Genomic DNA, 144179 nt, shown 5'->3' on the forward strand with positions numbered 1-144179 from the left:
GTTTCTTTATTATCCAAGCTCTACTTCCTCTTAGGTCTTCCATTTTTGTCTCTAGAGTACAAAGTTGTGAAGGGGAGGAAAAGTAGGCCAGCTTCCTTAGTTGTTGCTGATTTTGGCAATTGAATGCCTTTGTCATTGCAGGCATCAAATTAGATCCTTGGTGGTTTGTTTGGAAATCCTCCTGTAAGGAATAGCTCATGGCCTTGCTTCCTCATGAGCTTCATGAAAAACTCTCTGGTTGTTCCTTGTTAATTCCTCATGCTCCTTGTTAATTCCTTTTCTTCAGGCAGTGCCCTATGGCTTCTTTCTGTTGGGAAGCCCAGGCCTGCAAGTCAGACCTTTGGGGCAGATTTAAGCCCCGCTATAGTCCCATGCAGCCTGCAGGAAAACCCCCACAGGGATGGAACTTAAACATCTGCTACCAAGGTGGTTTCTTCCACTCAAAAACTCTGAGGGACATATGTCGGATTCTTCCAAAACTCACTCATGCTCAGTCAGTTTAGATGCATAGAGCTGACACACAAATTCGTGCAGCTCAGCAATTAGCCAGCAGAAGTTGAAATGCCCATTTTTTCCCTGTAAATTTCAATATTTATGATTTAATTTCTGGGAGCCTCTTTACGTAGAATTAGGAAGAAACATTACCTTTTTTCTCCTACAGGAATTGCTCATTATTTTCTAGGAATAGTTCTAAGTTAGAAAGACCCAATAAAGATTATATCTGTTCCCCGAATGAGCTACGAATGAATTGAAACATATTTCAGAGAAGCAGGAAAATGAGAGTTTAAATTAGACCTTTATTAATGACAGGCCAAGGTTGGAAGACATGGCTTAACGTGGGGCCAAAGAGCCTTCTTAATACCCAACACTGAAGCCCAGGACCAGACATATGTACTACCTGCTAAAGAAGGCAGGACTGGGCCTCTCCATATGTGATGCTGTTCCTTGAGGATCAGAGAAGGATATGTGTTCTGAGAAGGCATTTACCCTTCTAGTTGGAACAAGGTAGGAACTGAGCTCAGTATCTCTGCTTCAATAAAATGGTAAAGAGAGGCCAAGGATGAGGCAGCAGTTGAGTGTCCTCTTGGAAGGAATGATCGGGGGAAGATGCATTCTCTTTCGCAATTACTTAATTCCTTTGTGTCAAATAATGACAAGAAAAGCTGAAAATTAACATGTAGTAGAGTAAATGGTGTTAAAATGGTGTAAAGTAAATAATGATTTAAGGCCAGGCCTATTTCATAGACAAATGAACTAAAGCTCAAGATAGGATAACTTTCCCAAGTTTCAAACATGGACTATGTAGCAGAATTAAGACTCAATTTCAGATTGGTTTGATTTCAAAACCAATGCCTTCAGGCCTTTGGAAAGGATGCTTCTGCTGAATTTTAAAGGATAAGTTGGAGGAGTTAAATAGATTGGGAAGGTTGGAAAGGAAACTTCCATAAAATCAGTGTCTCTTTCAATTTTGCTATAACAAACCACTTTAAAACTTACTGGTTTCAAGCAGGGGTCAGGAGGAGTTCTAGTGTGGCTCAGTGGGTTGAGCATCCAGTAGTTGTCAATGCTGTGGGTGGGTTCACTGCTGTGGTGTGAGTTTGATCCCTGGCCTGGGAATTTCTGAATGCTGTAGGTGTGGCCAGAGAAACAACAACAAAAAATCTCAAAACCAAACCAAACAAACAAACAAACAAAACCCCCAGGGGGTCGTGAAACTAAGGCAATAATACTTTTACTGGAATTATAAATTATGTTTAAATAAAGCTTTGTTTGTACACAGTGCTCTCTATTCAATTGTCTATTTCCTATAACTGCTCTCTTGCTAGAACTACAGTGTTAAATAGTTAAGAAAGAGATCAAATGATTCACCAAATCAAAATCATTTTCTATACGGCACTTTACAGAAAAAGCTTCCCAAACTCTGGAACTTTACAATGATCCTGTGGTCACAATGGGCACTGAGAAAGGATGTGGAGAAATGAACTTTAGTGCTGAACTGGCTTTATGGGGGTTATTAGGGATATTTTCCAAATGGCAAAGGATACGAATAAACTAATGTTTGACATAAGAGGAGATAAGGAAGAAGAGTGAGGGCTCTGACACAGCACCCTGAGACTGAATGGGAACAGCAAGCCCTTTCAGCGTCCTCTTGTGGTCGATGGCATTTCTGGTGACTTGGTGGCAGTGACTCTACTAAGTGGTGCCTTAGGATGAGGACAGATTATTTCCTTCTCAGAAGAATATGTTACATCCCTAACTTAGCCTCTCTGTTTCTAATTCTTTTCTGTTCCTTTGTTTTTCCTATTCAGTTTTTGGGCATTCTTCTTCCTCTATTTCTCCTTCATGGCTTCTCCTTACCCAGTTTTATGTTTCCTTGTAAATCATATTGCTTTTACTCTTATAGACTCTCCATTAAAAAAAAAAATCTATTTTATGTGTCCTCTAGAAGTCTCACTTCAAACCCTTTAAGAAGAGTTGTGATTTGGTTAGCCAGGCAGTGACACTTAAGATACACATTTTTATCAGAGTTCTCACACTAGGTCACCTCATAACTGAATCTGCCTCTAGATTGCTGCCTTTGGGTCAGATGATGCAATGTCATGGTTAAAACACACACACACACACACACAGACACACACACACAAACAAAAACAGTCGTCTCTTTGGAAGTTACGCTTCAGAAAGTTATTGTTTTATATATCAGAAATTTCTAACAGATAATGTCACTTAAAGATAGGTTTAAGTCTGCTAAGACTGAAACCCTTGGGCTCTAGGGCACCTGGGCAGAGCCTGGGATAATTAGATCCTTTGGTTACTTGCTTCCAACCCATTACAGTTTCTCAATCTGTCCTAGTGAGTTTACAAATAGCCTGCATGTGCCATATCCTGAAAAAGAATAGAAAACACTGAGTGTACTGGCTTCATTTTTTCTCTGCTTTACCTCCTCAATTGGCATATTGGACACCTGCATACCTTTCAAAACCAGGTTCTTCAATGGATAATTATCACATTATTTTCTTCTGACTCTTGGTAACATTTTTTTAATATTTAGCATTTTATTTAAATCTGTTTTTTTCATTCCTTAATAATCTCACATATATTTCACTGCTATATTTCAACCAAATACATGTTCCTTATTCAAGGAAAATGAAAGCATTGAGAAAATATTCCACTTACCTTTATGTCCTTCATGGTACTTAGTATGTAAATATTCATGAATTGCTCTTTGAACAGAAAAAAAAAAAACCATGATGGGGGGGCCTGTAAATTTTGCAGACAATATGGAAGTTTTAGAAAAGAAAAAAAATAGTTTCCATTGTGGCTCAGCGGGTTAAGAACCTGACATTGTGCCTGTGAGGATGCAAATTCCGTCCCTGGCCTCATTCGGTGGGTTAAAGATGTGGCATCACCACAAGCTGTGGCATAGGTTGCAGGTGCACCTTGGCTCCTAGGTTGCTGTGGCTGTGGCATAGGCCTGCAATTGTAGCTCTGATTTGAGCCGCCGGCCCAAGGAACTTTCACATGCTGCAGTTGTGGCTGTAAAAACAAACAAAAAAACCCCCAAAAGAGTATAGACCCGCTTTAATGATTTGATTAGCTGTAGTTTGTCAACAATGCTGTAAACTATGTTTAAAAAATATATGTATGTTAAAACAGAAAACTTCTGCAAGTCTTCATTCTAGGACACAGTGGCGCACCAGATCTCCTGAGACTTCTTGGATTTCAATAAGGTGAGAGTCTCAGTAAAGTCTTCAAGCAGGAAATCCTTTTGCATGCCTAGCTCTTAGTTTGGTTTCCACTTCATTATGGGAAGGCTTCTCATTCTGAGGTGACATGGTGCCGTGGGAGGTGTGGCACCTAATCACAATCAAATTAGCATCAGCTCATTTACTGCCAATAATCTTGTATTTTTCTACCATTATCAATCAAGTTTCTCTGGGGTCTGCTCATGCTTTAACAGTTCATATTTCACCGTTGTGATTTTATGGGTATGAAATAAGATCTCCAGATTCGGGACCATAGATCTTAAGACTAAGTGGGAAATGCAGAATTGCTCAGATATGTGATTAGGGCTACACTATTTAGCTTAAAAAAATCACACATGCAGCTTTTTTTCTAAACTTGAGTTTAGTGAACATATAATGCTATATTAGTTTCAGGTGTGCAACATTGTAATTCAAAATTTTTATATATTATAGTCTATACAAATTTATCATAACATATTGGCTGCATTCCCTGGGCTCTACAGTATATTCTTATAACTCATTTATTTTATACATGGTAGTTTGTACTTCTTTTTTTTTTTTTTTTTTCCCACTGTATAGCAAGGGGGTCAGGTAATCCTTACATGTATACATTACAATTACATTTTTCCCCCAGCCCAGTAGTTTGTACTTCTTAATCTTCTTCATCTATTTTGCCCCTTCCCCTAGATGGCTCCCCTCTGTTAATCACCAGTTTGTTTTCTGGTATCTACGAGTCTGTATCTGTTTTGTCATGTTTGCTCATTTGCTTTGTCTTTTAGATTCCACCTATAAGTGAAAACATACAGTATTTGTCTTTCTCTGTCTGACTTACTTCGCTAAGCATAATACCCTCCAGGTCCATCTATGTCATCTCAAATGGAAAATGTTCTTTCTTTTTTATGGCTGAGTAATACTGCACTCGGCTTTCAAGGAATAAAGACAAGTATTTACCCCCAGGAGTCCCACTTTAAGTTAGGCAGATAGTATAATTATAAAGTCATTCTTCTAAACTGAACAAATACTGATGAGGAAAAAAAAAGTCGGTAAAGAAGCCAAAGGAAAAAAGCATTGTGGGGAAACGTTAGAATACGTAAATCCTTTAATTCTCTGTTCTTGCTTTTGTCTTGGCCTTGAAGCCCAATGAAAATCCCCGGGCAAAAACTTTCTTCTCCCTGCTCCCCAAAGACATGGCTAGTGTTATGTTACTCCCTGATGAAGATTTTTATCTTGGGCTCATGGACGGTTTCAGTACAGCACAGAAAACCTTTGAACTGCATTCATACTTTTGTTTGTGGGGGCAGTTACACAGCTGCATTGAGAAAGAGTCCACAGATTATACTAGAGTCTCTGAAGTAAGCATATTAAGAACAGCACTCTTTATAAAACTGCTATCCAATTTGAAACATAATGTAAACCACAAATGCAAGCCACACATGTAATTTTATATTTTCTAAGTAGCCACACTTACAGAAATGAAAAACTGGCAAAATTAATTCCAGTGATGATTTTATTTAGTCCGTATATGTCCAATATAAAATTTTATATAATCAATATAAATTATTATAAAATTATTTTTCATTATATGGTGTGTATTTTATATTTATAGCTCATTCATTTGTGACTAGTCAAATGCCGAGTGCTTATCAGCTATTATCTGGCTAGTAATTAGATTTTACCTACCTAGTGGCTACCACATTGGAAATTACATCTCTATAGTTTCCCTTTTGTGCTATCTTTCCAAATAACATGGTTTCATGGTTTCCAAGACATCCATAGGCTTTCAGTAACTTCTTTTTTTTTGTCTTTTTTTTTTTCTATTTCTTGGGCCGCTCCTGCGGCATATGGAGATTCCCAGGCTAGGGGTTGAATCGGAGCTGTAGCCACCCGCCTACACCAGAGCCACAGCAACGCGGGATCCGAGCCGCGTCTGCAACCTACACCACAGCTCACGGCAACGCCGGATCGTTAACCCACTGAGCAAGGGCAGGGACCGAACCCGCAACCTCATGGTTCCTAGTCGGATTCGTTAACCACTGCGCCATGACGGGAACTCCTCAGCAACTTCTAATATAATTCTCTCTCTCTCCAAACTTGGAGAAGTCACAGCTGCTTCAAAGTGGCTGCTTCAGAAAAGTACCCTGAAACAGAAATGTGATGTGCATAATAGTCCAGATGTTCAATAGTAATCCGTTGTAAAAAAAATGCTATAATCTATTATTCTCGTCCCTAATCGAGACTGAGTTTCCTTCAAACTTTTCCACTTCTACTCCTGATATTTTCATTCATTTAAAAAATACATTGGGGTGTTCCTATCATGGCTCAGCAGAAATGAATCTAACTAGGGTCCATGAGGATGCAGGTTTGATCCTTGGCCTCGCTCAATGGGTTAAGGATCTAGCATTGCTGGGAGCTGTGGTGTAGGTTGCAGATGTGGCTTGGATCCTGCATTGCTGTGGCTGTGGCTTAGGCCAGCAGCTGCAGTTCTAATTCGACCCCTAGCCTGGGAACATCCACACGCCACAGGTGTGGTCACAAAAAGCAAAAAAAAAAAAAAAAAAAACAAACAAAAAAAACCCCAAAAAACAACAAACAAACAAACAAACATTGAGATTTCTATTTCTGGCCAAGATAGAGTTATAAGGGACACATTAATGCTGTCACTTGAAACAAGCAGAAATTAAATGGCTTGCAAGACACTGGATATTTGGCGATAAAGGAAAGTGATCCCTTAAAAGATGCAAAACAAATGAGTTCTGCAGTTTCCCTAGCTTAATGCCATGAGTTTACAGGCAGTGACACCGGGAAGAAATACCCACATAGAGCTCACTGACTCCTTGAGCTGAGTAGACAGCGCTAAGGGTCCAGAAAGATAAAGGTGGCTAGAGTCACCAAGACAGAGAAAAGAGAGCTTGCCCAGACAGAAAACTCCGAGGGTCTGCAGAGGGTTCCCTTCAAGTATTCAGATGAGTAAGCTTATGCATGTGAGACAACATACAAAGCCTGAGAAAGAATCACATTAGACAGTGCTGTTAAAAGTTCCTAGTGCGTAGTGCCTATTAAACAGTGCTCAGTGCTTAAACAAGTCTGTGACAACTCCAAACAGACTCATGAGGCATTGAATACAGAGCAAAGAAGATCTTGCCTCAGAATAAGGGGAATATAACCCTAGACCAAATGTTGCCCTGCCACTGTCTTATAAAGATTAAAAGTTAGACCTATGAGGATCAAACTTCTTCCCAGTGACTTAAGTGAGGTTCCTCAAAACATCTTGAATATTTATAAGAAGATAAAACGTCTGTCCTCCAAGAGGGCAAATTCTTAATGTCTGGCATCCAATAAAAAATTACTCAGCAATCTTTACTGAATTAATTTATTAGTTCTAACGATTTTTTTTCAATTATTGGCATTTTCTAAACATAAGAGAATGTCCTCTGAAAATAGTGACAATATTACTTCTTCATTTTAATTTTAAGTATCTTTTATTTATTTATTTATTTTCTTACCATATGGTTCCGGCGAGGACTTTCAGTATTATGTTGAATAGAAATCATGAAGTGGTCATATTTTCCTTGTTCCTGATTCTAGAAGAAAAACTTTGGGTTTTCACCATTGAGGGGGATGTTATCTATGGACTTTTCATAGATAAGTTACTTTTTTTTTATTCCTGGTTTGCTGAGATTTTTTAGCATGGAAGAGTGTTGAATTTTGTCAAATGCTTTTTATGCATCTTTTGAGGCAGTCATGTAATTTTATGGTAGATATCATTTTATGCTTTGTACTGTTAATGTGCTGTGTCGCATTAATTGATTTTCACTTGCTGAGCTACCCTTATATCCTGGGGTGAATCCTACTTGGTTGTGGTATGACCTTAGTATGATCCTTTTAATACTTGATGGATTCAGATTGTTAGTATTTCATTGAGGATTTTTGCATTTGTAGTCATCAGGGATATTGCCCTGCAATTTTCTTTTCTTATGGTATCTTTGTCTAGCTTTCTTATCTGGAGAAATAGAGAAATATATGTGTATGAAAATTGGAGGATAATGAATGTGATAAATATAAAATATTCTAATTAGGATCTTCACGAATGAGATTTTTGAGTGTGATTTTCATATGTAATCAGTCTTTTAAGATACTCAGTGCAACTAAATTATGCCAATTTCCCATGCATTAATTTATGGCACAGTATTTAATTTAGAAGAAATTCATATTGTATATAATTTCATCTTAATTTGAAATTTATATTCCACTTGTATTATAACTCATAAAGATTAACACAAATGTACATGGAATGCATATTATATTTGTATAAATTATTATTTATGTGTTATTAATCTTTTTTGCAAGAAATTTATAGTACTAATACTTATTTTTTAAATTTTAAAATTTTCAAGGAATTTACTCATTTTCTCTATGACTTTTACTGATTTTAAAGACTACAAATTCCCTAATTCAGATCTTAACACAAAGCATTGCAACTTCTGACAAGTCACTTCAACAAACAAGCCTCAGTTTCCTTATAAGTACATATGAGAAACAAGAGTATCTTCTAAAATATTCCTTCTAGGGCTTAGACTCATTTGATAATACATTGAGACATGACTTCACATTAAAGTGCTCTAGAAACTTCCTTGTTTGGAATCTACAATAAAATTAAAACCCACCAAAACTATATCAGATCATTCATCATGAGTCATAGCTGCCTGGCCTCACTCAGTGGATTCAGGATCCAGCATTGCCATGAGCTGTGGTGTAGGTTGAAGATGTGGCTTGGATCTTGCATTGGCTGTGGCTCTGGTATAGGCTGGCAGCTGCAGCTCCAATTCAGCCCCCAGCCTGAGAACTTCCACTTCCTGTGGGTGTGGCCCTAAAAAGACAAAAAAAAAGGGGGGGGATTTTTTTTTTTTTTTGCAACTTTAAAAACTCTATTGTGCTTAAATATTTGGGAGTCATTTCTTTTCATCTTGTTTTTGCATAATGTGAGTAGCAAGTCTATGCAGAATTTCAGTCTCTGATACAATGTCGATGATTTCCCCATGCCATTCTTTCCACATTAAATGAGCACTGTTTCCTTTTTCCTCTGAGGTAGAATTTAAGTCTTGCTTGATGACACAATGCTTTTATGTAGCCTGGGAACATATGTATGTACTAAAGGAGGGGGAAAGTAAATACAAACTTAAGGCTTTATTGAAGAGTCTATTCATGTTCTATTTCTCCTCTTCTGCAATTTTATTAATTGGGATGTGTCTCCTCTCCCCTCCCTCTACCTGCATTTTTCCTATCCCTCTATCTTCCACCTCTATCTCTAAGGGAGCATATTCTAGGTAGAATTTTCTATTGCTTGCATCAGCTGTTACTCCATTTAGAGTTTATTCTGTCTTAAGCATTTCTCAGAAAGCATTTCCAATCACCCTAGATGAAATGAAATGGAAACCTTTGGCTTTATGTCAATAGTTTGTGCGAATTCTCAGTATCCCTCCTATATCAACCCTCTTCCTAATTTATTTTATTCACATATTTTTCGGTAATCTGAAGAAATAGTATTGCCTCCCTAGGAGAATTTTTGGAGTTTGGGGGTGGGGTGGGGAGGGCATTTCTGATTTCTTTCAAATGAAATGCTATTCACATTTTGTAACCAAAGCCCAGGGATTCAAAACGTCTTATAATGTTCTAGATAGTTTTGCAAAGCAAAGAACTCTTCCAAAAAATGCTAATAGCACCCTTGCTCAGAAACCCTAAAATGATTGTTTCTTCTTCTTCTGATGTTTTGTAATTAGTAAGTATTTTTTGAAGGTAATTAGTGTGTTCTAGTGTTATTTCATCCTTTGCTCCTAGATTTCCCCTAGGCTGGAGGAGTGTTGCCCCTACTGAGATTTTGCATCAGTAGGAGTTTTTTGAGTTTGAGCATCTATTCAAGAGGCTTTTTGTGAGCTCCTTTCTCATGTCCTTTTTTCTTCTTCTTTTTTTTTCTTTTTTTTTTTTTTTTTTTTTAGGGCTGCACCTGCAGCATATGGAAGTTCCCAGGCTAGGGGTCGAATCTGAGCTGCAGCTGCCGGTCTACGCCACAGCCACAACGAACTCAAGATCTAGGCTGCACCTGCGACCTACACACTGAAGCTCACAGTGATGCTGGATCCTTAACCTACTGAGCAAGGCCAGGGATCAAACCTGCATGGGATCAAGTCAATTCATTACTGCTGAGCCATAACAGGAAATCTATTTTATATTATTTTATGTTACTTTATTATTTTATTTATTTTGTTTTATTTTATGTCCATGGTAAACTTATTTCCAATTTTCAGAGTTTTATTGAACATTTTTAGGATTGTATCTACACTCTTTCCTTCTTTTGATGATTCTGTGAGGATGAGTAGGGAGTCCTGCTGAACCTTCAAAATCTCTGACAAAGCTGCCATTTTTTTGCCCAATTCTTTGGAGAAAGTATGCCTGTGATTTTTTTCTCTACTTTCAACTATTGTTTTTCATTAGGATTTTGGAAGAGAATTTCTGTAGTCCTGACTCCCTCTTCCTTCTTTACCTAGAAAGCTTTCCCACTTGGAGTGTGTGCAGTCCTGGAAATGTCCTGTACTCTGCACTTCCCAGTAGAGCAGACAATAAATACATGCAGCTTTTGAGCACTTGAAAAATAGCTAATGTGGTTGAGGAACAAATTTTTTCTTTTTTGGCTGCCCCAATGGCATATGGAAGTTTCCAGGCCAGGGATCAAATCCAGGCTGGAACCTTGACCTATGCCACAGTTGCAGCAATGCTGGATCCTTAACCCACGGCTCATGGCTGGGGATGGAACCAGCACCTCCACAGAGACAAGTCAGATCATTAACCCACTGTGCCAGAACCTTTTCATCTTTTACCTTCCAGAATTTTTAATTTTAATTGATTTTAATCAATTCATATTTGAAAATCTCCATGTGGCTAATGGCTATCGTATTGGAGAGTAGAAACTTGATATTAGAATTCTTCCCACCATAGCTCTCCAGGAAGCTACTGTAAATCAAGTAGTGTTTGCACATGAGATAAAATCTAGCTGTTATGCCTAAACTAGATCTCTTTCTTAGGAATGGAAATATTATTTTTTAGTATCTTTTTATCTGTATATATTGCTTATATCACATAGCATCTTGCAAGACCACAGAGATAGTCTTTTAATGAGTGAGTCCACATGTTTAAGAGACAATCGAAAATTTAACACAAAAACTCATAAAAAGCTTTATCAAAAAGCTGTATTTTATCACAAAGGAGTATATTTTAACCTATATTACTTGACAGTTTTAAAGATTTTGGATTATTTATCCTTTTTTGATCCTTCCTCTGAATTTCTTCAATAAAAACCCAGGGGACTTGCTGAAGACATAAACCAACAGTTCTCACACTATGGTTCCAGACCAGCAGCATCAGCTTTATGGCAGCAATTATTACACATTCAAATTCTCAAGCCAGACCTAAAGACTACTAGCCTTAAGAATGGGCCGCGATAATCTTTCTTTTCACAAGTCCTTCAAGTGATTCTCCAATACACACGATTGGCCCAACTGTCACCTGAATAATGACAACAACAATATGAAAAATTGAAGCAGATGCAAACAAGCGGAGGCAAGTGTTGTATAAAAAGTAATTTCCCAAATTTCCATTAATTTAGCAGATACTTACTGAAGAGTGAGCATGCCTTAGGAGGCCCTGGGTTACTTATCTCCTCAAAGTGTCTAGTGGAAACTTGTTTTGCCACTTTAGTGCAAATGCTCTGGTTCTAGAAACAAAGTATTGCTTAATTAATCTTCTATATTCTCTTTTTTAAAGAGTGAGAACATACAACTTGTCCATGTTTTCTTGCTTCTTTACATAATCATAATATGATCATACTTTGCATCTTACTTTGAGTTGGTAGTGGAATTCCTATACTTTGAAAACTTTATTATCAATAATATAGAGATTATACATTCAAGTGATCATAGTGCCCATCTACTGGTTTATCTTAAGATTAAAATAAATGTTACTTGAAACACTCCGCACGATCACATTTTTGTTTCTATATTTTATTCTCTCTCATTTTTAATCTCCCTTTCTCTGTCTTTATCCCCATCCAAGAGAAGAATGTATTATTGCATGAGCTCTCATTTCTGTTCTTTGTAAATGGAGGCATATCAGGCTCAAATAAAAATTATCTATTACTGTGTTCAGTTCCTCGGAATCTATTCCTCATTTTCCCTCATCATTTCCCTGTAATCCACATGGTTGGCTTTCTCTGTCCTTTGTAATCATTTCAGGCCTAAAAATACTACTCTACAATTTAAGAGATTCAAACAATAGAAGAGAGTGGTAAGGATAGAAAAAAGAAAAAAGATTCCTGTATTGAGATAACTATGTCAAGAATCTAATACAGTTCTTGGCACACAGTCAACATTCAATAAATGTCAATTTCCTTCCTTTCCTGGACCTTAAATAGAAAGCATTTTGGAGAATATCTCAGTGGAATGCATTTATATTCATGGAGAGTCATATCTCCTCAATTTCCTGCATTAGTAAAGATTTGTTCAATAGCAATTAGCCTCAGAAATAGGTAAGGCAATAGAATGTAGTTGATCAGTTGCAGTGGTTAAGTCAGAATCTTTGGTATTTTACACAGTGAACTTTATGTAGTTGTAGATACTGAGATTCAGACCATGCCATAAAAGAGATGAGAGCAAGATGCATTTGGTACTGGACAAAGGATGCCAGAGTAAGACCAAGGACTGAGTGAAGGGGAGCCTCCCAGTCAGTTGCCAATGGTCTATATTATCACCTTAAGATAACACACCATATTCAAGGGAACCAAACTAAGGACAAAGGACCATATTAGCAGGATTTCTAGTGGGCAGTTCTTCTAAGGAATAAGCAGTTTAGTTGAAGATAGAAGATGTATCCTGGTGAGCTCCAGGGACTCTAAGTATAAGATTTGAAGAGGATGTGGGATCTTGCATGAACTAGTCTTGTTTCTGCTGGAAATTACTTTGGAAACCAGGAATCAGGGACACAGGTAAGATGTTATTAAGCAGACTTGTCCCTCCCAACTAGGCAACTTAAACTCAGGGAGCTCATGTCTAGCACACCAGTTCTTCCAGACTCCCTTTCATTCTAGACTCATGTTACACTATAAAACTACACTGATTTTACCACCAGGTATATTTCTCACTAATTCAAAGCCTTGGCAAGAATGAGTCTATTGGTGTTTTGTGAAAGAAGGACCAGATTAGGAACAGCATCAAGATTGCTGGCTAAGAGATTCGTAATAGACTGGAGAAATGGTCCTCAAACTTTTGTGGACTTGAGAGCTGCAGAGTTCTTGAAAAAGAAACTTGTGGAATCCAGCCCTGGAATAGCTGATTCAGCAGGTTTAGGGAATGACTGAAAATCAACAAGTTCTTAAATAGTTCCTATCAGATTTAGCAAATAAAAATGCAAATAAAATACATTAACAATGTTTCATGCAGTATTTAGGATACATGTTTACTAAAAAAATCACTATTTATCTGAATTCAAATTTAACTGTGTATTGCGCATTTTACCGGGAAATCTTATTCCCATGTTATCTTGTTGCCACTACTCTTGGTATTCCACTTTGAGAACTACTATTGTAGTGGATAAGTGCTTGCGGTTCCATTTAGAACCCATCAGAGATTAATTCTTATAAGTTATTTGTTAAGTGATATGCACACACCTTTGTATAATGGGATATTAATGTGGAAGTTCTGGTTGAGAAATCTATGGACAATTAGTATTTCATTTCAAAAGAGCACTGGATCATATTCAGTAATTACAAAGGAAATTCTTAAAACAGGTTTTTTACTGTTTACTGTTCTTTAACACTCAGTCGCATGGAGTATAATGAAAGACTCAATATTGAAAATCCGGTGACAATTTTATAAAAGTTTTCTTCTTAGACAGTTTTTTGTGAATCCAACTAACCACTCTTAGAGAAGACAAAACATTATAACTCCAATCTAAAGGCATGATAAGAAGATTGTCATGAAAAAGGATTCAAAGAGCATAATGGGATAGAGTTTGGAGTATGCCCAAGTGTACCTGGCTCATTACGTGTGTACTACAAGTGATGACTTGAAACTGTGACTGGAAGAGACCATAGTGTGTTTTATTTCGCAAGATGAGCCAGGCAAGTCATGAGCTGCCAACATTTTTGCCTAGAATCAATGAAAGAAATAGTTATCCTCAATAAGTAAGCAGGTGATAGTGAAAGATAAAAATCAAGTTGATCTTGGTGCTAAACCTCAAGCATTGTTACTGCTCAGTGCAATGGTTCTATATGTTAACTGGGTCAATTTTGTTCATTCATATATGTATAGACTACACAGCCTATGTATCCAGCTCATTCTATTATGTGGACAAAAACATTTTCAAATAATTATTGTCTGTTGGTAGTAAGAAATCTTGAGCTGAATTAACCTGTCTAAACATTAAGAGGAAAAAACTTTCGAGCCCTGTCCATGCACCAGGAGGCGTTCAGATTTACTTTCCCCACATACAATTTGGATTTCAGCAGTTTCCGCCTTCCCTCTGTTTATATTCTTGGTTATTGTGGGTTTTTTTAAAAATTAACTTTATTGTTTAGAAAAGTTTTGGAGTTACAAAAAATTTGTAAAGATAGTACAGAGAGTTTTCATATACACAGAAGCTGGTTCCTCCGTTATGATATATATTATTATGGAACATCTGTCACAATTAATGAACCAATATTTATATATTTACTAAAGTCCATACATTATTCAAATTTTCTTAGTTTTTTTTTTTTTGCCTTTTCTAGGGCCACTCCCTCGGCATATGGAGGTTCCCAGGTTAGGGGTTGAATTGGAGTTGTAGCCACTGGCCTATGCCAGAGCCACAACAACATGGGATCTGAGCCTCGTCTGTGACCTACACCACAGCTCAGGGCAACGCCGGATCCTCAACCCACTGAGCAAGGCCAGGGATTGAACCTGCAACTTCATGGTTCCTAGTCAGATTTGTTAACCACTGCACCATGATGGGAACTCCCAAATTTTCTTAGTTTTTAACCTAATGTCCTTTTTCTCTTTGAGGAACCCACCAGGATCCCATGTTACCTTTAGTCATCACATCTCCTTAGGCTACTCTTGAATGTGTTGGTTGCTTAGACTTACCTTGTTTTTGATGACCTTGACAGCTTTGTGGATTATGATTCAGGTATTTTAAAAATACCTCTCACTTGGACTTCTCTGATGCTTATATAGGGGTTATCAGGATTGTGTGGGGTTATGTGTCTGCAGGAGGAAGACCTCAAAGGCCAAGCGCCCATTTGATCACATTCTGTCAAGGATATTTTTTATAAATGTAAGTTACCACTGTTAATATTGATCTTCATCACCTACCATCGTTTTTGTCAAGTTTCTCCTCTATAGAGTTATTCTTTCTACCCTCTTTCCATACTGCATATCCTTGTCTTAGCCAATAATTTTTTCCTTTTTTTTTTGTCTTTTTGTCTTTTTTAGGGCTGCACCTGCAGCATATGGAGGTTCCCAGGCTATGGGTCAAATCCGAGCTTAGCTGCCAGCCACAGCCACAACCATAGCAACTTGGTATCCTAGCCTCATCGGTGAACTATACCACAGCTCATAGCAATGCCAGATACTTAACCCACTGAGTGAGGCTAGGGATCAAACCCATGTCCTCATGGATACTAGTTATGTTCGTTAACCACTGAGCCATTATGGGACCTCCTTAGTCAGTAATTTCTATGGAGGGTTTCTGTTGAATACAGATTCGGGTTTGTGGTGGCTGGTATTTCTTTTACAAACCCAATTGTATGTGAAAGAGAATGGGCCTGGTATAGGTATTAAATGATTCATTAACCTAAATCCACCATAGCTTCAAAGGATCCTTTTAATACCCTGGTGTTTTAAGGGTGGGATTTTAGAAGATGAGGGGCCTTTGCTGTGTGACAGAAGCATTTTCATATTCTGTGAAAATGTGCTCTAGATTATACCTTATGTTCCAGGCCACAATATTCAAACTAAGAACCTTAATAGTGGTTTTACTTCTCTAGTAGTTTGCTAAGAGTTTTTCTGGATTTAAAAGTAAAATTGCTCTGCTGATATTAATTGCTACCCTAGGGAGTGTTTAATATGTAGCATTGCTTTTAGCAACTCTTGCCTCTGGCCCACTGTTCATGTGTTCCTAATTCTGACTTCTAAATAATTTAAATACCATCCTGAATGCTGAGCTTTAGAGCATATTAGCTGCTCTTATTGAGAATTGAGAATGAGCAAACTTTAGGATGCTTCATATTACCAAAAATGCTTCCTCACACTTCTTGAGTTACCAATAACATTTATATTATTTTATTCTCGAAGAATTTCTAATATTTTTCCTATGCCATCCCACTCTGAACACAGCCAGCAACCTTGTACCTTATTGGAGTTGTTAATAGGGTTCAAGGACAAAACACCAAGTGTAACTGTTAGAAATGGATGAGTATTTAAAGCCTGAATGCAAATCCAAAAGATAGGAGCCCACACAATTAAAGCAGATCAATTTCTAAGTGGATTGGACTGTACCCCAAGATTGTTAATTGTCTGGAAATTTATTACAGTGATTTTTACACTAATAGCACTTTGTCAAATAATCTTATGAATGTAAGAATTAGAATGTCCAGCTTCATTTTCTGAGTCCGTTTACTAGTCCATGATAATTAAACAATGAGAAATTATAGGTAACTTTCTCAAACATAAATATGAAATTTAGAAAGGCAAGAGAAGTATGTTTCCAAGTAGCATAAATAACCTATTTTAGGCTCTTTTCTCACTGGACTTATCTGAAAGGACAGTTTATAAACATAATTTTCTGTTTTCTGATCAGGATGAAAATCAAATAACTGTATATGAAAATTTCCAATTGTTATCGATCCCAAGCTCCTACTGCTCACTGCACAACAGGCCAACTATTTGAGAGACAAGGTGTTGGGGGAAGGAATAGTGACTTTATTTAGAAAGCTATGAGGCTGAGAAGATGGTGGACTAGTGTCACAAAGAAACCTTCTTCTTCTCTCTCTCTCCCTCTTTTTTTTTGGCTGTGCCCTCTGTATGTGGAAATTCCCAGGCCAGGGATCAAACCTGCCCCACAGTAGTGACCTGAGCCATTGCAGTGAACATGCCAGATCCTTAACCCACTGCACCACAAGGAAACTCACCAAAGAACCATCTTACATGAGTCAGAATTCAGGCTACTTTTATACTAGAAGGGGGACGTTGTAGTTGGTTGTTGCAGACTTTGTGCTGGAATCTTTTGTTCTTACACTTGTCCATGTAGGTCCGAGCACAGTGTTACTATAAACCTCCAACAGGAATGGTCTATACTGAATATTTCAGGCCATAGGTAACATTCGTTTAGAGATTAACTTATATCAAAAGCCATAGAATGCAATGGTTGAAGCAGAAGAAACAGATGCAATATGGAGTCAGGTTTGTACTTACCTGTTACATTATCATGGCACTCATTTTTCCTATGTATTAACAATAATGTAATCCTAAAATCAGAGTATGTGGTCAGATAATTTTTTAAATTAATGAAGAATTGAAAAGAATAAAATTCCATGAAAGCAAGACTATTCCATAAAAGGCAGTACCTATGGTTGCCATTACTTGTACAGAATGATCCCCTGAAGAATAACTTACAGTCCTTTGCGCAATTTTACTTTGTTAGGCAATGAGCCTGTACCCTTTCCTTAGGGAGACACAGCTTAAATAGATTCTTGCCATTAGAAGGTTTTCTAAAATGTGATTCTTGCTGGCACGTGGGCTCCCAGTGTACTCTAAATCTCAGTCTCATTCACTGATGCCTAATAGTGAGAGGTGATTTTCAGAAGAGGTAATTCAGTTGTGGTTAGAGGACAAAAGAAAAACTGACAAATAGCACATTCAATAGTAGTTCTCATGAAATTTTTAAAGCAGGCAATTCCAGCCACCAGACACTTCAACCGAAGTGAGACTCATGCACTGAGCAGTGTTGTGAAACACATACCATGAAAATACTTAAAACCTTTTCTTCAATGGCACAGGAAGTTGAATTTTATAGTTATTTATATAATGCTCCTGATTGACACTCTATATACATTTTTTCCATGTAGAGTCCTTTCCTTTTTAAATAGCTTTTCATCGGTAACATTTCTACAGGTTGAACATCTGTCTATAAAAAGAGCCAGGCAGTTTGTCTCAGGCTTTCACACTCTTCCTGGAAGCTTTTTTAATTTCTTTGAGGGTCTCCCATAAATTACAGCCATCCTTAGAACAAAAGCACAGATAAATAAAAAATCATTAAAAATTCAAGCTAGCTTCCATTTACTGGGCACTTTCTATTAGATAGGCACATATTATAATTGATCTTGAATATTTATTGCAATAATATGAGAAAGATATCAATCCCTTCAATTTATTAAGAAAACTGATTTTTGACAAGGTTAGCAAACACACCCAGGAGTACAGAACCAGGACGTGGGCAAGCTGAGATATGGCCCCCAAATCTCTTCTTTCGTCACAGGATTTTTTTTTTTAATAATAAAATTTTATTTGGTGGCAGCAGGAAACACATAGGTGGCAATCAGTTCTTTAATTATAGTTCTTTATAAGAAACAAAGAATCATATAATAATTCTTTTTTTTTAAGAATGCAACATGAAGAAAATAAGCCCCTGAAATTGTGTTAAGCCACCAGAATTTTGTCCTCTGTTCTCCAAGTCTCAGTTTCTTGTCTGTAAGATAGAGATAAATGCCTTCCTCACAGGGCTGTTATAAGGTAGATAGATGTACATGCTTAGATTGGTGTCTGGCAGACAAAAAATAATTCATATATTTGAGATGGCCTCTCGTCTAGTGATTTACAGTATAGTACCGCTTGGATGTGAATCTTAAATCCACAGTCTATTAGCTGAACGTATTTATGCAACTCGACCTCTGTTTCTCAGCTTTCTTATCGGTAAAATAAATAGTAGAACCTAGCTGATGGGGGTATGATGAGGAAAAAAATGAGTTTGCAAATGTAAAGTTCAAAGAAGGGTTGCTAGCCCATATGAAATGTTCAAAATACCAGGTATTAAGAAATAATCACTGTTAGTAAATCTAAAGATTTTATCTTGCTCTTCATCAAGGTCAAACACCTTTTCTGATTTTTTCTTTTTTTCTTTTTGTCATAGGGCTTATATGCTATGTATTTGCATGTTTGCATTCCTTGGTGTTTGGCTCCCTCCTTTTCCTGTCAAATGCTACTTTTTCTTTCCTTGCTCCCAGTTCTCATCTGGACAGACTGGTTTTGAAGATCTTCACTAAACAGATCAAGGTTAAGGTCCTGGCCTCATGGAAAGACAGAGAGCCTTGCTCTTCAGAGAGCATACATCTTAAGAGCTGCATATGGAGTCTGGAATTGGCCTCAGGTCTCATTTCCTACTTTTATACTCAGGTGATCTGAAATCATTATTTTTCTTCTCCACACAGACAAACCCTCAGCATTTGCCAAATTCACAAAAAGAAAAACCACGCCACTGTGTTAACCTTTGTATGGATTTGCTACTTTTCAATGAAAAAAAACAATTACAGACAAGGATAGACTTGCTTTTTAAAACGCTTTTTATATTTTTAATTTAATTTATTTTGTAAATTAAAGTATAACTGTCTTGCAATATTATATTCATTTCAGGTGTACCACAGAGTCATTCAATTTTTATACATCACAAAATTTTCACCATTAAGTCTAGTTACCATCTGTAACTATACAAAATTATTACAATATTACTGATTATATTCCTTATGCTGTGCATTATATCTCTGTGACTTATTTATCTTACAAGTAGAAGTTTGTAGTTAATCCCCTTCCCTAAACTTGCCCATTTCCCCAAACTCTTCCTCTCTGGCAGTTACCAGTTTGTTCTCTGTATCTGAATTAGTGGGTTCTGTTTTGTTTTGTTTGATCATTTGTTTGTTTTTTAGATTCCACATGGCAGTGAAATTATATGATATTTGCCTTTCTTTGTCTGGCTTATTTCACTTAGCCTAAAACCCCTAGGTCCATCCATGTTGTTACAAATGAGTGGTTGCATTCTTTTATATGCTGGAATAATATTCCAGTACACACACACACACACACACACACACACACCACACCACATTTTCTTTATCTATTCTTCCATCGATGGACATTTAGGTTGTTTCCATGCATTAGTTACTTTAAATAATATTGCAATAATGGACATGGGCTTACAGATATCTTTTCAAATTATCTTTTTTGGTTTCTTCAGATAAATATCCAGAATTGTGATTTCAGGATCATATGGTAGTTTTGTTTTCAATTTTTTGGGAGAAACCTCCACACCGTTGTCAACATTAGCGACACTAGTTTATATTTCCAACTGCAGTGCAAGATGGTTCCCTTTCGTCCAAATGCTATAGCCAATATTTTTTTTAGTCTTTTTGATAATAGCCTATCTAACAGGGATGAGGTAATATCTCACCGTGGTTTCGACTTGCATCACTCTGACGATCAATGATGTCGAGCATCTTTTCCTGTACCTGTTAGTCATCTGTTAGTCTTCTTTGGAAGAATGTCTATTCAAGTCCTCTGCCCATATTTTAATTAGATTTTTTTTTTTTAATTTTGGTTGTAGACATTTTTTGATATAGTTTGAATATCAACCCCTTCTCAACCATACCATTTAAAAATATCTTCTCCCATTCAGTAGGATGCCTTTTAATTTTGTTGATAGTTTCCTTCACTGTGCAAAACTTTTTAGTTTGATGTAGTTTTCTTTGTTTGTTTTTGCTTTTATTGTGCTTGCCTGCCTGGAGACATGGATCCAGGGAAATATGGCCCAGATAGATGTCAAAAAGTGTGCCACTTGTTTTCTTCTAGGAACATTATGGTTTCAAGTGTTATGTTCAAGCCTTTATTTTGAATTTTTGAGTGTGATGAAAGAGAGTGGTCCACTTTCATTCTTTTGCCATGCAGCTGCCAGTTTTCTCAACCACATTCATTGAAGAGCCCGTCTTTTCCCCATTTTATATTCTTGCCCCTTTGTTGTAGATTAATTGACTACACCTGTATGGGTTTATTTCTGGGCTTTCTATTCTGTTCCATTGATCTATGTGTTATTTTTGTGTCAGTACCAAACTGTTTAGATGACTGTAATTTTGTATTATAGTTTGAAGTTAGGGAGTCTGATACCTCTAGCTTTGTTCTTTCTCAAGATTTTTTGACTCTTCAGGGTTTTTTTGTGTGTGTTTCCATACAAATTTTAGAGTTACTTGTACTAGTTAGGTGAAAAATCCCATGGGTATTTTAATAGGAATTTTATCAAATTTTTGTATTGCTTTAGATAGTATGGACATTTGAACAATATTAATTGTTCCAATCCATGCGCATGTTACATCTGTTTATTTATTTATGTCATCATCAATTTATTTCATCAATGTCTTATAAGAAGCAATAGCTTAGAATACGTCTTTCACCCCCTTGGTTAAATTTATCTCCAGATATTTTATTCTTTTTGATGCAGTTGCTAATGATATTGTTTTTCTTAATTTCTCTTTCTGATGATTCATGATTAGTGCATAGAAATGCAACAAATTTACTGAATTCATTTATTCTAATAGTTTTTTGGCAGAATCTTTAGAGGTCTCTATATGTAGTATCAAGTCATCTCCAAGGGAAAGATTTTATTTTAATCTTCCCCAGACTTCTCAAATAGCATTGAAAAAAAGAGCAAGACATAATTTTATTGTTTAGTTACTTACACCTTCCATTTCTTTCCTTCGTATTGGCAGTTTCATCTATCATAATTTGGTGAATTTTTGCACAATAAAATGTATTTTACTATCTCTATGGTGTATTCACAGGCTAAAAGTTTAATGTTTGCTGTCAAACAGGGAAAGATTTTTTTTCCTCACTGTATGGGAATAACGGGAATAAGTAGAAAACATTTTAATGTAACACATAAACTCCAGTGTCAGTGATGTCTGATTTTCTATCACTCTTTTTTTTTTGTCTTTTTTGCCATTTCTTGGGCTGCTCCCATGGCATATGGAGGTTCCCAGGCTAGGGGTCAAATTGAAGCTGTAGCCGCCACCGGCCTACACCAGAGCCAAAGCAACCCAGGATTGGAGCCACGTCTGCAGCCTACACCACAGCTCATGGCAACGCCAGATCCTTAACCCACTGAGCAAGGGCAGGAATTGAACCCGCAACCTCACGGTTCCTAGTCGGATTCGTTAACCACTGAGCCACGATGGGAACTCCAATGTCTGATTTCCTATAACACAGGTTGTTAATGTTGAGATTATAACAGTGGATAGTGACACAATTGTGGAGGTCCTCTCCAAACTCCTTTTTTTTTCTTCGCTAAAACAAGTTGGAATTTGATTCTTATACTAATCAGAAGCAAAATCAAAACCAAGTAAACTGTTCAGTCTCTAGGCAATCCACATGGGTCAAACTCTTGTTTTATTTAAAGAAAAAAAATGAATCAGTCTTGTTACAATTACATTGTGGAATAAAATTCTTAGATTAGCTTTAAATATCTGCCAACTAATAGTCTGGAAATTATTTTTCCACTTAAAGTCATCTTAAATTTAAGTTCATGCTTCCCATTTCATCATATTTATCTACAGTAGATATCAAACTTGTTTATCTCCAAGTCATGTGAGTGAAATAAATTACATTTTAGAAGCAGTTAGTCAACTATACTGGCAGAAAGGTAGCTTTTATTCTTTCAGATGCACAATGTGAAAGCTAATCTGCAATGCTTATAGATACAATAATACAACAGCAGCTGTTGTAAAAATGCATCTTAAAACCAAAGTCATTTGTGGGATTCATTTGGATGTTGTGCAGTTTAGAAGGCAGAAATTGATTATGATTTGGTTTTGGTTACTTTATAAAAAGACATTTATTTAAGGGGCATTTGATAAGTAATTATTATACCTGTCACCTTGAATAAAGGCTGGGAGCCTTGAATTAATTATATTTTAATGAATTTAAAAAGTCTTATGTTATATATACCATAGTAACTATGTTTGCTGCTAGATGTCAGTATTGTTTCAATGTTGTTCAACTCTGGGCTACTTTCTTGGACTGTGATAAGAGAGGCATTTATTTGGTTATACTTCTTGGTCAGCACATGATTCACCAAAGAAGAAAAAATCTTTAAATACCATGTATATTAAATTTAAAAAGTCATTTAATGTATACTCAGAGCACATATTAGAGATTTACTTTCACTGTAGATCTCTTAATAAAACTTTTAATGGTGTTGATTATCAATAAGACAGAAGATGAGGGGGTGGTGCCTGGTGGGAAACCTAAGTTTTGAATGTATTCAAGACTCACTGCTAAGAGAGATCCTTTTTAAATATTAAGACCAAATATTTCCTTTTACCTCTAAACTTCTTTTATTTTTTTTTTTGGTTTTAAAAATATCCCAATATGTTTATGTTTCTTTTATGCATTTGATTTACTTTCATGTATAAATAATGGAATATATTTTTCTCTCACACTGTACTATTCTCTGGGGGACTTTCATCATTAATTAAATATATTTTTCTGACATTAAGTTAGTAAAGGCTCCTCTAGCTCGCTCCAGTTGGAAACCACCTATAATATTTCTATTCTTCAACAATGCATAATGTCATTAGCACCTTGGGGGATAAAACAACAACAGCAACAAAACATTAGTAAAGCACAATTTCCAACATTTAGGAGGAGAACTAGGAAATAGAGGTTGTACATGTTTAAACACTGCCTATGACTTTAACATAAAATCATTTGCTTTCATTGTCTTGTTAAACAGCTTACTACTTAGTTATAGGGTGATGAGAAGTATCCTTTTGAGTTCTTGGCATTGTCTTACGAACAATGGAGCTCACCAAAGTAGAGCTATTTATTTTTCTTAGAAAAATAATTATGAATATTTGTGGAAGGCTTCCTGTGTGAACAAAGGGCAACATTGCACATATGGTTCCAAAAATATTATAATTTAAGACAAAATGGGAATGATAGCTCATAATTTTCTTTATGAGATCAAGAGCCCTCAAATCCTTTTAATCTATAGTGTGAAATCTGTCAGGATTTTCTTTGACCTGCCACTCAAAACGCATTAAGTATCATTTATGTAAAATAATACATAAAAGGTATCTTCACAAATGTATGCAGTGATTTGAATAATCTAAATGACAGTACATCATGTGATTGGATCTATGGCTAGAGTTTCAGAGTGTGAGTAGTTTTACAGGAAACAAACCAGAGGGAGGGGGAGGTTATAACTTTTCTCTAAATTGGGCAATCATGAACTTGCAGGTGTGATTTTACTTTTCATGAATTTGTTTTCTGAGAGTAATTAAATGATACAAGTAGAATTACTTTTGCATTTTAATTTTAAATTTTAAGATGTAAACCCCCAAAGATATTTTCTAAGCCATTCTTGTTTTTAACAACACAAATGAACAGATCAAAACCAAGCTCATATAAATATAAATATATATTTAATAGTCATACATTAAAAGTAGTATAGAAAGAAGAATTTCCTTCTTTGCTAGGGCCTACTGTGATGTGTTCACAGCACTAGCCTAAGGGAGGCAGAAATCACTATTTCAAATTCTGATGCTGTTCTTTGGAGTGAAAAAGCTGGCCAGGGAGACAGGCCTAATTTTCCCATCTCTTTAGGTTTGCTGGAGAGAGGCAGGAAACCAGAACCACAGGTAGTGGAAAGCAGGGCCTCACAGGACCCCACCCGTATGTCAATCCAACCCAATCATAACCTGAAATCCAACAGAGCAGTATTTCCATCTTTTGGTTGTGAGGAAAAGGTAGCAAAGTCTTGCATTTATGATAACATAAAACCATGAATTCATGAGGCATGATGTTTGGAGTCAGACTCCCAGTCTAGCACATGCACAACTTCTACTTTGATAGTGATTCCTAAAGATATTTTATGGAAGAACAAAGCTGTTTTTCTCAATATACTCCAAAACACGTTTTCTTAACAACCTCCTAAAAAAGACTGACTATATTTACATATTATTTTCTTCTGAACATAGAAGAGTTTTGCTTTGGTCACATTCACTGCAAAAATAATAAAAAAGTGGATATTAAGAAATTATTCCAGAAGCTGCACTAAAATGCACTATTACCCCTGCTTTTAAGCTATCATAAAAGGAATCAGTGTCTATTGAATTTGAGATGATAACAAGTTACTTAAAACCAAAAAGAAAAATACTTTTGGAATTGAAAAAAAAATGATGAACAAGAAGCAACCATTTCATATTTTTAAACATTTTTAAGAATTATTTTCAGATGTAAAATTCTGTTTCTCTTATCTAGCTTGTTTCTCTCTAATAATGACTTTTCTTCCCTTTGGCACTTTCTCCTATTCTGTTCACATTTAAATCATAAAACTATTTTTAATAAGAAAATTCAAGTAAAAATTCCTGTTACATTTTTTTCAATATTGTTGGGTCTAATGGTCAGACACAACTTGTTTTAGGAATAACATACACTTGTTTGAAAATATTTTCATAGAGGAAGGACTAGATTAATTTAGATTAGCTATTAATACCTACATTCAAAATGCTTCTTCTTTCTAAGTTTCTTTGATTATCTTCAGATTATTTTCTCCTGGGTGTTAATGTGACAATGTACTTCAGTATTTAAGGTAAGGACCTTGGCGTATGGCAGACACTCTGTTTTTAACTCAAAATGAATTGAGCAAGTGACTTAATTCATGGAACTACATGTTTCACAATGTGGAAATGAGTGGGACTGTAAGAATATTTTATTGATTGACTTGATAAGACTCAGAGGTTAGGGGAGGCAATTGGGTTCTAAAGTAAGCTGTTGAACTCAGAGAGCAAATTTTGGTGGGAAATCATGGTTCAAAGAAAGAGAACACAATTAGATAAACTTGAATATGTGTCTAAACGTGTTGACTAAGAAAAGACTATTTGGGCAAATCATTGATTTTATTGATAATCCACTTAATCTATAATGGGACTCCATGGAAGAGAAGTAAAAAAAGAACAAAAAACATTTTGACATAAAATATCATGACCTTAGGCATGCTTTTGTCAAATAGACATGTCCTTGATCACACAGGAAACAGGCTATAATGACATTTATCAGATTTTATTTTAGAGTCTTTTGATGCCAGCACAACTGAGAAAACTTTAATTAAAAGGTACATATCTTTTAAGGAGGAATTCCATGACAAAAATCAAACTTCAAGGTAACCTCTTGTTAATAGTGAGTAGCCCATGACTTGTCGTCCCCTGGATGGGACTTCTGATGCCTCTGAACTTTTTACACACTATTACTGCATAGATGGCTTCTTCTCTTGGATTCTCCCAGGAGGAATACCACAGCAGTCGCATTTCCAGGGTCCCTTCTTTCTACCCACCCCCTTGTCATCACATGAATTGAGTGCACAATACTAACTAGAATCTTTAGATGTAGACACTTAGAGTATTCTAGATAGTTTCAGCAGAAAGAAATTTATAAAGTGTTAACCACTGTTCAGAGTATTGTCAGGAAGAGATCAGAATATTTTCAGGAGGGATGAAGAAAAGTATTCTCAGCTCAGTTTCCGGGAAAACTTCCAAACCCACAGCACAGAAAAAAGTCAAGGGAGCGACTGTCTCTCATGATGTGCTGATCCAAGAAACTGCCCCTTTGGTGACTGGCTCCCCTGCCATCATAGGGTGGCTGGCAAGTGGGAAAGCCAGGCCCTTATTGAGAAACGATTAGCACTAGAACTACATGTTTCTTTTGATGGACATCATCAAAATAGAAAATTTTGGTCCCTTGTCTCTCCCAGTAAATAATTCAGTTCTTCTTTAGGCTTGTGTATGAGCATAAGATTAGTGGAATCTGAAACCTAAATCATGTACATAACCCCAATTTCATGGTGGGGTAGAGAGTCCAGGTTTTAAGTATCCCAATGTCCCTGTCTTTTCCACCCAGAGTGGCATGCCCCAAAAGAGGTTGGTAGAGAATTGGCCACGTGCCTCTTCATTGTGCCCAGTAATTTTTATATAGCACTTGCTGCAGATGAGAAAGATTATAATATTACTACAGGGAGCCTGCAATTCATAAGGTTAGCTAAGCAAGTTACTATCACATAGTATAGTTATGATCACAAATAAAATAAATACATGAAAATATTTTAGCATAGTGTAATCTACACATTAAGAATGCCAAAATAACTGTCATGACTACTGCACCCTTACTTGTATATCTACCTATTCTAGAATGTAGATTCTTTGAGAATAGTGACTATATTCTTTATTGTTTTATGTTCTAATCCCTATTGTAGTATCTGGCATGTATTAGATAGACAATAAATCATGGTAGAAGGAAGATTGCAAGAGTGAAACTAAGTACATTCTGTGGGGATATTTTAGAGATTAATACCATGGGAATACTAAGTAGATGCATTGGTATTTATTGAAGAGTCTTGAATTTTAACAAATTAGGACAGTTTGCATAGATAATGAAATCAAATTACTGATTATTATTTATTTGCAATTCAAGTAAAAAAGAAGTGGTTAATAAGTACACTTTTAAAAATATTAGTTATATATTAAAATTGTGGTACAATCTTCTAACTTATCTATTAATCAGCAATATTAAAGACCTCTTTAAGCTAATTAATCATCAATACATTTATCTGTATATTATAGAAATTCTTTTCTTAAAAGAAATTTAGTCTGCTAGGTACTCTGTTATTTATTATTCTTAGACCAAATGGAACTTAGTTGGCTTGTAAGAGATGATACTATCTGTATTTTATTTAAGGAATTAGGTGGGAAATTTTTTAAGTTGATACTATAAATCTGAAGTTTGATTAAAAAAATAGTAAGACTTCCTTACTCAATACTTTAAATGTTTTTGAATTGCTACTTTTTTTTTGTCTTTTGTCTTTTTTGTTGTTGTTGCTATTTCTTGGGCTGCTCCCGCGGCATATGGAGGTTCCCAGGCTAGGGGTTGAATCGGAGCTGTAGCCACCGGCCTACGCCAGAGCCACAGCAACGCGGGATCCGAGCCGCGTTTGCAACCTACACCACAGCTCGTGGCAACGCCGGATCGTTAACCCACTGAGCAAGGGCAGGGACCGAACCCGCAACCTCATGGTTCCTAGTTGGATTCGTTAACCACTGCGCCACGACGGGAACTCCCTGAATTGCTACTTTTGTTCCTGATTTTATCTTTCTGTAAATGGTTTTGTTCTAATACTTTAAATCATTCACACCTCTTAGAAGGGAAAGGGATTTTACTAACTGCTGATGTCCTATTCTCAGAGTGGAAGTCTTCTTCAAACAATCCCTCTCAGGTTGTTGTCCAGTCTCTGCTGGACTCTCTTCTGAAAACATTCAAGACAAGGAAATTGTCATCGCACAACACTGACTGATTTCCCACAAAATTTCAAGTTTGTATAAAACTCTTTTTTAAAAGACGATGAAACTCTTACTGTGTTTCACAAGAACAATTTGAAAGTAGCTTTCACTCCACTAAATATTTTCCTTTTTATGATGATAAATTCTACACTAAATATTCTTTGGGAAATTGTGGTTTATCTGATCTTCTTCCTGGCTTAAGACCCTCATTCCTTCATGCCAGGCAAGAAAATTCTTTTCCGCAGTAAGAAGTCCCCACTTCAATGCCTTTTTGTAGAAAGTTTCCTTTAGTGCTTTATCACTTATCTATAGCTTAGCTCCCCAACTGCACTGTGGTTATGTACATAAGAATTATATACCTTCCTTTCAACCATCTTGTGGAAACAGCATATTGATTTTTTTTTTTTTTAAATGGGGCAACATCCCTTCCATCCTGGCACTTTGGAAGCTGACCCTGCAGGACACAGTCTTTTCGATGCTCCCTGTTCCTCACTGGCCAGAGATTATGGCAGCTGTGGGGCATAAGAAATAGTCTTCCAGTCTCTCTCCCTTTGGGGCTTTGCTGATAGATGGAAACAGTTATAGTTAAGGTGAGGCAATATGGGCAGAATAAATTTCTGGCTTTCTAGAGGCAACACCAAGAAAGAGCAACCCTAGAACTTAGAAAGTTGAGAATGGGTGAAGAGGCATCTTGAAAAGGAATTCTTATTTATTTAGTTAGTTAAGTTAGTTAGTTATTTTGCTTTTTAGGGCTGCACCCGTGGCATATGGAAGTTCCCAGGCTAGGGGTCAAATTGGAGCTGTAGCCGCCAGCCTATATCACAGCCATAGCAGCTGAGCTGGGTATGCAAATTGCACCACACCTTATAGCAATGCCAGATCCTTAACCCAATAAGTGAGGCCAGGGATCAAACCTACATCCTCATGGATACTAGTCAGATTTGTTACTATTGCGCCATGACAGGAACCCCCTAAATTTATTTTAATTTAAAAGAAGTATCATATATCATACAAGTAAACATATATTCAAAGTATTTCAGATTTTCCACTTGAAATCATGGAGACTAGAATATAGTTGAACAATTTATTTAAAACATCAATAACACCGATAGAAAAGAAATGTCATTTCAATCCTACACCTAGCAAAATTGTCTTTTGGGGTTAAAGTAAAAAATAAATATATTGTCAGATGAAATATTAACAGAAAGAGACCTTACTTCTCATAAATGAAGAACAAAAGAAAATGTAAATATCTTGTTAAATAAAATAGAATATTTCTTGCCTGATAAGTTTATTATGTATGGCTATTGAAAGATAAATTTATGAAAATACTTTCTGATATGAGTTTCAATGGAAGCAGATATAATATGCATGACAATTACACCAAAAAGGCAAGAAGTCAAAAAGGCTTATATTTAGTCATAAGGTTTACTTATTTTACTTGAAGTGGGTAAACAATAATTATAAGAAGTTTAATGTTTTATGTGTATGTTCAGCAACTCTTTTTTTTTTCCTTAAAAGACAGTCAGCAGATTAGAATGAAATTCTGAAAACAATTCAAATAATTTTTTTTTAAAAAAGCAAAAAGACAAGACACAGGAACCAAAACAGAAAAGATAAAAGGAAAACTAATAATAATATAGACCTAAATACAACCTACAAATAATAACATTAAGGATAAATGGTCTAAACACATCAACTAAAAAATGAATACTTCCTTTAAAAAAATTCCTTCTACATGCTGTCTACAAGAAATATACTTGAAACATAATGACACAAATAAAAGTATGGTCAAGAAAATACCATGCCAACAGAAATCTTTTAAAAAGTTCAAGTGTCTTTATTAACATCAAACAAAACAAACTTCAGAATAAAGGAAATGAAGATTTAGAAGCCAAAAATTAGAAAAAAAATACATTTAAAAATATCCTCCTCATCTCAATGAAATATTTAGGTGTTAACCTAATATAATATGTGCAAAACTTATATGGTGAAAACTACAAAACACTAATGACAGAAATCAAAGAAAACCTAAATAATGGAGAGTAGTGGTAGTGATACTCTGTTAATGGATGAAAATATGTGATATCAATTCTCCCAAAATGGACCTGTGGATTTAGTTCTATTCCATTCAAAATCCCAGCAAGATTCCTAGGAGATAAGCTGATTCCAAAATTTATATGAAAATCTCTAGAAACTTGAATATTAAAGAATATGAATCAGAATCAAGTTGGATAACCTACACTACCTCATATTAATACATAATTAATATAAAACTACAGTCATATAGACAGTGTGGTATTGGCCAAAGGATAGGCACATATATCAATCAAAATACAGAATTCTGAAATATACCTTCAACTATGATTATTTGATTTTTGACAGATATACAAAGACAAGTTCATGTAAAATGGACAATATTTTCAGTTAATGATGCTGGATTGATTGGAATCTATATTTAAAAAAAGAACCTGTAATTACATCTCATATTATATACAAAAATTAACTCAAAAAGGTCCATAGACCTAAACACTAAGGAAAATGTAGGAAAAAAATCTTCATGATGCTGGGTCAAGCTAATAGGTCTTAAATACAAAATGAAAAGCATAATCTATAAAAACAAAGAAGAAAGATAAATTGAGCCCTAGCAAAATTAAAACAATATTTTCTCTCTGAAGGACATCATAAAGAAAATGAGAAGGAAAGCAAGAGAGTAATATAAAATGTTTATAAATTATAAATTTGACAAAGGGCTTTTATCCAATATATGTTAAAAATATATTACTATTAAGAAATAAATACTAAAAATGAAAATATTTTAATAGACACTTCATTAAATAAAATACCTGGCCTTAATATAATCATGAAAAGATAGTCAATATCATTAATCATTAGGGAAATCCAAGTTAATACCATAATTAAATCATTACATATTTATTCAAATGGATATTGTAAAAATATACTGACAAAACTAAATGGATGAAGAACAATTAAAAAAAATCCCTCGTATTAATTTTCTGAAAGAATACAAATGCTACAGAGACTTTGGAAAACAGTTTGAAAGAAAAACATATAATTATCTTATGTCCCCTCAAAGTGAATTTTATTGCATGTTATTTAAAAATAAACAAATACTAATCCTCTAACCCTGTTTTACCTTTGTGGGTATTACCGTGTTTTCCTTAAGCATTCTGAAACCTCACAAAATCTTTCATATTCCAATATTTTTAATATGATTGTTGTACATTAGGTATATATATATGTCAACCCCCTTACAAGAACACCGCAAGGAATATATTACTCCAATTTTACAAATGATCAAATGCTTATTTTTAAGCTACTAACTGGGGGTGCAATAATTGAAAACCAAGATCATGAATTACAATTCCAGTGTTATTTCTACTTATTTTTCTGATGTGGTGTATTAACAGTCTTTATTCCCAAAGGCCATCTACCCTTCTTTCACATTTTTTTTACATTTTTTTCACTCTCCCTTCTGACTTTTGATTGCATACTTAGTATCATTTGCAAACTTTTAAATGAATTTTCATCTTGCTTTTAATACTCATATTATTATCTTTTTGGCAGAGATTTAATTTATTACCTAGTCATTGTTACCATATTTTTTTTTTATTATAATAAAATATTTTATGTCTTAACTCAGGTTCTGGAAGTTTTTTTAATATGCCATAACTTTTCTCTCAAGGTCTCTTGGCCTCAACAGTCTCTTATCAGGCAAATGTTTTCTCATTTATCTTCATAACACTCATGAAATATACCACTTATATCTTTTATTTATCATTGGTACTTATAATTTGCATCTTTTATTTTGTTTCTTGATAATGACAGTTTTGGAAGAGAAAATGTTATTTTCTTAATATTTTAAGCATCCTGTCTGTAACTATGCAGATATTCTTATCATGTCACAGAGTATATCCAGGCTTTAGTGCTCTTTTGCAAGATGCTTGACTCAAAAACCTTCACTTCTGAATAATTTCACTGAAGCCTTTAATAATCTAATTCTATTTGATACCATATATATTAATTATGTGCTATACTTAATATAAAGAATACTTTAGAATTAAAAATTGCACTTTCAAGTTAAGTCCTTATTAAGAAAAAGAGTAGCATATATTGGGAACTTGGGGTTAATAGATGCAGACTATTGCTTTTGGAATGGACTAGCAATGAGATCCTGCTGTGTAGCACTGGGAACTATGTCTAGTCACTTATGATGGAGCATGATAATGTGAGAAAAAAGAATGTATGCTTGTATGTGTAACTGGGTCACCTACAATAGAAAACTGACAGATCACTGTAAACTAGCTATAATGAAAAAAAAAATCATTATATGAAAACTTCAAAGAAAAATAGTAACAAATTTTGCATAATGTGTACATGTATTATTTAAATTGAAGATATTTTTCAAATAGAACTGTCTAGTGCTCTCAAATATTATCAATATCATTGCTCATTATTCTTTTCCACCACAACAAAAAGTGAAATTGACTTAGTTGCTCTGAAGTATAGGCATTTTGGTTTTTTTTGGCCTCACCCACAGCATGTGGAACTTCCCGGACCAGGAATTGAACCTGTAACATAGAAGCGACCCAAGCCTCTGCAATGACAATGTAGGATCCTATCCCACTATACCACAGGGGAACTCCTGAAGTATGCATTTTTGATATAAAGTACTAACCTATGTTTATAAGAACAAACCCTTTAATAATGAACTGTTCCCTATACTCTTTTTTTCCACTGGGCAGAGACTCTAAGGGGTTACTATTCAAACTTCTATCCAACTCAGTAGAGGAAAGATCTCCTGTAAGGCTGAATCATACTTTAGAAAGTACATACTCTAGGGTAGATTATATTTACCTGTGCTAGAATATTAATTCTATAGGAATCCTGGAAACTGTTCCTCTAGAGTCTCTGATTACTTTGATAATCTTTTTTTTTTTTTTGTCGTCTTTTTGGCATTTCTTGGGCCGCTCCTGCGGAGTATGGAGGTTCCTAGGCTAGGGGTCTAATCGGAGCTGTAGCTGCTGGCCTATGCCATAGCCACAGCAATGCCAGATCCCAGCCCTGTCTGCAACCTACACCACAGCTCACGGCAACACTGGATCCTTAACCCACTGAGCAAGGCCAGGGATCCAACCCACAATCTCATGGTTCCTAGTCGGATTCATTAACCACTGCGCCACGACGGGAACTCCTGATAATCTTATAATATGGAAAAGACAGTATACAGATGCTAGTTTTGTTGGATGTGGCAGTGCGTTTGAGGGAGCATAATTAGAATGATTAGGACTGTGTTGGATCCAGGTGTCGATTCTGCTTCTGCTACCCCTTCCCTGGGTCAGCGTAAGGACAAGTTACCTAACCTCTCAGAACCTGTGTTCTTATCAGTTCATCTACTTCTGTAGTGTAGCCTGTTCTCGTTTTGTTTGGGGGGGGGGCAGCTATAACATAACTAAAACTCAATTATCTATCATAGTCCACAAGATTTCAGGCCCTGAGCAAATCCATGTGCCTTTAATCACAGCTCCAACTCTTATTCGCAACATAAACTTTGGCAAGTTACGGTTCATCTCTTTACCTCCATTTTTGATTCTGTCAAGCAGACATGATAGACCTGCTACATAGAGTTTGGGGAGAAAACACAAGATAATTGATATAAGTTACACAACACAAGGCCAGTAACGTAGAAGTTACTCAAGGTGTATGATGATAGAGAAGGTGAGGAGGAGAACGCTGATGTCATGATCTTGTACCTAGATGAACACTGTGACATGTTATGCCGTAAATACCGTGTTCTTTGTTTTAGTTTATTATTCAGTCTTACTGAGAAATCTTTGTGTTTTTATTGTGCCTTGATTCTGTTGTATCACCTACACATGTGGTAAATCATGCCTCCCTTAAAGATAATAGCATGAAACAAGGCATGTCTGAGCTCCAAACACTAGTGGCAAAGTAGTAAAATTCACACTAAGATGTTGTTGGTTAATTTGTGATATAATATTATTGGATATGTTTTAAAACATTGGACATTCATCCATATGACTATTATAATGTAACATGAGCTTCTCCATACAGACCACAAGAATATAAAGAAAAATTAAGTGCCTCTTTTTTTTTTTTTTTTTTTTTAAAGGGCTGTACCCATGGCATATGGAAGTTCCCAGGGTAGGGATTAAATTCGATTCGTAGCTGCAGGCCTACATTGTAGGCATAGCAACATGGGATCCGAGCTGCATCTGTCCTACACCACAGCTCACAGCCAGGGATTGAACCTGCATCCGCATGGAGACTAGTTGGGTTCATTACTGCTGAGCCACCACAGGAACTGCTCAGGTGCCTTCTTGATTCACAATTATCTCCGCATTCTTCTGCTATACTGGTGGAGTTTGTTTGTTTATTTATTTATTAATTTATTTATTTATTGTCATGCCCTCAGCATGTGGAAATTCCTAGACCAGGGATTGAACCTGTGCCCCCAGCAGTGACCCAAACCACTGGATTCTTAACCTGCTAGGCCACCAGGGAACTCCAGAGTTATCTTATTTTTAAAAAACCTACAATTAATGTACAGATTTTGCCTGATTGCATGGATAATGGTACCCCTGAGATTGATAATACCAAAAGAAAAAAAAAATTGGGGAAAAGATGTTAAGTTTTATGTGAACAGCCCAGATATGGGAACATATCCTATAGAAAGATAGTTTAGAAGTCTGCACTTAGACTTAGAAAAACAAATATGGATGTCACAGTCTTTGATAGGCCAGGACTAGGCATTCTGTATGCCTGATCAGGAAATAATGGAGAGCAGGAGTACATGAATGGAGGTGGGTAAGAGCTCCTTTCTGTGTGTTAACATGAGCCTAAAGACTCAAGCACAGCAAACACAGAGTTTTCGTCTCCTTTGACAATGTCAGTGGCTAAAACCATTGAACTTCCTTGGTACTCTGGATCTAGGGAATGTTGAAAATAAGGAATCTGTTCACTTTTTCAATTACTTTTCCTTGTATACATATTTGTACTCTTTGCTGATTAAATTGTAAAAGTGAAAGCACGTTTAAACCGAGTCTGACTGGTGTTACTCAGTGAATCGTCATTCCTTTCTCTCTCCTCTTGTAAGTGTCCAGCCTGGATTGCTTTACATAGACTTACCACCCCTAAACCTGCTCTATCTGCCATTTATCTTTCACAGGCATTTCTCCGTCAATCACAGGCAGTGCAGCTCACTCTGTCTGAGCATCTGCATATAGGAGGAATGAGGCTGTACCAAAACATAATCTCTAGAATGAAAGCAAAAGCAATAGTATTGTTTTTTAATCTTCACAATTGTGCAACATTAAACATCTATCCACAATTACAGACAGATTATCTATAATAAGTAAATGATTTTGGAGACAATGAAAATCCCAGTTATGCGAGGAAATGATCTTTTCATTGTTCTTTGCATGCAGTGTGGGGATAAGCATGAGTGTTTGGAAGGGTTGTTGTGAAGCTCCAATTATTAAAAAACATGTCAAAGCATATAATTACTAATTAAATATTAGGCTTTCCTCTCCCTTTCTAACTCTATTCTCTGTTTCATTCTCAGACTTTTTTAGTGCTCTGAACTTTATCTTGGCCCTTCATTTAGCTGTGTTCTCATAATACTCTATAGTGAAACAGACTTTGTCATAACATTCCTTGGAGAGCACAATAGGATCTATTTAGGACTCCAAACCAGGACCTCAACTTCTGTGTCCTGCTCCCATAGATACTCTAAGATCAAAGACAGGAATATATATCTGAACCATGGCTACCTCTTTGCAGCAAGTTAATGCTGAAATAGGCCAATTTTACACAGAGCGAATTCAAATAATATCAGGTTAGTACAAAATAGTGGCATCTTAGTGAGCCATGTCTTTTTCCTCTTCGTTTCTGTTGTTGCTGGAAAACATAATCTGAGGGCAGCTATTCTTTTCCCATTATTGATTTTTCTGCACTTTCATTATTTTGGATCAGGTAAATGCTGGTTTCTTTTGTGGGTTTTCAGAAAAGACATATCAAACAGAGATTTACAACCCCCAAAGAGACCAGTTTTAAAAGAATACTTCAATGGTGGTGAAGAAACAGACAAATATCTAATGGGGTAAAGCCAGACCCACTTGTTTCTTTTGATCAGAAAGCTTGGTGTTAGTATTTGTAATAACAAAGGGTTGATATATTTATTTCAGAAGGTCTGCACCTAGCTGATGTGCTTTTTATGTGGTAGAAGGATATAGCACAAAGAGCAAAAGCTTTGGAATTACACAGAGCTAGGTTTGAATGTGTGCTGCACTATTTTTTTTTTTAGCCATGTGAGTGTGAGTGTCTCTAAACTCTACAGGTCTCAGTATTTGTATATACAAAAAGTAGATTATTGTAGCACCTACTACACAGAGTTTATATGTAGATGAAATGAGATGATTTTGTAAAATATCAACTACTCTGTCAGATATACTGTAGGGATTTAAGCAAGTTGTTATCAATGGGCTATTAATCATTCGAAAATCGTCCATTCATTTACTTTTTCAACAAATATTTGATGAGCATTCCCTTTGTCTCAGCTGAAAATCTAGATGTCAGGAGTCCAGTGGTAAACAAAGCAAAAATCTTGCTCACAAACACATGGCAATACATGATACAAAAAGCTAAGTGTATTAAGCGGTTAGAGATTGCAAGGTAGTACTATTATTGTGTAGTCAGGAAGTCATCTTTGAGAATGTGATATTTGAGTTGAGAACTGAATGACGCAGGAGGCAAATCACACAAACAGTGAGATGAAGAATGTTCCAGAGAGGAGAAAAGAGCAAGCGTGCTGCCTGGAGATGGTAGCATGGTACAGATGTTTGAGAATCAGAATGCAGTTGAAGTGGAGGGAGTGAAGAGTGGTAAGAAATGAGGTGGGGGAGACAAGTTGTGCTGGAACTCAGTTCTTCAGTGGAGGATTGACCTTGGAAAGGAACAGAAACATATCCATGGAAGATTATATGGATACAGGTGTTGCGGTTGAAGCAATTTGAAATTATATTCTTCTTGCACCACTTTTTAATGAAATGTGAAATTCTATTGTCCCTGGAAATAGAGTTCCCATCATGGCTCAGTGGGTTAAGGACCCAGTGTTGCTGCAAGCTGTGGCATAGGTCACAGATCTGGTTCTGATCCAGCATTGCCAAAGAAACTTGAGTGTAAGGAAGTGTTAGGAGAGGCTGGAGGAAAGAGGAGTAGGTATGAAGTACACACCCAAGTTAGTGGAAGAGTGGATTGTCCAGAGGAATACATTGCAGTCCTTCTTGGTTCTTACAGCCATACCTGTGACGTGAGACTTGTCATTCATTGTGTTATATGTTCTTCTTAGACACTTTAAGCTGTTCAAATATGGCAAAGACTAAGTGGCTTGTTAGGTTTACCCAAAATTGGAGTTTTGTGAGGTAAGTAGAAACAAGAGAAAGAATGTCAATATCAGGGAATATTGAATTGAACGGATAATTGAATCTGAGATAAGAAAAATATCTGTTGATATATGAAGTCATGGATGGTTCTAATTTGAAGAATTAAAGATTCTGTTGGTATTAATTGGGTCATTGAAGTGATCAGATATTGTAATTAGAAAGGAGGATTTCTTACATTAAGATTTTAAAAGCCATATAATTATTGGTAACATCAAAATTTAGGATATTAATTTTCAAAAAATTTTATTGTGACTCGAAATAAGAAATACAGTGTTTTGGAGTTCCCATTGTGGCACAGAGGAAAGGAATCGGACTAGTATCCACGAGGATGCGGGTTTGATCCCTGGCCTTGCTCAGTGGGTCAAGGATCCTGTGTTACTGTGGCTGTGGTGTAGTCGGCAGCTGTAGCTCTGATTCAACCCCTAGCCTGGGAACTTCCATATGCCGCAGGTGCAGCCCCCCCCAAAATAAAATAAAATAAATAAAATAAAATAAAATAAAGAAAGAAAGAAAAAGAAAAAATATATAGCGTTCTAAAATGCTTGACTTGAAATTGCACATAGACTTTAGAACACTCAATTTTCCATGGAGGCACCCTTCCTAAACAGACACACTATATATGAATTTGAAACTTTGGCAAAAAATATTAACCCTTAATATACTATAAAATTGTAGATATTTGCTATTCTATCACATTCAGTTTTTTTTTAAATGTTGATTGTGATATGCTGAATTGATTCTGTGATTCACCAAAGGCCACGATATGAGTTTTGAAAACATTCATCTAAGATGTGCTGATGGAGGGTAGTGAACAGTATACAGTGTATACAAAGTGCAGGGGTCATAGATTTTTCAGTGAACAATATAGGGTTAATAATGGAGGGAGAGAGAGATTGGTGTTAGAATCTGCAAGGAATGAATATCAGGGACTTGGAAGACGACTAAAGCAAGGAGGGGAATTGCATCACCAAGATGTGGTCATTTCTTTCAATATGGTGTATTATCAGATTACTGAAGACAAAGCGATTCCTCTATTACTATGTGTGTATGTGTGCGTGCGTGTATGTGTGTGTTGGTTACATATAGAGAGAGTTATATATGTATGTGTGTATTTCTTTTTATAAACCCTATACATATTATGTGCCTATATGACTGTATGATTATCCTTTAAAGCTGTAGCCGTACTCTTGCAGAAAGAACATGTGGAAATACCTAAAGCAAAATGTCATTGCAGAAGACAGTCACTCACCAGGGGAAAAGGAAAGTTTCTGGAATTGAATTCAAGAACAGTTGGGTGATTTCCTATCTGGGTAAGAATGCATGAATGTTTTGGTTTGTCTTAGAAAAAGACATAGTTTCTAGATGGATGCTTTCTAAACAGGATATTAAAATGTTCTTATGCTTGAAAGGAACGTACAAGAGTGTGGAATAGTACTTCGAACACAAGATAAGAAATAATTTAAACAGACTCTACAGTCTGTAACCACAATCATATCTTTCAATAACATGTTTTGAACTTATTTTTCCCTGGTTATTCCTTACTATTCTACTGCATTAAAAAAAAAATCCCAACCGGTCTCAATTGTGCTAAATGTGAAAAGCTAAAATACATTCACTTATTCATAGTCTAGGTTCAGATTAGCAAATGGGGAGTAGCAATGCCTGTAAGGTCAAATTGGTGATGGTAACGATACTGAAGTCAAGGGAATCCAAAAGATAGATGAAGAAATAGAAGGGCAGAGCTGGAGCTATTTGATCACCTGATTTTGCCCATTATTTTAGATATTCTGTGTCATACTTTTATTAGGAAACATATCATTTTTTACCACATTGATGAGTCTAAGATCTATAAAATATGAAGTATTTATTTGGAATAGCATTCATAGACAAACGGAAGAAATTGCTTATTTAGAAACCAGCGAAGTCAATTAATATGTTTTTCTTGAGGCCATATTACATGCCTGGCATTATGCAACACATTTAAGGGAAAACTTGCTTTTACAATTAAACACCCTTAAAGACTCTTCAAAACAAACATTTTGTATAGTATAATGCAATATATTTTTTCCTAGTCCTGTTGATATCTTCCTTAAAGTAGATTTATAATGTGAATACTTGTGGCAGTGTCTTGAGTTAAATTACTCAGGGGAGGCTTCTGTATTACCAATTACTACTCTATTTCAGTGAATTAAAATAAATACTTTTCTCACCTCACAGTGGTGCCATTTCTAAAGTGGAAAAACTAATTTGGAAGAATGGTATCAAATGAAGAAATGTATTACATATGTGTATATACATATATAGACATCAAATAAAGGAACACGGCCAAGCTAAAAAAAGTAAAAGATAAGCAGGAATGGGATATGAAGAAAAATAGAAAAGAAAGTCTTTGGATTGTTACCCACTGTATGTCTATTTCTTTCATTGACACTTGGCATCTTCCCTCTGATGTAGATGAATGCAGCTGCAGCTCTCTGCCAACTATAATTTAGTTGGCAGTAATTCTACCCTAGCTGAGGGCACATGATTGCTACTTATCCAGCAGAAACAAAGGCAGTGTGGTGTGTAATTCCACATTCATGCTACTTCTTTATTACTATGCTTTATAAATCATTTATTCTTTCTATTTTATTTTAAACCCTAGGTATTTGATCATGGCATGACATGTTTTACTCTAAACTACCAACAATGTCCTCATAATAAAGAAACCAACCAAAAATAATCATCATCATAATAAAATTAAAAAAAAAACTGACATGTACTAGGTGGTTATTACTATTTGCAAAGCCCTTTGCATGTATTACCCATGTAATATAGTAACTTACAAAATATCCATTATTCTTACCATTTTATGGATGAAGAAACTGAGAGATAAATTAACTATCCCACCAAAATCTGCATACTAGCACATTGTAGATTAGATATTGGGGTTCAGTCATCATGTTAGGGAATAAAGGGTGTCTCAATGTTTTATTTCATTTCTTTTCTCTGCATAAATATAGTATGTTTCAAAGTAAGAAAGTACTAATATAAGACTGATCATGAGACTGCAAGGTACAAATCATATTTATCTACTTACCAAACTATCTGAATCTCAGTAAGGAAAAATCATAACAAATAAATATTTTTAAAATGTGATAGATCACTGATAAACACTATTGATTTGCAGAAAGCCAGGTAATAACATTTTAACATGTTAAAGGATTTGTATCAAAACCTTAAGAGGCTATGGAGACAGCATCAAAAGGATATTAATTAGGTAATCATTCAATTGTTTTTGAAAGTTCTCAAACTGTGAAAGAAGACTTCTAGAAGCCTTTAAATGTGTTAAAATACTTAGCAATTGGAAATACCAATCAAATTGTTTTTGAATCCTAATATCATATATCTCATTCCACTCAGAACTCAAGATGAACATCAAAAATTAAAATTGTTGTATTTCCATAGGGAAATGAAAACACGAATTTAAGCTCAGAGGAAGAATTAAATCAAATTTTATAATGTTGTGGCAAAATTGCAGTTTACTATGCATAAATCCATATTAGCTTAGATTCTTTAGGGTTTTTTCTTCTTCTTTCTTTTTTCTTTTCTGGCCAGTCAGATATATTTTCCTTTCCCTACATGCAAATTTTGACAATGTAAACTTCTTCTCATACATCAATATATTCTTCACAGACAATAACACAGTCATAGGCTCAAGATAGAGATCCATTAGGACAATAGTCCTAGTTGGACTATTATGAAGGAAACTGGTTTTGGTGGTTGCGTGATGGTACAGAAAGCAACACAAATGTTGCATGAGAAAGGTAAGAATGGAATTTCATTAAATGCACTGAATAATATTATGTTGGCTGTTCATAGGATTATTGCTAAATTAAGCAACATGTAAACAAAGAATTTAACACAGTCTTTGGCACAATTAAGCATTCAGTAAATGCCATTGTTAAAAAAAAAAATGTTCAGGTAGGAAGAGAAAAGACCTGAGACTCTGAAAGTATGGGAATGAAAACATTGGGATGGACAGTAGAGGTAAGAAATAAAGGACCTGAAGAGGTAATGATTGCAGAAGGCTTTGTGTTTCTCGGGGCTTTAAGGAGGAAGAATGGATCAACCACAGAAGAAACCTTAGGTATGTTAGAACTAAGGTGTTGATCGAGAACAACTTTGGGATAGGTTTATGCAAAAGGAAACTTGTTATCAAGAATGTCAAGGTCATGACCATAAAGTTAATCCAAATATTTTTTCAAGTTTTGTTTTGGAGTAAAAGGAGCTGTCAAAATCGTGATCATAGACCTTATTGCTAACCTCTATGATTCCTTCTTTTATGGAAGGAAAATACGAAAACACATAACTCTTTTATTATAAAAGTGTGTAGTTAAAATTTTTATGTTTATAGCATAGCATGGATTAAAACAATGGGTTAAGTGATAAGCACTTCATTTTTATTGGAGAACGGAAACGGTTCTTGAAACATAAACTGGGCTCTGGACACTTCATTATCAGAAGATAAAAATCAAACCCATTGGAAATTCAGAGAAGATTTTTAAAAATCATGATTAATGGACTGGATGAAATGGCTTATGGGGAAATAGTGAAAAACAAAAGACCGAAGCATGGTTTAGAATTTATGAAAAATGTGTGACTCTCAAATTTCTCATGTAAAGAGAGTTTTCTGACGTGTTTTTTATTTAATTGCTTCCATATGCATAAAAGTCTTCTTATCTGAGCCAGAGGTTTCAGTGTACTGCAAATGCATGCATTGCTTTTTTTTTTTTTTTTTTTAAAAATGCAAACCAAGTAAAAGCAGAGTTGCCTAGTCCTGGTGAAGAGGGATTATGATAGGAACGTTGCTAAATGTGAAAATTTTTTAAAAAGAGGGGAAATTTTAATTTATCAATCAATTAGGTAAGTTCCCATTCTTTAAAAACATCAGCAGTATCAGACGGGAAACATGTATTTGTTTACCAAGAACCTTAAAAGGTACTCGACTGACAAGAAATATAATTGCTGCAATTGTCCTCAGTGTTAGAGAGCAGTTCTCTGAACTCCTTTCCTCTGTCTGTAAAATGTGGACACTGATGCAAACTGTTACCTAAGATAAGGTAAGATAAGCAAGCCCCCTTTATAAGCTGCTAAACACTATGAAAGGTGAGTTCGCTCGAAGAATGTCAGAGAGAATGGTAGGGCCCTGGAAGGCTATATCTGATGAAGGCTAGGTGGTTTTCAAATTCAGGAACATCTGAATGGGGTTTGATAAAACTGATTATTTTGTGATGCTCTATGAAAGGAAAAGAGATTTTAAAAATGGTATGAATGAACTCCTATACAAAACAGACCCACAGACATAGAAAACAAACTTATTGATACCAAAAGGGAAAGATGGGAGGAAGGATAAATTAAGAGTTTGGGATTAACACATACGCGCCATTATATATAAAATAGACAAACAGCAAGGACCTATTCTATAGCACTGGCTACTATACTCAATATTTTACAATAACCTATAAGGGAAAAGAATCTGAAAAAGTATATATATATATATAATATATATATGCACATATATATTATACACACACGTATATATATATAACTGAATCACTTTGCTGCACATCTGAAACTAACACATTATAAATAAACTATACTTCAATAAAAAGTTTAAAAAATTAAAAACAAAAATGGCATTTGCAGCAACATGCATGGACCTAGAAACTATCATGCTAAGGAAAGTTATTAAGACAGTGAGACACCATCGTCTTATGCTATCACTTACATGCAGATTCTAAAAAGGACACAGTGAATTTCTTTGCACAGCAGATACTGACTCACAGACTTTGACAAATTTATGGTTTCCAAAAATGACAGTTTGGGATGGAAATGCTCTAAAACTGGGTTGGGATGATGGTTGTTCAACTATAAATGTAATAAAATTAGTTGAGTCAAAAAAAGAAAAAAAATTAAAAACAAAAATTAAAAACAAAAATCATTGAAGAGCTACCGTATGCAAAACATTGTGTTTGAGACGTAAGATTTCATTTAAACTTCAAAATAACCTGGTACTTATGTCACCTACTTTAAACAGATTAAAAGCTGAGGCTTAGTGATATATTAAATAACACACACATGAATATATAGGCTCCCATGAATTATCTAAGAAATTGAGGTTCAGAGAAATTAAACACCTTCCCTCTTTGCCCCGCTAGTGAGGGAAGATCTGATTCTAAACTCAATAATCTTTTCAGTACGTCTTGCAAGAATGGTCCCATATCTCCAAACATCTCTTTTGTCAGCATCATATCAAGTTTGAAAGATTGCAACTAATTATCTTTCATGTTACAAGAAATTACAAGTTTCATTCAAAATTTAATCTTGTTAAGATATGTACTTACTGAAAAAAACAATCAAAAAATAATTTTTGTCTTACATAGATGGATTACAATGAACTAGGTGCTGAGGCGAAAAGGATAAAACACAGGTGTGGATCTTCTCCCTCAAAGAATTCAGAGTCTAGGAATTTATGGCAAGGAAGGAAGTATCAGGAGATAAAAAGATCAAATAGAATGTGGGCCCATGTTAATGTGTGGGTAGAGAATTGAGGTTTGGCTTCAGACTGCAGTGAAATGTAGAGCTGCTGGTAATAGAAGAGGCATTTGAGGTAAGTGTTCTTTCTATCACTTTAAATGCACCAAATAGCTGACCTGTGTGTATAGCTGATCCTGTTTATAAGCACCAATTATTGGTTCAGGTTTTAGTGCCTAGGACCGAGGAAAACCTTTGAAATGAATCGTCCAAGCTCCACCTTCTTCTTTACATTATTCCTGTCTGGTGCCTTTTAACTCTTCCTTCTCAATGTTCAAATCTTCAATCAAGAAAAAGTTACAAGAAATTCCTTTTTCCCAAGCCTTCACATTTTACTTCTCTGGAAAATATTTTATTTTCAAAGACAAAAAGTTTGGACCTAAAGGATTCAGTTTCTCAGTGCACAATAAAAGACATGCCGGTTCAGATGTGCTGGATCAAGTGCTAAAACCAGTATTCAGGACCATCTGCCTACTTTTGTTTGTAGTCTATTTCCTTTGTGCTGGGTTCTTTCTTACTCAGGCTCTGGTAGGAAAGCGCCCAGCTATGGACTGAATGTTTGTTCCACATCCTCCCCCCGCCCCCCAAATTCATATATTGTGACCCTAACCTTAACCCTTATGGGATATTAGGAAATAGGGACTTTGGGAGGTTGATTATGTTTAGATGAGGTCTTAAAAGTGGAATCCTCATTATCAGATTGGTGTTCTTATCAGAAGAGACTGAAAATCATGCGAGAATCCAGGAAGAAAGCAGCCACCTTAAAAGAGAGCTTTATCAGAAACCAAACTCACTGGCACTTTGACTTTGGTCTTCCCACCATCCAGAACTAGTAGAAATAAATATTTGTTGTTGAAGCCATCCAGTCTATGGTATTGTCATAACAGCTTGAACTGACCAAGACAATTCCCTACCATGGGTCCAGTATTACCTGGTCCCTAAATTTTACTATCTCAGACCGAAAGAGACCCTATCCCAGGGCTCATGTTAATCTCTGCAAAGAGGCTCCCGCAGGCCTTCCTTGGGTCATGTGCCTAGCCTTCTGTGGGGCCAGAGGCAGAGCCTCTAGAGGATAGCAAAAGAGATATCAAAAGTAGCATGCTCAGGCGTTCCTGTGTGGCTCAGTAGGTTAAAGATCTGGCTCTGACACTGCAGTGGCTCAGGTCACTGCTAGGGCAAGGGTTCAGTCCTTGCCTGGGAACTTCCACATGTCATGAGTGTGGCCAAAAAAAGAAAAAAAAGAAAAAGAGTAGCATGCTTTACTAAACACTCTCTCACATTGGTGCGTTCAGGAAATTTTAATTCTCGGTGTTAATCGTTCCATGTTCCATGAGACTCTCTGCAGACTATTGTTATTAGCAGAGGCAGTTGAGGCAATACGAGGTCCTTTCTATCACTTTTTATCACTTTGGGGTCACTTAGAGATAATCATAAGATTCTAGAAGAAGCAGATCCATGTCTGAACAGAACAGACATTCTGCAAGAGCCAGTGATGAATGAATTCCATTCCTTTTCAAGAAATGAAGCACTCTTCCATGATAAAAAAAATTGTCATACTGATTTACTGGAAATATGTTAAATGAAAAAACTACTAAGAACTTATTAAATGTATTTATAACTTGTTAGTCAAGTATGCTTTTAAAATAGTAGAAAATACACAATGTGAGGTAAATAATTTACTTAGAGTAAATAGGTTTGCAGGTCATATGGTCTGTGTTTAAACTATTCATATTTTTGCAGTGTGAAAGCAGGCCTAGACGGTACAGGAATGAGAGTGGTTATGTTACAATGAAACTATAAATCCAGGCAGTAGGCTCAATTTTGTCCATGGACTACAGGGTGCTGACTCTTCTGCAGTGATGGCTCATGTAAATACAGAGTTCCAAATTGCCGGAAATATCTCTATAGGTAATCTTAGGATGGTATTCACTTACTGTTTACAAATTATTCTATTTCTTCTAGACCCACGGTAAGTCATAATTCTCTTTGAAATTAGGCATGGCCAATGTGGGTAAATGTGTCACGTGCCTCTAGTGGGTAGAAACATTAGAAGCCATTACATTATCTGCCACCCTCTATTTTCACTGCCCCATTGGCTTTAGAAGGGTGTATTGAGATTCTTTGTTTAAATGTTATAATGAGCAGTGTCTTCCCAATGCTCTGGGCACATGGTATAGATGAAAAATATAATTTAATTTTCTGAAACTGCTAGGGTTGTGGGTTTGCTTTCTTTTCGTAGTATCATCTAATCTATCCTGAATGTCTCGCTAGTTCTATTTAAACATAAGTTTAGAATCCAAGGTTTTCCCTCAGTAAATGCAGCTTTTAAGTCATTTTTTAGAGAGGAAGAAATGGATATATGTCCTTAAAATTTTTAGGCATATGAATTAAAACTCTTGCACCCAAGTTAAATCAAATACATTTGAACTAGCTTACGTGGGAATCTTTAGAAGAATACTTGCCTATCTCTTATCAGTCATTTTCTTTACTTCATTTAGCCAACATATACTGACTGAGTGCCTATTATGCCAGGCACTATTTTAAGCACTCAGTATGCATTCTCGAACAAAGTGTTTAGCAGAATGTTTGATAGTAAAATACGTTTAGCAGAAAACAAACATGGACAAAAGAAGAGACATTTCTGGAAAGAGGTTAATTGAAAGAAGATTAACCATCAACTAAGGGAAAAACTGGAGTGTGGATGATGAATGCCACCAGCAACTATATGCCTACGGAAGCGTAGGCTCACTTTCTCTCTTTCTCTCTCTCCTTACTCTGTGTGTCTCTACTTTGTCTCTGTCTGTCTCTGTCTCTTTCTCTCTTTCTCCCTCTCCCTCCCTCCTTCCTTCCAAGTCTGTCTCTTGCTCTTATTTGTTTCTCTTTATGTTAGCTTCATAGTCTCCTATTAGAGGTCAGTTGCTACACTGAGCAAGAATCATGCTTCCAAGAGTTGCCAAGTCTCACTTTATATAGAGCTTGTATCACCACACAGGGACAGATTTTTACTCTCAATTTCAGTTTCAAAAATCTGGAGAAGGATTCTGTCTCACTTGGGTCAGTTGCTCATCCTTGGTTGGATTGTGGTTAGTGGCTGGGATAAAATAAGAATACGCCAGAGTTCACATTGTGTGCATTCAGAGAGTCAGTGGTCAGTTTCCTACAGATGAAGGCCAATGTCATAGGTATCCACTAACATATTAATACTTATACTTTAATACAAATGTATTAAACTGAATATCTATCTCATTACACAATGAAGTTTGCATACCCTTCAATTAATACTTTTATTTTTCTTGTCATGACAAAAATTCCTCAGGGGATTTTTCGCCATATTTACACCCTCAGTGGCTAAACAATAAGGATAAAATTCTGTTGCCCAGAGTGGGAAAAACAAGGTAAGCATCTTCTTTACAGAACTTAACAAATTATATTGTTTCTTTCTTTCTTTCTTTCTTTCTTTCTTTCTTTCTTTCTTTCTTTCTTTCTTTCTTTCTTTCTTTCTTTCTTTCTTTCTTTCTTTTTTTTTTGTCTTTTTGCCTTTTCTAGGGCCCCACCTGCGGCATATGGAGGTTCCCAGGCTAGGGGTCTAATTGGTGCTGTTGCTGCCAGCCTACGCCAGAGCCACAGCAATGCAGGATCCCAGCCACATCTGCGACCCACACCACAGCTCACAGCAATGCGAGATCCCTAACCCACTGAGCAAGGCCAGGGATCGAACCCACAACCTTATGGTTCTTAGTTGGATTCATTAACCACTGAGCCATGATGGGACCCCCAACTGAGTATATTTCTATTTGGCTGTGGCAATGTTAGATTATGTGAAGAAGCACACTTTCCAATTGCTTAAATCTTATCTGGACAAAGAGTAGTGTCTACCTTCAAGTTTGTCCTGCCTAGGACTTATAGTATCTTTTAAACATTAGAAAGTCAATGATTAATACTTTCTGGTACAGAAATATTTGAGAAGTATTATATACACAATATTCTATAAACATGTACTAATGGAACTAATTATTCAAGAAAAAATGAATAGTAAATCTTAAAATTATTGAATGGAAAAATTCCTCATTGAAAAGCATTGTTAATTTTTATTGTCAGATCTTGTGATATTAATGAAATAAAACAAGTTAAGAGAAAAATCACTCCTGAGTCAGTCTCAGATTTATCCTTAAATGTGCATGGAAGGAAAGGCTGGTGAGGAAATGTGTGAATGTGGTGCTGCCTGTAATATCATGTATGCAAACCTTCTCACATGCTATGGATATTTGGGGCATGCAAGGAAAAGCCTAGGGAAATATTCATTGGGCAGTTGCACCAAGGGCAAGCATTTGTCTGTTCCTTCAATCAGCAAAGAAAGAAGAGCAGTTAGCACTCTATATGGAAATGGAATTCTCAGTGGATCTGGGTGAGTACAATCAATACTCACGATTAAGGGAGCTCACTTCAGATGGCTGCATGCAGTGTGATGCAATGCCTCATGATCACAGAGAACTAAGGCAGCTGCCATACTTCCTATTCCTTGAGGACAGGCAATCTCACAAGCAAGCAGTTATTGAGCATGAGATTGAGCTAGGTTTCTGAAATTCTTAAAGAGTTTGAGGATGGTTTTCAAAGGAAAAGACTATCCATTAGGGAAATTTTATAGTTGGGTCAAATAAATACACATTTTCTACTTGCTCAAGTATTCTGCATCTCTACATACTGAGTTTTAAACACCTTAGGAACAGCATTAAGTGGTTGTATTAAGAAAGGTAGGATGGAATGTTGGAGAGTCAGAAAGCTGTCAGACATACCAGCAGCCAGGAAATGGAGGCCCATAGGAAGAATCAGACACTGGCCTTTGTAATTTATGTTTCTGATACTGATAAAGGAAAAACACTAAACAATAGATGATTCTATTTTACTACTACATTCTGTGAAATAAGGCGTTTGTATTCACAAAACGTATCTCCTAGCCTTCCCTCCTGCCTCATCTCCTCTCCTTTTCTTTTGGCATACAAATTTGTCATATAAGCAACCTAATTTATTTAAGATGTCTCATTATAGTGGTCATTCTGAAATAAAATAATGGTAGAGGAATGGACCATCACAAAAATTCTTTTTAGCTAAACACTCTATTAATGCTGTTTTACAAATATGTATACATTTTCCAGGGAATGCTATTTCTCTTTATTCAATTCTCCTTCTTCCCTACCTTTTTTTTTTTTTTAATGGACCATGAGAAATGAGAATGAGAAAGGGATTTGAGACTTCAGTTTACATCCCAACACTCTTGTGTTTCAGTTATTTACATGAATATGGGAAACTCAATTTATTTCTCTGAATATACTTTTCCATTAGGAGATACACGGGTTTGAATTATGGGTAATGAAACATCATAAGTACTAAGAATATGATACAATAAAAATAAAAAAGGAAGTAAGGAGATCTATGTGTTCTGAATTTCATTATTCAGAAGATGATTTGTATGTAGATGAGTAAAAAAAAAAAACCTTGAGTTTGGTAAAAACGTAGTATAAATTCAAGATTGTGTTTGAGATAAAATCAAAAGTCTACCAAAGCTAACCATGATAGTAACAGAGATAGAAATAGCCTCCTGCCAAGAAACACATTGTTTTATATACTGGACTATAGGACACAAGTCTAATGACTGAAGAAAGAGAAATAAATGGCATGTGCCTTAGGAATTGCATGGTTTGCAGTCTTATATTTAGGTCTTTAGTCAATTTTGAGTTTATGTTTGTATATGGTGTGAGAAAATGTTCTAGTGTCATTCTTTTACATGTAGCGGCCAATTTTCCCAGTACCTCTTATAAAGAGACTGTGGTTTCCCCATTCTATTTCTTGCCTGCTTTATCACAGATTAATTGGCCATAAGTACACAAATTTATTTCTGGGCTCTCTATTCTCTTCTGTTGATCTATGTGCCTGGTTTTGTGCCAACTTTTCATCACTGAGTATGGTGTTAGCTGTGGGTGTGTTATAAATGGTCTTTATTATGTCAAGATACATCCTCTCTATATTACCTTTAATAAGAGTTTTTATCATGAATGGATGTTTCATTTTGTTCAAAGCCTTTTCTGCATCTATTGAGATGATCATGTGACCTTTTTATGTTCAGTAATTTTTTTCTTTTTCTAAGTTTTGTTGAAGTACAGTTAATTTACAAGGTTGTGATAATTGCTGCTGTGCAACAAAGTGAGGCAGTCATACATATACACATATCCATTCTCTCTCAAATTTTTTCCCACATAGATTGTCATAGAATACTGGGTAGAATTCTCTGTGCTATATAGAAGGTCCCCATTGGCCAATCATTCCATAAACCTCAGTGTGAAAGTGCCAATCCCAAACACCCAGTCCTTCCCTCCCACCCACCCCCCGTCTGTCCCCTTTTGGTAACCATAAGTTTTTCAGAGTCTGTGAGTCTGCTTCTGTTCTACAAATAATTTCATTTGTATCATTTTTTTTAAAGATTCCACATATAGGTATTACCATAGGATATTTGTCTTTCACTACCTGACTGACTTCACTTAGTATGTTGGTTTCTAGGTCCATCCATGTGGCTGAAAATGCCATTATTTCATTCTATTTTATGGCTGAGCAATATTCCATTGTGTATGTGTACTACGTCTTCTTTATCCATTCCTCTGTTCATGGAATTTATGTTGCTTCCATGTCTTGGCTATTGTAAATGGTGCTGCAATGAACATTGGGGTGCATGTATCTTTTTGAATAATGGTTTTCTCAGGATAGATGCCCAGGAGTGGGATTGATGGATAGTATGGTAGTTCTATTTTTAGTTTTTTGAAGAACCTCCCTACTGTTTTCCATAGTGGTTGCACCAATGTACATATTGCTGTGGCTGTGTCAGTTAGGGTTAAGGTTAGGGTTATGCTGCTCTGATTCCACCCCTAGTCTGAGAATTTCCCTATGCTATGGGTGTTGCCCTATAAAAAAAAGAAAGAAAAAGCTCGAAATTCTTAAAAAAATTCATTCACCATATGATCTGGTCATTACACATCTAAGTAATTATTCAAAAGAAATGAGAAAATATACACATATAAACACTGTTCATGAATATTCATATCAGCCTCCTTTAGAACCAACACAAATATCTACCAACAGATGAACAGATAAACACATTGTACATAACCATTAAAAGAAATATTACTCAGTCATAAAAAAGAACTGGACTATTGATATGTGTAGCCACATATTTGAATCTCAGAAGCATCCTGCATGAAATAAGCCAGACAGAGAAGATTTCATGTTATATGATTTCATTCATACACTATTCTAGAACTTACAAATTAAAGACAAAAGCAGATCCATGGTTGCTTTTGGATAGGCAAGGGCAGGAGAATAATGCAAGAGGGAAAAAGATACATAAGGAAATCTGGGGTGTGATGGACTATCTTGATTGTAGTGTTTGTTTCATGGATGAATGTTTATCATTGTGACCTCTTCGTATGTGAGCAGTATAAAAGTATATATTAATAAAGCTGTAATAAATGAATAATTCAGTGTCTGATTTCAAGAATGGCCTATAAATAGTATATAGTAGGCACCATGACAAAAATAAATACAGGGTACTTTGGGGCCACAGATAGAGGAATCTTTACTCTTTTGGGGGTATATATCTTATACAAATTTAACATAAAATATTATTAATACTATTAATAACACTACTGGGCTATTCTATTTCTTGCTTTTGTTTCTATATGAGGGTTAGCTCAATTGAACATTTTTATTTCATATTCAATATTTTACAGCAGCTAATTTATTTGGCAAACAAGTGTTCTTTTCTAACATTTTCCAGAGGTAGGGAAAAAGTTTGGATGATTTATTTAAACACTGGAATATGGCATATTCCATCTTTAGCTAAAGTTTTCACTGATAGCATATGTTTAAAAAATGACCATCCCTACGAAATCTTAAAATGTGCAGTAATTACATAAACCTCTATTTCTCAAGCCATTGTAAAAGAGATATATTTTTGGAAGAGAGTGGAATATATTAAACACTGTGAACTTGAGAGCTGTTAGAGCTATTTGTAGGAAATGTTAACACATGTTAAGATTTCTTCACCTACATTTGTTTGGTCTGTTAATTAATTCTCCTTCATTCTTTTCCCCACACTGATTTAATACACAGTGATCACCACGAACAAAGAAACTGCATTCAAATCCAAGAGTTCTGCTCTCAAAACATTTTACTGAGGTTAATCCCATCAATGAATGAGGCTTGCAAGGAAACACTGAATATCATTCTCTTATATGCTGCATTGTTTCTGGAAAGTGGGGAGATTTTGGAAGCTTGGATGTCTAGTGAATGTTCTCTTAAAAATTTTCGTGTCTTCAATAATATTAAATATATAATGAGACAATGTGTGCATTCTGAAGTTATAACTAGATCTTGTCCCATTGAATATACTTTATTATTATTTAGATGTGTCTTTTACAAGTATTAGTTTTCTGAAACACTTTTGGTCACTCACATTAGCTCTGAGATATACATATATATTTATATATATACAAACTTTCTTCTGTATATCATAGTGGTCTTAAAATTAAAGTATGTTCAGAATATAGTTTGAATGCAGTAGAATCCATACTTAAAGTTAACTTAGTAAATGGCTTTGGAAACCACAGACTCCATAAGCAAATGCCTACATTAAAAATGGTAAAGTTCAATGTTCTTGATGTTTAGGAGAAAGGGCATACATACATAAGGAGATCATGATAAAGTGCTTTAGAATTACACACACACACACACACACACACATATGCACACACAAGCACACATCTGGTTTAATGAAGTTGATTCTTAGTGACAGACATCCCCGGAAAGCGTGCCAAGTTTGATTAGTGATGTCTACTTTGGTCACAGAAGAGAGACGGGGCAATATTTCTATAGGCCACACCATTCGGGGAGCAATTATCCTGTAGCTACTGGTGACTGATAAAAGACTTTATTGGAGTTCCCATCGTGGCTCAGTGGTGAATGAATCCGACTAGGAACCATGAGGCTACGGGTTTGATCCCTGGCCTTGCTCAGTGGGTTAAGGATCCGATGTTGCCATGAGCTGTGGTGTAGATTGCAGACACGGATTGGATCCCACATTGCTGTGGCTCTGGTGAAGGTCGGCGGCTACAGCTCCAATTAGACCCCTAGCCTGGGAACCTCCATTTGCCCAGGGAGCAGCCCTAGAAAGGCAAAAAGACAAAAAAAAAGACTTTATCAAAGGAGATAGATTTTTGTCTTTATTTCCTCAGAAAAGAAGCCTCAATTCACACCATAGTACTACTACTAAAAGCTTCTGTATTAAAAGTTGTAGTTCTTATAAAATAGTTGTGACTTACAATTTTCTTCTGTACTTAAACATACATTTTTAGTATCTTAGAATGTTTATCAACTCAACTAGTTAGTCTAGAATTCTGGGGCATTAAGGTCATGTCATGTATGTCCTATTACCTCACCCCAGGTCTATTCTTGCGCCTTGCACACAGTAGGTTTTCAATGAATGTTGAGTGTATTGCATTGAACTCATCATAATCCCAAGGATTTAATAGCTTGTGTTACTGTTTTGTTTTTTTTCAAATTTGATTTTGAATTTCTAGGCAATAATTGGCTTTCCCAAGGAAGTTATGTGTTTGCTAGATGATTAATTCACTATTTATTTAAAATGTGCAATTTGGGGAAAATAAGAATTTCTAAAAGCAAGCATGTATTTGAAGATAAACATATTTGACTTTAATATAAAAACAAACAGACTGTAGCAGAGATATGAATAAAAAAATGGAAAAGTCAGAATTGAAGTTAATTAAGCATTTTTTCTGTAGTCAAAAATACTAATAAGTGAGCACTAGTAAGTGGCTCAGCCACTTAAAAACCGAAATTGATCATTAATCCTTCCTGGGCTAGTGTGGCTCTAAGAGTTGGTATGGCTCCCAAGTGGTGCTATTCTCAGCAAAAGTGTAGGATGCTATTCTTCCCAACAGGGGAGAGAAGATTCGGCTATTTCATTTATTTCCTCACTCAATCGGGAAATAATTATTGAGAATTCAGTGCCAAGTCTACAAAGGGATACAAAAATCTTACTCTCAAAATCTAAAGGGAAGAGATGGGAATAAACAAGCAATTATAATGAACTGCGGTGAGTGTCAGGATAGAGCGCCATACAGAGTAAAGGACTAGGAGTGATTTCTATCTCAGACATGTAGGATGGATCTGTGTTTAAGAAGCGCTAAACTTAAGGACAAGTATGAAGATGACTCATTTAAAAACAATTATGGAAGCATGGCAAGTATTTTTTCCATTGAGATAATAAAATATAGAGTATTAAAATGATAAAATTACTTCAAATCAATTCTAGTTAGTGGGACTAGGCTTTAGTTTTACACGTGCTGAATTTTAAATCCGAGATTTTTTTCACCTTATCATATGCATTTTATATTTACGATGGAGCATGATAATGTGAGAAAAAAGAATGTATACATGTATGTGTAACTGGGTCACCATGCTGTACAGTAGAAAATTGATAGACAGATCATTGTAAACCAGGTCGAGTGGAAAAAAATAAAAATCATTATATAAAAAAAGTTTTTACATGTTTGCAATTTAAAGAGTAGTTTTAAAAAGTCAGAGTAGCTCATCAACTACTGAATGGATAAACACAATGTGGTATATATTACAGGATACTAGTGAGCCATATAAAATAATGAAATACTAACACATGCAATATCATGGTGGAAGCTTGAAAACACTACACAAACTGAAAGAACCAGACACCAAAGACACCTGTTGTGAGATTACGTTGTATGAGTTTCTTAGGGCTACTGTGATAAAGTACGATAAACTGGGTGGGTTAAAACAACAGAAAAGTTTTGTTTACAGTTTCGGAATTTAAAAGTCTGAGATCAAAGAATTGATAGAACTGTGTTCCTTTTGTAAAGGAGAATCCTGAGCATCTTTCAATTTCCGTTGATTTGCCCACAATTCTTGCTTGGCACTCCCTGACTTGCAGCTGCAGCCTTTCAATCTCTGCACCCGTGGTACCACATGGCATCCTCTGTTTGTATATCTGCATCTCCTCTCTTCTTCTTTTAAGGACAGAGTCACATTTGTTTGGGTCTACTATAGTATGATCCCATGTTAACAAATTATATCAGCAACAAACCTACTTCCAAAGAAGTTTACATCGTGAGATATTGGGGTGTTATGACTTCAACACATAATTTGAGGGGGGAAACAATTTAACCTGTAACACCCATTTATGTGAAATATCCAGAATAGGCAAATTCATAGAAGCTGAAAATATATTAGTGGTTACCAGGGGCTTGAGGGAGGAAGGAAGGGAGAGTGAATGCCCCTGAATTGTACACCGTAAAATGGTAAAAATGATAAATTTTATGTTGTGTTATTTTATCACAATAGTGAATGAGTGAATGAATGGATGCTAGGTCAATTTATTCTGGTTTCCTCTGATCACACGTGAAACATATTCACCTTCCACTTTTAGTGCTCCATCCTTTTTAGTCTTTTCTGTCCTTCTGCTTCCTTTCTACCACAAACCCTAGCATCCGCTTACTGCCTCCTTGCTGTAGTTTCTTACCTTATTGGAGTGCCCTCCACTTCACACTTTTCTTCATTTCAGCCAAATTATTCCAAACACTTGTTTAAATCCTCCTCTCGAGTTTCATTAGAAACACTCTCCAAGTATGTTAGCAATTTTTACCTACTCCAACAGCAATTCTCCCCTCTCCTTTTCTGCAGTAGAAGCATTTAATATCCACACACACACACACACACACACACACACAAAAGTGGTCAATGGTAAGAATTTCTTATCCTTGAAAAGAAAGCACACAGCCATTTTTCTACCCATCAACTTAGATCCCCTCTCACCCCACCAGTGTTAAGCAAGCTTCACTCTGTTTTGCCCTATTTTGCTCTGGGAACTCACTCACGATGATGGAGACCAATCCCTGCTGGACCATGAATTTTGGCAGCAGGCAGCTGGGGAGCCTATTAGGAAGGCAACAAGCAGGAAAGAGTTTGTTTGCAAATGGTGTGAAAAACGACCTTAAAGAAATAACACATGCAACAGGAGTGCTAGATTCTTCTTGCTTCCAAGGATAGTTTCTGCTCCACTCTTTGACATCATATATTTTGCTTTCTTTACTCCTAACTCTTTAGCTGGACAAACAAGGAAAGGCCACTGTAAATTTGTAGCAGTAGTAATAACAATGAATAACAATTGCTAATTACTTAATGTTAGGGAGTGGTCTTATTTCCCTTTGGTGTGGTATTTCCCATATGGAGGAATTCTGACTAGAATTACACCCCAGCAAATGGGTGAGTGAAATTCATTGGTCCATGTTCATGAGTTATTTTATTAAACTGTGGCAACCACTGGGGATTCATTCTCTTTATTCCTTTCCTACCTGCCCCAGACTAGCACGAGGCAGCGTTCCTGGGTAAGATGGGAACACTCAAAAGTTCCTTGAATGTGTTTCCACAGTATACTCTTACAGAAGGCCTCAGGAAAATGCTAGCAAGCCCTTTGCCTTTAGGTCAAAGCTATATTCACCTTTTAGATTATTAGAAATAAACCTGACAACCGCCGCGACCCCCGCCCCCCACATATTTTGTGTAACTGGCTCCATGTTAAGAAGGTACAAAAGGGAATAGAGAGATGCACTGATGCTCTAATACTACAGCTAATATTATTGTACATTTGTAGGTGCCAGTCATCAAGCTAAGCTCTTTATCTCATTTAATCCTCTCAACAGCCCTATGCTTACACACTGGAGGAAAAAAAAAATGAGAATTTCTTCTTTCTTTTTTTAGCAATTCCCCATCCATCTTCAATTTATGTTTTTTTTTAGCTCCTTTTCTCTATCAAGAATACTTATTCATGTGACCCTACTTCATCTGGAGAAACATCACACCAATCTGCATTCTACTTCCAAGGCAGAGAGAGGTTTAGGGAGGCAGACTACTCAGGACACCCCAGAGCAACGTTTAGACTTCCTGGAAATACTTAGATCACCAAGAATACTAATTCACACTTACCGTCCTGTTAAAGTTTCCCAGGAAAAGATTAATGCTCACTAGAAATGGAATTGTTTGCCGGTTTTAAATATTCACAATGATTCTTTTGACAAGCCACACGTATTGCAAAAACTTCTCTCGTTCTGCTTTCTGTGGGCTGAATAGTTTGTATTTGACTTGATATTCTGCCTAGTGCTTGCTAGAGCATTTTTCCTAAATAAATAATAACTCAAATCTATATTCTTATACACTGGAGAAACTTTGAAATTGTCTGACTAAAGATTTTTAAAATGATTTTAGATAAAATCAGTCATCACAACATGTCCACCAATATATAAATACCCAAACTCTTTAAACACATGTTTCAAAAAGGAAGTGTCATTGCAAATTCAAGGAAAGTGTTGATATCTGGTGCTATATCTCATGCTGATGCTAAGAACTTGGAGACATGAAAATTAACGTCTCTTTGCAGAGAAACAAAGGAACAACTGTGGGAGGAAAATCAGAGAGGTGCCCCTGATAATGAAGCAAGGAAAACCACAGCCAAACTCTGAAGGGGGCTAGCCCATCAATAATCATTTTACCTTCCAAAAGCTCCCACATTGCCCACCCCTTGTGCAATTCACACTCAGCTCCTAGGGAACCCAGCAGCAGCATTTGGCTCAAGACAAATACATCTGCATAGATGTCCCTGTGGGTGATTTTATTAATTTCTCTGCTTTGTCTCCCCTTATAGTGAGCGCTGACAAGTCACACCACCACCCCAGCTTTGATAGGCAGGAGGGTATAAACTGGAGTTTCCTTAAAAAAAAAAAAAAAAAAAAAAGGCAATACCTTGAGCATAGGCTCAGAACATAGCAGAAAGGAGACAAAGGGAAGACGGATTTGTTCATCTAACGCAGGAGTTATGGAGGCATTATAAGTGTATATGCTTATTATATAATTGTCACATGTGAAATCAGCTGTGTTTAAATGAATAACATATGCTACCAGGGAACTCAAAGTCTCAAGAAGGAAGGTAATTCCTGCCAGCTGTAGAGCATTAATGCTTGCTTCTTGGAATGGAACCAACATGCCCTTTTTCTTTTGCATCAAGATGCACAAAGAGAAGGGAAGTTATTTCCAAGAGTCAAGACTGGCATTTTGGTGCTCTTGGCTCAAGGTCATAGGAGAGCCTGCCTGGAGTCTCCTAGTCAGTCAGTAATTGCCAGGGTCTCCACACATGCTTGTGTTATAGAGCCAATAGGGAGACAAAACTAGCTGGTCAGAAGGAAAGGAAACTTTTCTAAGCTTCTTCCTTTTCTTTTTTTTCTTTTTCTTTTTCTTTTTTTCTGTCTTTCTTTCTTTTTCTTTTTTTCCTGTAGTGGAAAACAGGCAACTCTGAACACTAGAGGGAGTTCTGATTATGCTTAGGGTCTGGTTTTCATTTTGAAATTAGTTATTTAAGTATTAAAAGAAAAAAACTCAACTTTAAAGGACACGCAATTTTTTATTTCAGGTTACTAATGCATAGGTAAATATTTATATTTTTCTGTTGAGAGATGAAAAAGATTTCACGTTCATCATTGTGAAAAGAGTCAAAATACAGACTTGGAACTTTAAAATACTGAAATAGATGGATGGATAGACAGACCTCTCCTGTTTATTCAGTTTAAGCCATCCTCAGCTTCTTAACATATACATTTATTTCATGATGGAGTTTTTATATGATCTGTCTGAACCAAGTGCTGAACTTTCAAATATTGCCAGAACTGGAGCAGCAATCAGAAGGATGAGGGTTTTCCAGATGTTTAGAACTGTTATTTCTTCCAGAAAAGGAAGAATAGCAAAGCATGAATTATATACTTTTTTTTTCTCTTAATACATTAGGATGAACCAAATTATGAATTATCCAAGTAATAATAATTCCACAAAAATGAATCCAACTGTTTAAGTAAGATTCAATTTAAGTAGCTCCTTGTTATTCATATTAAAATATGGACATGGAAACTGGATTCTGAGTGCATACTTAGATCTAACCTTACTTCCATTTACTAATGGACAGTAATGAATATGCAAAAAGGAGACAGATTCTTAATTAAATACTCTATTAGTCCTGCCATATATATTTTCCCCACATTATACAATTATAAGAGAAGTGTCTTTATGAAAGGGACTCTGGACTTTTCAGTTTATTCTTATCTTCATAATACAACTCTTCATTATATTTTTTGTCTTAGAACAAGACCTATGAATCTTAAGCTTTAGATTTTGTTCTGTATATATATAGAACACAGGAATTTACTCCACAAATGCAATTATGTAAGAATCATCATATTACTTCTTTTATTCAATGGAATAGAATTCTAAACCCTATTCTTGGCTGATGAGAAATGTTATTGCAATTATTATAATTCACCATTCTCCTACCACAAGTCATGTGAACATGCTGGGGAATTAAGTCTATAAAGATGGGAGTAAAACATTTGGCATAAAACATTTAAGTAGCTTTTCCGCCTCAGGTTTTGGTAAGGGGTCCACGGTAAGGGGTCCATGGTCTTTGGAACTCTTAGAACTCTATTTTGTTCTGTGGTTTCAGAATACTTTTAAAGCGTCTCATTTACATCTGCAGCCCTCTAAGATTTGCCACCTTTTCTTCGGGTACAGAAAATGACTAAGCCATGTGTCCCAATCCTTTTCAAACTCAAGATCCTGCATTTGTTTTACCATCTTTCATAGTCTTTGGCCCATTGTAGCCACTTCTTTCTGCCTAAAAACACTCATCTCTCTTGATCCTAAGCATAACTTCTTGCCTCAGGCTTTCTGAAAAGAGACTTAGTTTTCAGAAAATCCAGGAAAGGAGATTATTGGCAGAGAATGTCTGCTTTCAGCTTTATAACTGAAATCTTTCCTGAGTAAGGAAGAACAAAGAGTTCTAACTGCTCTCTTGGAATACAGAGTGGAAAAATCATCTTAAGAGAAAATACAAATTAACACTTTAATATTTGATCCCGCCACACATGTTTCTGTGTTTTCTGAAATCTGTACATTAAACGTGTATTATTTTCTTAATTAGAATATATGTATATAATTTTATAGAGCACACTTCCTTTTCAGTTATTGTAGCCAGAAGTGTTTAAACAAAGAATATAATAAAAAACAAAAAAGTTTTATAAGCAGAGGACTAATGAACTACATGGTCTTTAGTGTTTTTAAACTATATATGATTTTTTCCCAATTCTGTTAAGTTTTAATATCACTATTTTCCTATTTGTTACTCAAAAGGATCAATTGTCTCATTTTAATTTGGAAAAATTTGAGATGTTTAGACCTTATTGAACATCTTTATTTTTTTCTAAGTATTTTGAAAACCAGGCTTCTAAGATAAAACAGGCCAATCAACATTCTAACATCCAGGTATCTATATAGTAAAAATAGGAATTAGGATTCTACAAACTCACTCTCTCTCTCTCTCTTTTTTGTCTTTTTAGGGCCACCTTTGCGGAACATGGAAGTTCTCTGGCTGGGTTTGAATCAGGGCTGCAACTGCTGGCCTACACCACAGTCGCAGCAACACAGAATCCTTAACCCGCCGAGTGAGGCCAGGGATCAAACCCACATCCTCATGGGTACTAGTCAGGTTATCTACTGCTGGATGGGAACTAAGCAAAGGTGGTATTCAAATGATGATAAACCACTTATGTGGTTGAAATGGTTTTGTCTGCTCAGGAAATTTTCCAGTCTGGTCTCTATTTTGTATTTAATTTTAACACTATCTAAAGTGCATAATTGTCTTTTACCGGAAACAACCCAATGAAGCAAGTCGTTAATAACATGGCCATTTTTTAGAGATTGAGTATCTTATGCTATGCCATGATATTCAAAAAACAAATCAGATAGGTTAGATTGGGTTTATGGAAGTTGAGTAAGGAAAAACGGGTATGTAACGAACTGGCAGATGGACACAAAGATTTAAAACCAGATGAGCAGGGGCAATAAAATATGAAAATATTAAAATAGACCAATGAAATATTGGAGCTAGTCTTAATTAATTATATTGTGTACCAGTTACTCCCCTTTAAAGAGACATCCCATTAAAAACATGTTTCATCTGGCATCAGTCAATCCATTAGGAGGAGCTCTGTGGGTTTATAAGAACCTCAACACTTTCTATTACCAGAGGAAGACAGATTAGATTTCCAAGGGCTGTGTGTAAAGTCTTACTAACTGCTTGTAACAGCTGCTCAATTCGTTCTGAAAAATAGCGGAAGAGCTGGCATCGCTTCATTTGTAAATTGTGCTGAGATGCTTTAATATGTTAGCTTTTTAAAACTAGTGTGCATTTCAAGATTTAATGCCAGTGAGGTTAATTCTTCTTCTCGTTCTAATAATATATAGTGTTCATATATTCCATTACTTTCAGATAAAAGAATCGGAAACAGATAGTATTATGGGAAGTATCAAGAGCAAGTCCTGATGGACAGTTATATAATCTGCAGTAATGCTTATTAAACTGCTGTGAGCTTTGCAGAGGGGGCAGAAAGACATCCCACATTGGTACCCTACACACACACACACACACATGCATGCACAAGCACACATTTTTATATACCTTCCCTTAGTCACCTGAGTTTAGAATTTCCAGGGAATCTAGGCAATATCTAATGGGGTATATCAAGCTGTCGGAAATCCCAAAGATTTGATTATTTCTATCCTAGAGTCTATAGAAATGTATATTTCATAGTTATCTCCAAACACTGGCATGTCATAGCACACTGAGCTCAGTGTTCATTTAAAAATCAAAAAAAGGAGTTCCCATCATAGCTCAGCGGTAACGAACCCAACTAGTATTCATGAGGATGCGGGTTCGATTCCTGGCCTTGCTCAGTGGGTTAAGGTTCTTGCCATGGGCTGTGGTGTAGGTCACAGATGTGGCTTGGATCCAGCGTTGCTGTGGCCGTGGTATAGGCCAGCAGCTGCAGGTCTGATTCGACCCCTAGCCTGGGAACGTCCACATGTGGCAGGTGTGGGCCTAAAAAGACAAAAATAAATAAATAAAAACCAAAACAAAAAAGAAAAAACCTTAGCACAAATTCAGATCTTCTGGCAATGGGTTATTTTGGGGGAGAACTCTGTGGGTGGCTTTAAGTTTTTATTTTTGCACTAGGAACACAGCTGTCACTTGTAACAAAATTATGGAGAGGGAAGTTGTGGCGTCGTTGGCCATTTAATCCACAGCCAAGAGGCAGCTCTTCACAGTGTAGTCCCTGGTGACTTGTCCAATCTAGTTTAAAATGACTAAAATGATGAAGCCAGAAGCGCTTTCACTGAGACACCATTAAATAGTCTAACACAATTTAATTTCTTCTCTAGTTTTTACCAGATTCATCATCTGGTACAAAGAAGTAAAAGCAAATATTGTATGTCTAGTTTTGAAATTTGTTTTGAAAAATGCATATGGCTCCCCAAAGTCAACACAGAAATCATCAGTGTGGGAATTAATTAGAAATACTTAAGTGTAGAAATCAAGGGAAATAACTGAAGACAGAAAATGCTTTGACAAGGACAAATTTCTGTGGCTTGTAGAATACAGAAAGACTATAGGGGCTGTTAATAGCAGGCTATGTAGCTAGAAACAAAGTAGCAAAACTAGCTCTAGAGGAGATTTTTAAGCAGGTGAAAGTTTCCTTTACTTCCTCTACTTCATTGGCTTGATAACTTCTGCCAAAATTTGCTCCATAAATTCCATGCATTTAAAACCCACCCCACACAAAATTTATTGCTTTCCTTTTTACAACCCTTTTTTTCTGCTTCTTCAAATATTGGCTACCCTTTCTTCTGCTCCATCAGATATTGGCTCCCTATCAGGCGACCAATGAAAAATCTGACACGCAAACTATGGTTTATGAAACATAATAAGCTTCCACCATATATTTTCCTACCCTTGGTAGGTACTTGTGGTTTAACATGCGATTTATCATAAAAGGGGGTGGGAGTGTGATGCTAATACAGCAGACACCATCAGGAAAATGTGTACTATGACAAGAACTCATTTGAAAATAATAGGCCTTAATTTAAGCATATTTTACCCATGAAATCAATTTTATAAATTCTCGTTAGGTGACCAGCTGGCTTATACAAGCCTAATTAACTCATAATATGTTTTCTATCACCTCACTGTGTTCTGTTTGCTGAGAGAGATCCCCAATTTCAAATAAAAATGTATGACTTCTGAAGTAAGCAAGAGGGCCAGCTCCCTGGCTAACGCTAAAGAAGACAGCGTCACTTTCTCAAGCATAACTTCCACCCCAAACTCTCCACCTTCGTGGTTACAATGTTAAAAGGGGCAGTAAGGGGGGTTGAGTCTAAGAGGAAATAAAAGGGGTTGGGGCAGAAGGCGGTGAAAGGATATTGTTGTTGGGAGAACAATGAAGCATCACTTCTAATGAACAGCAAAAACAAAGAATGACATTTCTGTGTACATGATGGTTAAGAATTTTATTGTATTCTTTCTGTCCATGAGAGAATTTTTTCTTTTTTCTTTTTTTTTTTTTTTCCTTGCTGCATCCACAGCATATGGGAGTTCCTGCACCAGGGATGGAATCCAAGTCGCAGCTGTGACCTACGTGGCAGCTGCACCAGCATGGGATCCTTAACCCATTGAGCCTGGCCAGGGATGGAATCCACGCCTCCAGCAGACACCCGAGCCACTGCAGTTGGATACTTAACCCACTGCACCACAGTGGCTGCTCCCATCAGAGGACTTTTAAAATTATAAATTGATTTAATCTAGAAGATCTTCTGCGTGTCCCAGTTTTTAAAAGTTGCCTAATGTGTATTGAAATAAATTTCTAGGGCAAAGACGGGGCCGCTTCAGCCTGGGATGCCGCATCAGCAAACAGAAACATAGATAACGTCCATGTCTCCGAAAATGCTCCCCTTGACCAGAAACTCAGTCAGTCACTCCCCAGATGACAAGCTAACTCTGGGTCTTCCCACCTCAAGTGAGGTTGATTATGTGGCTCCAGCTAGCCAGACATTTTCTATTTTTCTCTTCTTTTTTTTTTCTTTTCCTTTTTTCTTTTTGATGGCTGCACTGGTGGCATATGCCATGGCAACACCACATCTGTGACCTACACTGCAGTTTATGGCAATTCTAGATCCTTAACCCACTGAGCGAGGCCAGGGACTGGCCCACGTCTTCACAGTCGTTATGTCAGGTTCTTGACAACCATACATCTGTTTTTCTCTTCTTTATTCTTTATCCTATAAAAGTTTCATACTTTCTGCCTTATTTCGTAGTTCTTCAAGACTGCTTCCTGAAGTGTTAAATAAAGTTTATGTGTATCACCTCAATTGTCTACTTTAAACATTTCTAACAAATATGTAATGGTTTCCATACACTTCTGCTTTTACTAATAACATGGGTAGATATTTATACCTATATATCTACTCTTTTTTGACACAACTAGTTTTATTTGGCTTACTCTGAGCACAAATAGGGTGATATAGTTTGAAATAAAGTTATAAAATTTGGTGCAGTTTGTACATGATACATAAAAAAAAAACTTACAGTTCTTAGTAAGTGATAAACACTACTTTGGAAAGTTAAAATGACAGACTTTTACACAAATACACATTTACCTAAGGAATAGTTTCCATTTTCTGATAGACATTTATATTTTATCTTGATCTATATTTGTCCATATTTGTCATAATCTGTGTGTCTCAAAGTGTCAATAATATCTGGAATCTGTTTTTATTGTTCATTTGCTTTTGATTAGCTTATTAGGAAGTTAAAAGTGAGAAAATGTTTGGAATAAGTAAAAAACTGAGATTGGGGATTCTGAACAGCTTAGAGTGACTCTGCAATGTTTTCAGGATATTGTCAATAAAGAGATTCTTAATGGTAACACTTTATAGATTACTGACTCATCCATTAAGTAAAGAAATCCTAATTGGCCACCTACAAAGTGAATAATACTGTCCTAGTGGGTGTAACAGCCTGGATGCTATGCTTTTGAGAGATACTTATCTATGGTCGGTGTTCTGTGGGAAATCTTTATTTAACAAGATACAAAGTAGCATCTGTTAAATTAAAATGCAAATTACTTTCTTAGGTAATTGAGTAAATTTAATTAAGCAAGGTTATTTTTACATATTTAAGTTACTTAATTTTAAAGGAGGTACATAATATACTGGTTACAATATTTAGCTTTTATTGTTAAGACAGTAATTTACTTATGTTACTTTGATATGTACTGAGTAAACTTACTATATTTCACTGTGCTAAAATGATTTCATATATTTTCTCATAACACCTCATTAAGCCAATTATTATGTTAAATTAATGGGGTTTCCTGACCTGCTGCTCATGGTTACACCATTAGCTTCAGAGCAGGTATTACAAAACTAGCTCTCTCTCCCTCTGTATTAGTTTCTTCCTTTCCTTTCCTTTTGAATTTTCTTTCTTTTATTTTCTTCTTTTATCCCAATTTGCGACTACTCAATAGTACCTTCATAGGTAACTATGGACTCTAAAAAAGAGAATAGTGCAGAAAGACATTCAATAACTTGAGGATTTGTTAGAATGAAGGGATTTTATGTAATGTAGGGTTTCCTTGGGTGGCTATGGGTAAATAAATGGACCACTCCATAGAGAGCCTACACACTTAACTCCGTATACCCAGAGACTTGTAGTTTTCACTTTCTTTGAAAGTGTTAAAAATAAAAATGTGCACATTGCAAATGCACATTGTGACAGTGTAGGCAGAAGAAAGTGGAGGTGTGCAATTGGCCCTTTCCCTGCTTGGGTTTACCCAATGTTCTACTGTCATATGCTATTATCTAGATATAGAATAAACCAATACATTACATAGAAATTATTCTACTAGGGGTCTGTATTTTATTTGAAAAATGAACCAATGAATGGAAGATCACAGAAAATATTTATTTATTTATTTAGGCTGCACCTAGGGCATGTGGAAGTTCCGGGGCCAGGGATTAAACCCGCACCACAGCAGTGACCCATGCTGCAGCAGGGACAAGGCTGGATTCTTAACCTGCTGAGCCACCAGGGAACTCTGAATATATTTAAAGAGGACAACAATGTCAATGCATAGCACATACCAATTTAGGAAATCTTAAAAAGTATATTAAATGGTTTCTTTATATCTTTCTGCATTGTCCACAATGAGTTAGAAAAACTATGTAAAAAAAAATCAGGCAAGAAATACGTTACTATAAGTTAGAATTTTGAGTGGTAGAAATCAAACACTAATAAATTTGTGTTAACTTCAAATAACTTATAAAGGCTGTAATTATTGTTGAATTTACATAAACATATTCTAAACTTCAATGGCTCTAGCCATTTCTTATAAAGTAGAATCTTTTCTTGGGATTGACCTCCGTAAACCTTTTTGAGAATTGTAGATTTTCTGGACTATGTCTTGTAATCAATCTGTATTATCCTATTGAAACAGAAACATGCTCCCTCAGGTCTGATTCTCCAGCAAAGATCTATTTTGTGTGACGTTTACCACCATGGCTACCTCTATTTTGGTAGGGTAGAAGAAGCTCTTTTGTGGATTCCACCACCATGATGCCTTCATGTAAGGTGCAATGGTAGCTCAGCAATTTAGAAACAAGAGGAAGAAGACTGTCCCCCACCCCCCCCCCCGCCTTTCCATTATACTCAGACATGGACAATCTGCTTCCATTCTGCCTGAACCCTAAATTAAGAACCGATGTAGTTCTTTCCAAGTAAAGAAAGACATGCTGTCCCATGATTTAAATAGAATTTATAAGCTGATAGCTTCCAAATTTATGACCCCAGCCTCATTCTCTCTTCGGAACTCCAGACATGAAAATACAACTGTTTAGTCAATATTTCCAGTCACATATCCAATAGTCCCAACAATATCAATATTTCCAAAATAGACTTTTGAACTTCTTTTCTCACCCATTATTCTATACTTCCACAGATGGCGCCTCCATTTCCCCCCATTTTCTCGAACCAAACTTTTAGAGTTTCTGGACTATTTTTCCTCTCTCACTTACCAAATCCATCCTTTCAACACATTCTATTCATGTGGATGTTAAATTTTATCCAGAACCTGACCACTTACCACCTTATCCCCTTCACTGCTATCACCCCAGTCCAACTACATTCTGTCTTACCTGGATTATTCTTATGGCCTCCTTATCAGTCTTACTATTTCTGTACTTGTCTCTTAGCAACATAACTGCCCAATGTGGCCTTTTTCAACCTTAAGTTGGGCCACTTTTCTCTTCAAAACTGTAATGACTACCCTTTCTTTCAAGATGCTTTAAAGCCCACATGATCTCACTCTTGCAGCTTCCACCTACATCTCTATAGATCCTGCCATTTTTCTTGCCTATTCCTGTGTGACAGCCACTTCTTCATGGCTTGCTCCCATTTTCCTTTCATATAGCTGATCAAATATCTGGTCATATAGGGAAATCTTCCAAAATCATATTATATAAATTAGTATCTACTCTACTCTCTTCTCCTTTAATTTGCCTGATTTTTTACCTACCACAAAATCTGGAGTCAATCTTCTTGGATTTTCAGCTCTGCAAATATCAACTTGGCCATGTTATTCTGTGCCTCATTTCCCACATGTATAAAATGAGAATATTAACAGTATATTTCCTATAGATAGACTAAAAAATAATTTTAAAGAACATTAATAACATCTGGCATATAGTAAATATATGAATGTTTATGACTGCTATTGTTTTTCTCACTATTAGTATTACTGTTATTCATAGCACCTACTATCAAGTAACATAGTCTATATTTCTTTGTTCATACATTCCCCCATTGGAAGGTAAATTCATGGGGATTCTTTGTTTTATGCACTGAGTATCTGTCAGTGCCTGTAACAGTGTCTGCTTCCCAGTGAGTACTTAATATGTGGATGAGTAAATGAAACAAGGCAACTGTACTGGGATACATTTCAGCTTTATTTATAGGCTAGTTCCAGAATTAGTGTTATCCTTTGTAAGAATCATCTTTCTGCTTGGATATAACAAGGGCCATGAAAAATAATATGTGGTATTTATATGGCTCCTATTCTTCAGGGCTAAAGTGTCTGCAAAGTGCACTGGAAGCAACTACACAAAAACCGTGAGTGTAGCAAATCTTTCTGACTTTCAGACACTTATGGGGTCATCATACAGAAGGTTCTGATACCGCATATGTTGGATATTTTACTCTGAATTTATCACAGATACTTTACTGTGAATACTCTTACCCCAGGGTCAATGTTACCTTGGAAGTTTTAGAGCAGGGGTGACTTTGCTAGGATCACTTTAACTTAGCTTTCCACTTGTAGTGATTCCCTGAGTTACAGGCCAGCCTGAGAATGCAGAAGGAATTCCACCTTAAAAATAGGCTTACTAGAGTTTAAAGCATTTATCATTGTCTTTCTCTTTTACAACATAAAAGAAGAGATGTCTTTGCCAGCAAGGCCCAAAATACAGCACAAATAATTGATAACACAGCTCCATACACCTTGTATCCCATTTACACTTCCCTGAAGTACCTGTGTGCCTAACCTATCATTTCTGGTACCCATCCATAGTGATCTCTTTATTGAAAAAAAAAAAAAAAAAACCTTAACACAAAGAATTATCTTAATTCATGAATCTATATTATCAGCAGACTGTGAAGTAATAGAAGTTTTCTGAATAATTGAACATATAAAGTTCAATCAGTTTCCTACCATCATTGCTACCTCTGCTTCAAAGACATCTATAATTATACTACATCTTCTTATGCTGTTATATTGACTTAAGTTCTGGCTCACAGAAGCTGATGGTTTTAATCAGTAATCAAAACTTCTTGCCAACTTGGACAAAATATTCACACATGACGTAGGTGGAATCCATGGTAAATATGGAGCTGTCTAGATGTCAGGAAGACCAGAGATCAAAACCCTATTTGTGAATATCCACATTCACAATGTCATAGCTTCAAGTAAAATATGCCACCAGGGTGAGAAAGTCTCTCATTTTACCTGGTTTTCTCCATCTCATGGAACTTTGTTTTTCCCTTTGCAGAGTCACTGTGAAAAGCAGGGTGAAATAATTAAATTTCAGTTAGATTCTCTCTGGCATAACCCTGTGCACTTTTATCTCAAAAGGTGAGGAACTAGTTTTCAGGCGCTCAGTGTCCTGTGTCGAATACATGATAATGACAGTCTTTGGAAGCGGAGACCCTCCAGTCAAATACACTTGTATTTACCTATGAATTCATAAAGAGAGGCTAGAAATCAAATTGCTGCTCATTGTGTTTTTGTCTTTCTCAGAGGAAACATCAAAGATTTGCACTACGTCTTTGAAAGCACTTAGAACCTAATTTATAGCTGTGCAAATTAGAATTAAAGTTATACAGATAGCTTTTATTTCCTAAAATGATATTGAGTATTCAAAAAAAAAAAAAAAAATATATGTGAGTCTCAAGTGTCCTTAAGTCTCCCAGGAGATAGTCTGTAATTTGCCTTCTTTTTAGCAGGAAATAGGTTTGACTTGATCTCTGAAGAAAACACAGTGCTGGAAAAATGAAACTTCTCTTTAACTCAGCAACATTCCAATCTGAAAAATGCAGAGCAAACGCTGTTCTTTTCTGAGTACTTGTCTGGATCTATGTCAATCACATTACCCTGCATTAATTCAAGTCACTCTCTAAATGCCCTAAATCATCTGGCCTTTTCACCACGGAAATGATAAATTAGGAAAAGACCTTCTGAGGCCTCTTAGAAAGCACTTTCTGATGTGGACTACATAGATTTCATTTTTTTACAGAGTAGGCATGTATTAGTGAATAAAGATTTTCATTCACTTTCAGATATTTAAAAATTTGGACACTCTATACTCAGATTTCATCTGATAGAAAATGAGCATGTTTCAACAAAAATATCATTGTCATTTATTGATACTTTACCATGAGCAAACACTACAGGGCATCCTATAATTATCCCCATTTCACAGGTGAAAAAATTGAGCTTCCTGAGGTTTAAGTATTTTGCACAAGGTTAGACCATGTGGTAAGTTTCTGAGACTGGCTTTCAACACATCCAGTTCCAGAGCCCCGTTCAATACTACATTGTAGTACCTTTCTATAGTATATAGTCCTGAAGCAATCAGGTATCTCATATAAAAGTGGAGTTACCTGTTATTGGAAAAGTGTCTTGTTATCAATACTTATGAGCTCATTATCTTAATGATCATTGTCTTAATGCCGCAATGTGTCTTTAAAGAAATATGCTTCGGAGTAGGAACCATGAGGTTGCGGGTTCGTTCCCTGGCCTTGCTTAGTGGGTTAAGGATCCAGCGTTGCCGTGAGCTGTGGTGTAGTTGTAGACGCGGCTCGGATCCCACGTTGCTGTGGCTCTGGCGTAGGCCGGCAGTTACAGCTTCGATTCGACCCCTAGCCTGGAAACCTCCATGTGCCGCGGGAGCGGCCCAAAGAAATAGCAAAAAGCCAAAAAAAAAAAAAGAAAAAAAAAGAAAGAAAGAAATATGCTTCAAAAATGGCTTTCAAATGAAAAAAAATGCAGTATTAAAACTCAGACAATATATTAATAAAATTCTAAAATTTAATGTATTCTAAAATTTTAAGGAAAGTCAAGTTTATACTTATTTATTTATTTATTTATTTATTTATTTATTGCTTTTTAGAGCTGCACCTGCAGCATATGAAAGCTCCCAAGCTAGGGATTGAATCAGAGCTGCAGATGCTGGCCTACACCACAGCCACAACAATGTGGGATCTAAGGAATATCTGCAAACTACACCACAGCTCACAGCAACACCAGATCACAAACCCAGAAGCCAGGGATCGAACCCGCATCCTCATGGATATTAGTCGGATTTGTTTCCGCTGTGCCACAACAGGAACTCTCAAATTTACGCATAAATGAAACCTTATTTTGAGATAATTGTAGACTCACATGTGAGATTTTTGTATCCTTTACCCATGTTTCTTCCAATGGTAATATTTTCCAAAACTTCCAAAAGATAAACGATCATCACAAGAATAGTTGTGGAAAAAGAAAGAAAAAGAGAAAAGAAGGTAAAAAGAAAAAAAAGAAAAACTTAGTGGCTTAACACAACACAAATCTATTATCTTACATTTCTGGAGGCCTGAAGTTTGAAATCACAGGGCTAAAAATCAAAATGTTAACAGGGCTGGAGTTTTTGTACATCTTGGAATGCAGTCATTTATCAGATGTGCCTTGCAAAGATTTTCTTTAGGTCTATGAATTGTTTTCTCATTCTCTTGACATTGTCTTTTGCAGATTAAAATTTTAAAAAATTGTATTCCAGTCCAGCTCACAAATTATTTCTTTTACTCATGATGATTTTGTAGCTTATGTAAAATATCATTACCACACTCAATGTCATACTTTTTCACTATGTTATTTTTAGCTTTTTTATAGTTTTGCATTTTACCTTTATGTCTGTGATCCATTTTTTTTTTTTTTTCCCTTTGGCTTTTCTGGGGCCACTCCTGAGGCATATGGAGATTCCCAGGCTAGGGGTCTAAATCGGAGTTGTAGCCACTGGCCTATGCCAGAGCCATAGCAACGAGGGATCTGAGCCATGTCTGCAATCTATACCACAGCTCACGGCAATGGCAGATCCTTAACCCACTGAGCGGGGCCAGGGATCGAACCCTCAACCTCATGGTTCCTAATCGGAGCCACGATGGGAACTCCTGTGATCCATTTTTAGTTAATTTTTGTGAAGGGTTGTAAGTTCTGTGTCTAGATTGTTTTGGCAGGGTCGGGGGTGTCTCTGGATGTTCAATTGTTCCACTGCTATTTGTCAAAAAACCGTCTTTGCCCCATTTTATGGTCTTTGCTTCTATGTCAAAAATCAATTAGCTTGGAGTTCTCATATGGCACAGTGGACTAAAAATCTGGCATTGTCACTGCAGCAGCTCTACTAACTACTGTGGCCTGGGTTTGATCCCTGGCCGGGGAACTTCCATGTGCCACAGGCATGGCTAAAAAAAATAAAAAATAAAAAAATAAAATAACTGGATCTCAAAAAAAAAATCAACTAATTATATATTTACTTAGTTCTATTTTGGGGTTCTCTCTTCTGGTCCATTGATCTATGTCTATTTGTTCATCAACACTTGCGTACAAAAGCTTTACAGTAAAACCTGAAGTTAGTGTCAGTTTTCCAACTTTTTTCTTCTTTGGTATCATATTAGATATTTTGGGTCTTTTGCCTCTCAATATAAACTTTAGACTCAACATGGCAATATCCTCAAAAAAGCTTTCTGGGATTTTGATCGGGATTGTACTAAATATATAGATCATATATTTAGGGGAACTGACATCTTGAAAAAGTTGAGTCTTCCTATCCAAGAAAATGGGGTATCTATTTGTTTAGTTCTTTCACTTTGTTTATCTGAGACTTGTATTTTTCTCATGCAGATGTTAGATATATTTTGCTAGATTTACAATTAATTATTTATTTTTGTATGTTAATGTATACATATTGTATTTTTTAATTTCAAATTTCTCCTATTCATGACTGGTAAGCAACGAAGTGATTACGTTTTCTTTACTGAACTTGCATCCTTTAACTTTGCTATAATCACTAACTACATTTGACCCTTGAATTATGCAAGGGTTAGGGCCACAGACCCTCTGCACAATAAAAATCTTCCCTCTGTATCCCATCTTTCTCTCTCTTCTTTATTTCCAGACTCTCCACTTAGATATATAATGGGACTTTGTGCTCTCTACCTCATGTCTCGTACTTGGTCTTTTGTCTTAAATAGGAGTTTTTAAAATACTTCATGTTTCTGTGATAAATTCCATGTAATCTTTAAGCCCTAGTTTTTGGATAATTACTTCACTCTTCAGTAAAATCTATTTTAAAACTGTCCATGTGATGTAAAATTTTTACGTCTATTTTCTTAGTTCTATAATTTCTCCCAGAAATTATTTCAAATCTACTCATTTTAGTAATGTCATATATCATGTTTATATTTTCAATAAAATTTTTATTTATCTAGACACATTAAATACACCTATCTTTTCTTCTATGCCTGATAATTTCAATATCTGGAAAACATGCAATTCATGTTTTATGTTTGTTGTTTCTGGTGGTTTTTACTTTTTGTGACTTTCCCCCCCCTTTCAGTGGCTTTTAATTTTAAACTCGTATTACTTTGAGGTAATTATTTCGTCATTATTGATGGTGTCTATTTCTTGATTTGTTTTTGTTTGCCTTTGCCAAGGTATTGTGGATACCACCTTAAAACAATCTATCTTATTAAAAAGCCTTTTACAATTATTACAAATGTCAGATGAAAACTCAATAAGCTTGATATTATAGCCTAAGAGGGTTACTCCTTCCTATTGATAGAATCAAGATTGATAGAGTCTAGAATCCTACTGCTCCCTTCAGCAGTTACATCTGGGAATCTCCTCTTAGACTCCCCATTTGAGTTACCCTCCTTTCATCAGTGCCCAAATTGGCACTAAAGTTAAAACTCCAGTTACCTGAGGTTGGTAAGTTCTCCAGCTTGAAAGCTACCTTCGGTGGTGGCTTTACGCTTCAGGATTCCTGCTTTCGCTTCATTTGAGATGTCTGTGGATACCATATCCTTTTGCTAAAGAAGAAATGTGTCAAAAATTTGTGTATGTCCTTAAAAAATTATCATTTTCTTGGCGTTTCAGTGGCAGTGTTGTAGAGAGTATTAGAAATGGAAGTATATATGGGAATTAGAGTTTATTTTTAGCTCTTAAATCCAAGAAAAGTATTTTGAGGCAAATGTCACCATTTATTCCAGGTTAAGGGAGTTTAAGATGGAAAATCAGTATATTATTTTCTACCCATTGCCACTCTAGGACCCCAGCTATATTGAGTTATGATAACAAAGGCTCTGAGAAAGGCTGTAATGGTGAAACACAGTTTTTACCCTAACATTATTTGACAAGAAACTCTTTTTAAGAAAACAATTTGATGTATAATATCTTATCATATATCCACTGGAAATATATTTTGAAGTTACATACTGAGTTATACTTAGAACAGAGAATGGCATTGTAACAATCAGAAGAAAAGAATTTCAGTGTTTCCAGTTCAATTGCAAGCAGATATAATTATGTTATGGAACTTAGAAAAGCTGAGCTTTTTGACCCCAGAGCAAAGACCAGCTATCCTATATGGAAGCTATTCAAAAAGGAAGCTCTTCATAAATATATTCTATCTGCTAAATGTACATCCCTTCTCAAATGAGGAAACAAAGTTTCTGTAGCTCACCAAAGGAGGTAAAACTATTTTCTGTCTCAAAGAATTTTTTATCTGATTTCTCTGAATTCCAAAATGTTTTAGTTTATATAGGTCACATAAGTAGGTTTTAGTTTAACTTCTGTACTTTAGTGGGAAATTCAAAAAACATATCAAAGCAATTATAGACTTTTCCTTATTTAGAATACTTTACTTCAATCAGCTGTACATACAATGATAAGAAAACGCAAAAGAGAAAAGTTATGATATTTTAGTTCTAGAATAACTTCTACTTAGAGAAAAATTCTAACCATTGACCTTACTGTTAAAAATTATTTGATTTTGGAGTTCCCGTTGTGGCGCAAGTGGTTAACGAATCCGACTAGGAACCATGAGGTTGCGGTTCGGTCCCTGGCCTTGCTCAGTGGGTTGATGATCCGGCGTTGCAGTGAGCTGTGGTGTAGGTTGCAGACGCGGCTCGGATCCCGCGTTGCTACAGCTCCGATTAGACCCCTAGCCTGGGACCCTCCATATGCTGCGGGAGCGGCCCAAGAAATAGCAAAAAGACCCCCCAAAAAAATTTGATTTTGATTACAATAAGCATTAAATTGAGCTGTATTCATTTGCATAAAAATAACATACCCCACAAAAATCATAAAGGTATGGAGAGACAGAAACCTAATAAAAATTGAGGGTTAAAAAGAGACTTCAACGTATCCAAACTTTAATTAATGTTCTATACACCTTATTTCCCTTTTATATCCCTGAGCTAATGTATGTTTGGACATTTGTGGATCTATCCATGTTATCTAACTACTTTTATAGTAAACCCAATTTAAAAATTACATTTTACAAAAAAGCAAAACAAACAAACAAAAAACTTTGTTTCCACTCAGTATTGTACAGAGGGGAAATAAAGTAATAGTAGCCTTAATCTACTTATAGCTATTTTTTCTCTGTGTTGAACTTTAATTTCTTTTGACTATTAAATGAAAAAAAAAATTCCAGAAGTTTAAACAAAGTAACCTCAGGAGTTTTGCAATTTCAGGCCTAATTTCAGTTTTTAATTCTTTTTGAGTTGACTTTTGTATATGATACTATCACGTAGGAGTCCAATTGCAATTTTATTTTATTGCAAATGGATACTTAGTTTTCCCAACACCAATTGTTGGAGAAACAGTGCTTTCCCCACTGTGTATGCTTCGTTGTTCAATAGGTATAAAGTTTCAGTTAGAGCAAATGAGTGAATTCTAGAGAGCTATGGTACAGCATAGAAGTCAGTTAAATACAGAATTTTGTACTTCAAAGGTTGTTAAGAAGGTAATTCTCATGTTAAGTGTTCTTACCACAAATGGAACCAAAACAAAGTGACACAAGAAAATATTGGGAGATGTTAGATGTTTGTTTATTACCTTGATTATGGTGATGATATCATGAGAGTTTGCATATATCTAAACTTATCAAATTGCAGGCATTAAATAGGTGAGTTCTGTGTGTATCAATTATACCTCAGTAAAACTATTTTTTTTTTAAGATTACCTTCTTTCCAGATAATTTCAAAAATAAGTTTCTCATTGAATAATCCTTTGTGGTCTGATTTATGAATAAAACCTTTGGATTAATCTAGTAACTTTAACATCATAAATTTGTACAGAAATACACACGATTATAAAGCAGAAAACCAAGAAAGGTTATCATCAACCGGGTTCGGGGCTTTAAGAAAGAAACAGCATTCCTGAAATTTGTCTTTAAAATAGCCAGAGACCTCTGGAGATTCCTAAATCTAGTTCGAGAAATAATAGCTAAGATTTATAAGTTTGTTTAATGTTAGAATGGGACTTAAAAATTACTTAGCCAAGCCCCCAAATTACAAGGTAGAGCATATAGAGCAGCCCATATAGAGCAGTTACATTATTTGAAATTCTTGAGAGCAAAACTGGAGGAACTATAAATACTATCACATCCCCGTAATAAAGCCCTGGTTGAGATCAGAACGTTTGTTCTCTCCAGGTCTACTCAGATTTCATGGTCCATATGAAATTGATGAGCATATGTGATGTGATGCCCTTACTACAGGACCTCACGAGCAAGTCCAAGGGAAGACGTCTGATGAATTTTTTGCACATGGGTAAGGCTGGGCTGATCTCAGACAGAAATATAACTTACCCAAATTGTTATTAACATAACTCTTAGAGAGATTCAAATGCTCTCACCCAATATGTTGTTCACAAGAACTCCAGCCACTAGTTAAGGCTTCATGACTTACTCTTTGGGGAAGTAAACACTTCTCCTTAAAAGGTATTAGTAAGGAAGATCACTGAGAAAGGCTCACAAGTGACAGAAACCAGCACTAAACAAACAACAAAAGCTTATCTTTGTAATGCCTATTTTTACCTTTCTAGTGCAAACATTTCTTTTCCCTGGGAGTTAAATTACTTAGGTTTTATTACTCTTTACACCCTTGTCCTCCATTGAAATTATCTATGGTGTTTCTGTTTCTTGACAGCTAGAAAATCCCTTGAAAACAGTGATTCTATGGTACTGGTCATGTCCTCACCTCCTCTATCGTCCTGGTTACAGAGGTGTTCATTAATGATTTATTTCACTTAAACTCTTGTAAACGTTGATAGAGAAACTAATTTGTAAGGTACTTTTCCTACACATATAGGGCATAAAAATAAAAGACACTGTTGATCCTCTAGATATTTAAAATACAGTAGCTTTCTCTGCCTCTACTAACGTATAGTTTGTGTCCCTATTAATAGCAATTTTTAAGAATTTTCATGGAAATTTCTTATGTCCTTTAGTTGTTTACATTCTGTTATTATATTTTCAGTTCACAAGAAACAAATTCCCATCTGATGTAGCGAAAAAAGGGGGGCTGGTCTTGACCACCTTAGACAAGATGTGTTATTGTTGTTAACATAACTCTTAAAGAGATTCAAATGGTCTCACCCAATAGGGAAGTAAAAGGTATTAGCGTACACAATGTAGAAAAGGGGAAATGCTGGGCTGCATAGGAGCAGGTTCTGCACTTGAGCCCATTCTAAGATTTTTAGAGAAAGTTGTTTCTAGAATGTAACTCTACTGTTCTCTTATTAACATAGTTTACCTCGCATGTCTAATTATCTTCTGTCATCCTACCAACTAACTCTCTCTTCTTCCTTCTTGGATTTTACACTTCTGAAAATTTGCATTACATGGCTTTGGACTGTTAAGGACTATCCATATGACTATATTCTATTTCCATATTCTGTTTCAACAGCTTGAGATAGAGACAAAATTCTTTCTTATTTAAGAGGCAGCATCGAAGTTAGAGCAAGAGAGTATCTAATTAGCCCAAGACATTCCTCAGAACTAACTTCTTCCTTCTTCTCTGAAACTTTCTTGCTGCTGGCTTCTTGCTTCCCATGAGATCGCGCTCGTCCAGCCCCAGGTAAAGAATAACTCCTTTAGATCACTGCTTTACCTTGGATGAACTCACTTTCACACTGTAAGGCTGTAAACCCTTTAAGGACAGAGGTTATGTCATTTTTTAAATGTCTATGTTAAGTATCTCGGAGATTATAAAAATAAGTGCTTCATAAGTGTCTGTGAAGGAAGCAATAGATGCCTTTACAAAAACTTAGAAATAGGAGATGATAGCAGAAATCAAGGACTCTGTCAGGGATAAAGTAATGTTTAAAATGAACAACCAAATAAGATATATAAACAGGAGGTGATGAAATTGGAGATGGCCTCCCAAGTGGAGACAGAAGCTTGAAAGAAAGCATGGGCTTGGGCTTATATGGAAAAATCCACTTTTAGGATGAGCAACTAGTATGGATATATTTATATATATAAATAAATACATGATTTTTTTCATATACATCTCCATATCTTGAGAAGTTGGAACTCGCTGAGGTAGAAATAGAGAACCCCTCATTTTCCCCCACCGTTAATCATATACATTCTGCTGGACAACATTCTACATCCATTGAACCATCTTAGACAGTTCCCATTCTTTTTCTGATAAGTTCTAAAGTAACAGCCTCGTTTCCTTTATTAAGACTTCTTTGTAGGTATTATAAAATTCCATCTCAACTCAACTCAAAACTTCAATTTTTTATCCCTTTCAAAATGTATACTCTCCCTTAAGATCATATCTGCCCCTTTGTTTGCAAATCTGCATTGAGGAAAATGGAAGTGGCGTATTCTTTCACTCTTTTCCCCACCTTTCCCTGTTCTTTATTTTCTGACTATTTCAGAACTGCAGTATGGGGAGAATTTCATAGAAAGAGAGATGTAAGAAGTCTTACATGCTTGGTGCAGCTGAAGTTCCTTCTTAGCCCATAGTGACCGGTCTAGTGAGACATATTCCAGTGTTCTTTGGAGGCTCTACATGGATTTCTTCACTATATAGTTATTTTCCTGGCATGTGATGCACTTTCTGATGATCTGTTGCAACCTCCACTTACCACCTACCCCTGGTGACTCACACTTAGCTGAGTTTTTTGTTGTTGTTGTTGTTGTTTATTTTTTTGTTTTTGTCTTTTTAGGGCCACACCCACAGCATATGGAAGTTCCCAGGGAGCAGCAGCTGCTGGCCTATACTACAGCCACAGCAACATGGGTTCCAAGCCTTATCAGTGACCTATACAACAGCTTACTGCAACATGGGATCCTTAACTTACCAATCAAGGCCAGGAATCGAACTTGAATTCTCATGGATACTAGTCGGGTTTGTTACCGCTGAGCCGAGGCAGGAACTCCCACTCTTAGTTGTTTTACACCTCACGCCCCTCTAAGCTACAATTTGTGCAGGTTGTTTTAAGATGATATAAGCCTCACTACCTTTTATAGTACCTCCTTAGGAAGGGAAAATTCTCGCTTCCAAATCTTTCGTGAAGGAAGCAAGTCCTAGCTTTTATGCTCATAGATACCCCTCAAGATTCAGTAGACATGTGTTAAGTTCATACAGGAAATTACGAAGCTCTGCTGTGGTGACAGAATAAGGAGTTTGTACAAACTAGAGTAAACAAGCACTCAGAAGGGGAATGCATTGCACAATTTTTTTTTCTATCAAGTGCTAAGGACCTTGCCTTGGTTCTCTAGGAGGGGGTCTTTATTTCCCTTCCTGTAGGGTGGGAAAAGAAACTGTACGAAGCACTTCTCCCTAGGCTCACGACTCATTACGTCAAATTTCTAGTCTGCTTTAAAAGCGGGGTGAGGTGGGGGGGAGCGTCAAAGGAGCAGCCAGGTGCATCTCTGTGACTCCTGTGGGAACACACTTGCCATGTCTTCGTGGGAGTACCCGCAGACTCACATAGTTACTGTGGGCCCTTGGTAGAAATTCCCACACATGATGGGCATTCATCCCACTGTTTATTTCGTGAGAATCCTTCTCTACAATTCATGCGGAACTCAAGTATCATCCGTTTTGCAAATGTTTTAACTAGCGTCTACTTCAGGAAATAAACTCTCACAAAATACAAAACAATATAAACCCCCCCCCCCCAAAAGGGTATAAACGCACTGTTGCCAAGAGTGTGAAATGACGTAATCATCTGTATGATCCACAAGAGGCAGGACTGAGGTGCGGGGGTGGAGTCAGCACTCCAGGCTGGAGAGATGAAGGGACTCTTCCCGAGGAGGCAGGGCTGGAGCGCCTGGGCCCCCAGCTGCCTGTGCTTCCTCACTAGGAGAAGCCTGCTTTTGTGGAGGGCAGCCATGAACTTGGTGTCAACCACAGCCACAATAACAGCTAGAAAGTCCCAGGCTTTCTAGCATGTAAGTGAATCCATATGGCACGCCAGGCCAGACTCAGCAATAATGATGATAAAGGCTACTTCACGCTGTAAAACAAAAATGGCAGTTGGTTGTTCCTAGAATTAATTTTCAATTTCTCAAACACAAATAAAGCGTCAGGGAGCTCCGTAAATATTGACGAGAAGTATTCTTTATGGTGTGCTTTCTCTCCATGAATATAAATTATCTATGGTATTTATGCTTTATATTTAAAATGGTATGTTAGGATTCAATAAATATCCATTCTTCTATCAAAATAATCTTAATTGAGTGCTTCTTTATTATGTGCCCAGCACATAATCTTTGCTCTAGAGATACAAGAGGAGGTAACTGATAAAAATTTCCTAACATTGTTGAGTTTATTGTCAGCCAATATGAAAAATAATTAAGTAAACTATATAATTGATTAGAGGATGACAATAAACTGAAAGAGGTGTAATTTCTTCAAATTATTTTTTGAACGCTGAATATATCTCTTATTTGGTATCTACTACCAAATATCTAGTTTTCAAAGTTGTGATAAAATAAAGATACTTGAATTCATTACTGAGGCATTTTAAACCCTGGAAACAAAATGTATTTTATCATATAAAGTTAAAACTTTGAAACTAAATACTAAGAATGATCTCAGACATTTCAGTTCAAAAAGAAAAAAAAGGAGTACATTGCCACTCCTTAGGGAGTCAGCAAAACCCTATCATGAACCCAGAGATTGGTATTCCCAATGGTAAGACGGTCATGCCCTGCTATTCCTGGAAATAGACTGAAGGGCCCAAGTTGCTCCTATGTTTATGATATTTTCTGCCTTATTACAGACTTAGTAAGACTATAGTCAGTGCAGAAACACTTTTGAATTATTAACCTAAGAGGTGAACGTGAAACGATGGAGGTTAAGGAAAAAGAAAATTGTTCTCTTTCTCGCAGGAAAAAAACGTAGTTATTAAAGTAAAAAGAAATAGAAAATACAGACTTTAATTTTATTTGGATTGGTTATTGACTTCAGATCTTTTGGAAAAAAAGACAAAATCAGCAATAATACATGGATTTTAACAGAGGGATTTTCCCTTTTAGTTTTTAGTAGAATAATGCCAAATTGGAGAGTAGGTACAGTATTTTCTAGTGCTTTTTTCTTTCCTCTGGGAGGTGTGCAGCAAAGTTCACCCTGTTCTGAAGAAAAGATAAGTGGGTTATTGCCTGATACAGAGATTAGTACTGCGGCTCTGGGCTTTTCGTTTTCTGTAGCTAACTGGGACATAAAAATGGGACCCTGGAAACCTTTGCGACTGCTCTCACAATCTCCTCCTAACATCCATCAGTTCCTATTATAAAGTCAACCTGCACAAGGCATCTAGTTAGGTTGCCGTGGTTACCATTTCCATCAACATTGGCCTAGACTCCTGTATATGACTTTCACTTTGTGAGCAATTATGAATATTTTTCTTTTCTTTCTTTCTTTTTTTTTTTTCCCCAGGGCTGCACCCACGGCATATGGAAGTTCCCAGGCTAGGGCTAGAGCTGTAGCCATCAGCCTACACCACAGCCCCAGCAACGTGGGATCCGAGCCATGTTTGCAACCTATACCACAGCTCATGGCAACGCCGGATCCCCAACCCACTGAGCAAGGCCAGGGATCAAACCTGTGTCTTCATGGATGCTAGTCAGATTCATTTCTGCTGAGCCATGGTGGGAACTCCTCCAAACATTTTTCAGTAACATAGGCACATGTGTCTTCTTTCTGCCCATTCACCTCTCTTTCACACACACACACACGCGCACACACACACACACACACCTCCCAGCATGATAATATTTATTAATATTTATGAATATTAAATGTATCATTTCTAAGTTGAAGACACTGAGGGAAAGTGGTAGATAAGGATAATATTTAACAAAAGACGATCAATTGGAGTGGTTACAGTTAATGATTCAGAGATAATGCTGGTATGGTTAAATCTTGGTCTACTACTTTCTGGCAATCAATTGTTTTTTCTTTTGTTTTAAATTCTCTAAGACTTACTATCCTCATTTCCAAAATATAATAAGGTGTGATATAATATATTAATAATCATTTAGGTCTACTCATTTGAAGTATATTTAGTATGACTAGATCTCTGCCTGAAAAATAATAGTAATTTTACTATTTTGCAATTGTAAGCACAGATAGAGTCAAGGAGATGGAACAAAACATCTCTCTGCTATTCCCATTTAATCGCCTCAGAAGGGAATCTATGAGAACTATTATCTTCTCTCTCTTTTACCGTATTTTTCATATACCTTTCTATTTTTCATTACTTCTACCCTGTCCTGGAATCCTGACTCCAGCCAAGAGGAGTAACATAAGACTTAATGGTTCTCTGTCTCACTCCCACGTTTATTCTAAACATATATTTTTCTTAGAAGACATTATAATTCCATTTGCACCTTCAAGGTAAGATATCTACCAGACAGAAACAAGCAAACATAACAAAAATATTTCTGTTGCTAATACTGAAACAACTTTCACTGCATTGCTTTCTTTGTACCGTTATGCTTTCACAATACCTTCCTCTTTTCTTTGCTTTTTCTATTGATTTTGTTTCCTCAGGAAGAATGCATAAGGAAAGTAGGAGATAAGGAATTCTCACTGTGGCACACGGAGATCAGCAGCATCTCCAGAATGATGATCCCTGGCCCTGGCACAGTGGGTAAAGATCTGGCATTGCTGCAGCTGTGGTGTAGGTTGCAACTGCAGCTCAGATCTGATCCCTAGCCCAGGAACTTCATATGCCATGGGTTGGCAAAAAAAAAAAAAAAAGTGGGAGGTAACGGGAAAAGAAAATCTAGGAATTATATAAAATATATATTAGTAATCAACATTGCAAAGGCCAGGGACTAGATAGACCTCTTAAAACAAAATTCTTGAGCTAGAGTGAAGACAGCACCATCAGAGAATGCACCAGAGATTCTAAAGCGGTAAGGTGTTCGGGATGATAGAGGAAGAAAGAATTAGGAGAAGAAAATCTCTTTGCCCTGGAAAGTTGAAGTGGCACCTTTGAACGTGTGTGCTACCTCTACGCATTGTAGCCTAGGGTTAGATAAAACCTGAAAGATAATTTTTTCTGGACAAAGGACTGGGATACCTGAGGGCAGTTGGAAGGCAGACTAGCCTCAGGTAGGCAGGGCCAGTGTCACTACAGAAAATCTTACTGGCAGGACCAAAAGAAAACCATTGACCTTTTATCGTACACACTCTGTATGATGACGTCTGCTCACAGGTTAAAATACCTAATTTTGAGGAAAGAGATACCTCTTACCATTATCTTTGTGTGAGGTGAACAAATCCACTAAGTACAATTTTCAATTGGACCAAAAATATTGGACCAAAAAATTGTTACAATCAAGACTTTGATCCTTTTGTGTGCAAAACATGATATATAAGTCTGCTTAAGTGGATGAACTTGGGTATCCTAGAGATTTAGGTTTGACTATTCACTGTTTTCTCTGTATGTATCAGTAGACAATCTGACTAGGGCTCCAGTTTCTCATTGGTAAAATGGAGATACAATGAGTTAGTTAAAGAATTATTCAAATCATGCAAAATGAATAAAATTGTGCCTGGGCTGATATACTTGTATATGACCCACTTTCTGTTAAAACATAATTAATATGACGGTGAGTGTTAGTTACCATTGGTTATGTTGATGAAGAAGAACTGCGTGTATTCCCTTCTGCGGAGGATGCTAAATTGCAGGTTTTGCAGCTCTGTTTTCATTCTCTTTGATGCTACAAATGGATAACTATACTGGTGTCTTCACAACTTGTGCGCAGCTTCCTGCCTGATGAAGATGTAAGAAGAGCTTCTAAAGGGTGAACTTGACATAGCTTGTTCTTGTTAGGACTGTCCCAAATTAGAATTGGGCAGTCATTCTCCTGTAGATCAAGGCTTTCAGTTTCAACGTGGTATAGCATCTAAGTGTGGACACAGTCATGTGGAAAAGCTGCTGCCTCCCGCTCATCAGCACGAAGTTTCTCTGCAATCATAGAGCAGTGATGAATCCGCTGTTCTGCGCAGGGCCCTAGATTTCTCACACTGATGTGGTGGATGGGATGAGAAGAGGTACTAGTCACATCATTTACTTGGACTGGGAGAGAAGAGGGCCGTGACTTGCTCACCTGAAGCATGGAAGTGAACCCCGGACTAGGAATCAGGAGGACCATCGTGATAGCTCTTACCAGTTTTGTGGACAAAATCAAGTGGCTTAAATTGTAATCTTTATATTCCAAATATAAGTGATATCAAATTGACAGAACACTGTAAACTAGCTATAATGGAAAAAAATAAAAATCATTAAAATTAAATAAAAAATAAAAAATGCAAAAGATTAAAAAAATTCTAACATTTACTTCTCTCAACTTTAAATCGTATGTGCATGTGTGTGTGCATGCGTGTGGTGTGTGCATGTATGAGTTCACGTGCATGTGCTTGTGTGTGTGTGTTTGGGTGAGGAGGAAGAGAAGGGAGGATTTTCTCCATTTTTTGGAAAGAATTGTAATTAGCATTCAATGAGACATTTGCTAAGATAAATTAGTGTCTCAAATGTCAAGAGGGACACATATGATAGTGGAATGACATGATCTAGGACTGATGTTTCTGGACTTGTGGTCCTTTCTGGGACTCACTAGTGTCAAAAGCCTTACACATGTAGAAGGTTATTTTAGCACCATTGCCCTACTTCTGATGAACCCATTTTCAAAAGGCATAGATTACTCACAGGAAATGGGTTCGTGAATAATCACTGTGAACATTCTGCTACAGCTGCCGAGGGCCACATGTCCAGAAACATCTATACCATAACCTGACATTCCACTATTGCAAATATATGCTCCTCTTGACATGTAATACACATGAAGTGCTATGCAAACCAAAAATTCCATGAATGATTTTTTTATCATGTAACAGCTGGAAGAAGTCCTCCTTTTGTTGTAAATAAATAACCTTGGATGATTGGCTGACCTTTGATTGGGATTAGATTTGAATATGTATCTGATGGAGAAAAGTTGCAGGCAGGAAATGGGGGTGCTTGGGAATGAGAAGAGCTTTTGAAAGAAAGAGAGTAGCAGGAAAAAAAGGAGTATTTTCGGATTTTCATTTTGCCACTGGTTAATCTTGAAATTTATATTCACTTATCCATTTGCTCAATATTATTAACAATAATAATAATAATATTCTACCATGTTTAAGGCACTGTGTTAAGTTATAGAGATACAAGTGTGAATAAATACATAAACTGTCTAACTGGGGCTAACAGCCTTGCTGGGAGACCAGTGCCATGATGGAGGTAAGATATGGGCATCAGAGGAACTCAGAGAAAAGGCCTTGGCTTTTTTGCTGTTGAGTTGTATAAATTGCCTGTATATTTTAGAGATTAAGCCCTTGTCAGTTGCATCATTTGAAAGTTTTTTCTTCCATTGTGCAAGAGAGACAAAAGAATGTATACATGTATGTGTGACTGGGACACCATGCTGTACAGTAGAAAAAAAAAATTGCATTGGGGAAATAATACTAAAAAAAAAAAAAAAGAAAGAAAGAAAAGAAAAGCCTTGGGAAATCAGAGAAGGCTTCTTAGAAAACATGACATGTATGTTAAGATATGAAAATGATATAGGGATTCTTTTATTAAAAAGAAGGAGAGGGAGTAGTATCCTTGGATCAAGAAACATGGCATCTGAATGGAACTGAAAATTCAGTACAAACTGCTTTAACTCCCATCATTTAATATAGTTGCTAATATTCTACAAATTTTATGCTGAAATCTCACAGCAAGCAAACTATCCTTTACTATATCAAGCCATTTGCTTCCACTGACTCAATTAACTAAACAAATACCTATTTCACAGGAGGCAAATGCGAAAGTTTCCAGAGTAATTTGGTACCTTCAAAGGGTAGAGAGTGTGTGTGCCTGGCATTGGGTGGTGAAGTGCAGGGATAAAAAAATATGCAGTATTTAGTGTGTGCAGTGAAAAATAGATGACATAGCGAAGTTGCATATTTACTTTGTTTCTTTAGTGTTTTTTTTTTTCTTTTTTATGGCCACTCTTGTGGCATATGGAAGTTCCTGGGTCAGGGATCAAATCAGAGCTGCAGCTGGAGGCCTACATCACAGCCACAACACTGGATCTGAGCCACATTCACAACCAACGTTGCATTTTGAGGCTTAATCCACTGAGTGAGGCCAGGGATCAAACCTACAACCTCATGGAACACTATGTCTGGTTCTTAGCACACTGAGCCACATTGGGAACTCCTTTTAGTTGTTTTTTAAAATTATTTTATTTCAATGATTAATTTTAAACATTTCTTAAACTCCAATAATTTTTCTTTCTCTGTTCTCTGTCCAATTTTCAGTGTAATTTTTTTTGCTTAAATTGTATTAGAAATAACAACATCCCAAAATGGTTAAAATCTTTGAGCTTGTAAGCCATGTTTTGACAGTAAAGTAATTCAAAGCGTTAGGTCTCCAAGAGCTGGGATTTTACTTGCCATTAACTCTTCAAAAGGTTTTATTGACATAAGCACCCCATCTGGAACTTATTCCAGTCTAGACTCCTCTCTGCCACATCTGGTCATGTGCTTAAATCAAAATTAAAGATCTTGCTGTTAATTAATTTTCTCCTATTTCATTTTTCATCAATATTTTTATCTACATTTAATAGCATGAAATGTTGGGACATATTTTGGAGGAAACGTTTCTTAATAGGTTTAGACAAACAGGTATTAATGGCACATACTTCATGGTCATTTTTTATGTGCATGGCTTCAAAAATAAGTCTATGTCATGTGAAATACAATGCCTTTAAAAAAATCATATTCCCCAAACTGGAAGATTGAGTTGGGTGAAGTTATTCTCTCCTTACAGTGTCATATTTACAGATAAACCTTAGTCAACTTATATATTAAGGGATAAATAAGAAATAGCAAGATATTATATTACCACGCAATGCTTAAAGATGCTATAGGGGAAGTATTATGGTGCTAATAATATGAAAGACTTATTTTCAAATCTGGTTCAAATCAAGAGCTTGCTTCCCCCATCAACAAAAGTTCAAAACTCTTTTTAAACTCCTAAAAACGATGATTTGAACAAAGAAATTGAATCTAATAGGTATTTGGCAAATAAAAACACAGATTTCAAAATAAAGAATATAGTGGGTTGGTGAATTTACAGTAATGAAATCCTTTGATTAATAAGGCAGAAAACTTAAAGTATATAAACAAAGATAAAGGCCTATGGCTATTCAGCAAAACAATTCAGATGCAGGGAAGATTACATGGGATAAAAACAACATCACCTCCGACTCCGACCCCAAGAGAACCAGTTAGAGGCCTTTATAGAACTTGTCTCTTCACACCCTGGTTTCAGTGTCATCACTAAAAAAGAACACAAAACTCTGAAGCTGGATAAATACCCTTTATTTCATTGCATAAAACAACTATGGTAGATGGTGTATAAAAATACTATAGTGTATAGAATGATCTTCTCAATTTATCTCTGTTACATTTATAAAATATGGGGTTAAAAAAATCAACTGGCAGTTCCTACTGAGGTGCAGTGGGTTAAGAATTCATCTGCAGCAGCTGGTATCACTGCAGAGGTGTGGGGTCGATCCTGGCCCCATAAAGTGGGTTAAAGGATCTGGCATTGCCACAAGAAGTGGCTTGGATTCAATCCCTGGCCTAAGAACTTCTGTATGCTGCTGGTGAGGCCATTAAAAAAAAAGCTACCTGAGCATTGTTATAGAAACTATTTTTAAGAATCAAATTTAAGCAATCATTAGAATCAGGCTTTTTCCCTTAGAGAAAGCAAAATCTGGAGAGCAACCATTTTCATCCCAATACCACCCTACTCACTATCATAACGAACTTACCATGGATATAATTCTATCTGATTACATTACACATTTCAATTTTACTTTGTTTACATGAAAATAGTTATAATTCATCTTGTGTTAACTGTCAAATGTAGATACTGCTTTATATCCAGGTGGTGTGGTGAGTGTTTCTTGAACTTATTACTAGTAGCAAAGTGTGCCATACTATTTATTTCTCCAACTGTGAAAATACGTATTTCTGATATTTGAAATCTGTTTCAATGCCAGATTTCATATCATTGGCCAAATGGGCGATTAGTCAAGCAATTCGCATTTGGATTACAAGTAGATTCAAAGAACTGATGACATCACAAAGTAGCAGTGCTGCCCTCAAAGATGAATGTACGAAATTGAAATGGGAAAAAAATGAACCCAAAGCCAGCCATTCCACACAAGACCTTTTCATTCACAGTGGATGTGGGCATGTTTCTCTACAATACTTTGTGACCTCAAGCAAATTAAACAGTGGATTTAAAATATTTGAAAATAGATACCCCTCAGCGGCCCACTCAGAATTATAGACTCCACGTGGGCATCAAAGGGCTATAGAAACAGGAACGGAGAGACAAGGAAGGAAAAGATCTATTTTAAAGATTCGGCAGTGACACTTTTGAAAAGGCAAAGAACAGATAAAAGGGGAGTGATAACAGGAGGAGAGCTAAACTGTCAGATGAGAGAACACGGGTTCCTTATGAAAATAACGGGAATTGGAGATAGAGAGCCTGGGAGGAATACAGGACGGTTGTGTGTTGCCTCCGCTGTGACCTGAGGGGGGAAAAGACTTGTTTTTGAAAGAGGGCAGATCTGGCTTCCAGGGCCAACTGTAGTGTCAGCTATGTAACCTGATTCAAGTTACTTCGCTGAGCCCCTATTTTCTCTTGTGCAAAATGAGGATAATAATTTTTTACCTCTTAGAATGGAGGTGAAGGTGTAACATCTTAATATAGGTGTAAATACCTAAGAAAGCATATGGAATGTGGAAGACACACATACTTGTTTATTTCTTCCATTTTCCATCTAAAGAGGGAGACCTGCCCTCTCTCCAGACAGTTTTCTATCTCCCTGCTTTATATCACAGTGAAATAAACATCCCACTGGAATGGCTATCAGACTGGTGATGTCACCTCAGCTCCAAACTCTGGGGCATATTGGCACAATGTGCTTTTCATTTGGAAAGTTGTAAACAGAACCCCCCCCCCCCCAGAGTTTGCGTTTTTACTTGGGAAACAAAAATAGTCCAGATAAAGGTATTTGTTGAATTAAACTAAATTGGTTACATAAACATGATACAATGTCTCATTCACAGAAATCAGTAAACAATAAATAAAATAACCTATGTAGGCTACTCTGAGTCAGTAAACAATAAATAAAATAAGCTATGTAGGCTACTCTGAGTCAATTCAATGCAGTTCCTTGAGCATATACTATGAATAAGATGCTATAATGGATGATGAATTCAACATTTTTATCTTCTAAGAGCTTAAAAGCTGCTCAGAAACAGAAGAATTATTTATGGCTAAGTATATCACATGGTTAAATGGGAATGATCAGGAAAATGGGCCACTGGGCCAGACCGATGAATATTAATCTGCCAACAGAATTTACCAAACACCTGCTCTGTGCAAACAGTGGCACAAGGATGTTGCCTCTTTTATCAACAGGGCCAGGCTTAGGTCTGCTTCTTGTTTCTGGCTATGTTGGACTTTTATTAAGTTGCAAAACGCAAGACTTTCACCTGTGTCTTTTTGATTTGTGTGAGTGTGTGTTTGTTTGTGTGTGTGTGTTGCTTTCTGAAACTTTCATTTAAATTTTCAAAAGAAAATACCAAAGGAAGTGACAGAATAAATCTACTCTTGAAGGACCAATCAATTGTGGGTAACTTAGTTTGTGCTACTTCATATTCAAAAATAAGGTGGGAAAAGTATTAAAATGACCTGTTGAAGCCAGTGGAGCTATACTTTGACCATGTAGATAATGACACTTAGATACCCTATCCATCTCAAATAACAAGATAATAAGGAACATTATTTTGTAATTTAAGCCCTCCGAGAGCCTCTTATGAGTGTTCATTTGTCCGTGGAGTTTACAGAAGCAGGTCCAACACTGGTGATGGTGATAATTTGTGACAACCTATGACAGAGTTAAAGAAAAGGTTTTGCTATATTAGATGTTTACAGATTTCCAGGCACTGTTATATGTGTTACCTCACTTCATTCTTAAGAGAACTATTAAATTAAGTGTTATGATCAATATTTCTTAGTAATACGATTGAGGCAAAGAGAGCTTAAATGCCACCAGCAGTTCCCCATTAAAGGACATGAACAGAATCACATTTCCCCTCTTCACTGAACTCATGTTTCCAAAAGTTGTCTGATTAAAAAATTCCTCTTGGATACAATTTAAAATTCTCAGGCCTCTTCTTTAGAAATTCTTGTTTGATATTTCTGGAGTGAGGCCCAGTAAGCTGAGATTTTTAACAAAATTCTTTCCTAGGTTGTTTATTTTTTAATCACTAGGCAAGTTCTGTATATAGTGCATCATGTTATGATGTGGAGGTAACCTCAGGCATCCCTTTTTATGAGCTTTTTATTTACTCTGTAGCCCCTTACCCTCCACCCCTTTTCAGAGTAACCCCTTAGGACTCTCCTCATATCAAAATCTACTGCCTGGGAAATAGTTTTATATCAGTCCTTCATACCTGAGTATGAATTTAATTTATCGTGTTTCCTCTCCTGGGGAGTCTGCATTTTTAGCTTTAGTGCAGGATGTGGGAGGACAGATTTTGCCTTATGGTTAAAAATGAAATATTCAGAAAACTGGCAGGTGAGGAATGTGGGAGGAATGAATAAGGAGTTATTTTAGGACCCTTGAAATCACAGCAGAGGAAAGGCAACCTTCTAGCCCTATGTTTAAAACTGTTCCGAGTTAAATTGAGGATGTGAAGAATGATTATACGAACATAACATTTTTTGGTAGGAACTCGGGTGTTCGCTTGGAATTTATACTTTAAAATGATGGCGACTAAAAATGCACTGGAAAAGAAGAAAGTCATGATGGTGTCAGGAGAGAGCACAGAGATTTTCCCATGAATACACTGCTTACACCTCAGCTGCCAGAAGCAAATACATTTCGGGTATGGTGCAAAACACCCCCGTTGAAATGATAAATGGGTCTTTGGTTTACCGTGAAGCATTTATCAGCTGAAGAGTTTTCATTTGCCAGTGTAGTCAGGGACACTCTCCCTTGCGTTTGGCAGATCAACATGTTGTTCATTTTTTCCTGCACCCTATGGGGTAATGCTCGTTATCAAAACAAAACAGTGATAGGATAAAATATGCTTTGATGTAGCATTCAAATACTGCAGCTATAAGCTGAAACCGTGTAGGAAGTAGGAACATTCACATTCAGACATAGTAATAAACCATAAGTGCCATAGCAGACCACAAGGATAAATATTTTGTTCCTGCAGATGCCATAGTTCATGTGGAAGTAACTTATGTTCTGTAGATCTTTTTTTCTGGCTAAGTTATACTCCTGGTGATACATAGAAAATGCAAAGCTATAGCACTCCGCATGCAGTATCCTGAAAAATATAGTTATGTGTACTTACTGTATGTTAATGCTATGGTCATAAAAATCCAATTAATTATTTCTAGGGCTAATAATATAGCTGACATATAAATAAGTAAAATTTATGTTTATAGAATGTTTAATAGAGTGACAGTTATTTGGAGGTTGATTTCTTAAACTCTGCCTGCCCTACAATCCTTGATTCGCACATGAACTCAATGTCCTACAGACACTTATTTAACCTCTGTGTGTCTTAGTTTCTAAAAAATAAGAACTAAAGAGTCTACATTTCATAGTTGTATTTATTAGATGAGGTATGGAGGATATAGCTAACTAGTTAGTTCATTCAAGGTTAGTGAGTTGGAGTCCCAGTGGAAATGCATGAGGCACATTCAAATTAAGATACTTGAAGAAGGAGAGATTATTTTCAAGAGGGTTAGTAACAGAAGTGAGTGGAGTTTGGAGGAGCCCCAGCGCACAGTGCAGGGCTCTGGCAAGTAGCAGTGGTGCTGTCACCATTCTAAGGCTCAAAGAGAAAGGAAGAGGAAGAGGCATCTGGAACCTTGAAGGAGAGTTGTGTTTACTAGAGAGGAGGTCCCAGGCTCCTTTCTTAGACATTATCGAGAACTTCAAAGAACTTTCATGTATGCAAATTTATACCTCTTAATATTTACAATATTGGAAATTAAAATATAATTTTAAACTATGTATTAATTTACTTAAAGACAACAATTAATAAATTTGGCAATTAACGTACTTTTTCTACAAAGGGCCAGATAATAAATACTTTTGGCTTTGGGGACCATATAGCCTTTTGAACTAATCAGTTCTGCTGCTGTAGTGCTAGAACAGCCATAGACAGTGTGTAAACAAATGAGCAGACTATTCCAAAGAAAACTTTACAAAAAAGCAGGCAGGCTAGATGTAGGTTTCAGTCTGGATTTGGTTCGTGAGCTACAGTTTGCCAAATCCTGTTAACGGTGCTAACACAAACCTGTTAACATGTTAAACTTGTTCGTATAAATGGCATAATTTTTATGATAAATATTTTTCGATGTTGTGAGAAAAGAGTCATTGCTTCTCACTTTTGTTAATCTCCAACATCTGCTTTAATAGCAGAGCTGGATTCCATTATCTGCTTCTACATTATTTTATTACAATGTGGGGTTTTTTGGTTGAAATATATAAAGAATTTTCGACATTATCCAAATATATGATTAGAAATGCGAAGGATATTTTAGTAACCTGGAGATAATTGTACATATTCTTCTTTGAAAATACATCAAAACCCAACTAGTGGTGGTTTTTAAGTAGTTGCAATGAGGAATCTAATACAACATCACTAAGCACTTAATATTTTTAATAAGGCCACTTGTTACTCTTTCATGTTAAATTATTTAGAAACATTGTACATTGATCACTTAAAAATATTTATGGATCTCACCATTTAACTCATCAGAAAAATCGTTAACTATTGAGAAAGAACCAAGCTCACAGTAGCAGATTACATTTTTGCCAATATTTTGATATTTGCTTGAAAACTCTGATTTTATTACTGACAATCAATACTGTCCATGATCTTCCCTGAAGTCTCACTTTGTTTATTTTCAGGACAATATCTTCCAAAAGCCTAAGCCTGAATAACCAGAATAAATCAGTTAATTCAGTTTGCACGTCAATTGTTATTTGCACAATTTGTACTTAATTGTTATTCCTCAAGGGAGTCCTCAAACTTTGATATCCGAAAGAGCTTTTGATTATACTTGCCAACTAATCACATGGAATATTTTTTAAAAAAGTATTTAGGGATAGAAACTTAAAACTTCATTAATTTTTAATTGCTTCATCAAAAATATAGTGATAAATACTAGTATAGTTGGGTGCCATTGCCTTTATTTGTGTAAGGGCACCAACAGTTTTGTTCATCATTGTTTTTGTACCATCAGTGCAAATATCAATACAATAAAAAGGTAAATAATATTTTAATATTGTTATAAAAATACTTTTGGCCTCTCATGCCCCTCGGAGGAGTCCTGGAGTGTTCATATACTGTACTTTAAGAACTATTGTGCTATACTTGACAAATAACAAAATGAGACTCTAGAAAGAGCGAAATTTGGTGTCAAACATTCAGATAATTTCTTTGTGGAAGAACCAAGACAAGAATGCCTCTCTTAACTGCAAATGAAAGATCAGTCCAGAATACTCTGCTATCTCATTTGTATAAAATGAAATCTTGCATTTGTCTTGCTTACCTAGGGAAGTTGTTATAAGAGTCTAAAAAGGAAGAGGAACTTTGAAATTTTTAAATCTCTACTCATTTCAAGGTTCTAATAATAAGTCTCTGCACCAAACCTTTCTACTCACTGCTTTATTCTCTTCTGGAACATAGGTTTACCACTCTGGGAATAGGTCTACGTAGGACCATCAAGTATGTCTATCGAAGGACAAAGGAGTAAAACAATTCAGTTAATTCGGAATATCAGGTGGTTTATTGCTACTTGATTAAGATGAATAGTTAATTTATATTTCACTCTGCAATCCTTTATTTTCTTATAATTAGGCATTTTCTTCCAGCAACCCAGTGTAAAAAAGATTTTACTAGATGCTTTGCTTTTACTTTTCAAAATTGTCTAAAAAGTGTTAACTAACATTTCAGAATTAAAGAAAAATGTTTCCATGAAGTGATTAAGCTAAAAAATGGAGAATATCATGTTCATTAAAACAAGCCATGTTTTATTCTTCGATTTAGGCAGGAATTAACATAAAAGTAAATGCTCCATCAAGATTTTGACTTCACGGAAGCCATTACTTTTATACCATAGCTACAGTTACTCATTAGTATCTATAGGGGCTTGCTGCCTAGACATGCCCCACCCCTCTCACCATGGATACCATAACCTATGTACATTTGAGGGCCATGTATCTATTTGCTCAATAAATTAGACGGTACTGAGCACCATCTAAATTTAAAATAAAATCTAGAACTGCCATTGAGAACATAGCCCACAAAGGGAAATAAAGAAACTCAGGCAAATTTTGACCATAGAGCTAAACACGCAAGAAAGATATGTACATATCCACACATTACACTCACACAAATGGAAACTCTAATTTAAAATGACCTAGGTTATAATGGTTTTCAGAAGAGAAAGAAAAAATTCCCAGTATTTGAGTAGCATTTAGACAAATATGAGGGGTTATAAGAAGTGGTAGTTTATACTAAGCTTTTGAGGTTTTGCAGAATTTGGATATAGAGTGTACCAGATATGGGGAAAGTAAGTTCAGACAGAAAACATAATAAAGAATAAATAAAAGCAGTATCAAGAAATCACAGGATATCTAGAAAGGACGAAAGGTCACAGAGATAGATAGGATGGTCTTGTGTTATAAATTAGAAGGAAAGGGGTTTTACATTAGTTTTGATTTATCTGTGAAATGAGTTTTTTTGTGATCTGTGGCTCATGGATGACAGAGGAGCGCTGTGCTTGAGCTGAGGTTAACAAAGGAGGTGGCTAAATTTTCCTGAGGAGAGTCTCTCTTTATAGGACATTGGCTTACAGGTGGAGGAAGGCCAGTCTTTGGTCAAATCCTCCTCACATTAGATATAACCAAAACTGTAGGGAGATGTATCACCTGGGAATGACCCAAACAGAGGGCACCCAGCCCCACATGGGCAGTTTCAGAAGCACTTAGGAGACTCTCAAGGGAGTTCCCGTCGTGGCGCAGTGGTTGACGAATCCGACTAGGAACCATGAGGTTGCGGGTTCGATCCCTGCCCTTGCTCAGTGGGTTAACGATCCGGCGTTGCCCTGAGCTGTGGTATAGGTTGCGGACACGGCTCGTATCCCGCGTTGCTGTGGCTCTGGCATAGGCCGGTGGCTGCGGCTCCGATTCGACCCCTAGCCTGGGAAACCTCCACATGCCGCAGGGGCGGCCCAAGAAATAGCAAAAAAAAAAAAAAAAAAAAAAAGAGAGAGACTTTCAAGGTCTCTGCTCTTGAGGAGTTTACAACTTGGTTCCATAGTGTCGTAAAATTCTTGTTGGCCACTGTCATGTTGGAAACTTATCCCTGTGCTCTATAAAATCTACTTTATAGTTCCCTGAAACTTTCCCATGAAATATTAATTATTGCCCTATAATTTTCCTCTTTTTTCCTAAGAGCTCCTCCTAGTTAAAGCAATTTTACTAGTATTGTTTCTCTGATAAGTGTTATGAGGATTTAATGGAAGTTAATACTGGCCTCTTGAAAAATCACCTGAATATTCAAAAATAAATTCAAGAGCACCTTCTCTCCTGATATTCTATTAGCTCTTCTAAATAATGGGGAATCATTGCTTTTTCATGTATTTTGCCAGTAAAGGACCTACTCATTTGTCTTGATGGCACAGTTATAGAATGGCAACCTTAAAATATCACCAATGTAGTGTAAAGATACTGATCTCTTTGAGGAGGTCTAAACTTTATTACTCAATAAGAGAAAAATCCTATGCCATGCAAACTATTCCAGTGGATTGAATGGTTCCTGATAATGATTTTTGAATTACGTTTTCCTCTCTTTTTGTTTTCATGATTTGAGTTAGACAAATGTGGCATTGTGTAACGAAAACTAAAAGATATGGTCACATGCAGGAAAAATGAATATATGATTCATGGATTAGGTCAATAGTTTTCTAAGAACATAATTGGTATCTGCTCTATTTATGATGGGCTAACAAATTGAACTAGAGGAAGGAAATTTTATGAAAGGAAAAGGCTTATCTTTATGAATGATAGGACAACTTTTCTCCCAAACTTATTGGAGAGGCATACACATCATTCAATCCCAGTGTAGGAATACACCAGCCAGTTGAGAGACATCTGAGTTTAGAGGCAAAGCTAAGGATTTGTCAGTTTGCATGAATATAGCATCTTCCCTTGTTTTTATACCACCCATTGTTTGCCACAACCAATCGAGCTCAGATTAGACTCTGTTGACCTCCAGATACATAATTGGAGCTTAGTTTTATTTTTTTGTCAAAGGAAAATAGGAGAGGAGCAGAAATACTGCTTTTATAGATAAGATTGTTGCTGAGGAAACCGTTTCGTTGAACTCTTCCCCCATGGCTTGCCGGTTTTACTGTGTATGTATTCCATGCATAACAATCTTATGGCTTACTTTCAAGTTCAAACTGGGAATTATGATGCGAGTCTTAAAATAGTTTTTAGAAAGGGAGTATTATCTGCTTCTATTTACAGCATCGTAGTCCTTACCCACTGTTAAGCCAGTTATTTATGAGAATCTACTGGCCCAGATTCTGAGAAAGATGAACAAATTTATAAACCTGTGAAGATTTGTTCTTGGACAGGTGTGCTCTTCTCATCAAAATGAGAGTTCTAGCTAAAAATGGAAGACTTTTATTCTTCAATAACTCCCCATAATCCGCACACTCCCTAAACTCTCCAGTTTAGCTGGAATTAGTGACTAACAATCACTGTTGTCACTGGAAGGCTCTTCAACCTCTCCCACTTCTTAATCCTGCTTCCTTCGCCTCTCGGTGGTATTGTTCCTTGGAGGATTTCCTAAAAAATCTTGCACACGGATGGGTGTGAAACTGTGTAACCCCACAAAGACTAGTCATTTGATGAAAGCCGCTCCTAGGAAGGGAGCACAGCCTTGGACAAAGCAAGGTCCTTTAGCTGAGGGCAATTCCTGAACGTAACTTTGAATCCCCATAGCCAGCATCCATTCCTCAGTCCTGTATGGAATAAAGGTGACTACAATGGTCTTTGTGGTACATCAACCTGGCTAAAGTTCTCAATTGTTTAATCAAATATTACTACAGACGTTTCTGTGATGGTGTATTGCATTTGGGATTCAAGTTCACAATCAGAATTTAAATAAAGGAGAGTATCTTCAATATTCTCGGTGCGCCTGTTTCAGTCGCTTGAAAGCCCTAAGAAAAACAGAGCAAAGATTTCCTCGAAGAAGAAGAATTTCTACCTGTGGATAGCAACTTCAGCCCATGTCCAAGATTTCCAGCCTACCCATCCTAAAAACCCACTTTACAGATTTAGATGTTTCCTGGCTATCACCAACAATCATGGTAGCTTGAAATAAAACCTTAAAATAAATTTCTTAATATACACTTCTTACTAGATGTATTTCTTTGGTGGAAACCTGCCTCATGCAAGGACAAATTACAATATCCATTCATAATACTAGTTCAGTCTCTTTATTGTAAGTAGTTATTTTCCATTGCCAGGGTGGATCCTTTCCTCCCTTATAGGTCTCTCTGCATCCGGATTCTAAAGTGACTGTGTGGTCCCTACAGATTTCAGCTTAATGGGACTCTTGCTCTGTCTGCAGATTAGAGTGTTCTCATTCTGGGTACAAAGCCAAGAACTGTGGGAGAATTTCCCAAGTGGTCATTGGGAGCGATGCTAAGTGAGACTCTTCCTATATTTTTATTTCCTGATCATAGATTCTACATACCAGGGACAGAGCACCACAAAATAATTGTTGATTTGGGGTTTATTGTCCACCCTGGGAGATGACTCTCCACCCTGTCAGGCACCATCTCCAAGATGGAGCCTCATCTGAACCAGTAAATGAGCATTCTGTTGTTCCATCAAACAGCAGCTTTTGGGTGATGCAGTATGTGTACAGATAACTAATGTATACCCTGGTCATGTGCCCATGGCCACACCTCTTTGCTGTAAAGTGGAACCCTTGGTTTTGATATGAGATTATGTAATATCACATATTTGTGGTCCAAACAGGTTTTAAGTTGTCTAAGAGTGGTGCTGACTGAGGTCTGGCGGGCAGAAAAGACAAACACTAATCTGCATTGAATACAGTCAAGATAATTGCTGACACTTCAGGGTGCAATCATTTAACTTGCTGCAGCATATCTGGTTGGCTTCCTTAAGGAATGGGGCTCTTTCAAAGATTTAGCAGTGCTCCTTTTTGTGGGAAGTTCTGACACTCAGCAGCAGAGTAGTTACAGAAGTTTTGGTAAGCGAAAGCACATCCCAGTAGATTTATGCATACCCTCCATTCTTAACAAGCTGGCTACTCTGTCCCCAAGCCTAGTGGGGGTGAGCACTGGAGCGGCAGATGTCAAAGCCCAACTGATGGCAACCATTTGAGACATTTAGTTTACGTGGACGTGACATACCTTTTCTACGGTAGATGTTCTTACGCTTCATGCCCACTCCCGTAGTCTCATCAGCATGTATCTTCCCCCAAACTCTTTGCCCTCAGTCTCTCTTTTTTTTTTCTCAAGTCCTTAACTAACTAGACAAGCCCTTAGCCCTATCCATGAGTCTTCATATCGTCTTACCTCAGGGTATTTCTTTTTCTACACAAGTTAGATACTCATGTTCATTGACCAACACTCTGCCTGCTGGAATGATTCCTTCTCTAACCCTGTCTTTGAAAGTCATCCATGAGTAAGGCTGAAGTGTAGTTACAGTTTCTCAGCTTTCATTCATAAATTGAGCTGAGCTTCCACTATCCACACCTAGTTTTTGTCTTTTCTGTAAGCTGCTCATAAAGGAACCCTCCTCTAAAATGACTAAATGTGTGAAGTGCAAAAGAGACACAGGTATAGCTGTGGTGGATAACATGGGAGTTCAAGCTACCTAGTCATGCAATGTATTTGTGTTCTCTGGCTGTATTTACTCATAATCCCAGGTGTACTCCTTCCATTTTCTGAAGGATACTAGTGGACTTGCTCAAACTTATGATTTAGTGGGTCTGAAAGAATCATTTCATGATGAGCATTCTGGCTTCATGGCTCTTGATAACTAATGGCCAGACACTCCATGTCCATCAGAGCCCAGTTACTGTTTAAAGGTATTTTCTGTATGGTGTAAAGTGATCTGTTACAGGTTGTATTGTCTTGTTCCAGAATCCTACAAGTTTATGCTGTGATTCTTCTATGAGTTCTTGTCATAAATTCCACTTGATGTTTCCCCGTAAAAAAAAAAAAAAATCTTTAATACTATGCAGAAGGCCAAGCCATATGGTCCACAAGGCAGAGTGTCCTGCATCACAGTCTGAGTATGTTTCAGAGCCCTATTCACACTTAAAACCAGGCAGTCATTTATATCACTTAGGATACGGATTTGGCAAGATTCCAAAGGGTAGAATCTGGTACCTGGAGAATGTGAAGAGGTCTACTAAGCATTGTACTTAATTTTAAAGAGGATTCTCTGTAATGTCCCAGACCAGTGGACCAGAAAACATTTCCTGATATGACAGAAACACTTAATATTTATCAATGCAAGTCCCAGCCCTCAAGTGCATATCTTATCAAGGCTTCCATTGCACTTGACATACTTTCTGTAAAACATTTCATTTTATATAGATCTGATATTCTGGCTGCCATTCTACCCTTGCTATTTATTTTGATAATTACACTAACTTTGCTTCTGTCAGTTAAGCCCCAACCTGACTTCTATTATTTTGACATCCCATGATCCCCAATCCTATCAGGGGAGTACCACTCCTGCAGCAACATCTCTTGTCATCAGCCCTGGCCTCCAGAGAAGAGCCACTGATCAAAAACACTCATGCCCCTGTCACCACTGCACTTCTATCACTTCAGTAAACAGAGTGTCTTCTGGATCCTTCCAAATCCTTTCATAGAATACAATCATTTGCTGTGTGTATTTTGATAAGTATGGTATTTCCATGCCTCTGAGTCTTTTGATCCCATCTTCCCCTGTCTGACATGACAGTTCTGGAATTCTTATTTCACTTTGTGTTCATCTTTGCTTTCTCTAAACCTCAAAGACCATGCCAGCAATTTGTTGGCACCATCTTTCTTTTCTTTTTCTTTTTTTTGTCTTTTTTTTGCTATTTCTTGGGCCACTCCCTCGGCATATGGAGGTTCCCAGGCTAGGGGTTGAATCGGAGCTGCAGCCACCGGCCTACGCCAGAGCCACGGCAATGTGGGATCCGAGCCGCGTCTGCGACCTACACCACAGCTCACGGCAACGCCGGATCCTTAACCCACTGAGCAAGGGCAGGGACCGAACCCGCAACCTCAGGGTTCCTAGTCGGATTCGTTAACCACTGCGCCATGATGGGAACTCTGGCACCATCTTTCAAGATCCTTTCCAGAATGTTAACGTATGTATCACTGGAGAGCAGTCCCAGGTCAGTACACTCTTCTTTATCCAACTTTGTGTTCTGGTTTATCTCTCTGGATTCTGACCTCCTGAGATTCAGTCCCTTAGTCACTGCATATTCAGTCAATCCCATTGTGTCCGTCTCTGGGCTTGACTGTACATACTGTCAAAATGGTGCAGTTTCTTCAAGATAAAGTTCTTTCCTCTTTTAACCAAGCACTTCTCCAGTCAGGTTATACTATGACTTAGCGTGGTGTTGTGTTCTAGTTTTGTGGGGTTTTGTTTGTTTGTGGGTTTTGTTGTTTTCTGGTGGCCAGGGGGAGACACAGAGTACCTGGGTCTGTGTTGTACTGGAGCTGGCTTGCTCCAGCTAATGAGAAATAGTTGTTAAACATTCCAGGAATTTTGGAGGTCACCTCTGCTGTGGCATGGGTTTGCTTCCTGGCTTGGACCTTCCATGTACCACAGGTGCACCCTGCCAAAAAAAAAAAAAAAAAATCCAGGAATTTTGTGAGCCAATTGTTAAGCTGTTGGTAGCTTGGAATCAATCAAAGTGTGAGTATTTACTCTGCGAAAATCAGCAAATGCTACAGATCAGGGTTTTGCTCATTTGTTTGTTTGATTATGGTTGTTAAACATTTACCAGAATACCACCAGATTAATCATCTTTAGGCAGCAAGAAGTGAGTGACTCGGACAGTCCCAGAAGATTCAAGAGAAACAGGATTTAAGAGTTTTTTCATTGTTTTCATTCCGATGTCCCCACTTAATGTTTCAGATCCCCATTGCTTCCCAGTCAGATCTCTGGCCTCGAGGCAGCCAATTTTCAGAGGTTGAGAATTCAATTCCTGTAACTCTTCTACTCTGATATATAAGTCTTGGTCCTGTTCTAAAGCTTTTTGATTCTTTTGGGAAAAGGAGATTATTTAAAAAATATCTTCATTTGGGGAGCTCCCCATTGTGGTGCAGCAGAAACGAATCTGATTAGTATCCATGAGGATGCGGGTTCTATCCCTGGCCTCAATCAGTAGGTTAAGGATCTGGCATTGCCATGAGCTGTGGTGTATGTTGCAGATGTGGCTTGGATCTGGCATTTCTGTGGCTGAGGTGTAGGCCAGCAGCTATAGCTCCAATATGACCCCTATCCTGGGAACTTTCATAAACCGTGGGTGTGACCCTTAAAAAAAAAAAGCCAAAAAATATTTTTCATTTTTTGCTAAGGAGCCTCTTCTGTAATGGAAGACCAAGAGTTTTAAATTGACTCAACACCCTAGATCTTTCATTGTCTTTCTCTAATGTATCAAGTGCCCCAGCAACAGCTACCTGGTCCTAGTAATTACTTCTTTTTAGCACTTCTCAATTTCCTGAGATGTTAAACCTAGTTTTGCACTTTCTTTCACAGTCCCATCCAAGTTCACCATCAATAAAAGTTTTAACAATTCATTTTCCTAATTAACAACCAGCTTCACATTTTCATTTTAGAGCTAGCTTCTTAACAACTTGGGGCACCAAATTGTTGATTTCCCAGGTACACACACATTGAGACTTTGAGATTTGTATGCGGTAGGTTTACTGGAAAGATATTAAGGCGTTATCTCTGGAATAACCATGTGAGGGAGTGAGGAAAGCAGGATTTGAGAGAGTAAAAAGTTGAATTACACGCATTTGTAACAGTGACTTCAATTCTTCCTTGGGGACCTCGGGAATAGGTATTGTCTTATAGAGCTGCCCTCCATCAAGCAAGGGCTTGGGTTTTTGTATTGTTTCATCAATCAGTTCATGAATGAGGAGCGCTTTCCCAATAAGGGATTCAGAAGTGACACATTAGCAGGCAGCACCCTCAGCAGCTGAAAAACAGTCCTGAGGCAGGATTCTGGTGGTTCTCTTAACACCCACCAGAAAATAAGTAACAAAAATGACATCAGTTTAAGAATCTTGTTTCATAACACTGTCTTTCATATTCATCCATAAGAAGGGTTTGGGGACTTCAAACTGATGAGGTTTTAAAACAGCATTTCCCTTTTAGAATTCAAAAGATCTTCACTTCATTATTTTCAAAAGATAAAGATGGAAACCAGTCTCTCTTGGTTGCACCCCAGGGTGTAAGTAATAGGGATTGTACAAATTTTTTGATCTTTTGCATAAAGTGAAAATGCCAGAAGATGCTTAATGTAAATCCAAATAAAACCACATATTGTAGAATGAAGTATTTGGTATGAATTAACTATAAGGAGAAATGGACTTCTTTGCCCACACTGTCCAATATATTTCCCCTACATAAATAGGCCAGATTAGCCATGAAATAAGAACTCTAACTAAACTTTTTAAGTAATTACGTAATTTTTCTGCTATAATTTTAACCATTACATATCTCTTAAATAAATTTCTATATCAATATCTCACAAATAATGAGTAATATTCCATTAAAAAGAAGCTTGTCAATTTTTTAACCTCCAAAACATCAAAATCAGATTTACCAATTTTTTTGAGATGAATAAATCCTTAGAAATTGCAAGTGTTTCTCTTCCTAAATTCAATACTGTTTTTTATTTTGGCATTTACTAACAGTTAAGATTAAATGAGAATTTGACCCAAAAAGAGTTGTTGCTGCTGTTTGATACATAAGTAGCAAAAATTCATATATTTCTTATTGTGTAATTTTGTATGTGATTGAGAAATATTTATGTAGTGAAAACACTGTTTAGTTTTATACAAAATATATCTAAATAATTGACATATGATGAAATTATTTAGAAAGGTATACATCTTTTTTTTTTTTTTTTTTCCTGCTTCTACAGCATATGGAAGTTCCTGGGCCAGGGATCGAATCTGTGCACCAGCTGCAACCTGTGCCACAGCAGAATTCTTTAAGCCATTGCTCTGGGCTGGAGATCCATCCTGTGATTGCATAGTGACCCGAGGCACTGCAGAGACATCGTGGGATCCTTAACCCACTGTGCCGTGGTGGGGACTCCAAGAAAGGTATGTGTTTTTTTAAAAATTCACTTTTAACAAAAGTTTAACAAATCTGTATATTAGAGACTGTTCCCCATTTGCTAAAAAAGAAGGACATGAAAGATCATCATGTAACTGCAAATAATGTTGCTAAGAAAATACATTTTCTCTCCTTCCTTTTTTCCCTCTATTCTTCCTTCCTTCTCTACCTGTATGCATCTCTTCCTCCTTCCTTCCTGCCTTTTCTTTGCTTTTCTTCTCTTTTCTTTTCTTTCTTCATCTTTCTTTCACAAACACACTGAACATATTCAACCCCTTTACAAGGACAGAGAATAACTCCTATTATAAATACTTATATATGCTAATATATTTTTATAATTATGTATATAATATACATAGTTCCAATAATTTGCATTAATGTCTGCTTTTACATATTGCTCCACCTCATGCAATAATCTTTTATCCATTCACAATAAACATAACCTAATTGGATTAAGGCATTATAAAACTTTAGGCTCATCAGGAAAAGAAAAAAAAGTGATTTTTAAAAAAATTTTATTTATTTTATTTATTTTTTTTAGCTTTTTCTCAATATGATGTAAGGACAGGGAAATAAAGTTGGAAACCTAGAACAATATGAGGAATCTAGCTGGGAATCTATTAGGAAAAAATATACTAAACAATGCCTAAGGTATTTGTGTCACGCCTGTAAATAGTAACTTGCCTTATTGAGACTATGGACAAACATGGAAAATTACACTGCCTGAAAGTGAATTATGTGAGTAAATAAGAAGGTTAGCTCTCCAGCTAAGACAGCTATGAGAGTATAAGAACTGGGCAGTTGCAGGTAAATGTATAGGTGGGTTTAGGAGGTGATATGTGTTTGTGTCACATAATATCCACTTCCTCTGTAAAAAAACAAAAGAAGCAATACTATTTGACTGTTTGAGAGAAATGGTGCCAGGAAGCTGCAGGGGGCTTGAGGAAATACTACATATTTGGAATCTCTATGGAGAAGAATGGAGAAAAAATAATAATAGAAATAGTAATAATAATAACAATAATAAACATTATGAATTATCACTATTAAAATAAAATAATTAGTAAAATTGAGAGTACATTCAAGATTTCATACCATCAATATTCTCTAAAAGCTATTCTTTCTAGTATCTTTTTTTCCTGCAAGAGTGCTGAGCAACCCAAGTTTAATGCAGAGGATATGTTTTATTATATCAAAGCAGTGGTGGAGAATTGCTGAACAAGCCATGAGACTGAGTTACAGGGAACAAATCAATTAAGCCTATGTTAGCTCAGTTTTTTTTTTTTCTTTTTTCCTTTTTATAGCCTTACCTGTAGCTTATGGTTCTCTGGCTAGGGGACAAATCCGATTTGCAGCTGAGGGCTATGCCACAGCCACGGCAACAGATCTAAGCCACCTAGGCCCCAGCTTGTGGCAACACCAGATCCTTATTCCACTGAGTTAGATCAGGGATCCAACAATCACCCTCACAGAAACCAAATCATGTCCTTAACTTCTGAGCCACGACAGGAACTCCTGTTAGCTCAGTTTTAAAATGGTCTAAATAGGAGTTCCCGTCGTGGCGCAGTGATTAACGAATCCGACTAGGAACCATGAGGTTGTGGGTTCGGTCCCTGCCCTTCCTCAGTGGGTTAAGGATCCGGCGTTGCCGTGAGCTGTGGTGTAGGTTGCAGACGCGGCTCGGATCCCGCGTTGCTGTGGTTCTGGCGTAGGCCGGTGGCTGCAGCTCCGATTCAACCCCTGGCCTGGGAACCTCCATATGCCGCGGGAGCGGCCCAAGAAATAGCAACAACAACAACAAAAAGACAAAAGACAAAAAAAAAATGGTCTAAATAAGGTAAGGAATGAGTGACATTTGTGTAGAGAGTATGAGGTAGAATAAGAACTTCAAATGACCGATAAACCTTCAAAAATTAATTTTTCACCTTAGATTTAGTATGAAGTGTTGAAATATGCAGCTAGTTCATGGTATATATAAATATACTTTAATTACCTATTAACCTAAATATTCAATCAACCACAACACTGTATTCCCTGACCAGTCTAGTTAAACAGGCGTTTGGTTGATGCCTCTGTGCAGATACATAGTTTAGGAACCATTTAAATCCAGATCAGATCCTAAGTTTCTTTCCATAATATGAGTCATTGGAACTCTTGAGATTTATAATACTTTACACAGACCAGAGGGCAATTAGTGAGAAGTCAAAGTAATTGAAAGATGATTTATATTTAAATACCAAATACAATTACTGCTGAATTCTTTTTGAATTTATTCCATTAATTACCAGAGTCATTCTGCCTCCTCTTTTAAATATTTTCTAATTCAGTTATTACTCTCATAAAGGTGTTTGACGAAATCTTATAAGGCTATTTCATGAAAATGTCTGCTTTTACATATTGCTCCACCTCATGCTATTTTCTTTTCTATAATAATAATGCTTATGTTTATTTAGTTGGTATATGCCAGACACACAGACACGGTACCTAGCAGGTTGTAAGTGTTTATCTAATTTAAACATCACATAAGGATTATTATTAAATACCTATATTTTACATGAGGAAACTAAGTCTAAAAGAGATTAAATAAATTGTCCTAAATTATGCAGCTGATAATCACTTCAATTATCTAAACAGGTTTATCTGATTCTAGAATGCAAGATTTAAAAATTCTCTAATTCTGCCCACATCTCACCCCTCCCACATATGCTTCACTGTCTCCGCTGCAACTTGCCCTTTAAGCCAATCTTTAGGTTCTGAAGCATAAATTTCAGAGACTGACTCTCGCAAAATTATGCAGAACAAAAGCTCCCACTTCCTGTGTTGCATACAGAGTCTGCTAGACTGGAGGCACTTCGCACCCATTTCCTGTTTATCACCTTCCTTCTTCCCTTCCAGATTTGGCATAGAGAACTCTCAAGTCCTTTTGAAAGATTTAGCATGAGCCAATCTCACCACAAAACCAGATAGAATATTCTGGAATATTTTGGCCTTTAGAACCTAATCTATTTTGCCAGCTTCTTCAGTCAAGTCCACTTTGTTTCCTAGAGTCTAGAAACTAAGGATGAATTAAAAAAAAATAATAACAAAAAATAAGTTTAAAATTTCAGTGATGATGTAACAAAGGTATGCTTCTTACTCATCCTATGTGTCTGGTGATAGTTTGACAAGTACTCACCCTGTAGATCCAGTGATGGCCTGATCCTTGAGGTCACTCAAGAACTTAGGCTGATAGGAGTTTACCATCTCCATGGCAGGAAACAGAGAGAGGATGAGAGGATGGATAATTATAGCTTTTTTTTTTTTAATCTCTCATCCTAGAAGTATAACCCACAGCATGCAGTATTTTATGAGAGTTATAGTTTTGTGATATATGCATATGATCTTTCAGGGAGATTAATCTCATTTTCATATATAAAAAGATTTTATGAAAGTTACAAAACTGGGAAATCTAGTAAATGGTGGAGCCAACGCTGAAACCCAGGTCTTTTCTCTTCTGTATATTCTTTTTCATCATATCAAGGTTAAGACGTTCAAATATCCTCTTAACATGTCAACTTTCAGTTTTTTATTACAATTATAAAGGAAATATTTAAAGAAGTAATGTTGATAACTGTGAGGCTGTTCATTCAAAAAACAAAATTACTTCAGCTTTCTAATCATGCTCTTCCCATTTGATTTGTTCCAATATTTGTCACATTATAGTTATCTCCATGGTGATATACTATGATACTGCAACCACAAACTAAATCAGGCTGGCGAGAAAAGATGACTGTTGAACAAAGGGCTCCTTGTGTACACATAAATAACCTTGTAATCATAGATTATTGGAAAGTTTAAAGGAAAATGAAAGTACACAGTAAAGGGGGGGGTGTCCAATGATCATATGATATAAAAAGAAGAGGAAATTGATAATTTAGCTTTCCAAAGGGCCTAGATGTGATAAACTGAACAATCAGCTCTCACTATAGAAAACCACCATCGTTTTAGGCTATTGGCTGTGCTTCAGATATAAAAAAAGCAGTATGATTTTAATAGGATAGAAAAAAAAAGATATATTTCTGAGACCTTCCAAAAAATGTACCCCAAATCCAAAAATTATAAATAGAATATTTTAATTTTCCTCTCTTAAATGCCACAAGATAGACTTTGTAACTCTGCTTCATTTTGTGGAGTAAGGAAAATCCATAAGCTTGTCTGTTCACACCGAAGAATGTGTCATTATTGGGGAACTCATTCCTTTCTTTTCGAAGTTTACTATATTTCTGTTACTTGAAGAAGAATCCCATATGCAAAAATTAAAATGTATTGCACCATATGTTAACAGATGAATCACCTCTCCACGTTCTGTACTTCCTCTTGGAGAGTATTATGAGTGACTTTGCCAAAGAGGTAATTTGGAACAATTTTCCTGATTCCATTAAAAGAGAAGAATTGTTTAATCACCTAGTGCCACCTTTCCAGGGCATAAAAAAAACCCTGAAATTTATGTATTTATTCATCTATTAAATGAATATTTGCTGAGTTTTTACTGTGTAAAAGCACAGTTCTGGTTTTGATGGCCCATAGTTCTAGGAGTATCTACAAGTTTATTTTTTTAACTTTAAGTTTTAAAGTTTGCCTTCCATTTACAGTTATTAAAAAATGTTGTCTAGGCGTTCCCGTCATGGCTCAGAGGTTAATGAATCCAACCCCCACGAGGTTGTGGGTTCGGTCCCTGACCTTGCTCAGTGGGTTAAGGATCTGGCGTTGCCGTGAGCTGTGGTGTAGGTTGCAGATGCGGCTCGGATCCCACGTTGCTGTGGCTGTGGAGTAGGCCGGCGGCCACAGATCCGATTGGACCCCTAGCCTGGGAATGTCCATATGCCAAGGGAGAGGCCCTAGAAAAGGCAAAAAGACAAAAAATATATATATATTGTCTATATTGCTTGTGTTGTATAGTACTCCCTTGAGCCTATCTTGTTCCCAAGAGTTTGTACCAGCTACTCCTCTCGCCCTTATATTGCTCCACCACCACCTCTGGTAACTACTAGTTTTTTATCTGCATCTGTGAGTCTGCTTCTTTTTTGTTATATACACTAATTTATTGTATTTTTTAGATTCCAAGTATAAGAAATATTAAACCATATTTGTCTTTGTCTTATTTCACTTAGCATAATGCCCTCCAAGTCCATCTATGTTCATTCTTTTTTATTGCTGAGTAGTATTCCATTACATGTATATATGTGTGTTTGTGTGTATATATATATATATATATCAGATCTTTATCCATTCATATGTTAGTGGATACTTAGGTTGCTTTCGTATCTTGGCAATTGCATTAACTTTGGTCTTCTTTTAAAAATCTAAAATTGAAAAAAAATTGTATGTGGGCCATGTGTGCTTGTCTGCATGTGTATGTGTAACCTGGTGCATTGAAAAGTTGTAACGAATATCTTCTATTTATAAATTTGGGTCACCAACAACTACAGAGGTGATTGAGGCTTAATCAAATTATTTTACAAGAAATATCATGCTAACAGACATTGTTGTGGCAACGTGTAGCATTTAAGGTAGAATGAAATGATCCAAAGAAACCTATACTTGCTTTCCTATGCCTTTCTTATTTTCTGGAATCATTAAAAACAATTTTTTCTTTCTATCCTGTGTATATTCTAATATTCTTGGTCTTGACTGAATCCTTACATAGGTATTTATAAATCCTCAAATGTTTCCCATCTTAAACTATGCAATCAAACAAAGCAATTTCTCTTTTATTTCAAATATCCTACCTACTTCTGTACCTTTTCTCTTCTTCATCAGTACTCTTCCAGGAGGAATTTTCTGTGTTTATAGCTCAGTTTACCCACATCTCATTTACTATTAAAACCCATTCAAGTCTGGTTTCTGGTCCCAATGTTCCACCAGAGTGGTTCACAATCACCAATACCCCCTCTTATTCAAACCAACAGACATATTTTACTACTTGCTTTACTCAAGCTTTCCTTATTTAAAGGGCTACTTTTCTATTGGCTCATAAGGTAACACATTCTCCTGACTTGCCTCCATCTATGGCTGCTGCTTCTCTATCTCTGTTGCAGGTTTATTAGTGTTGGCATTACTCAACACTCAATCTTAAGAGTACCATTTTGAACTCAAATAATTCACAACCTAGTGTCTTGAGATCAAAGCTTTCTATGAATCCCTGACCTATATTTCTAAGTATCTTCTGAACTTTAATTGTTCAAATGTACCTCAAACATCTTGTTATCTCAGAGTTTATTACCCATTATTCTTTTAGCCCTTTTTGTTGTAGAAAGTGAAAGAGACCTTCATCCATCCAAACAGTAAACCTGGGACCTAAAACTATTCTTCAAGACTTCTTTTTGCCTTTTTACCTTTACTCAATATTCTAAGCCTACCCCCAATTCCTATTAACTTCTAGTCTTCAAATTCAGTTGCTTATCCCTGTCCTTTTAATGCCAAACCACCTAGTCCAAGGTGCCATTAATCCTTGCTTAGAGTTCCCAGCTAGTCTCCTTGCATCCATTCTTCTTTCCTTTCCAATATGTTCTCTATAATGCTGCTAGTGTTCTGTCCAAAAAGAAAATTAAAATCATTTCGTATATTTTGAGAAAAATTAAAATCTATAACTTACCCTGTGAAATGAAGCCTGCCTCTTTTCCAAGCATCAACACATACTACCTTCCATCTTGTTTTCTTTTTTTCCTGGTTAAACATATTTGAACACCCTTATAGCTGCTATGGTTTTTCTCTCTTTCATATCTTTGGAAATAAATGTATGCTGTGGGTTATTGTGATCATAGAACAGCATGAATAAGAGCATGGTCTTGAAGAACAGCGACGGATATGTGAATATCTGTCTATTTGTTCTGTGATTTAAAGGAAGTGTCTTACCACTTTTAAGCATTAGTTTCTTTGTCATTAAGATGGAGTTATTAGTAACATTTACCTTATAGACATCCAAGGTGCATTAAATAAAATGAAACAGAATAACTAGCTAAATTCCAAACTGGCTTTGTACCTTTTTTACAAGTCACTTACTATTTGTAGACATTATTCTCCTCATCGTAAAAAGAACATATTGGAACATTTATGTTAAATAGTGAATGTATAATATTGATATTAACCATTTAGTACCATTTAAAATATGAAATCAGTAATAGGAAATAGTCTTTTTCTCTGTGATTTCTGTTTTTTTTTTCTGGTAAAGTGCTATTTTTGAATAATACCATTAATTAAATAAGATAAATATTTTATTTCCTAAATACTAAATATTCTTTATATTATGAATACTAGAAATTCAAAAATTGTGGCTTTAGTTTTCTCAATGCTCCATTAACTTAATATGTATATGAATCACCTGGGGGGGGGGATCTTTTAAAAAAAAAAACTAATTCAGTCAGGTCTTGGATGATTTCCAAAATTCTGCATTTCTAATAGACTCCCAGGTGATACTGGGATTCCTAGCTTTAATTTGCCTTTTAGACATATAAACATGAATGGTTATAGGACATCATCATCAACATAAATCAACCTATCAGCACTTATTTGAGTGCTCCATATTTTTAAGTTGTGCTATGTATTAAGAAAGAAGTGTAAGATATATGTATCCCCTCCATCGTGATAATTGAAAAGTGAGGTTAGCTTTGCGATAGAGCAATAATTAAAACCTTATTAAGCTAATTAAAATAATGCCGGCTGATACAAAACACATGGACAGATAGAGCATAATGTATAATGCATAATAAATACTTAAAATGGAACTCAGTGAATGAATAGATCATTACTCGAAGAAATGATTGGGTAGGATTGGGAAAAGTAAGAGATTTTAATTCGGATTGGAAGGTTAAATAGCCATTCAATTCTTGTCACAAAGAGGATGAGTTTTTAGAAAGAGTGACTTTGACAAAAAGTCGCAGAAGCAGGAATGTGAGCCACAGAAATAGTACATATACAGTGACCAAGTGAAGTTCATTTGGACTTGTAGGACTTGGAAAACTTTGGCTCTGAGCAAGTGTTCGACATACTAGTAAGTCTTGGAGTGTTACGTTCAATTTGTCATTAGTATTCTTTTAAGTAACCAATATTCATGCCATATAAATTAGAGTAATCTTGGTATTCAGTATTATTTGTATAGTAACAATAATCAGTTACATCTTAATATTACTCCTTGAATGCCAGAGAAAAATGGAGCTACAGTGACATTTCAGAGTACTGCAAATTGGAGGTATGTCTCATAGGTGAATATCATATATTATGTGTGTAATATATACATACATAAGATAATGCTAAAGACTAGTGCCCGACACATAGTAGATAATCAAGAAAATACTTGCTGTTTTTCCAGAAGGATACCTGACCAATAATCAGGGGATTCTACCACCAGCCAGGGTTCTTGGCCTTCCTTAATCAATAGAAATTGGTAAGTTCAGGAAAGGCTTTATTTGGGAACCCTGCTGCAGCAGAGGGAGTGAAAACCAGTGAGCTTCCTTTGCTCTCCTGCTCTCTGAAGTGGGGGTGAGCTGGTTCCTTATATGAGGTGAGGGTAGGGGAGGGTCCAGAGGTCAGGCCAGAAGGGTGGCTTATGTGGTTTGCCCATCCCTTTGGTGGTGTTGCATGCAGGTGTGTGTGTAGTATAGTACCCTGCTTTCGCTCCCAACACTCTGATTTTGCTCTGAGCTCTGCAGAAGTGGCAGCTGGGTTTTATTTTTTTATTTTTTCATCTTTTTTGTCCATAATTTGCCTCAACTGTGCATGCACACAGTTATTTTTTTTTTTTTTTTGTATTTTTGTTGTTGTTGTTGTTGTATTTTGTTGGTCAAGAAGATGTTTATCCAGGTGCAAGTACTGCAGCCACTGCAGAAAAGAGCCCCAGGTCCCAGGTCCCAACCCGTTTCAGTTCTTTGATTACAGAATCCTTCATGTTTAAACAGACAATTAGTCTGTTTAAACAAAACAATACGTTTTGTTGAAAGAAAGGTGAACGTGATACTGCCTTATTGCCAAAGACAGTAGAAAAAATAATGAACATTTATTCAAAATTCAGTCTTATTACTATCTGCATTAATAATCAGAAGACTGAGATAACTAAACAGGTAAATTGACATTTTCAGAGGGATAATCCTTGTTTGGAATCCCTATATGTCTGACATAGTGAGACAGACATTGTAACAATAACTTTCCAAATATTGGAGGTCATGAATCATTTGACATGATATAGTAAAACAGTTTATTTAAACAAATGCTACTATTTAGAAGGTTCTGGATCCCATGAAGAGGATTTCTCAATGAGTTTTTATGGCTCAAAATAGAAAGATTTATATTCTCCTATGCCTTTACACAGCTGTTGTCCCAAGTACTAATGGGATGCTGTTCAAATTAAATTACTATTCCAATATTGCAAACTTTAAGTTCTTATGCCACTCTTAAACTGGCAATGTAATTATATACTTTACCTCCTGGTACTTATTATTAATTGGAAGATAATAAAGTGGGTGATTAAGCATTTGCTAGTTACTCTTGTAATCACTGGACCAGCCTCCTGAGGAGGCTGGGTTCAATAACATGTCACCAAAATGGTAAAATCTCAATGAGTCATTAACTAGCTGTGAAACTGTCAGGCACAGAGCAGAGTTATTTTGCTGATCATAAGAAAGGACATTGAGGCTAAGGAATTTGGGTCATACTTGTTAGGACAAATGAATATATATATCCTAATGCTAAGTTTTTCTACTTTCTCACTTTCAGATGCTCTGAAGCATAGGTAAATTACTTTCCCCTTTATCCTGAGATACCTCATATGAGAGTGATTTAAGAAAAACACTTTCAAGCCTCCTGGTACCTCTGGATCTGCATATGTAAATTTCTCCTAACCAATTCAAAAGTCATCTTATAATTCTCTAGTTTCAAAGTTATGTTGTATTTTTTAATCTTTTGCTGCTATGAAATGGACAATCACAGGTAATAAACACTTCTCTATTTTTTTCACCTCTAATTCACATAGGTTATAAAATATATTTTATGTCTATCAAGATGGTGGATGAAGTGTAGCCTCTACAACTGAAGCAACTTGAAAGATGAGGTGTCATGAAGGATACAGCTTGTGTCCTTGTGGCATCCAGTTCAGTGATAGAGCTGTAGGAGAACCCCTGAACATGATTGGTCTTTCATGTATCCACCAGGCCTATAATAAGGCTATAAACCCAGCTTTGGGATTCAACTGGAGGTTTTAGTAGATTCTCAATAGAGGAGGATCAAAAAATAACCAAAATCATTGGGCTGTCGTGTTCTTAGAGTCACTTTTCTAGAGCCTATGGAGGGTTATCATAGAAAGAATATGCATAGTGTCATGATGGCAGATGTTAAGCATTTCACTCCAGATACTTCATTGTAAGAAAGAGTCATACAACTAGGGTCACTGAAGAAAAAGTATTGGTGGGGATTCTTATTTAGCTCAAGGAAAAATTATCTGAGAAATAAGGCCTTCAAAAATGAATGGGCCAGGAATTTCAGTCCTGGGTAAATATCTGAAGAAAATGAAAAAAAAAAAATCAAAAAGAGACACACACCCTGATATTTCTAGCAGTATCATTTATAATAGCCAAGATATGGAAGCAACCTAAGTATCTATCAACAGATGAGTGGATAAGGAAATGTGGTGTATATATACAATGGAATATTACTATGCAAAAAAAAGAATGAAAACTTGTTATTTGTAACAACATGGATGGACTTGAAAGGGTATTATGCTTAGTGAAATGTCAGAAAAATACAAATATTGTATTTTATCACCTTTATGTGGAGTCTAAAAAAACAAACTAATGGATATAACAGAACAGAAAAAGACTCAAGATATACAGAACAAACTAATGATTACCAGTAGAGAAAGGGAAGGTGGGAAGAGCGAGATAGGAGTAGGGCGTTAAAAGATACAAACTACTGCGTATAAAATTAAAAAAAAATCTATCATGATATATTGTACAACTCAAGGAATATAACCAGAATTTTATAATAACTTTAAATGGAGTATAACATTTACATTTTTTGAATTGCTGTATTGTACATTTGAAACATATAATAAGTCAACTATAGCTCAATAAAAATATGAAAAAGTGGTTTTAAAAGAAAACTTAGGAGGTAACTCATTGACATTGGTCTTGGCAATGATTTTTTGGATTGACCCCAAACCTAACACAACAGAAGCAAAAATAAACAAGTGGGACTATATCAAATTAAAAAAAAAAAAAGAGCTTCACAGCAAAGGACATCATTAACACAAAGAAAAGGCAACATGTAGAATGGGAGATAATATTTGCAAACCATATATCTGCTAAGGATTTAATACCCAAATGTATAAAAAATTTATACTACTTAATAGCAATAAACAAACAAAAACAAACAAAAAACCCTCCAAACCAAAACATTCTGATTTAAAAATGGTCAGAGGAACCTAATAGAGACATCCAAAAAGCTAACGGGCACTGGAGAAGGTGCTCATACCACTAAGCATGAGGAAAAAGGCAAATCAAAACCACAGTGACATCATCTCAACTGGGTAGAAATAGCTGTCATTAAAAAGTCGAGATAACAAATGTTGGAAAGGATATGGAGGAAAGGGAATTTTTGTGTACTGTTGATGACAATGGAAATTGATACAGTTACAATGTAAAAAATATGGTGGTTCCTCAAAAAATTACGAATAGAATTACCAGATAATCCAGCAATGCTACTTCTGGGTATTTATTCAAAGGAGAAAGAAAAAAAATCACTGTCTGGAAGATAGATCTTCTGCACTCCCATGTTCTTATAGCATTATTCACAATAGCCAAGATAGGGAAATAACCATAACACCCATCAGTAGGTGAATGGCTAAAAAATTTTTATTATATATATATATATATATATTTTATTATATACATTATATATATAATTTTATTATATATATATGTGTGCGTGTGTGTGTGTGTGTGAAGGAAATCCTCCCATTTGCAACAATGTGGATGGATCCTGAGGGCTTTTTGCTATGTAATTTAAGTCAGACAGTAAAGACAAATACTATATGGCTAATTAATACATGGGGTCTAAGAAAAAACCAACAACAATTGAAACAGAGAGCAGTTTGGTGTTTGCCAGAAGTGGGGGGTGGAGGAGGTTTGGAAGAAATGGGAGATGGTCAAAAGGTTCAAACTTCCAGTTTCAAAATAAATAAGTTCTGGAAATAATGTACATCATGGTGACTATAGCTAACAATACTGTGTTGTATATTTGTAAGTTGCTAAGAGAATAAATGTAAAAGTTATCATGAGAAGAAAAAGTTAACCATGTGAAGTGATGGATAACTAAACTCACTGTGAGACATCATTTGCAAATACATATGATATATATATATTGTATAATTTAATTTGTAACATAGCCTGAAACTAATGCAGTGCTATATGTCAATTATATCTCAATAAATCCGGTGAAAAAGAAGAAAGAAATTGATTCAATGTAAAACAAAAAATTAATGGTATTTTATGTGAGGTAGTGGGCTTCCATACTTTTTTTTTAAGCATGAATGATTAGCTACTAGAGATATAATAAGTGATATTTCTGAATTTGTTATATTAAATATTTTGTGTTTATATATAATTGTTACAGTTACAAATGATTTAATTCATGCAAATCACATAGAATAAGCTCTGCCACGTAGGAAGTACTTAACACCTGCATGTTATCATGTTTATTATTATTCATAATGTTTATTATGTCATTATTTTACAATGCCCTACTTTTTCACACTCTATTTTCTGTCAAATAGAATTGTATCTGCAACAGCAGCATTTGTTTTCTGTCTTGAAAATCAATGGTACGTTAGATAAATTATGGTATTAATTTTATTCACTGAAACACCTGAAAAGTTCAACTTCTCTTTCCAGGTGAAACTGTTCAAGGATTCTGCTGTTGGCTGGTGTTTATCCAGAAGGGACCCTGAATTATTCTGGAAGTTACTTCAAACCCAGGGCCAGTGTCTCTATAACTTAGCCAGTTATCATGCTTTGCTGAATGTTAGCTGTATAAACTTATCTCTCTCTATGATTTGGGTTATAGAATATAAATAGAGATTGCTTCGAGGGAAAAGAAAGGCAATAGAGAGGAGCACGGATGCTAAGAGAAAGTAATTAATCCTTAGAGCTAGGATCTTTTCTGTTTTAAGGATACATCTCGGATTGTTGAGGTATATCTAACTCTGCCCGGTTAGAGTGGGGCGTATCAGTCTCAATTCCCAAATATGCTAGTGTGTGTATCTGAGATAACAGAGGCATTCAAGAAAAATTAGGGATTTGGTAACACGGAGAAGATTTGGGAAACTATTCTAAAAGGTAACCTCTTTTAATTGAAATGTTTCATATTGGTAAGGAAGTTTTCAAGTATTTGTCCTTAGCTGAACTTTTCATTAACCAAAGGTATAAAACACAAAACTGGCGTTTGGAACATTTTCATTATTACCAAGATTTTGTGATGACTGAAGTGGCTGTGAAATGACTGTAAAATGCCATGCCTATTGACGGAAGGATCTTTAGAAATATTGGACCATGACATATCTCTGTAACAGAGACTGCTACGTGTTCCTGTGTCCATTCTCCACTTCTTGCAGAGATAAAGCTTTGGCTAAAAGTGTACCACCTAGCTGTCCAATCTGATTACACTTTCCAGCGTCCTTTGCAGTGAGAAGTGGCCATTAACTAAGCTTTTGCTAAAAAGATGTGAGCAGAAATGATGTATGAAACTCCTGAGTCTCTTTTATATCAGGAAGCTGCTTACTTCACATTTTTTTCATCTGGAGAAACGTGGGCTGGAATGAAACCTGGCATTGACTGTACAGGTAAGAGGAATCCGCTAATGAATGCAGAACCACAAGACAAAAGGAACATAGGCCCTTAGATGACCTCGCGGCACAGAGGATCCCTTTTAATGATGTCCTCAACTTTGGCTTCTGACAAGTTCCCCTTTATCTGCTCCCTGCATATGCCTGGCTGCTTCACCACATGCTTGCCTTTTGATGAAGCTTCCTGTTACCCTTGTTATTAGAGACAGAAATTTCTATTTTCTTCGACCCACCATATTTATTGTCCCATTTTTCTTAAGGATCTTAGCCTATACCACAACTAATGCATTCTCTAATGTATTTTAAATGAGTCTAGAATGATTATTGTTTCTTTCTTTTGGAGATTGTCTGACTGGTTGTTGATTTTTCTCAAATGCATGTGAATCAATCAAAGTCACAAAAGTAATTGAGAACAGAGTGGTTGGTTTCCTGGGTTCCAGTCTTGGGCTCTTCCCACTAAGTCATATCATCCTTAGGGTTCTATTTAAAAATAAGCTGGCCAAAAATATGTTGAAAGAGAAGACACAGGTCTCTCCAGGTAGTTCAATCAAATGTAAAATCCTTGAAAGTTCATTCACATAAAGCACATCCGGCTAGAACACCAGCATCTTATTATAGCTGTGCTTGTTAAATCAAAGAAATTGGGGTCTGAACATGCTTGGGAAAGACTGCAAAGTGCAACACTCTGAGCAGTGGGATGCAGGCCACGTTTTGAACTGCTGGAAAGAGAGGGAAGGATTTAAGCCCCAAATGGGGCTTAAACGAAGAATAAATCTGTTAGCAGAGCAATTACTCATGTGCTCAGTAAACTGCCTCCTTCAAGGATTAGCAGATAAATCTAGACCTAGGCATTAGGGTTTTCTTGGCACATCTTCCTCCTTCTGCACATCAATAATAATGTATTTAGCCAATTATCAGATAATCCTGGTTAAATTGATCAATTGATAGCTCCCCAGTCCTTTCAAAGCACTGCTTTGTTTTCTTTGGCCTCAAACACCTAAAAATATTTCTAGAGGTCAGGAAAGTACAAATTGCAAATTTATTATTCTTGGAGTTGCAGGATGACCTTTAACCCTGTGTTTCCGAACCCAGCATGGCGCCTTGGAAAAGTGATTTCCATTAAAGTAAATAGGAGTCTTAGGGTAAAAGGCTGAAGGGAGCTTTGAGACTTAACCCCTTCACATACTTAGCCCGGGCTGAGAAGAGGAATTGGTAATCACAAATGATGCTTGCCATTTTAAAATCACTTCCTTCCGAAATGGCCAAGCTGATTTTTTTTCCTCTTTTTAGTTTTCCTTTTTTTTCCCCTTGCCTTTGCATCTAAACAGAAACATGTGCAAATTATTAAAAAGTGATAATGGCTATGGAGAAAATCATTTTCTTTTCCTACAGAGGATATATAAACATTTTCAACTTCTCATTTGAAGTCACTAGAATTAAAGGAAAAGAACTGCTCGGAGTCCAATTTTCTTTCATATTTCTAGGAGGAGTCAAGAGATTTATCAAATATAATACATAACATATCCTGTCAATTAGAATTTCTGATAGAAATGGATCAATTTTTAGTTCTAGTAGGTACTAAATATTTCATGAGACACATTAGAGACAAAAAAATGTTTCTATAGTTTATTTTTTATTTAATGACTTTTATTTTTTTCCATTATAGTTGGTTTACAGTGTTCTGTCAATTTTCCATTTGCAGCACCATGGATGGAACTAGAGACTCTTATACTAAGTGAGGTAAGTCAGAAAAAGAAAGACAAGTACCATATGATATCGCTTATATCTGGAATCTAATATAGTTTATAAATCAAATGTAACTGGGCCTTTAGTAGTCTAGTATTTTGTTTGGAAATAGAATAATGAGTGACTATAACATTTCAGCTACATTAATGGTGTAGTGATTGCCAAATAATAGAAGAAGGCAGTGACGCAACATAATTTAGGGATGACTAGGTTCAAAACATGCTACCCCCCAAAATATGGCACCTTGGCAGCTGAAAGACTTTGAGGAAATGGCAGAAGCAAGAAGGGCTCTGACCTTCTCCTGTTCTCCTCTGAAGCGGGTCATAAGACCCTCCCATGAGAGGTGACCTCTTTATACCTATATCACGAAAGCAGCTCTTTTGCCCATTTCCTCTTTGCCATTTCCTGTTCCCCTCTAACCCTAAAATAACCTAATTATAGGAATGAGATCACTAGGCAGCTTAACCTAACTCCTGATTTATAATCCACTGAATGCCCACCATGCCTTTACTAACCTGTTGATTCTTTCCTAGATTAAAAGAAGAAAGAATATAGAATTAAGTAGTTACAGAATGACTGGCTCTCTACCCCCAGCAGCCCCCATAGCAATCCTACAGGCAGACCATGCAAGCAAGATAGCATCCGAAGAAACCTCATGAGGGGTTAGCCAGTCTGCACACAAAGAAAATGATGCAGAACCCAGCCTCCTGCCTTGTGATCCTCTTGACCCACTGAGATCCTTTCCCCTTTTTCCCTATGAAAGCTGTCATGGCCAAGTAGAATCTTTAGAGTTGGTTTCAGACATGAGTCTGCCTTCTCCCCATGCTGCCAGCCCCCTGCATAAAGCAATCTTTCCTTCCTACCAATACTTGCCTCTTGAATTTTGGCTTTAGAGAGGTGAACAGCTGAATGTTAACAATCAGGGGAAAACTCACATCCTTATAAGAGGCTTTGTGACGATTCCCCAGCTCATACTCTTTGTTCTACTACATCTTTCCATGACTGTTCATTCTACATCAACCTAACACAATAGCACTCAGGTTTAATTGTTTCTTCAGGTCTGTATGTCCTTATGAAGGCTCCCTTCCCATGTAAAATTAACGTGAACTTGTATGCTTTTCTCCTGTGAATCTATCATTAACGGTTTAAATTGTAGACCCAGCCAAGGGCCCTAAGAGGTCAAGGAAATTTTTTTTTTAACCTTCCCTTCAGGACACATTCTACTATATATCAATTTCCCTAGGAAATAACAGAACAAAGGATTTCAGCAAAGTTTAGAATGAAAAAAATCTTTTTTTCGGCAACCCCGCCTTTATAATTTGCCTCCTGCTTTCATTCTCAGCTGCATCCCTCAGTCCTCCCTGGTTTCACCTTCCCCCAGACTAGTTTCCTTTCCCTGCCCCAAGAATATATTTGGCTATTCCCCACATTCCTCGCATGTGTTTTGATCCTACAGTTCTCCTATCTGGTACATACTTTTCTCATCTGTATCTTCTCTAATAATAATCTCAATCTTCATTTAATCCTAATTCTTTGTGAAAATAATGCAGTGGCCCTCCTCCCCATCTTGACGCATCAGAGAACATTCTATGGCCTTTCTTTGGCACTAAAATTTCAATGTAATTCTTTAAGTTATTAATCCCCCCATACGCAAACATGCACATACTCCTTGGCTTTTTAGTTAAAGGGTGATATCCTGAATGAAAGTAGAGAGGGATTTATTTATCTTTATTTATCCTTCGTTGACAATAACTGTGCCAAGCATGTATCCGATCTGGGGTAACTGTTTTGATATTCAGTCAATCTTCTAACTTGAAGTTATTCTTTATTCCTTTGAATAAATTCAGTGCATCTATTCATTCAGTGATATTTATTGGGCACCTATCATGTGCCATCTGTTTCCTCAGCTTTCAGATCATTAAAATCTAAGTTGCATGGGGGCAGAGATTGTGTTTGTATTGTTTGGCTAAATCTCCAGAAACTATAAAATGTCTGGCACAAAATAGGTGGGCTATGAATGTTGATTGAATCAGTAAAATAAGACCCACTATCTATTCTTTATCGTAAATGCAACCTTTCTTTTTTCTTGGAAATCTCTCTCTTTTAAACAGTTGCATCAGTGTCTGCAGTGGTTACACCACACTGAATCTTTAGCTCACTGTCTTACAAGATGATATTAGGATCATAGCCCCAAATCTGTTCTAGTATCTTTTCTTTGCAGCTTATGTACCTTCTGCAATGTCCTGATGCATAAAAGATAAGGTCCACATTCTTGAGTGACACAATTTGGACTAACTTTAGTGTCCAGATTTAGCTGTTTATTCTCTGCTTCACTCTTATACTTCAACCAAATCCATCTAACTCCTCGTTGATGAGGCTGTTAACAGCTAGAGTTGTCTGGGGTCAGATGTTTAAGTAAAAGGAGGGATGTAGGTCACTAAAATTCTCATTTTTGTATTCACTAGCCATTTTGTATGTAGTGCTTTGCACATGTTTCTTCAGATAGAAATGTTCTTTGCTTGTCTTTGCCTGAAAACCCCTAGACTTCTGTTCCAAGTCTCCTTATGTATAACTTTCTGTTATTCCCATCTGCCTGCCCAAGTTAAAAAGAGACTTTCCATTCTGTGTGCCATGATAACACTTTGCTTGGTCTGTATGTCTGCCAGGGTGAGCATATTCAATTATAACTTGACCAGTTTCTGAGCTCCTTAAAGGCAAAGACCTTGTCTAGAATATCTCTGTGTATATCAGATCCCTCACATGTGTTAAATAGAACATGAATTATTTGATATGGTGATTCCACTTGTGTAAGGTCTTTCTCATTTCTTAATTGTCACTATATGGGTATATTCCCTCCCTGGCTCTCGTTCTCCTTTTGCTGTCCTTCCTTTTCATTGACTGAACCTCACTCAGAGTGACAGGTGAGTACAGGTGGTCCTCACCCTACAATGCTTACGCTTATGATTTTTTGACTTCATGATGGTATGAAAATGATATGCATTGAGTAGAAATTATACTTTAACTTTTGAATTTTTATTTTTTTCCTGGGCTAATGATAATGCTGTATGATACTCTCTTGTGATGCTGGGCAGCTCCCCGTCAGCCACATGATTATAAGGGTAAACAACTGATATACTTACAACCATCCTGTGCTTATATGACCATTCTGTTTTCCACTTTTAGTAAAGTATTTAATAAATTACAGGATCTATTCAACCTTTTATTATAAAAAAAACTTGGTGTTAGATAACTCTGCCCAGCTGAAGGCTAATGTAAGTGTTCGGAGCACATTTAAGATAGGCTTAACTATAGTTTTCTGCAGGTTAGGTGTATTAAATGCATTTTCTTCTTGCATACTTTTAATATATGATGGGTTCATAGGGGTGTAACTCCATCATAAGTCAAGGAAGATCTATAGTCTCTCCCATAATTATGCAAAAGCAAGAGAGATAACTAGTACCCACATGCAGATTCCTGCAGGCAGGGTACCATTTCCGTGATCTCTAGATCTGCCCGTGTTGTGACATTAGGACTATAAATGCCAAACCAAAAGCTCCTTGTAAACCTGTGTGGTACCTCACAGAAGTGCCATCGAGAAACTTACACTCCAGGAGAGAAGGCTCTTTTATCTCTTTTGCACATCTTTCTGCCCCCCAGCCCCTGCTTTGTACTAGCAATGTAATAACCACTAAGTTAATGCTGTTGGTTAAAAAAAAAAAACACTTGTCTAAAGCCAAGCACCTGGTAAATGTCAAAATTATAACTGAATATCAGACCACTTTGTTCCAAAAATCATTCTTATTTTTAAGTCGGCCACCTCTTAGGGGACAATTATTTAGTCTCAACTTAAGATTTAGAACTCAAAGCCTAGAGATGTTCCCATCTACTTAAGCTGATTTATTTATTGAGCCAGCATTATTAATAGGCACCATTGTAGGCATTTTAAATTCAAGAACGTAATTAGTCATCACGAAAAATCGGTTAACACCATTTTGAAAATGGTGAAACAGAGGTATGGTGAGGCTAAGTAATATGTTCGAGGTCAAATACTAGTAGTTTTTTGAAGCCCGTCTAACTTCACATACTAGATCCTTGATCTTTATACTCTAGAAGCGTCAAATTAATCAGCATTTCTAAAACTGGTTCTCAACAAGGGAAGAACTATTAGCTGGAGTCTAGCACACCAGCTTTGAAAGGTTTCCCAGTGTCTTCAGGGTAAAATGTGAACAGATTCCTGGTATGCTAATACCATGAGCAATGTGAAATGGTGTATCCCACAGCCTCCTTAAGTCAATAACTGCAACATTTCACAGACCCCTCCGTTGACCATAAATAGGTGTTACATCTGTGAAAGCAAGCAAAAAAATAGCATAAACACAGGACATGAAAACATTTAATCCACTACCAGACATCAGCCTCAGTATTAGAAAATAGAGACATGCATGTTGAAGTATAATTAATGGCTCACATACTGAAAACACATGTTTCAGAAATCATTTATGACTTTTAAAAAATAACCAATGTTTTACCTTTAATTAAATTAAGGTGATTTTTTAAAAGCACTTATTTGTTCCAGAGACAGATGTTGAAGCATAGCAGGAGAAAAATCAAGTCAGAAAATCTCTAAATTAGGAAAATTTTCTTGGCAGATTTTTATTCTGTTATTGGGGAAAATGAAACATATATGCAGTATTAAAAATACACTCACCAAAAGAAAAAAAGGAAGAGGTTCCCTTGTGGTGTAGCAGGTTAACGATCTGGGTTGCCACAGGTTTGGTGCAGGTTGCAACTACGGTGCAAGTTCCATCCCTGGCACGGGGACTTCCACGTGTCATGGGTGGGGCCAAAAATAATAATAATACACTTAAACATACAAACATGAAATACCATGAATACATGAATAGGATATGTGTGTGTGTGTGTGTGTATACATATCTGTGTATTTGTAACTAGTGAAAATATGCATCTAGAATACTCTTTAATTTGTAGTTTTCCTAATCCAATCCATACCTGGAAATTCTTCTTTTACTTAAAAGTGACAGTGGTAGGTTGAGGCCGATTGCCTATCTTTGGGGGTAAAGTACCTCCAAAAGAAGGAGGCCTTTAGCCAGAAGGATTAGGATACTTCCTGTTTCCCTCTTATGTTCTTTCTATGCCTCAATTCTAAAGCACAGTCATTCTCTTCCTTTCAATCCATTAAAGACTTGAAAGTGTTTTTCCAGATGAGCTATTTGTATTTACTCCTTTTTCTTGTTGATTTCTTTAATATTTATTTTTTCAGCCTTTTTATGCATTAAACTCTTTTTTTTTTTGGTCTTTTTGCCATTTCTAGGGCCACTCCTGCAGCATATGGAGGTTCCCAGGCTAGGGGTCGAATATGAGCTGTAGCTGCCGACCTACACCAGAGCCACAGCAACACGGGATCCAAGCCTCGTCTGCAACCTGCACCACAGCTCACGGCAATGCCGGATCCTTAACCCACTGAGCAAGGCTAGGGATTGAACCCGCAACCTCATTCATGGTTCCTAGTCAGATTCGTTAACCACTGAGCCACGATGGGAACTCCGCATTAAACATTTTTTATTTGCCACTTTATATAAAATGTGTGTGTGTATGCATGCAGGTGTGTGTATCATGTAAAGTATAATACAGGAGTGTAAATATAGAAGTATTTTCCCAGAGTAGCTTAATTATTTTAGTGATAGTGATTTCTGTTTTTAGGGTGTATTTGAGATTTATGTAATTTATCAATTTTTTCTCCCGCTTTGTGTCAAATTTAGAAAGGTCTTCCCAATTTCAGAGTCATAAATGTATTTCATTATGTCATCTTGTACTTTTGCATTTTTCCATTTAAACTTTTTGAGTCAAAATTGATTTTATATTGTTGAAATTGTGAGAAATGGATTCAACTTTATTGTTTTTCTTCATTTGTTTGAATGCCCTTTGTTGATTAATTCACATTTTTTTCCCTACTGACTTAAAATATCTTCTAAAAAACTGAATAGCCCATATACTTGGGTTTGGTCTAGGTTTTATCTTCAGTTCCATGTCAATTCATGAATTTCATTCAATATCACTTTAGCCTTTTATTACTTTTTGAAATATTTACATTCGGTTGCAGTTAACAGTTTTTAGAGTATGGCGATTTAAGACAGTTTTGTCATCCCAGTGGTTATTTAAAATACAGATCCATGGCTTGGAGGATATTCCAGCAATTTTGCTCATTTGTTTATAGTTTTGGTGGATATGAGACTAAGTGTATATAACTAGGTATCTGTATAATTGAAGAACATTAAAACTCAGTGGAGATATATTTTCATTAAAAAACACACTTCTATTTCTTATAACTTTGTAATACATTTCAATATATTATAAGAATGTTTCTCCATTATATTTTCCCACCCTGGCTATTCTTGCTTATTTTTCTTTTAAGAACTTGCAAATCAGCCTATTTAATTAAGAAAATAATCTCTTTATATGTTTATTATTGCCAGAGTTTGACTCCCTTCTGGCAACAAAAACTCTGAAAGTTCCTCTTCTCTTTCAAGGAGAGTCACATCTTTTAACTAGGGTTGCTGAATGATGGCAAACTACTTTGTTTATTGTTTTTATTTAAAATTATAATTGGAAAACAGTTGGTTAACAATATTAGATTTGTTTGGGGTGTGCAACATAGTGATTCAAACTTTTATAGACTATACTGCATTTGATGTTATTATAGAATACTGCCTCTATTGCCTGTGTTGTGCAATACACTATGTACATAGTACAGTTATACATAGTTTGTATCTCTCAATCCTAACCTCTGCTTTGACCATCCTCCCTTCACTCTCGCCACTGGTAAGCACTAGTTTTGCTCTCTAAATCTGTGAGTCTGTTTCTGCTTTCTTATATTCATTCATTTGTTTTATTTTTCACATTCCACATATAAGTGATATCCTACAGTACTTGTCTTTTTCTGTCTGATTTAGTTCACTAACCATAATATTCTCCAAGTCTATCCATGTTGTTGCAAATGACATAATTACATTCTTTTGTATGGTTGAGTAATATTCTAGTATATATATAGATAGAAAAGATATATGTGTATTTATGTATTTATATATGTATATATGATATGTGTATGTGTATATATAGATATATGTGTGATATATATACACACACATCACATTTTCTGTATCCGTTCATCTACTGATGGACATTTAGGTTGTTTCCACATATTGGCAGTTGTAAATAATGCTCCTATGAACATCGGGGTGCATATAGCCTTTAGAATCAGAGTTTTCATTTTCTTGGGATATATACTCAGGAGGGGAATTGCTGGATCGTATGATAGTTCTATTTTTAGTTTTATAGCTGCTAAAAGCCAGAGTTAGTGAGTTTTTAATGAATAAAATACTTTTGCCTCTCTTGCATCTAGAGCTGATTTTTTTTTCTATTCTCCAATACATCACACCAAAGGTCACTGACAAGTTAACCATGATTTACAAATTATTGACATAATTAGCTGATTAGTCAGGAATTCTATGGCTGTCATGGTGTCTTTGCCTTGTAAATTCTGACAAGAAGAGAATATAAGTGCTTCTCTGAAATAGTTGCACTAGATGAAATACTTATCTGAATTCCATTATACAGGCCCTTATAGTCCTCCTTAGCAGTAATCGTAAGATTTATGAAATTTAAAATTTTTCTATTTTTCAAAAGAAAGCATGTGTGGTCTCCTGCTTTAAAATTTCCCCATATAAAATTCTAAATCATTAGCCTAAACACACCCTCCTCTTTTGACAGCATGGCTTCAAGGTTAAATACTGTTAAATTAATAAGTTCTCTGAACAGTCATCAGCATTGCGTAAGCATTGTCTGATTTGGAATTTAACAACTATTTTATGTTTTAATATGCAACTACAGCATAGTGTACACTCAAATAACATTTTTATTGCCATTGTACTACTCAATGTTAATTTAGCACAGCTCATAAAAAACTCAGTAGAAGTGATGAGAATAGGTATTTAACCACTGACCTTCACCGACAGAATCAAGCCTAAGCAGTTCTCAACTTGGGGACAACCTGGGCCTGATTCAGCCAGCAGTCCTTTCAAGCTAGGATTTCCTTTCTTTTTAATAAACTCTGGCCCTGTCACACTCCTGTACCCCCTTGAATAGTTTACCTACCATCTCTAGTTTTGTTTTCTCATGGGTAAAGACATAATGAAAGGAATGTTATTGCACTAATTTATTCCACCACATTTATTGAGTGCCTACTATGTGTTAGGATCTGTTCTATTGGCAGAGAATACATTGGAGAACAAACATTCTTCCCTCATGGAGCTTTAGTTTTGCTGGTGGAAACAGACCACAGGTCCACATATAAGTAAAATACATTATATATTGGATAGTGAAAATTCTGTGGCAGTAAGTAGGATTAGCTAATAAGAATAGGGAGAATTGAGGCAATGGGATTAGCCATTAAATAGGATAGTTAGGAAGGGGTTAATGGACAAGGTGATATTTGAATACAGATTCAGTGGAGGATAAAAAGTGAAACGAGCATATCTGAGGAATGGACAGTCTATGCAAAAAGAACAGCAAGTTCATGTGTCCTGAGGCAAGAATGTGATTAGCATATTTGATGGACTGAACAGAATAAAAAATTTAAGGGAGGCAGGATCACAGAAGAATTGGGGATGGGGACAGATTCTGAGGACCTTCTAAACGAGGAATTTGGCTTTTACTCTGAGTCAAAGGAGAAGTGTCTGGGGGTTTCTGAATATAGGAATGACTTGATCATATTTTTGTTTTAAAATGATTAATTTGGTTTGGGGTTGAAAATAAATGAACAGTGAGGGCAACGGTAGAAGTAGGGAGACATCTGAGATGAACAAAATGTGAGATGATGATTTGCACCTGGCAGGTCTTGGTGGTGTTGACAGGTAGACAGGGGAACTGAATATTTTGATGTCGGGATAAACAGAATTTGTTGGTAAATTGAAAATGAGCTATGAGCTTGAAGTTAAGAATGACTCCAAGATTTTTGGCCTGAGGAGATGGAAACATGGAATTGAAACTTATTTAGATGTAGACAAATGTGGGAAGAGAGTGATTGTTTTGGAGGGGGACATAATTCAGGAACTCGGTTTCAAGGCATGTTAGTTTTGGAATGTCATTTGAACATACAGTTAGAAATGTCATGTTGGGGTGAAATACATATTTTGGCATATTATCATCATAGAATTGGAATTTAAAACCGTGGGCCTTGATGTTGAGTGAAGGTAAATGAGGTGTTATTTGCTGCTTAAAAAATTAGAGTCAATTTCTATCTCAACTGATAAGTTTCTTTTTTGTCATTAGTACTTTTTTATATTCCCAATGATCTTAAGCAGAGGATAGATAACCCAATGAATCAAGTTCAAAGAGTCAGACATAGAGGAACTATCTGATTAAGATAAATCACAATATTAATCTAATACATAATCTTGCTAAGAATAGAACGACTAAGAGTAAGGAATCCGAATTGTTCTTTGTATTCCCACAAATGATGTGGCTGACTTGAACCTACTCTCATTGAGATTTTTAATTTCATCATGGACATCAGAGTATTTTTAGGACTTTAAGAACCCCAACAGCAACGTATAAAGCAGACAGGCAAACTTATTTGGCAGGAATAGCAAGGAATATGGAGTTAGAGGAAAACTGTTTGTGTCCTGGTCAAATTATTATCTGTATTACTGCCGACCATTCATTGAAATTTCCTGGGTTGAAGTTATCATGAAAACGTGTACCATAATTTTTGCCTTGAGCAGCTCAGACAACCATTACTGTTTTTTGTTTTTGTTTGTTTGTTTATTTGTTTTTTAGGGCCACACCTGCAGCATATGGAAGTTCCCAGGCTAGGGGGCAAATCAGAACTGTAGCCATTGGCCTTCACCACAGCCACAGCCATGCCAGATCCAAGCCATGTCTGTGACCTACACTGCAGCTCACAGCAACACTGGATCCTTAACCCACTGGGCAAGGTCAGGGATCGAACCTGCGTCCTCGTGGATGCTAGTCAGATTCATTTCCACTGAACCACGACAGGAACTCCCTCAGACAACCATTTTTGAGGATTAAAAAGAACATCTGTGAAAGAGTTTTGTGAATTATAGAGCCCTCAGTTGAAATGGGATTTCATAATTGATTTTAAGATCAGTAAAGCTTGGTAATCTTAGTATGAAGCAAATGTGCATAAGAAAATAAAAACTTAAATCTTCTGAATATTAGAAAATAACTAGTTTTTTTCCATATACAGTTCAAGATCACTAAATTAACATGGTTAATGTGTTTGAGAGGGTACATATCATGACGGGTTCATTTGACAGAGGCAAACAATACTGTTTTTGCAAATAAAAGAAGAAATAAAACTGTTGCTTTGAGACAGTTAGAAGCAGAATTGAATACACCACACACTGTGATTGCTTAGCAAAGAGATTGTGAGGAGTAAGAAAATTTGGGATATATGTGCATTTCGTAGTATGTTTTTCATACTGAATTATTCTGATTGCCTACATTTTTTCCCATAGCTATCTGTGCATGGGTGTTTCCTATGTATTTTCTGTATTTTTTGTTGTTGCTGTTGTTTGTTTTCTTTTTTGGTCTTTTCCGTCTTTTTAGGGCCACACTCGCAGCATATGTAGGTTCTCAGGCAAGGGATTGAATCAGAGTTGTAACTGCCAGCCTATGCCACAGCCACAGCAATGCCAGATCCAAGCCACATCTGTGACCTACATCACAGCTCACAGCAACATCGGATCCTTAACCCACTAAGCGAGGCCAGGGATCAAACCCACAACCTCATGGTTCCCAGTCGGATTCGCTTCCACTGCGCCACGACGGGAACTCCTGTGTGGTTTTCTTAACATCATTTTTCAATCACAATAGCAAATGTTGGTATAGGATTCCAAGTAAACACTCTTGGGGTATAGTCTAGCAAGTAATAAAAGTAATAATAATAATTCCTAATAGCCCATTGCCCGTGCTAGCTTAGGTACACATCCAACATCTCTGTTTCTTACGTTAACCTTGCAAGATGGGCAATGCTATTTAGTTTACACTTGAAAATATTGAGATTCAAAATAACTAAGTAAATTTACTACAATGACAATTCTAGTCAGGACAAAAATCCAGCTCAGTTAGACTCCAAAGCTTCTCTATATCCTGCAAAAAATAATATCTCTTAATTGTGCCATTTAAGTACTGCCTACTTCAGTACCACTTGTCCTGTGGTTTTGGCATCTTGCATATTTTTTTCTCAACTTCACTGTCCTGTGATCAGAGACACTCTGCTACAGCCATGCAATCTGACTACACGGTTTCTTCGTACGCTTGGACCCCTGCGCATACCCCTGGCCATCTTACTGAAATCATCTTGAGTTTGACCTGCACTCCACACCTGGTGCCATGCTGCCAGTGAGAAAGCTTCTGATGCATCGATCCCCTCCATGTGCCTGTCTCTTAGCCTCCACTTGCCTGCAACCCAGAGGTTATTTCTTGTGGCTTTCACAATGTGGACACTGAGTAACCCAGGCTGGACACTTCTGACAAGTATGCTCCCCAATGTGCCAACTTCCCCTGTATGCTGGCTTGCCAGCCTTGATCCACCTACATTCCAGATGGGTGTTTTGTCCTTGCTTACTGACTATGGACCAGTCCTAAGGTATTTTTTGAGTTTTGTTCTGTTTTGGGGGGATTTTTTTTTTTCATTTTATAGTTACTCTACTGTGATAGTTAATATTTATTTATTTTAAGCTTTCCCTATTTAACTTACTCTCAAGTTTATTTCTCTGGATTGTTTACAGCGTCCACATATACACATCGCCCCCACCCCCAACACACACATCCATGCTGTCATTGCCTGAAAACAAATACCTCTGCCGTCAAGGGCTCATTACCTCATCAAGAGCTGTAAAACTTAAGATTGTGTTTCTCATGAAACAACTTAACTTTGCTCACAATATCTAGAGGCTACGTTGTTCACATAGTCTCACATCAAAGAACGAACATGTTGCTGTTAGCCAAACCGACACACAAGAGACAATTCAGGATAGAAACTGGGGTTATTTGTTTCAGCCTCAAATTGCAAACTGTGGTTTATACAGTTTGGGTAACTAACCTTTGGAGAGGGTTAAGGAGGGGCGCTTCTACTTTATGTGGCTCCTTCCACTTGTATCTCACGTGTGCTTCTTGGAGACTTTTACTTTTTCTTGAAGTAGGGGAGCATTTTCCTAGAGGAATGCTGCTTTTTCATTATTCTTCTGAACTTTTCTCCCTCTTTAATGCCTTAGTTCCTCCAAAATAGCAGGATTTCAATTCAACTTGACCTTCTGGCCAGACATTCAGTTCTGTTTCTCTTCCAGATCGAAACTAAAGGGAATGTCAAATTTCTGCTGAAGAAAGAGAGTATCATGATACAGAAGGAAATTAACCCTGACTTTGCAGCATCTAGGTCTAACTAAATAACTTGTGAATATTGCTATCTTACAAAGCTTTGAGTATCTTTCCTTGCTATAAATAGTATTTCAAATGGCTCCCTCTTTAAAATCTCTTGGTTAATGATGAGTTCTTGAAATGTGTCTGGCAAAGGCAGAGAAAAGGAGTAAGAGGGAATAATAAAATTCATCCTAACACAATGACTTTGACTTAAAATCAGCCTTTTTAAAATTTCTTCTAATGTATCTTAGGTCTTTTTCCCAAAAGTGTCTTCATTCTAGGGTGGAATCGCTGGAATGTGAAAGGGGTTAAGATTAAAAAATGATTCTCCAAGTTCAATTCAAAGAATACTTTTGAGAGAAACTTCTCTTCATCCTGTTCCTCCTTGATATTGTGTATGCAAATGTTGATTCATAAATCTTGTCATGAAAGACATCTTAGGAGAAGCCATCAAGTAAAAAGAGCCATATGTAGCAGAGGATGAGGACATAAATTGATTTTGTTAATTGACCTTTGAATAGGCAGTTTCTAATGAATGCTTGGGATGGCTATGGGATAAGCAGAATACATATGAAAAAAAGATTAAAAAGTAGGCAAGTAACACAGTGAAAGAGTTTAACAGGGGTAGGAATTTACAGTGAAAAAGAACTTCCTAGGCAGAACAAAGTAGAAGAAATATCTTTTAAAAAAGAAGGTAGGTTTATTTTTAGGAACTCATATACATCGCTGGTGTTAAAGTAAAACCACTTTGGAAAACAGTTTTGCAATGTCTTATAAAATTAGGCATGCATTTACCATACAATTCTGTGACTACAGTCCTATTAGGCATTTACTCAAGTGAAATAAAAATATATGTCCACACAATGGAAAGCCTACCCAGAAATGTAATGAATCAATCTATGTTACTGAAATAATCCAAACATTAAAGTGTACAATATATGATTCAATTTATCAGAAGTTCTAGGAAAGAAAAATTAAATCAATAGTTATAGAAAGCATATCAGAAATTCCTTGTATCCTCGGGTAGGGTAGAGCATTGACTTTGAAGGTGTGTAAGGAAAAATTTAGGGGTAAAAGAAATGACCTGTTTTGCAGAGTTCCTGCTGTGGTGCAATGGGTTAAGAATCTGACCACAGCAGCCCCAGTTAGTGCAGAGTTGCAGCTTTCATTCCTGGCACAGTGCAGTGAGTTAAAGTATCCAGCATTGCCAAGCTGTGGCATTGCAGCTATGGCTCAGATTCAATCCCTTATGCCTGGCCCTGAAACATCCATATGACAAGGGTGTAGCCATAAAAGTTAAAATAAAAAGAAAGAAAGAGAGAAATGATGTTTCCTTCTTTCTTTCTTTTCTCTTTTTTTTTTTAAGGGCCATACATGCAGCATATGAAAATTCCCAGGCTAGGGGTGGAATTGGAACTGCAGCTGCTGGCTTATATCAGAGCCACAGCAATAGGAGAGCCAAGCCGTGTCTGCAACCTACACCACAGCTCACCGACACTCTAGATCCTTAATCCACTGAGCGAGGCCAGGTATTGAACCTATGTCCTCATGGATACTAGTCAGATTCCTTACAACAGGAACTCTAGAAATGATCTGTTTTGGTATATATTTGTAGATACAAGGGCATGTACATTTGTTAAAACTCAAGTTCTACATATTAAAATACATTTTATTCATGTAAATATTACTTCTTAAAAGTTAATATAAAAAAAAAGACAATGCAAGTAAAGCACTAGTTTATGGTAGATGGGGAATAAATCGTACTCATTCCTGCCTTTGATTAAAAAAAAAATGGCAGTTGAGGAGTGGGTTAATGATCTGGCTTGTCTCTGTGGTGTTGCCAGTTTGATCCCTAACCCCACGCAGTGGATTAAGGATCAAACATTGTGGCAGCTGTGGTGCAGGCTGCACATAGGGCTTGGATTTGATTCCTGGCCTGGGAACTTCTATGTGCCAAGAGTGCAGCTGAAAAGAAAACAATAAATAAATTAATAATAACAAGTAAATTAAAAATGAAGATTGTGACTTCATTTCCTGAAAGATGAAGTATATATATATATCTTTATTCCTCTTCATAAGTACAAATAAAATGTTTGACATTATAGATAAATCAAATATAAGAAGATACTGAAATGTGGAGAGATTAAGCCAGACCCACTAAAGACCTTAGCATTCCAGGAAAGACAAAGTAGTGAATTATCTGGTTTTTCATTTTGTCTCTTGTATTCCAGACTGGGTGCAACAGAAGGAGCCAAAAAAAACAAAAAACAAAAAACAAAAACATTGCTGCAAAACATGTGAAGTAAAAAGAGACAGAGGTTTTATTGTTTCTTTCCTGTTTAGAGAACTTATTGAAGCTATTATTTTAGGGTAGGTTTGCAGGTAATAATCTCAAGGACCAGATAATTTCACTGAAGAATTATGACGAATATATGAAGAGTAATGAAGTGCTATACACAGGAGTTCCCACTGTGGCACGGCAGAAACAAATCTGACTAGGATCCATAAGGTTGCAGGTTCAATCCCTGGCCTCGCTCAGTGGGTGAATGATCCAGCGTTGCTGTGAGCTGCAGTGTAGTTTGCAGATGCCCCTCGGATCTGGCATAGCTGTAGCTCCAATTTGACCCCTAGCCTGGGAACCTCCATATGCCGCGAATGCGGCCGTATAAAGACAAAAGACCAAAAAAAAAAGAAAGAAAAAAGAAAAAAAGAAAGAGAGTACTATACACAATCTCTTCTTAAAAATATATGAGGGAAGAATAATCCCCAATTCACTTGGTTAAACTGAACTTTTTTTTTTGAGATGATTATGGATTTAATAATAGTTGTAAGAAAGAACAGCTAGCAAGCTCAGTATAGTATTTAGATGCAGTTTCCCCAGTGGTAAAATCTTGTAAAACTCTAGTACATTATTATAACCAGGAAAGTGACATTGATTGAGAAGAGATAGAGTTTAATTGCCACAAAGATTCCCCTTATTTTCTTTTATGTCCAAATCCTCTTTCCTCTCCAGTTCCCTCCCTAACTCCTGGAAACCACTGATCTGTTTTCCATTTCTATCATTTTGTCATTTCATGAATATTATATAAATTACATCATATAATATTTGGCCTTTTGAGGTTGACATTTGTCCTTCACCTTAATGCTCTTGAGGTCTATTCAAGTGGTTATGTATCAATAATTTGTTCCCCTTTTTTGTTGAGCAGTATTTCATGGTATGGTATACCAAAATTGTTTTATCCTAAAGGTACTGTAGGCCAGTTTGGTTGTTCAAAGTTTTTGACTATTATGAAAGAGCTGCTATAAATGTTCACATATATTTTTTAAACTTTTTTTTTGTAATAACATTTAACGTGAAATCCACCCTTTAAGCAAATCTTTTAGTGTACAATGTGGTATTGTTAAATATAGGCATAAGGCTATACAGAGGATGTCTAGCACTTATTTATCTTTTATAACGGAAACCTTATCCTCATTAAATAGCAACTCCACATTTCCCCCTTCTTGAGTCCCTGGCAACCACTATTCCACTCTTCTTCTATGAGTTTGACTATTTTGGATAGCTCACATAAGTGAAATCTTATAGTATTTCTCCTTCTGTGACTGTGTTATTTCACTTAACATAATGTCTTCCAGGTTTGTCTATATTGTTACATATTGCAGATTTCCTTCTTTTTAAGGCTGAATGAAATTTCATTGTATGCATATGCCACATTTTTTTTTATCCATTCATCTATTGATGCAAATTCAAGTTGTTTGTGCATCCTGGCTACTGTGAATAATGTTGCAGTGAACGTGGGAGTGCAAATAGCTCTTCAAGGTTGTGATTTTGATTCTTTTGGATAATTACCCAGCTATGGGATTACATACATTTTTAATTTTTTGAGGAACTTCCATATTATTTTTCATAATGGCTCCACCATTTTATACTCCCCTCAGCAGTACAAAAATTTCCCTTTTCTCCTCATCCTAGCCAACAGCTGTTATTCTTTGTGTTTTTGAAAGTCAGTTTTTCTTTTCAGTTGTTATATTCTTCAGCTCCAAGATGTCTGTTTGGGGTATGTTTGTGTGTATGTGTCTGTGTACAATTTGTTGAAATTTTTACTTTGCTCATGATTTTTTCCCCTTACCTCATTGATGGTTATTTTGAATTCTCTGTCAAAATTAGTACATTTGTCCTTATCATTAAGGTCAGTATCAGGATATTTATTTGGGTCATTTGTTTGGGACATATTTCCTTAATTTTTATTTCCCTTGACTCTTTGTGTTGCTATCTTCACATTAGATAAACCGTTCTCTGTCCCATCTTCACAGACTGACCTCATAAGGAAGGAGACCTTTACTAATCGACATGACCAGAGATTTGGGCAGGTGCAATTTCAAACCTTTCTGCTAGTCCAACCAGCTCTTTTTGTTCTTTGTTTCCCTCAGTGATTGATTGTATGCTACTTCCTATCAGCACCCTAACATAAGTGAGATAAAAGAGTGTTCTTCTGGAAAAGTTGGATTACTGAATACTCTGTTCCACTCTTACCCTACCCAGAGAAAATCTGGGAGCTGGAGAATTTCGTCAGTTCTGTACTGAGCCAAGTGATGGGGCTATGGAATTTGATGGGTCAAACAATCACCTTTCTTCTCACTAGCCCCCAAGGTAGCAAGAGTATGCTGGGTCCTATGCATATCCTATAACAGACAAAACAGAAGTCAGTCCCTTGGCCAGCCCACAGAAAATTTTGGGCATCACATGCAAAGTCAGATTCTTTCCTTCCCAAGGAGAAGAAAGCAGCTAGGATTTTTCATCTACTTGATCTGTGGTGAGCCAGGGAGATAATCTATCACCACAGCCAACCCAAGCTGCCATATTTGTTTCTATCGGTTTCCAAGAAACTAATGTATACCAGGTCCTATCCATGCTCTGATACAGGCAAGACAGAAGCAAGTTTTCTAGAAAGCCTCTGGAAAAGTTGGAGCATTGAATGTGTCATGCAACTTTCTGTAACCCCCAGGGAGAAACTGAGATTTGGGGAATTTCTTGCTTATCATATATGATGTTGTGTCAGTAGCAGGAATTATAGTGAACTGGTATTCTTAATTTCCCTACTGGCTTCTATGTGGTTGATTTTATGCTTCCCTGGAGAACAGGAGTTTATCAACTAGTTTCCTGAGTTCTTTCAAAGGGAATTTGATCACTTTTAATTGCTGCAACAATGTTTGTCTTAGTATTAGATGCATATAAGACTTTAGGAACTCATAAGGAAGTAGATACTCTTGTATTTATTTTTATTATTGCTATTTCTAATGTTCTTTTTTTCTTTCCTTTTGTACCAAGATTCTTTCTTTTATTATTTTATTTCCCTTGGAGGACTTCTTTTAGACAGCCTTAAAAGCTAGGTCTGATAAAAGCATTTAATGTTATCTTGCCTGAGAATGTCTTTATTTCCCCTTCATTTCTGATGGTTTTACCAGATATAAAATTCATGATTGCCAATTCTTTTCTTTCACTTCTGGACATATACTAATTTACTTCCTTCTGGCCTCAATCATTTAAGATAAAAAAAATCAGTTCTCATTTGTATTACTGTTCCTTATAAGTAAGACACTGTTTCTCTCTGGGTGTCTTTAAGACTTGTTCTTTTTTTTTTTTATTGTTGGAAGTTTAATTATGACAAGTCAGGATATGGATTCATTTATTTTTGTGCCCTATTGTTGTGTCTTCTCAGCTTCTTCAATTTGTGTGTTTGTGTCTTTTGTAAAATTTGTGAAGTGTCTAACTAATATTTCTCTGAATACTTTCAGTCCCACCTTCTTTCTCATCTCCTTGGACTCCAAGAGAGGCTCTGTTTATTTATTTATTTTCAGTCTGCTTTTTGTTTGTACTTCAGATTGGATCAACTGTATTGATTTGTTTCACGTTTAAGGATCATATCCGTTATCACCTCTGGTCTACTCTTGAGTCCTTGTGTTGAGGTTTGTTTGTTTTTTTTCTTTTCTGTTATTTTATTTTTCTGTTATCCAGTTTCTTTTGTTCTTTTTTAGAATGTCTATTTATTTATTGAGATTTTCTTTTTTGTTTCAAATGAATTTGTAATTGCTTGTTGAGTTATTTGATGGTTATTTAAATGTCCTTGTTTGGTAATCCAACATCTGGTTTATCTTGGTGTTGGTATCTGGTTTATCTTGGTGTTGGTATGTTTTTCTTATTCAAATTGTAATTTTCTTGACTTTTTATGACAGGTAACTTTCAATTGTAAGTTGATAAAGTGGTCATTTTGTCTGTTGTGTTGGAGACTCTGGGTATTATTTAATTTTTTTCAGCAAGTAATCACTGTATTTAGGTTTAACACACAGGTCCTGTTCTAATTTTCTAGATTTTCTTTTCAATGATAATTTAAGTTTTGAACAATCGTGGTGTTATTGTGGTCTGCTTGGTTTATCTCATGTTATTTAACTCCCACTTGTCCATTCAGTTGTGTCTTTAGGGAATAGAATGGGATTCCACAGGCCAGAGCACCTGACACTTCTAGGTTGGTTAAAGGTTTCTACTTTTCTGAGATGAGATGCATTTCCTGTGCTGGATGCTTCTTCTGGTGAAATTCTCCTGGCCAGTGACACCCAGCTGTGGGATAACTCTGAGTGGGAGAGTGGTTTCTTTACATAAATGGATTATTTACAGAATGGAAAACACATATGATCTACACATGTACAGCCAACTTTCTTTCCAAAGTTTCAAAAAAAATTTAATGGATAAAGGATGGTTTTTCAACAAATAGTAATGGAGCAGTTGGGCATTCATAGGCAAAATAAAAGGAACCTCAAACCAAACCTCAGACTTTATACAAAAATTAAATCAAAAGGAGTCACAGATTTAAATACAAAAAATACTATACTATAAAACTCAGAAGAAATGCAGGAGGAAAAATTTAGAACCCAGAGCTTGGCTCTGTAACATGATTCTAAAAGTACAATTCATAAAATAATGATAAATTGGACTTTACAAAACAAAAAGCACACACAAATATTGATGCACACAATTTGGATCTCAAGAGCATTATATCAAATAAATAAAGATATATTAAAGATATACTGTGAATGCATTATTTGGCATTAATAAAATGATAAAATTTTAGAAAATGAGAAGAGATTAGTGGCTGTGAGGGCTTATGTATGTGTTAGGAATTGGGGAGTGGGATGGGTGTACATTTGGTTATAAAGGGAGTAGTGATTTCAGTGGTGGTTCCCAGAAAAATATGTCCATCTTCCTATCTCCAGATATATGGAATTACCTTTCATGATAAAAGATAGAATTAATTAAGCATCTTGAGGGGAAGAGCTTATCCTGGATTGTCCTGGTGGGTCCTAAATTCTTTCACAAGTATCTTTAAGATTTACACACAGAGGAACTCACATAGAAGGGAAGGTAATATGAAAATGCAACAGAGATAGACTTCATCAAAAGATGAGGAAGGCTGATATTCACCAGAAACTGAAGGAGTCAGTTGTTCTTTCCTAGATTGTCCACAGGAGCACAGTGCAGTCAGCAGCTTGACTTTGGACTTCTGCCTTCAGAACTGTGTGGAATTAAATATCTGATGCTTTAAATCACCTAATTTGTAGCAATTTGTTACAGCAGCCACAGGAAACAAATGCTAACTAATCTAGAAGCACAGAAAACTAGTAGTACAAGGGAGATCTTTGGGGTGATGGGAGAATTCAGTATCTTGATTGCAGCTGTGAAATGACACAGTCCTATACTCCAGTGAGGTTCCTCGTTTTAATATTGTACTTTATATACATAGATCTAGCCGGTGGGGAAAGCTGAATGAGTGTACCCAGGGCTTTTCTATACTGTTGTTACAACTTCTGATGCATCTACTTCAAAACAAAAAGTTGAAAAATGAATTGACACAAATTGAGATGAGGTAACTTTTTTCCACTGACGATTTTTTTCAGTGAAACTTACACTGGTATCATGTTTCAATTTCCAAATATTTTCCTTCTGACACATATATGATACAAAAAATATCCTGCCCAAATCTTGAGTGGGTCTTACTCCTTTTTCACATCTTATACGGCTTGAGTCTTGCTAAGGCAAAAATACTAATTCCATAGTACAAAATCTTTGTTAATCAGGGGCAGCCATGATATGTCTATTCAGCTGTGAGTACTGGAGTTTTGGCTCCCAAATTTGGCTCAGAGATCAAAATTTTTTCAACCAAATTCACATGAGGTCTCTACCAATAGTCAGCTTTCCTGCAGCTAACCACTCCTGGATGAGCAATTAATATAGATTCATTGGGGAGGTGGCCATTTGGGCTAGCGCTTGGGGAGTTAAGTAAATGAAGTCTGTGACTATCCCTGTCTCACTGACATGGAGAGCACCTCTTGGAGCAGACCTGACCAAGTCCTGGCTGGCAATTGGCAGGTGTTCAAGACTGTGTGTGTGTGTGTGTGTGTGTGTGTGTGTGTGTTTGTGACTGGGTCACTTTGCTGTACAGCAGAAATTGGCTCAACATTATAAATCAACTATACTTTAATTAAAAAAAAAAGAGAATACACTAGCTTAGCAAAGCTAATCTATACAGGCAGACCTTGGAGATATAGCCCATTGGTTCCAGACCCCTGCAAAAAGGTGAATATAGCAATAAAGTGAATCATATAAATTGCATGGTTTCCCAGTGCATATAAAAGTTATGTTACACTATACTGTGGTCAATTAAATGTGCAATAGCATTATGTCTAAAAAAATGCACATACTTTAATTAGAAAACACTTCATTGCCAAAGTGTCGACCACCATCTGAGCCTTCACCAAGTCATAATTTGCTTACAGTAGTAACATTAAAAACTACTGTTCACAGATAAACATAACAAATAAAATAATAACGAAAAAATTTTAAATATTGGGGAAATTGCAAAAATGTGACACAGACATGAAGTAAGCAAAATCTATTGGAAAAATGGTAACTATGGACTTGTTTGTCAGAGAGTTGCCACAAATTTGTAAGAAACAAAATATCTGCAAAGCTCAATAAAATGAAATATGCTTGTATAGGGCTTTCAAACCAAGTGAGGAGATGAGACAAGAATTTCAGATACAAATTTAAATTTGGGAATGTGAAGAAAAACAGTTTGGGCAGGGTAATTACTACTTGTAGTGAAAATTTTTTAAATGTTAGATTAAATAGCATTTTAAGTAGTATGACTTTAATTCAGATTTCTTTACTGATTGATAATAAACATTAGCTTATTTAAATGAGTAAAAACCACATTGATGAAATACGGTTTGAAATAATTTTAATCAAAAGTTATTTTCTTAAAATCTTTTTTTTATTATATTTCTTGGAAATAAAACCAGTTTTAAATTACTACTATACTTCACAATTTTAATGAAACAACAAATAAATGTAGTTGGTTAAATATTGCATTAATTTTCTACTGAAATAATCACAATCACTTATGCTATTAGTTCTACATTTGGCATCTGTGTTGAAGCATTGATGCAAAATGCTAAGAAGTCATGTCCTGAAGCCCTATTTGTACGGCTCTTAGAAATCATTCAACAATATCCACATAGCTCATTTTTTACTGTATTATGCTCTGTTTACAGGTCGAGTGGTCTTTTTATATAGTAATTTTGCTTATAATTCTCAGAGAGATCTTTCCACTGGTAAGTGATAAACTGTGTATCTGAATGTTTTGCTTTGTGGTTTCCCTCTGAAATGGTTTTGGTGTTAATCCCCAGACAAAGAATTTCATTCATTAGATCCATGATATAAGCCTTTGTTACTGCAGTGGATCAAGACAATACTGGGATGTGATAGACAGGTCAAGATATTGGAAAACTAAACAGAGAGTTCATCAGAGTGAAAAAGGACTCTTTAGTCAAGACAGAAAAAATGATGAAGAGAAGAAAAAATAAAAAGGTGTCAATGACCAGAAGGAGGATTATGATTCTGCTCTTCCTTGCCCTCAGTTCCCAGAGAAATCATCTTTGCTTTCTTGAAATTTAAGGTCTTCTTGTGTATTAGGCTAGAAAGTCATATGCTACTGCCTGGACATTGCCTTTTGGATAGCAGGATATAAAGAGGTCATGAAGCAAATGCAACAATGTGAAAGAAGTTGTACCACTGGAAAGGAAAACTCGAAATTTCATGGATAAGGAACTAGAAGGGAATTCCTGACTACTTTCTGGAAACAGTATTTGCAATGAACTTTCAGGAAATTTCAGGAGGATGAACATTGAAGTAATCGAACCCAAAGTTCTTAATGTTTTAATGCTTTTCTTCCCCCCAAGAAAATATTCAATGTTTATGGGCCATTTGAATGACTTTTCATACTGAGGTCATTCAGGGATTGTCAATGCCTATATATAGCCTAAAGACAAAGTCTGATATATGTATTATATTTTTTTAGTAATTAAAGCACTTATAAAGTTTTGTAATAAGAACACAATTTATATTTGAGACGGTATCAGGAATACTAGGAAAGGGGGATATATTTTACTCTCGAAAACTCTGCAAAATTAATATAATATATGAAAGATGACATAAATTATCATTCCACAGGTGTCTATGAGAAGGCAAGTTGAAAAATAAGATTACTGATTGATTAACATCTATCCTTGGAAAAATCAATAGTTCAAACATGTTTTTTCAGTCCTTTTGATTTCTGTTTCTTAAATCTTTCTCTCTAATAGAATCTGTATTTTGAATGTATCATGGTATCAAGGGGGAGACAGAAGTGTTTAATTAGGAAGAAGATATGACTAGATATTTATCAAAATCCAGATATCAGGATTTTTCAGTGGTGGTGTTAAAAATGTAGGCTAGGGAGTTCCCGTTGGGGCACAATGGTTAGCAAATCCGACTAAGAACCATGAGGTTGCAGGTTCGATCCCTGGCCTTGCTCAGTGGGTTAAGGATCAGGCATTTCCGTGAGCTGTGGTGTGGGTTGCAGATGTCTCTCGGATCCCATGTTGCTGTGCCTCTGGCGTAGGCCGGTGGCTACAGCTCCGATTCGACCGGTAGCCTGGGAACCTCCATATGCTGCGGGAGTGCCCCAAGAAATGGCAAAAAGACAAAAAAAAAATGTAGGCTAGACAACTCTTTGTTGGGGTTTCTATTCTATGCATTGTAAGATGTTTAGCAACATCCCTGTCATCTATCTGCTAGATCCTAGTAACCTCTTTCCTAGCCCCCGCTAATTGTGACAACCGAATTGTCCTAACCACATTTGCTAAATGTACTCTTGGAGGAAAAATTGCCTCTTGGGTGAAAACCACTAGTCTAAAATTATTATAGAAATTTGATTTTACTTCTCAGTAACTGATTTAGGAATAAAAAGACACATCTAAGTCATAATCGAGTTGCCACAAGATACACAATCAAGGAGACAAAGAGGGATAGAGTTTTGAGTCAAACTGAATCAGATTCAAATTAGGATTTTGTGAATTTTATCAAGTTGCTTAATTTTATAGAGACAGATTTCTCAGCTGAGAGTGGAAATAATAGTATCTATGTCAGAGAATTGCTGTGGGGATTAACTAAATGAATGTACACTCCTTAACAGATTACCTAGAAAAGAGTTAAGTGTTCTACTGTTAAATACTAATAGCTGTATTGATGAAAATGTGGCTAATGTACAGGAATTCTAGTAAGATATACTCTTTAAAAATGTAATGGGAAAATATAAATACTGCTCAAAATATGAATTTATTGAAATATCACAAATATATTTTATTCATATTAAATTTCATGTTAAAATTGTCCACTATATTAAATTCTAATAATTATATTCATGTTACTATTCACTTAAAAATTCTAATAATATTAGATTTTATAATTAATATTGAATTTCTAGCAAATTTAAATAATTGAATATAATTTTAATAGAAATATATCAGAGTCTGGCTGTCTAAAGATTTCTATCTTTAAAATATGAGATTCAGGATATTGTGAGCTGAAGTTTTTTATTGCATCATGAACTGGGATCAATAGCATAAGAAGTCAGCTTTATAAAGTTTTTCAACTCCACTAAAAATCAATGACCATGTATTACACAAGTGTACTCTTCAAATCCAAGAGATAGAGCAAGACTTAATGCCTTATAGTTGTGCTTTACACCTCTGCATAAAAGTGATTATTT

The sequence above is a fragment of the Phacochoerus africanus genome, chromosome 11 (genome assembly GCF_016906955.1).
Source record: "Phacochoerus africanus isolate WHEZ1 chromosome 11, ROS_Pafr_v1, whole genome shotgun sequence".
Taxonomy (NCBI): domain Eukaryota; kingdom Metazoa; phylum Chordata; class Mammalia; order Artiodactyla; family Suidae; genus Phacochoerus; species Phacochoerus africanus.